We start from the raw sequence: 133,942 nt of genomic DNA, 5'->3' as shown, positions 1-133,942 counted from the left end.
AAAAAGGGTTAACCAAATAATGTTATCTGAAACTTTATGATTTTCGTATTATATTCCTTCATAGACCATCCTTATTCAATTCACTACGGATGACACAATCATGCCATATTCAGATGCATTCTTTATTATATTTAAAATTATTTATTATTGCCATTTTCAATTATCTCTCTCTTTCTACTTCTCTCACTAAACTTAACTTTAAAAAGAAAAATTCATATATCAGATACGTTCATGACTTTTAATTTACTAGCTCAGTATTCCACAATTGGTCAACTACATCAATTAAACTGACATTTATCCAAGTTAATTTTCAAATAAATCATGTCAACCAAATATTTATTACCAAGAGTGGAACTTATTAAGGATATGTTTGTTTTGCGAATGATTTGGAAAATATTTTCCAAAATATGATACCTAAATCACTTATAAAAATGAATGAACGGAACATATTTTCATTGTCCAAGAAAATACTTAGACATAAATTGTTATTGGTAATGGAGCATTCTTCATTGACTAATTATTTTAAACAATATAAGTGATTATTTTTCTGAATATATTTTTCATTATTCGTTTTTTGTAAAACAAACAGAATCTAAATTCAGCAAAATTAGAAAAAAAAATGAAACTTAGTTTATTTAGTATCCACTTGAAATAAGCTTATAAATAATAAATAGATGAGAAGTCCATAGAGTTTAATTCATTAGTTACATGAAAATAGTGGATAAGGAGATACGGTCTCAAGTTTTAAGTTAACCATTATAAAGATTGAATTAAAATATCATCTCAAGAATTTGAAGTTAAATATGAAAATCCACCTACTCTTGAATTTGTAATAGGAAAAATTCCAAAAAAGGGGCCGAAGTGGACCTTATTTTAAGTAAGAGTTTGAAATAGTTTTGGTGGTTTCAAATAAGGGGTTGAGTGGCTATGGTTATTTCAAATAAGGGCCTTACCTCACAGGTCACTGGATGGCTAAATTTTCCGACTAGTCAAGGGCACTTTCGTCCAAATTTTCATTTTTTTTTTATGGCATTGGTCGGTGAGGCTCGGTGAGGGCTCGGCAACCCTCATTGGCCATTGGCAAGGGTCGATGAGGCCACCCTTGCCAGATCTAGTGAGGGTCAACCTTGCTTGCCAGACATGAGGGTTGTTAAGGCTGCTGGCGAGGGTGGTTGAGCTCTCGCCTAGGGCAGGACAGGCCAACCCTTGCTTGCGTCGGCCGCAGGCAAGGGTTGGCCTCTCCTAGGGCTAGCGTGGGCCGACCTCATAGATGATCTCAAGAGGCGACCTCTCTCCTAGGGCAAGGGTCACCTCGCCTTTGGTCGACGTGGGTATAGCCCTCGTCGAATCAAGTGAGGGCGACCTCGCTGAATCGGGTTGAGGGAGGTTGCCCCTCGCTTGTGGTTGGCATGGGTGGCCCTAGCCAAATCGGTCGAGGGCGACCTTGCCCAGCCTTAGGCATAAAAAGACAAAAGGAAAAAAGGAAAAAAAAAGAGAAAATTTTAAATGACGAAAATACCTTTATCTGTCGAAAAGTAAGACCCTTATTTGAAACAAAAATAATCACTTCGACTCTTATTTGAAATGATGTTCACTTCGGGGCATTTTTTTAAAATTTTTTCCTTGTAACATGCTAATAGCATTCAAACTCTTCTTCTTTTCTTTTTCTCTTAAACGACTATTTTAACTAAACAGAGAACTTCGACTCTCAAGGCCACATTTCGGATACCCAATCTGACAAGAGCTCCAAATAAAACGCATATGGAAAATTATTGCCGCTAACATAAATAAAAATAAACATAGGTAGATAAATGCTTTGCAATCGTATATCCACCTAAATCAGGGACCCATATTACTAATTTATAATAATCGATCACGAGATCGATCACGCGGCATATTTATAATATATCTACTCCATGATTAAAGCTCACTACGTCACCCCCTCCATCATCAATAACTTTTTTTTGAATTCTTACATTGATGTGTGAAATTGACTACTTGAGACTTATTGCATTGATCTATGATAAAAAAGAAGAAGAAGAAGAAGAAGAAGCGAGTCTTAACGTATAAAAGAATCGAATATTCCACCCCCCACCTTTGGTCGACGTGGGTATAGCCCTCGTCGAATCAAGTGAGGGCGACCTCGCTGAATTGGGTTGAGGGAGGTCGCCCCTCGCTTGTGGTTGGCATGGGTGAAATTGACTACTTGAGACTTATTGCATTGATCTATGATAAAAAAAAGAAGAAGAAAAGAACCCCCCATGAAGATTTCAAAGATATGATCACTTCAACCTTTTTTTTTTTTTTGGTGACTCAAGGAACCCCCGCACGGCCGACAGCTGGAGAGTAAACCCTGGGGAGGCACGCGGGAAACCACTACCCACGCACCTCGGGCAAGACACCACATATCGCTTCAGCCTCCCTGCTTCGCTGCTCTCTTTTACTTTTTCAAGATGACAATTTTTTTGTTTTTATTTCAAAGGGCTCGCCAGATATTATAATGATCTACTACGATCAAAATCTCAAATCGATGCATTTTTATCATATTTATCCCATATGCATGATAAAGAATTTCAAATCAGTCCATCAATGTCACCTATGTTGAGTTGTGATTGAAAAGTCATTAGCTTAAATTTTTCAAGTGAATATAGATTTAGTTGGATAAGTTGACACCGGGTTGAGATTTTATTATTATTATAATAATCTTATTATAATGGAATAATGAATGTACTGAACGATCTTAAAACTTGTCTGGCGAAACCATTGACCATCCAACGGTCGACGATCCGATCATGACGGTCTGCAGCAGTGTTTCTCTCAGGCAATGCTGTCCAGCTGCTGCCACTTCTCTTCGCTGTCCTTTCTTCACTCACTGTCATGTCAACGTCTCTCCATTCAAAGCGCATGGCCGCCGCCAGAAGTCATAGGTAAAGGGACAACTTTCGACTTCGATCGGCCCGAGAGGAATCTTGCAAGTTTCCCATTTTTAATGTTTGGAGTTTTGTGTTTACTGTAGGACAAATTCCTAGGCGCGACGTCACTCTTGGATCCCGGCCGTGCTTGAAGATATAAAAAAACCTTCGTGTGAGTAAGAAATAGATGAGCACCGAAGCTGTGGTTGCAGAGTCGCCGCGGCACCTCGCGAGATGGAAGGGAGAGAGGCGGCGGCCGCGGCCTCCGGCGGGGCCCTCGTGTTCGCCGTCAACGGGGAGAGGTTCGAGGTCTCGGGCGTCGAGCCCTCCACCACTCTGCTCGAGTTCCTCCGCACCCGGACTCGCTTCAGGAGCGTCAAGCTCGGCTGCGGCGAAGGTGGGTCGTCCCCGATTCGAGGGTCCTCTGCTTTCGCTTGTTCGTTGAGCTCCAGCTCGTTCGCGAGCTGGGTTTTTTGTTAGGTTTGGAGGAGTCGGTTGTTTGGCTGGTTTTTCGAGCCTGCGTTCTACTCTCTACTGTTGTTGCTTGTTGAAATTCTCTGGACGGTATTTGGTTCCAGGGGCAAAATTAAACGTTGGAGCTCACAGCATCGCAGCGTGTTTGCATGTTCTTTTTCTTTATCTTGGTGTGTGGTGTTGTGAAGGAGTGTTGCATCATGAAGTATAATGCACGCGAGCTTTTGCAATTTTGGGTTTTGCAGGTGGGTGTGGTGCTTGTGTTGTCCTCTTGTCCAGATACGATCCCGTGCTTGACCAAGTCGAGGACATTACTGCAAGTTCATGTCTCACCCTGTTATGTAGTGTGAATAGATGCTCTGTTACGACTACCGAAGGGCTTGGGAACAGCAGGGACGGGTTCCACCCAATCCACCAAAGGTTCTCCGGCTTCCACGCCTCCCAGTGTGGCTTCTGCACCCCCGGGATGTGTATATCGCTATATGGTGCGATTGTCAATGCCGAGAAGACCGACAGGCCCGAGCCTCCTCCAGGATTCTCCAAACTCTCCGTCTTTGAGTCCGAGAAGGCTATTGTGGGAAATCTTTGCCGCTGTACCGGGTATCGGCCTATAGCTGATGCCTGCAAAAGTTTTGCAGCTGATGTTGATTTGGAAGATTTGGGGCTCAATTCTTTTTGGAGAAAGGGAGATAGCAAGGAGTTCAAGATGAGTAGGTTACCTCCTTATCGCTGCAAAGATGAGAACTGCACATTTCCTGAGTTTCTAAAGAAAGAAATAAAGTCTTCAATGCTCTTGGATACTAAGAGCTATGACTGGCATACTCCGACCACTGTTGAAGATCTTCAATGCCTGTTGGAAACTGATGGAAACAGCGATGCTTCCCTCATAAAACTAGTCTCTGGAAACACGGGGATGGGTTACTATAAGGAAGTCAAGCGATGGGAGAAGTACATTGATCTCAGGAATATTCCTGAGCTTGCCATTGTCAAAGCGGATGAAACAGGAATTGAATTTGGGACAACTGTAACAATTTCTAAAGCTATTGAAGCATTGAGGGAACACAGCAAATGTATGTCATCCACAGAAGGAGGAATGATATTCAGAAAAACTGCTGATCATTTGGAGAAAATCGCTTCAGGCTTTATCAGGAACACAGCAAGTCTGGGAGGAAATTTAGTGATGGCGCAGAGATTTCATTTCCCTTCAGATATTGCTACTGTACTTCTTGCTGTAGATTCACAGGTGACTGTAATGTTGGGACCCAAGCAAGAAAGGCTTACAATGGAGGAATTTTTAGAAAGATCTCCATTGGATTCCAGAAGTGTACTTTTAAGTATTAAAATTCCAACTTGGCACTTGAGAAGAAGTACAGCTTCTGAAGCCACCAAAAGACTACTTTTTGAAACATATCGAGCTGCACCACGACCTCTTGGAAATGCATTGCCCTATTTAAATGCAGCTTTCTTGGCTGAAGTTACTGTTAGTGAGGCTCTTCATGAAATTGTCATAAACAATTGTCGGTTAACTTTTGGTGCTTATGGGACTCAACATGCTATTCGAGCAAGAAAGGTCGAGGAAGCTTTAACTGGAAAAGTGCTGAGTCTGAGTGTCTTAAGAGAGGCAATTGAAGTAGTTAAAGCTACTATTGTGGCAGACTATGGAACGAGGGATCCTGCTTACAGGTCAAGCTTGGCTGTTGGCTTTGTTTTTAAGTTCCTTAGCCCCCTTATTGAGTCTAGGGCTAAAACAGTCAATAATAGTTTAAATGGTTACAATAGTGCGATTTTGGCTGGGGAACCCAATCTAACTCAGGACTGTAGCCAAATCTCTTCCTTGCTATCATCATCAAGTCAGGTTTTTGAACTGAATAAAGAGCACTATCCTGTTGGAGAGCCAATTAAAAAATCTGAAGCAGCCATTCAGGCTTCTGGTTCGTCTCCTTCCCTCCCTCCCTCCCTCTTTCTCTCTCTCTCTCTCTCTCTCTCTCTCTCTCTCTCTCTCTCTCTCTCTCTCTCTCACTATATCATAAGTTTAACCAGCAAGGATTACTAATGAGACTTTGCACTGTTATTATCAGGTGGAGTTGACTCATTTACCTATTATATTCAGTTACCAATTGGTTAATTTGTTGCAGCTGTGTAGCACCAGATATCTTTTGGTTAATCATACCACTGATTATTTGATCAACTAGCACCGTCTGCAAAGATTTCTAATATTTCTTACAAATTGAAGAATTGTCTAATCTCTTCTTTCTCGGAACTATTGCTGCAATTGTACTGTTAAAAGATAAGCCCAATCTCTTATGTAGGTGAAGCTGTGTATGTTGATGATATTCCTTCACCAGCAAATTGCCTATATGGGGCATTCATATACAGCACCAAGCCTCTTGCGCGGGTAGAGGGTATCAGAATACCATCTAGTGTACCATCTAATTTCATCTCCTCGATCATTTCCTTTCAAGACATTCCAGATGGTGGACAGAATGTCGGATCAAGTACCATATTTGGTCTTGAACCCCTGTTTGCTGATGAGCTTGCTCACTGTGCTGGTCAGCCTATTGCCCTTGTGGTAATCCATTACTTATCTTGTAATCATCTCGTTGCTTGCATCTGATATAATGGAATATGGAGTCAACTTAACTTAAATTTGTTGCAATTGCTCTGTAGGTGGCTGACACACAGAAACATGCTGATATGGCTGCAGACTCTGCAGTGGTTGACTATGATGTGGATAATTTAGAAACACCTATTTTATCTTTAGAAGAGGCTGTCGAGAGATCTAGTTTCTTAGAGGTGCCTTCTTTCCTTTACCCTGATGAAGTTGGGGATTTATCAAAGGGAATGGCTGAAGCAGATAACAAAATTCTTTCTGCCAAGGTACTTCAGTTCAGATATTTATTCATTGTCTTCTTCACCTGCTCCATTGTCGCTAATAGCAAGATTTTGCCTACGGTGGACTCATTTTCTAAACAAGGTCAATGAATTGCTATATATGCAGATTGAACTGGGATCACAGTACTACTTTTACATGGAAAACCAGACTGCACTAGCTGTACCGGATGAAGATAACTGCATGGTTGTCTATAGTTCGATTCAGTGCCCTGAGTATGCACACAACACGATTGCGACATGTCTTGGTATTCTTGGACACAATGTCCGTGTAATTACAAGAAGGGTTGGAGGAGGGTTCGGTGGAAAAGCTATAAAGGCCATGCCAGTGAGTGTATAATATAATCATCTCTAATGGTACTTCTGCACGGTAATATGTAAGGTTTTCCTTTTATAATAAAAAAGGAACAGAATTAGTAATATAATTATTAAAAGGGTTAATATTCTGAAAAATCCCAAACTGATACACCCGTGATAAATTTACCCTAAACTAATTTTTTGATAATCAAAAACCCTAAACTGATACATCTTTGACAACCCTAAACTGGTATACTTGTGATAAATTTACCATCTGTTAGTTTTCGTTAAATTTTACTGTCAAATTATTAAGTTGAATGACATGTGACAGTTGACTGATATACTAATTTGAGATTTTATTATCCGTTTGTCACAGTTATACAATTTTTGTGATTTTTTATGGTATTAATCCAATTTGACGGAGGGTATATTCGTTACAAATGTACCGATTTGGGATTTTTGGCGGTCATATAAATTAGTTTTGAGTAAATTTATCACAAGTGTATCAATTTGGGGTTTTTTATGGTCAATTGGGGTAAATTTGTCCCAGGTATACTAATTTGAGGTTTTTCATATTAAAAAAATAGTTTTGAGTAAATTTGTCATATGTATACCAATTTGGGGTTTCTCAGGGTATTAACCCTTATCAAAAACACTGAAACAAAGATAAACAAAGATAATTTTACATAATTGATGAGGGTCCTAGATTAAAGAGACTTCACATATTTTTCTACCATAAGTTGGAGGATGTTCTGTTTTTTCTTTTCCCAAGTCAAGTTTATCTTCTCTTGACAATGCTTACCAACTTTCACTGATGGGTGTAGCAAATTTCAAACTAAATAATCATTGCAGTCCTAAAACTCACCTTTAGCTATCAAATCTCTTTGGTCGAATTCTATCAATGAATGAGGTTACATTACGAGTCCTTATCTGTACTTTATTTTATCTGAATTAAATAATTTTGTGGATTTTTTTTTATCATAGCAGTGGAAATTTTAGTTTACCATCGAGGTTAGAGGACAAGAAAGATGTACATCTGCGGCATAGTTTGTGCTGCAAATTTTTTTGCTGATATTGGCATTGCTGTTGGATTTTCTGGGGATCAACACACAATAAGGACTAATTTCAGTTCTGCCAAAACATCTTGCTCATTTTGGCATTGTTGTAATCTTTGGGTCTTCTGGTGATCAACGCACAATAGGGACTAATTTCTGTTCTGGATGTTGGACATTTGTGTAGCAAAAGTAACATCATTTGTTAGGTATTTCTTTCACTTTTCAGTACTGAAAAAGGAATCAGTATCCAAATTTATCATCGCAACCTGAAACTATGATTTGAGTTAGAAACATCTCTATGGAGCTGATGATCTGTTGTTTGCTTCTACGGTATCTGCTTACATATCTTTTCTATGTTGGGTTAAAAAAAGTCCTACTTTTAGCTTTCACTGATTGCTTTTGTAGTACCACTTCTTTTGGCAAAAAGAAGTTCGAGCAGAGATATGCATGCATGTGCAAATTTGCTAGTTAATTTCCTCCTCAATCTCTACTGGAGCATATTTTACTACTATACATTATCTACATTGGGTTACATGTCATTAGCTCCAGGTAATGGGTCTTAGCACTGTAAGGCTTATATTGATTTATTGTTGATGGATTTATGATGTTGTTAGGTTGCTACGGCATGTGCACTTGCAGCTTATAAACTGCGGCGTCCGGTAAGGACTTATCTCAATCGCAAGACGGATATGATTATGGCAGGAGGACGGCATCCCATGAAAGTAACTTACAGTGTTGGATTCAAGTCCAATGGCAAGATTACAGCCTTACGACTTGATATATTAATAAACGGAGGAACTACTGCTGATATAAGTCCAGTGATGCCAATGAATATTGTTGGTGCTTTAAAAAAGTATGACTGGGGTGCTCTATCATTTGATATAAAGGTATGCAAAACAAACCATACAAGTAAGTCAGCAATGAGGGCTCCAGGAGATGTTCAAGGGACGTTTATCGCCGAAGCCGTGATTGAGCATGTAGCATCTGCCCTTTCCATGAATGTAGATTCTGTGAGAGACATTAATCTCCACACTCATAGCAGCCTTAGCTTGTTTTATAAGCATGCTGCAGGAGAACCCCAAGAATACACGGTACCTTCAATCTGGACTAAGCTGGCCTTGTCCTCTAATATGGACCAAAGGATTGAGATGGCAAAAGAGTTCAACAGATGTAGCTTATGGAAGAAAAGGGGCATTTCCCGAGTACCTATACTGTTTGAAGTGTCATTGAGAGCAACCCCCGGTAAGGTGAGCATTTTAAATGATGGATCTATTGTTGTTGAAGTTGGTGGAATTGAGATTGGCCAAGGGTTGTGGACAAAGGTAAAACAGATGGTAGCATTTGCTCTCAGTTCAGTCCAATGTGATGGAACTACAGAGCTCTTGGAGAAAATACGGGTCATTCAAGCTGATACGTTGAGCCTTATTCAAGGGGGTTTTACAGCTGGGAGCACCACGTCTGAAGCGAGTTGTCAAGCTGCTAGAGTTTGTTGTGATATTTTGGTTCAAAGACTCTCGCCACTTAAGAATAGTTTACAGGAACAAATGGGATCTGTTACGTGGGAGGTGCTGGTTGGTCAGGTGATTCTATTTGCTAATAGTTACTCTTTTGCCTTTAATCACTTGGCAGCCCAAATCCGTGTATTCCCTTTTACATTCAAGTATGGGTCAATCTACATGTCCATTTTATGATGCTGAGCCAACCTCTCTGTTTTGTGTGGTCACTTGCAGGCGTACCAGCAATCTATTAACTTATCAGCTAGTACATATTATGCTCCTGAGTTGGGCTCCATGCAATATCTGAACTATGGTGCTGCTGTGAGTGAGGCAAGTTTTCCTCTGACATGCAGCATTTGCTGTTCAATTTAATGGATCATCTCTTGATGTAAAACCACCTTACATGGGCAGTGTTCCCTGTAAAGCCGCTAGACATAATATGCATTGGTTTGGAATGAAACATACTTCCCTATTTGCTTGACTGTAGATTTTTCAATGTCATCTAAATGTGACTGAAATTTTGGCGCCTCAGGTTGAGGTAGATCTTCTGACAGGAGAAACCAGAATCCTTCGGGTAGATATCATCTATGACTGTGGAAAGAGCCTCAATCCTGCTATTGATCTTGGACAGGTTATGCCGACAGCTTAAGCCCGACTCTGTATCTGGCTTTATGCCATCTTGGCTACTGGGAAATTCATTCCATCTGCTGAGATTATGAACTGCAAAATAGGAAAACATCATAAATGAGAGGAATTGAAAGGGAAGTCTAAGAGAAAAGGACGGACCTTTCCGTACTAGTCTTCATAACATGAATTGCAATATTGGCACAAAAGCACTTCGTTAATGTTTAAACCTATCGTTAATGATTACTGTCATCATGAAAAGATGCTTGATAACATTTACCTGTGATTGAAGCATCTTTCATCTGCTTCAGGTTTTAAGTCTATTTCAAATAGAATTAACATGAAATGTGTTCCTCTTTATCTTAATTAATGAGGTGCAATTTCTTGATATGTCATTTCAACTCAAATAAAGGACATCAGCTAAAATATATTGTGAAGAAAAGGTCACAGGGATCGTTTTAGTTCGAATTAACTCTTTTTGCTGACATTTTTTGAATTCATTATTGCAGATAGAAGGTGCATTTGTTCAGGGACTTGGGTTTTTTATGCTTGAGGAGTACCTGACAAATTCAGAAGGTCTGGTGGTGGCAGAAGGCACTTGGACATACAAAATCCCAACTTTAGACACTATACCAAAAGAATTTAATGTTGAGATCCTTAACAGTGGACATCACCAGAAACGTGTTCTCTCTTCCAAAGGTATAATTGATTTGCTTCATCTAGCAAGAAGTTATGCAAAATATCGACGAGTGGTAGCCACTGTTTTTGAAAGTTTCTTAAACAGTGGCGATCTGATGCTGAGTACAGTACCATTAACTAGTTGGACTTAGGCATGAAAAGGTGCCATGGGTCCTCAACAGAAACTTAGAAAATGAAGGCAGGGTAATCATCCTTCACCAGCTTAGTATTAGGACATGTACATCGATTTGGCTCTACATTTTCTCCCCCTTTTTTGCATGACACAGGATTGTTGCACTACTACGCTAACCCAGCAAACTCACATTCTCATGCAGCTTCCGGTGAGCCACCCTTACTTCTAGCCGTGTCGATTCACTGTGCGGCAAGAGCGGCTATAAAAGAAGCCAGAAAACAGCTCCATTCTTGGAGTGGTCATGACGAGTGCAACTCGATATTCCAGCTGGGTGTCCCCGCAACAATGCCGGTTGTGAAGGGGCTTTGTGGGCTAAATAGCGTGGAGAGTTACTTGGACTGGAGATTAGGGAAGGAGCAGAAAGCATGAGACCAGCCTGACCATCTCCTTCCCTACCATAGGTGCCAGAAGAAGATAAGTAAACTCATTATACAGTATATATCTGAGATGGTAGATGGGTTTTTTTGGGAAGGATGTAAAGTAACTTTCATTTCCTGAAGGGTGATTCTTGAGGAATCCTTATCAGGGAGGATGCTCAATAATACGTCGCCACGTGATGTAACTCCTTTGAATATGCAACGGAGGAAGAAAGTGTGGTTTCGATGCGCAGCTGCTGGAGTCGAGGAGTCGTTGATACATCGTACTTGTGCATGGAAAAGTTGCTGCTGTGTATGCATCTGCTCGACGACTTTCGTTTCTAACGAGTGTGCTAATGCTGTGCATGCATCTGCTCGACGACTTTCGTTTTTAACGGGTGTGCTTGGGCACTCTTTTTAAGTAAAGTAATCGAGAAGGCGTTTCGGTCTTCAAGGAATTGACCTTTCTTTTTGTATTATTCACTTTACCAGTCTCCAATACGCAAGTGGAGTACGAGGATAAGTTTTCAAATGATATTGCTACTTATCTTTTTGCTCAACAAAAACGCACGTTGCACGAACATTTTGCAGGGTTAATCGAATTGTAAGGCATCCAATACGCAAACAGAATACGAGGATAAGTTTTCAAATGATGTTGCTACTTATCCTTTTGCTCAACGATATCACGTTGCACGAACATTTTGCAGGGTTAATCGAATTGATAAGGCAATTGAGCTTATTTGTTTCGAGAAACATGGAATTTCATGAGAGGACTTTGGGAGACGGTATCTCATTGTTCAGGATTCATTTTCGGCCTTTTTTTATTTTATTTTATTCCGCTTAACGTTTCAATAGGAATCTCTTAGCAAACATAAAATTGATAAAAACTGGGTCGAATCTCTTATTCACTCTGCTGGGGCCGCCGAGTTCACCGCTCACCCGATCTAGACAAGCTCGAGCTTCGTCGAGTTTGGCAAGCTTGAGCCTCGCCCTTCTCGGATCTGGCCTTGGGTGAGGTTAGAGTTGGCTTGTGGCTAGTTGTCGGCTGCCGCCGTGGTTGGCGATTGGCCAAGGAAGAAGAAAGAGAAAAGGGAAGAAAAAGAAAAAGAATTAAAAACTCAATTTTTTAAAAAATAAAAGAGAAAAAATATAAAATATAAAAATAAAAGGAAAATGTATTTAGTGAAAGAATGTGATATAGAAGAAGTTATGGACAATGTTTTTCATTTTTTCAGAAATAAAAAATATTTTCCCTATTTTTGAATATGTTTTTTAATAGCGGAAAATGTTTTCCTTAACTAGTTCATTTTTTGTGAAATGAATGTCGAAAAATTTGTAAAACGTTTTCTCAAAAGTTATTTTCCATAAAATGAGCGGAGCCAAATTTGGCGATGAAAAATGAAAAATCAATCGACTAGCGCACGGTTTCAAAAGCCAAAAATTAATTCTCTAATAGCATAATTACTAGGACTAATATCATGACTAAAGGCTCTTTATGAGCGACATATACTTTCTGCCACCAAATTACTCTTAACGTAACTTTTGTAATAGCCAAAAGAACAATGGATAATTAAAAATTATATATAATAAAGAGATTACATTCACTTCGCTATGTTTTTCTCTCAAAAGCGATCTAATAAAATCAAAGACGGCTTTTTATTGTTAACATTCGGACAAAATTTTATATTGATTAGAGTTTATGAGTACGAACAATCTTCCCTATAGTTCTCCGAGTACTTAAATACAGAGGAATAAAACGAAATTCTAATGCTGTTTAATCCAAAAAAAAAATAGAGATAGAGAAAAGGATCTGATGGGAATTTTATGGGAGTTGCAGAGGTGGATATGATAGAAATCTAAATGTATGAGGAGTACATGAAGAGTGTTGGAAAGTGAAGGATTACGATGCCTTTTGAGAAAGGGGTGTAATAAGATAGAGAAATAATATTTTTCTTCTTGAATAAATGTATTAAGACAAATTAATAAAACAGAGATAAATTAACAAAAAAAAGTCATTTCCCTAAAATATATTCAAACGATATGAAGATAGTATAAAAAGGGGTGCTACCGTGTATAGTATAGTTAAATTTATTAGTATATATTGAGAGTCGTAATGGATTTAGATATCTTAGAATATTTCTCTATTTTATAACTAATTTTTTTTTAAATAAAATAATTATTCAATCAGTCTTAAATCTAGTGATACGAATTTCAGTTCACTTATAATTTTTTTTTAATTTTGTCAAGGGAATTATAGACTTTTGCACGAAATTTCAAGTTATTTCTTTTAGCCAATGGCCGTCGAAAGTCGTCGATGTCTCTTTTCTTAGTTAAGGAGTAGAAAATTAGCACTTTATTGGCACGAGTAGATTATAATGCATTGAATGTGTATATACACAATATTAAATCCTTACAGATCTAATTCAGAAGATAAATAAAAACTTGATTATTAAATGTGTATGTATGTACCAACGAGTCATTACAGATCTGATTCAAAAGATAAGGAATCGAAACTCAATTATGTTAGTGACACGATGCAAATTTTACACAAATATTGAAAAGATTTCCTTTCTTTATTTTGCTGACTTAAATGATTAAATAAATGGAGTCATATGTGTATGTACGTAACAACAATTCCTTGCATATTTGATTCAAAAGATAAGGAATCGAAACTTGATTGTGTTAATGATACGATTCAAGTTTCACACAAATACTGAAAAGATTTCCTTTCTTTAATTTGCCGGCTTAAACGATTAAGTGAATGGAGTCATAAGTAATCACAAGCCCGACTATAAATTGCATGACTTAACATGCTGTAGCCCTTATCTTTTGGGCAAGAGTTGCGTAAAAATATTAGAAGCGTTAACTGTGGTCGAGTATAAAAAATCAGAAGTAGAAGGAGCAGGTGAGGATCCACGTGACTCACGTGGCCAGTCTTTATGACAAGAGATGGGTTCGATCTTGATCTGCGGAACTTCCGCAGCAGAGAATTGATTGGCTATTACCGAAAAAGAATGATGCTGGATCGTCGCCAGATCTGGCAGTAAGCCATGCACAGCTCGGCCCCACGGTAGCGGAGGGAAAAAAAAAAAACCAAAATGGGTTTCAAGTGGGTCCCATAATAAGCTGCAGCAAGCTGTTTCTCGTCTAAGATTATTACAGAAGGAACGACCAGAATGACAGATGCAGGAGATTGGCCCGAATATCGCAGAGTTTGAAGCAATGCTCTTATCGTGAAGTCTTAACAGGGGTAGCGACTCGCACATGGGGCAGATTCGATTAGAAAAATGATGCCCCTTGACAATTAGCAAAAGCTTATTTTCATGTATCTTCCTAGTGATTTGAGACATGTGAGAGAGAGTGAGAGGGAAGCAAAGAAGAAGCTCGGGACTTCTCTATAAAACCCTCGACCTTGTGGCTCCTAATTCACATTGTAGAGAAGTTCAACAAGCTAGTAAGTTCAACGCACATTCACTTGCTTCACATTTCATGCCACTTTATTTTTATCGACATATTTTCGCCACTTCACATACTTGACGCTCTTCTCTCACTTTGAACAAGATTATTTCCACGCAGCATGCGTTGGATCATTTGCATCGGTTGTAACGATGCCCGTTTGCTCTCTAATCTTTGATGGGTCTGATAGCTAATTATCATGCTTTATATAGCTTTCGTGCATTCTCTTCCTGAAGTGTTTACTAGTATTGTCCCGAATTATCAGGCTCAAAGGTGATATGGCGTGCGAGATCTTGAGACGTCGTGTAACCTTTGAAGCATTGCTGCTTTTGCTATGCTTCTGGGCTGCATCTGTCACCGGATCAGAGTACATGAAGTACAAAGACCCAAAACAGCCAATCAATGTGAGGATCGAGGATTTGATGAAGAGAATGACGCTTGCCGAAAAGATCGGCCAGATGACTCAAATTGAGAGGTCTAATGCATCAGCTGATGTTATGAAGAACTACTTCATAGGTAAAAGTATCAGTTTTTTATCGACAGACATTACGAAAAATTGGGGGATGTGGTCAAAACCTCAGTCTCGAGGCCAGTTTTGTGGGCAATGAGGCGAGGCCACATAGTGAAATCTAGTCTTCTGTTTTTGATGCTTATTTCATGTCTATTGGAGGAAGTTATAGCTATACTTATCGGCACTAAATGTTATTAGTTTGACCAGGGAGTGTCTTGAGCGGTGGTGGAAGCGTACCGGCCCCAAACGCCCCGGTCGAGACTTGGGTGAATATGGTCAACGAGTTCCAGAGGGGAGCTCTATCAACCCGTCTCGGCATTCCGATGATCTACGGAATCGATGCTGTTCACGGCCACAACAATGTTTATAAGGCAACTATATTCCCTCACAATGTCGGCCTCGGTGTAACCAGGTATGCACACATATTCCTAGTCGTGTTGTCCTAATTCTTTATGCACTCCACAACATTTTCTATAGTCCTAACAGGATGAAAAGAGGTATAACTTTGTATTTACTCCGAAAAATTCACTAAGGTTGTCTTATACCTCAGGGACCCTCAACTTGTGAAGAAGATAGGAGCTGCGACGGCTCTAGAGGTCAGAGCCACTGGAATTCCCTATGTTTTCGCGCCCTGTATAGCGGTAAGAGAGATGATGGACATTCATTTGTAATCTCTTTTCTTGGAAGTAGCTTGCCGTATGATCAGTTAATATTCCTTAAAGCGTGCGAGTGCCAATTTTTCTTTCTCTGTATCACCGACAATCTCTCAAGTTGATTTCCCTCTATTGTATTTTTTACAGGTATGCCGAGATCCTAGATGGGGTCGGTGCTATGAAAGCTATAGTGAGGATCCAGCGATTGTCAAGACGATGACTGAGATAATACCTGGTCTACAAGGGGATATTCCTCCCGGATCTCGGAAGGGGGTCCCTTTCGTGGCTGGAAAGTAAGTGACTTGACCGTATGCATATTGAAATAATATCCCCAATGCTCAGGATATGGTCGTACGACTGCATAGAACTCCTCTTTCTTTGCTGTTTCAAATCGACATGATGTACGGTTCAAGCATAAGCTCTTCGCAATAGTTTTGTGGCATAAGTGACGCTTTTTCTGTGAGAATACGAGGTATCTTAACATCGAAGTCATAAATAACAAGAAGAACCTCGTGCAGCAAACCACATTCGAAGTAGCTAATTAGTAATTTTTCTTTGAAAGGAATAATGTCGCATCATGTGCTAAGCACTATGTTGGAGACGGCGGCACGACCAATGGAATTAATGAGAACAACACGGTGATTGACTTCCACGGGCTCCTTAGCATCCATATGCAGGGCTATTTTAGCGCCGTGATCAAGGGCGTCTCCACAATAATGATCTCCTACAGCAGCTGGAATGGGGTAAAGATGCACGCCAACCATGATCTAATCACGGGTCTCCTCAAGAACAAGCTCAGATTCAGGGTAAGCATCATGCACGAGTATACAGCCCGACGAGATCTCTTTTTTGCTGTGAAATTTTGGTCATTCTCATAGCCGAGGAACTTCTTATGTCCTAGGAAAATGCTTAAGAAGCCAGTAACATATTTTTTTTTGTGTGGCTTCAGGGGTTCGTCATCTCCGATTGGCAGGGTATCGATAGGATGACGCCCATAGCGGGCAGCAACTATACATACTCAGTGCAAACCGGAGTTCTAGCTGGAATTGACATGGTAATGATCCATTTGCTTCAGGATGACAGTAAATTCTTTCACAAGTTATCGAGTATATGTTCTTCCAAAGAAACCATTAGTATTACTCCTGAATAGTTTCTCCAACGGTGACATAGATCATGGTTCCCTACAACTACACCGATTTTATTGGCAACCTCACAATGCTTGTGAACAAAAACTTCATCCCCATGAGCCGTATCGACGATGCTGTGAAGAGGATCTTGCGGGTGAAATTCACCATGGGCCTGTTCGAGAACCCAATTGCCGATCTAAGCCTGTCCCATCAACTCGGTAGCCAGGTTTGTGACCTTGATTGCACAATTCGAAATTCCACCGATAAACTAACAACAGATTAACCCAGCTAACCATTTAATTTGTTTACAGGAGCATCGAGAGTTGGCGCGCGAGGCCGTGAGGAAGTCACTCGTGCTATTAAAGAACGGCAAGCCTGGTCAAGAACCGGTGCTTCCACTTCCAAAGAAGGCGCCAAAGATACTAGTGGCCGGGACTCATGCTGATAACTTGGGCTATCAATGTGGAGGTTGGACCATCACATGGCAAGGCACTAGTGGCAATAACAATTCAGTAGGTAATGTGTTGAACAACTTTGACTCAACTATTTTTCACTTGGTTGAAGTTATTATTGGGACTGATTAAAGAGGTAAAAAGGGTAGCTGGTGTTAGAAAGGAATTTAATGCTTAGCATAATTTTGCACGTAATAATTACTCGCAGGAACTACAATCCTGGATGCTGTGAGAAAGACGGTCAATCCAAGCACCGAAGTTGTGTACAACGAGGAACCGGATGCGGGATTTGTTGCGTCGAGCAAATTCTCCTATGCTATTGTCGTTGTCGGTGAGCATTCTTATGCTGAATCGTATGGCGACAGCATGAACATGTCGATACCCGACCCAGGCCCAAGCATTATCAAAAACGTGTGCGGATCTGTTAAGTGCGTCGTCGTAATCATATCAGGCCGGCCAGTTGTGATCGAGCCGTATGTGGCCCAAATGGATGCGCTTGTCGCAGCTTGGCTTCCGGGGACCGAAGGCCTGGGCATAACCGACGTGCTTTTCGGTGATTACGGATTCACCGGCAAGCTTGCGCGCACCTGGTTCAGGACGGTTGACCAGCTGCCAATGAACGTGGGCGATCCGCATTATGACCCATTATATCCATTCGGGTTCGGTCTGACGACAAACCCAGTGAAAGATAACTGAATTCCGGTTTCCCTCTCAGGGTGACAACCCATGTTCCTGTACTCTTCGAATAAAAATTAAGGAAACAGATGCAAATGTTGCAGCAAAAGTTACTATCATCGTAGCAGCAATTTTGCTTCTTCAACACGATTTTTTGCCAGCTAAACTTCACTAATTACCTGTGGGAGAATTGATGAAATGCGCCTACACTATAAGACTTTAGTCATGAATTTTTGGTCTAACTGTTTCTGTGCAAAGTCTTGTTATTAATGTTCAAGGTGGCTTGATCAGCGACGGAATCAAAGAAAAGGTCAGAAGCGGACATGTTTGCACAAAACGAATATGACAGGAGATAAAATAAAAATTACAAAAAGAAAATCTGAATATGATATGACACAATATGCCTCTCATAATATGTTAACATGAACTAACATGTTTTCATGATAATTAATTATGTTCTCACTCCTTGAGCAATGTCACGATGAACTAATAAGATGATTAATAACTTCAATTAAATGGAGAAATGAAATATTTAACGTGGTTTAACACTATATAGAGTATTTTCTAGGAAGCAAACATGGAACGAACATTTTATAATACTTTTCAATAATTGAAAAAAAACGTTTGTCCAAAATATGGAGATATGAAGTAAGAAAAGAATGAAGCTGATTGCTGCATATGAACTTTTCCTTTTGCAACGATGGTTTTCTTTTTTCTGAGGTCCGGACAAGGGTTTTTGTTATTCATAAGAAGGATTTTGTAATATTTGGCTGGTGGGGCCCAAAAGAAGAAAAAGAAAGATAAGTTGAAACGTCAAAAAAGTAAAAAGGAGGGGAGGGGAGGGCTCGGCTAAAAAGGGCAGATGAGAGCTCCCTCGACCAAAAAGGAGAGAAAAAGAAAAAGAAGAAGAGGAAGAAGAAGGGGGAAAAGAAGAAAGTGGTGTTGTGGAGCCGTGGAATTTTACGGATCGTGATTTAAATTTACGGTTTGCTCGAAACAAAATTTTGAAGTTTTCGCGCACAATGAACAGTGTGCGTCCAGCAGCTTTGGGCCATTATTTTGTTAGTTTTCGGTTTGATTTTGGGATGATTAAGTTGGGATTATTATAGTATGTTAGAAGAGCTCTCTATTGACTAAGTAGGTTTGTAATGGGGTTTGATAGAAAAAGTTATAGTGTAACTAAGTTTTACGCTCAAGTGTCGTATTACAAACGGCTTGAATAATTATTTTGGGTATGTGATTTATTAGTACATATGAATCGTTTTGTTAACATTTAGGCATAATATAGCCGTTTCGTGGTTGATGTGGCGTTCTACCTAAACTTAATGTTGATTCTCGCTTAATTGACAGGATCATGAGATCGAAGGATCATATAATACACGTTATTTGATTTTGGGGCATCCCCAGGTGAGTAGTACTAATGTCTTCTTTGGTTTTGTGAAACTCATGTACTAAGGTAAGATTAATCAACATATACTTGTGAGGAAGTGAGAACCTATTTGTTATATATTGATGGATATAGTGCTCGGTAATTTTGAGTTATTGTGGGATGATTCGACAAACCTCTCTTGAAAGGTTATGTATGCTATTTTGGTATAATCGATTTATGTGATTATGTGATGACTATTGAAACATGATATGTGTTGTGTTGAGGAAATCAAATGTGTTGTGAATAGGTCAAGGACTAAGTGCTACACGACAGCGAAATTTCGTGTGAGTCACCTCTAGAGCCTTGTAGTCAAGGGCTAAGTATTACATGACGACTTGAGTCACATGGGAGTCACCTCTAGGGCCTTGTACTACTGACATGCATAGTAAAAGATTAAGTGCTATATGATAACGTAATTTCGTGAGAGCCATCTCTAGGGCCTTATACTATTACTATATGTGGTTAAAGGCTAAGTGCTACACGATAACGCAATTTCGTGGGAGTCACATCTAGGGCCTTGAGTTTGAATATTGATCGTGGAATGAACCATTGATATGAGATAGGATGAGTCCATGCTGGTTTTGTTGTTATGGATGAATGGAAAGATATAGCTAGGTTGAAGTAACATTTAACACATTTTATTCATGCAAGTTATCATATTTTGTTGGGCAATAATAAGTCATGTCTTGAGTTTTAAATTGTAATGCGGAAGTTCAATATGCTTTTATGGTATGTATTACTTATTGAGCTATGGTTGCTTATTCCATTCATCTTCCATGTTTTCAGGTCCCAAGATTAGCAACTAGTAGGACGAGAGCACTTTTAGAATACTTTTGGGAGTTATATTTTGAATATGATTTAAGAAAGTAGTGTACATAATCTTTACTAGTGGTTGGACTGGTTGAGTTCTAAATGTATATTTCTTTTTGGTGGATTATAGAAACTCTAATGTTGCAACAAATTTGTTAGTTATCTGATATGTATATATATAGCTTGAGATATATATAATTCATGGAAGGTTGGCCATGTCATCCCCAGTCCTTGTAGTTTTGGGGTGTGACATATTTGGTTCTTCTCCTGGAGTAAACATGTTTTAATGTTTCTCAAGCACATTTTTGCGCAATGAACGTTTCTGTTATTGTAATTTCTGAAGTCCTTTATGGAGATATTCTGTTTCTGCGTGCCCTAACGTTATACCTTTTATTTACTGCATAGATTGCTTTAAAGTTTATCGTTCTGATTGTGTGAGAGCGCTTGTGCTCCATTCCTTCAAACAGTGTCCTTTGCTTCCGGCGATTGTTCCTTGAATCCTTACCAGCTGAATGTGTTATCTTCCTCGGGAGTGCGGATATCCCAGGATCACCGCTCATCTGAGTTCGCACGCTGATCCCAACCAAAAACCCAAAATTAAAAAACGAAGAGTAGAATGAAATTCATATTGAACTTCAAGATCCCGTCCTAAGCAGTAGAGGCAGTTAAGGACCGGAAAATTTGTGCTTTCTTCATGGTCGAAAATTTATTATTGCATGTCGGAGGGGAATGCATTGAATATGGACTACGTGTTCAATAATCTCGTGACATGGGCCTTGGTGGTAAATGTGCACATGCGTATCATCTACCAAGATGGAAGATATGCGCATGTTAACCAGTACGTACAAATCTAACTCATAAGATAAAGAATTGACACTTGATTAATTTCACATAAAAAATGATATAATTTCCCTTTTTTTTTTTTAAATTTTGTTAACTTAAATGATTAAGTGGACGGAGTTTTATCTACTCATGAGCCCAATTAGAAATTGCATAATTAATAAACAAAGAGGCATAATTAAGCAATTTTAGCCCTCATTTTTGGGCCAAGAATTGTGTAAAATAGAAGCATTATTTGTAGTTAAGGAAAATAAATCGGAAGTTAAATGAACAAATGAGGATAAAATGACTCACGTGACATATATATATAGAATAATGCTAGATCATCACTAGATTTAGCATTTGTAGACTTAGAATCCATCAACTCAATTGAATCTGATCTATGTACGACTTAGTTCATTGGTGGGTGAGAAAAAGAATGACCAAAATCGGTTTCAAGTTGGTCTTAGAATAAGTCGCAGTAAGCTTTTTGTTGGTATTTGTGGAAGCATGTGCTTGATGTGTGTGCAAGAGAATGTTTTGTGTGTGAACCATCAAAAGAGCAAACTAAGAACAATGTGGGCAAGAAATGGTTGGGCAAAGTAATAATAAGAATGTGTAAAAGAGAGTGCTAACAAAGAAGTACAAGGTCGACCAAAAAAAAAAAAAAAAAAACAAAGAAGTCCAAGGGAATAAAAAGAAGTATTTTATTATTTAGTTTAAGTATAAAGGGAAGGGGAAGGAGCTTGCTTACCTTCTTGGTTTGTTGGTCTGCTGGGCTCCCCCACTTCCTATTTATAAGGGTGCTCCACTGACTTATGGCCCACCATTTTTGACTTCTAGTAGATTCTCTTACAATTTTTTTCTTGAACAATAGACTTTTTAAGGCAAATATCTCTGCCATTTGCAGAGATAATTTTATAGACTCTTCTAGGATTTTTCTTGAGTTCTCTAACTCAAGTATATCTTGAAGTTTCTAGAAATTGGATCAATAATTTAACGCTCCTCCTTGATCCAATTTCGTGTTACTCCAAGCATTTCCCGCAATGTCTCAAACTTGGCTGGCGATAGTGCTTTAGTGAATATGTCTGCTACTTGATCATTGGTCTTGCAATATTTGAGTTTGATCTCTTTGTTGTTTTGCACCTCTCATACGAAAGTGATATTTTGATGTGGACATCGAGTCATATCGAGGAGGAGGTGCTAGGGACCCATTGTCTATTCCTACTTTGGTTCGATTACTCGAGCGCGGGCCAAACAATTCAAGCAAGCTGTTGGCGTCATGGTTCGTGATCTTTGGCGTGAAGATGACCTTGGATCAAATCTTGAAGAATCTTGGAAATCTTGGTGCAATTTAATTATCTTGTCACCAAATAATTGACCAAGTCAATTTATATATATATATATTCTTGTTTAAGAATATTCTAAAATAGGAATATTTTAGAATATATCGCATTAGATTTTTAGGGTTGGTTTTTAGGGTTTATGTGGCAGCCTATATAAAGGATTTGCCAAATTTCTTTGAGGACAGAGATATTTTTATGTTTGAGGAAAAGAATTGAGAGGTTCTCTTTTTACTGTTCTTTTGAGGACTTGACCTAATCAAGATTCTCTTGTGGCGGTCAATTTGACTTATCGAGCGAGATAGCGAATTCTTTCGCTCGTGGCGTCTATAACGTTGGTTGGTTGACACGTGTTCGTCAACAGGTCACGTTCATACCGAGGTTGCCAATCACGGGTTTGATTGGAGGTCGAGGTTTGCAATTCGAACCATCCGGGCCTTCGTAGAACGATCCTTCCGCAACGATTCACATCAGTTTGGTATCAGAGCTTGCTTTTACAAGGTCTATTTATCTTTAATTTTTCTGTTGATATTCAGCAATTTGAGATTTATTGAGTTAGGGTTTCGATTTTAGCTAATTTAGGGATCATATTGCTTTTGTGCTTCCATACGTAGTTGTTTGCTGTTAGTTTTAAATTTTCTTTTCTAGCATCTTAAATTGTATCGAGTTCGTCAAAAAAAAAAAAAAAAAAAAAAAAAAAAAAAAAAGAAGAGAAAGGAAACGCACAAAAAAAAAAAAAGTGTGCAAAAAAAAAAAAAAAAACAGATTCGGCAAAAAAAAAATTAGCCGAACAAAAAAAAAAAAAAATCAAGAAGGCGACTCGTTTGTTAGTAGACCAAATTGAAACAAAATCAGTAGTGATTTGCGTTTCAATTGGAATTTTGAAAGTTGTACTTGTTGGTTTGAAATTGTTACTTGCTGAAACAAAATCAATAGTGATCTAATCTTGTTTGATTAGTTTGATTGATTGTCGTGAGGGGGTTGAGAGACAGGTTTTGAGTCCAATAAAGAGCTTGTGAAAAGAGAATACGAGAGGAAAAAGGCAAGAGTGTGTAAGCTTAATTGAGGGTGGAAAAAGCCTAGACTTGAGTTAAACACGAGAGGAGTGACAAACATCTCAAGAGAAAACACGTGAGGGAGCGATTGGTGAGGATTTTTTTTAGACTAACGTTTACTTGCAGGTCTAAAATATGTCGCGCGAAGAAAGCGTGAATCAACGGGAGGTTGACTCCATACGAAGGGATGAAGCGCTCGTGGAAAGCATCCAGCAATTGAGGGTCGTAGTGGAGGAGCTTAGTGGCCGAATGATGGGGAATGGCATGAGGGTTGATGGTGACCGAGAGATACCCGAGGAAGGCCACAACATCAGCGAGATGCCTCTAGAACACAACATAGAAGGCAACGACAATATGATGATGATGAGGCCGACATGGAGGATGATCGAGATGCTCGATTTGAAAGGTGGAATGGAGGCCGAAGGTTTAGACACCGAGGAGATGATGAACTTGGCAACATCAAGATGAAGATTCCTTCCTTCCAAGGGAAGAATGATCCCGATGCGTATCTAGAGTGGGAGAAACGCATGGAGATGGTATTTGATTGCCAACGATACTCTGAGCTCAAAAAGGTAAAAATTGCAGCTGTTGAATTTACTGATTATGCTATAATTTGGTGGGATCAACTTGTGACTAGTAGGAGGCGCAATGGTGAAAGACCGATAGAGACGTGGGATGAGATGAAAGCGGTGATGAGAAGGCGTTTTGTACCTAGTCATTACCACCGAGATTTGTTTCAAAAGCTACAAAATCTCACACAAGGCAATAAGAGCGTGGAAGAGTATCACAAGGAGATGGAGATTGCCATGATCCGTGCTAATGTGATGGAGGACCGTGAGGCCACAATGTCAAGATTTTGAGTGGTTTGAGCCGAGACATAGCAAGGGTGGTAGAGCTGCAACACTATGTTGAATTGGAAGAATTGGTGGACAAAGCCATCAAAGTTGAGCGACAATTGAAGTTGGACCGAAATCACAAGAGTGGAGGAGGTTCAAATCAGAATTGGAGATCCAATTGGAAGAGAGATGATAAGCCAAATTGGAGAGGAAACAACACCAAAACCGAAACCTCAAAGGAGAAGGAGAGGGACGGTAAAGTTGGAACGAATCCGGTTTCAGGTAAAACCGAAAATCCTAACACTAGAACTCGTGAAATTAAATGTTTTAAGTGTTTGGGCAGAGGTCATATGGCGAATCAATGCCCTAATAGGAGGGTGATGATCATGACTGGACATGGTGTTATTGAGTCCGAAAGTGAAAGGGAAGAAGATGATGATGAGATGCCACCATTGGAGGATTGTAGTGATGGAGAAGTGGCTATAAAAGGAGACTTATTGGTGGTTAGGCGTTCTCGAGTGTGCAAGTAAAGGAGGAGGAGCATCACCAACAAAGAGATAATTTGTTTCATACAAGGTGTGTGGTGAATGGTAAGATCTGTAGTATGATAATTGATGGAGGTAGTTGTGCGAATGTGGCAAGTTGTATTATGGTGGATAAGTTGGGCTTGAAGACAACAAAGCACCTAGGCCTTATAGACTTCAATGGTTAAATGATAGTGGTGAGGTAAAAGTGTCGAAGCAAGTTCGAATTCCATTTGAGATAGGGAGATATAAGGACGAGGTAGAGTGTGATGTTGTACCTATGCAAGCGGGTCATATCTTGCTTGGAAGACCATGGCAATATGATCGAAAGGTACATCATGATGGATATACTAATCGTTATTCATTGGTGATGAATCAAAAGACTTATACCTTGGTACCAATGACACCTAGTGAGGTGTATCAAGATCAATTAAAGTTACAACGAGAAGCCGAGAGAGAGATAGAAAATGTGAGAAATCTGAGGGCTTGCGTGGTGTGTCTGAGACGCAAGGAAAAGGAGAGGCCGAGAGAAAGATTGTGGTAAAAACTGAGGGAAAAGAAGAGAGGAAAGAAAAGAGGCAAAATAATTTTTATGCAAAATCAAGTGAAGTGAGGAGAGCCTTAGTTCTAGATCGACCAATACTTGTACTTGTGTACAAGGAGGTTTTGTTTTCTACTAACGATCTTGACCCAAGTTTGCCTAGTCCTATTGTGTCTTTATTGCAGGAATTTGAAGATGTCTTTCTTGATGAACTTCCTGGAGGGATACCACCAATTCGAGGCATTGAACATCAAATCGACTTGATTCCTGGTGCGCCATTATCTAACCGACCCGCATATCGAAGCAATCCCGAGGAGACAAAGGAACTTCAGCGACAAGTTAGTGAATTATTGGAACGAGGGCATGTGAGAGAGAGTCTTAGCCCATGCGCCGTCCCTGTTTTGTTAGTGCCAAAGAAGGATGGAACTTGGCGAATGTGTGTCGATTGCCGAGCAATCAATAATATTACAGTAAATATCGACATCCTATTCCTAGATTAGATGACATGTTGGATGAGTTGCATGGTTCTTGTATTTTCACTAAGATCGATTTGAAAAGTGGTTATCATCAAATTAGGATGAAAGAAGGTGATGAATGGAAAACTGCATTTAAGACCAAGTATGGATTATATGAGTGGTTAGTAATGCCATTTGGATTAACTAATGCACCAAGCACATTTATGCGACTTATGAATCATGTTTTGCGTGCTTTTATTGGTCGATTTGTGGTTGTCTATTTCGATGACATCTTGATTTATAGCCGAAGTCCTGATGACCATATTGAGCATGTGCGAGCTGTCTTGCAGGTTTTAAGAGCCGAGCAATTATACGCTAATCTAAAGAAGTGCTCTTTTGTTACCAACAAATTAGTATTTCTAGGATTTGTTGTTAGTGCTAATGGTATACAGGTTGATGAAGAAAAGGTTAAAGCAATCCGTGAATGGCCAACGCCTAAGACCATAGGAGAGGTGCGTAGCTTTCATGGATTGGCGAGTTTTTATCGACGATTTGTGAGAAATTTCAGCACCATTGCCGCACCTTTAACTGAGGTTATCAAGAAGCACGTGGGTTTCACGTGGGGAGAAGAGCAAGAGAAAGCCTTTAATCTGCTAAAAGATAAGTTAACTAATGCTCCTTTGTTATCTTTGCCGAATTTCAGTGCTACTTTTGAGATAGAGTGCGATGCTTTTGGTACAGGAATTGGAGCCGTGTTGATGCAAGGAGGGCGTCCCATAGCTTATTTCAGCGAAAAATTGAGTGGAGCAACATTGAATTATCCTACCTATGATAAGGAGATGTATGCTTTAGTGCGAGCTTTGGAGACTTGGCAACATTATTTATGGCCAAAGGAGTTTGTGATCCACACCGACCATGAGACCTTGAAGTACTTGAAAGGACAGCAAAAGTTGAATAAAAGACATGCCAAATGGATGGAGTTCATTGAGACTTTTCCATATGTGATCAAGTACAAGAAAGGTAAGGAAAATGTGGTAGCCGATGCACTTTCTCGAAGGTATGCGATTCTAACTATTTTAGAAGCAAAGTGTCTAGGTTTTGAGCATATCAAGGGCTTATATATTGATGATGATGACTTTGGGAGAGTCTATGAAGCATGTGAACACGCTGCATTTGATAAATTTTATAGGCATGAAGGTTATCTTTTCGTGAAAACAAACTATGTTTGCCTAAGTGTTCTTTGCGTGAATTGTTGGTGCGAGAAGCTCATAGTGGTGGTTTAATGGGGCATTTTGGCATTAATAAGACTTATGAAGTGCTGTATGAACATTTTTATTGGCCACATATGAAGAGAGATGTCACACGTGTTTGTGAGAGATGCATTGCTTGTAAGCAATCGAAGTCTACAACTAAACCGCATGGCTTGTATACACCATTACCTATTCCAACGCATCCTTGGATTGATATTTCTATGGATTTTGTGTTAGGATTGCCTAGGTCTAAGTATGGTAGAGATTCTATTTATGTGGTTGTTGATCGGTTTTCAAAGATGGCTCATTTTATACCTTGTCATAAAACTGATGATGCATCTCATATTGCTAATTTGTTCTTTAAGGAGGTTGTACGTTTGCATGGCATGCCTAGATCGATTGTTTCAGATCGAGATTCTAAATTTCTTAGCTACTTTTGGAAAACATTGTGGAAAAAACTAGGAACACGATTGTTATTTTCTACTACTTGTCATCCACAGACCGATGGTCAAACCGAGGTAGTTAATAGAACTTTAGGGGTATTGTTGCGTGCTATTATTAAAAAGAACATAAAATCTTGGGAAGATTGTCTGCCACATGTTGAATTTGCATATAATAGGAGCATGCATTCTGCTACTAAATTTACACCATTTGAGGTTGTCTATGGTTTTAATCCATTAACTCCGTTAGATTTAACCCCTTTACCTGTTGATAAGCGTGTGGATTTAGATGGAGCAAAGAAAGCTGAATTTGTCAAGTCGTTGCATGAGAAGACGCGCACAAATATTGAGCGCAAGACTAAGCAATATGCAAGGCAAGCCAACAAAGGGCGCAAGAAAGTGGTGTTTGAAACTGGCGATTGGGTTTGGGTTCATATGCGCAAGGAGCAATTTCCTGAGCAGCAACATTCTAAGTTATTATTGCGAGGGGATGGACCATTCATGGTGTTGGAAAGAGTTAACAATAATGCTTACAAGCTTGATCTTCCAGGTAAGTATGACGTTAGTGCCACATTTAATGTTTCTGACTTGACTCTTTTTGATGCTAGTGATGATTTGAGGACAAATCCTTTGCACGGGGAGGGAATGATGTGGACATCGAGTCATATCGAGGAGGTGCTAGGGACCCATTGTCTATTCCTACTGGTTCGATTACTCGGCGCGGGCCAAACAATTCAAGCAAGCTGTTGGCGTCATGGTTCGTGATCTTTGGCGTGAAGATGACCTTGGATCAAATCTTGAAGAATCTTGGAAATCTTGGTGCAATTTAATTATCTTGTCACCAAATAATTGACCAAGTCAATTTATATATATATATATATTCTTGTTTAAGAATATTCTAAAATAGGAATATTTTAGAATATAACGCATTAGATTTTTAGGGTTGGTTTTAGGGTTTATGTGGCAGCCTATATAAAGGATTTGCCAAATTTCTTTGAGGACAGAGATATTTTTATGTTTGAGGAAAAGAATTGAGAGGTTCTCTTTACTTGTTCTTTTGAGGACTTGACCTAATCAAGATTCTCTTGTGGCGGTCAATTTGACTTATCGAGCGAGATAGCGAATTCTTTCGCTCGTGGCGTCTATAACGTTGGTTGGTTGACACGTGTTCGTCAACAGGTCACGTTCATACCGAGGTTGCCAATCACAGGTTTGATTGGAGGTCGAGGTTTGCAATTCGCACCATCCGGGCCTTCGTAGAACGATCCTTCCGCAACGATTCACATCATATTTGATGTCGATATGTTTGGTTCTTCCATGGAATACTAGATTCTTTGATATAGCAATCGTCGACTTATTGTCGCAAAGTAACGGGGTCGGTTCTGTCTTATTTCTCCAATGTCTTCTAGAATTCTTCGAAGCCATATTGCTTGATTGGTGATCGTAGCAACTGCAATGTATTCAACTTCTGCAATAGACTGTGCCACTGAGTCTTATTTTTTGGATGCCCATGAGACTATTCCAAAGCCCAGTGTGAAGGCATAGCCAATAGTACTTCTCCTATCATTAGCTAAACCTACCTAGTTGCTATCAGTGTAGCCAATGAGCTTAGCATTTGCACTTGGCCACTACCAAATGCCATAATCTATAGTTCCTCGTAAATATCTGAGAATTCTCTTGGTAGCTCCAAAGTAAATTTGACTTACACTTTGCATGAATTGTGATAGTAGACTTGTTGCATACATAATATCTGGTTGTGTAGTAGTGAGATATAACAGACTGCTAATCAAACTTCTGTAAAGGGAGGCATCGGCTTTTTTTTGCTCCATCTTCCTTCAATAGTTTCTCACTTGTCATGAGCAGAGTTGAAACTGCCTTGCAATAGTTTATCTTGAATTTTTTCGAGAGGTTCATGGTATATTTCTTTTGTGAGATAAAAACTCCTTCATTTTGGTTGATCTCGATGCCAAAGAAGTAATGCATCAAGCCCAAGTCCGTCATCTCGAATGTCTTCATCATTTCTTCTTTGAATTCTTGGATCATTGTTTCATTGTTTCATGTATATATGAGATCATCTATATATAGAGACAATAAGAGTGCTGGACTTACATTGGGTCTTGATGTAGAGTGTTGGCTCACTCATACTCCTCCTGAATCCTTGCTTGATGAAATACTCATCCATTCTAGTATACCACTTTCTTAAGTTTGAGAACTTTTTCTTCTTGGCCTTTGAGGATAAAGCCTTGTGGTTGTTCTATGTATATTTCTTCTTGAAGATATCCATTTAAGAATGCCAACTTCACATTTAGTTGATGGATCGTCCATTCTTTTTGTGCCGCTAGGGCCATGAGTGTTCGAATAGTATCGAGGTGAGCGACAGGGGCAAAATTTTCAGTATAGTTGATACCTGGTAAGTATCCTTTCGTCACAAGCCTTGTTTTATGCTTCTGGATTGATCCACCCGCGTTGAGCTTTGTCTTGTAAACCCACTTGACACCAATGATCTCTTTGTCTTCGGGTCGATCGACAAGCACCCAAGTTTCATTTTTCTCGATCATCTCGATCTCTTCCTCCATGGGGAATGTGCTCAAAACATTGAAAAATTGGGGAATGTGCTCAAAACCTCAATGTAATCTTTTATATTTTGTGCTCTTCTCAAGTCTATTAGCGGAAGTTATAGCTATACCTTATCAGCATTGAATGTTATTGGTTTGTGCAGGGAGTGTCTTGAGCAGCAGCGGAAGCGTACCGGCCACAAACGCCTTGGTCGAGGCTTGGGTGAATATGGTGAACGAGTTCCAGAGGGGAGCTCTGTCAACTGGTCTTGGCATTCCGATGATTTACGGGATAGATGCTGTTCACGGCCACAACAATGTCTATAAGGCGACTGTATTCCCTCACAATGTTGGCCTCAGCGTGACTCGGTATGCATACATATTCAGTATTCCTAGCCATGTGGTCCTATTTCTTTACGTATTCTATAACATTTCCATAGTCTGTAACAGGAGCAAAAAAGGTACGACTTTGTATTTACTCCGAAGAATTCACCAAGGTAATTTCATACCTCAGGGACCCTCAACTTGTGAAGAAGATAGGAGCGGCGATGGCTCTCGAGGTCAGAGGCACTAGAATGTTTTCGCTCCCTGTATCGTGGTAAGAGAAATGATGAATACTCATTTGTAATCTCTCTTCCTGGAAGTACTTTGCCGTATGATCACTTAATATTCCTAAAACCGTGCTAGTGCCAACTTTTCTTTCTCTGTATCAATGACAATCTCTCGAGTTGATTTCCAATTATTGTACTTTTACAGTTGTGCCAAGATCCTAGATAAGGTCGTTGCTATGAAAGCTACGGCGAGGATCCTCCAATTGTCAAGGCGATGACCGAGAAAATACCCGGTCTAGAGGGAGATATTCCTCCCTGCTCTCGAAAGGGTGTCCCCTTCGTAGCTGGAAAGTACGTGTGACTTAACCGAGTATACGCATATAGAAAACCGAGTCTCACTTCTGATGAATTTGATTATAACGCCAATGTTCAGGATACGGTCATATGATTGCATAGAGCAACTCTTTCTTTGCTGTTTTAAATTGACATGTTTTATGGTTCAAGCATAAGCTCTTCCCAAATAGTTTGGTTGCATAATGGACGCTTTTCTGTAAGTATACGAGGTATATTCACATTGAAATCATAAACAGAAAGAATTAAAAAGAACCTTGTGCAGCAAACCACATTCCGAGTTAGCTGATTAGTAAATTTTCGAGCGAGGTGAATTTTTTTCCTTAATTTTTATTTTGGCAACAATCAGCTGACTGTGAGCTTATAATCAAGGAGGACAATGCAAGACATGAGTTGTTTGCACAAAACAAATATAATATGGGGTAAAACACAAAATATAAAGAGAGAACCAAATATAATATGACACGACATGTCCAATATCAGCAACTTTGTTAATGTATGCCACACGGCAAGAATCATGCTCCATTCTGGAGGTGGAACGTGAGGTCCCCAAAGTAATAATAAGCAACAAATTTATATGACAAATAGGAAGATTATTAATAAGTTCAATTACGCAAGATGGAAAACAACCAGAATTAACTACTTGAAGTTAACCCTAGTAACGATTATTCAAATCGAATCATGTCCTAAATCCCGAACCAACTTCCACCCAAATGACTAAGGATTGGAAAAAGAAATACCCACCAAAAAGAATCTCCTACTCAATGTTCATAAAAATAAGATAAAAACCTAGAATTTAGAATGACTAAGTTGCGCTCTCATTGTCTCCCTCACTGTCCCCCAGTGGGCTCGGTGGCAAGGCCGAAGCCCAGTGGGAAGAGCGGATCGTAGTGAGGGTCGCCCACGTTCATTGGAAGCTGATCCACGGTCTTGAACCATGTCATCGGCGACTTCCCGGTGAATCCGTAGTCCCCGAACAAGACGTCGGCCACCCCTTCCCCCTCGCTCCCCGGCAGCCACGCGGCCACCAGTGCGTCCATGTTCGCCACAAGCGGCTCGATCGTGACTGGCCTCCCCGAAACCACGACCACCACGCACTTCACCGATGAGCACACCTTGGAGATGATGTCCTCGCCCCGGTCAGCCAGCGTCAGGTTCTTGCTATCCCCAGCTGTCTCCGCGTAGGGCAGCTCCCCGACCACAACGATAGCGTATGAGAAGTTGTGTGACTTGACGAAGTCAGCGTCGGGGTTCTCGCTGAAGACAACCTCTGTTTCAAGGTCCACAGCCTTACTTATCGCGCCTAGGATGGTGGTCCCTATTATCAAATGCACAAAATCATGAATCAACTTCATCAGAAACTCCATACTTTGATCAAACATGTAAATGTGAAAACGTCGTGTCTTTACGGTGACATTGTACGTTCGATATAACTCACAGTGGCAATATTATCGTTAATGTAGACATTGCCTTGGCTACATCTCAGTCCTCAACATGACATCAGTTTTTGAGTACTAAAGAAGAAAGGAAAGAGAATGTACCACTGGTTAAATTGTTGCCACTTCCACCTTGCCAAGTGATGGTCCAACCACCACATTGATAGCCCAGATTGTTGGCATGACTCCCGGCGACGAGTATCTTAGAGGCGTTCTTGGCGAGCGGCAACACCGGGGGATCAGCATTTTGCCCGTTCTTCAGCAGAACTAGTGACTTCCTGACTGCTTCCCTTGCTAAATCCCTATGATCCTACAATGACACAAAATTGGAATAAAACAATGCTTGGGTACACTTCATATACAATCCATTCTGATAAGTAATGTGCTCTTGCATCGTCTAACCTGGCTTCCAAGTTGGGAAAGATAGGTTTGATCACCCAGAGGATTCTCAAATAGGCCCATCATGAACTTCACCCTCAAGATCCTCTCGACGGCGTCGTCAATACGGCTCATGGGGATCACATTGTCATTGACCAGTTGGGTCAGGGCATCAATGAACACCGTATGATTGAAGGGAACCATGACCTGAGAGCAGAAAGGGCGAAAAAAAAGAAGCGCTTGCCCATTAAGATTAACTTGGTGATCCAATACTTTTGCATGAGACAAAAAGAAAACAGCCATAGCCACTGACCATGTCAATCCCTGCACTTATCCCCATCTGAACAGAGTATGTGTAATTTGCTCCAGGCGGGGTGGTGATCTTATCGATTCCTTTCCAATCGGATATTACAAAGCCCTGCAAGAATTTAGAGTAAGTTGATTCAATTCAATCCATAGTCGGTGTCAATCACAAATGGCAAGGCTGAGGAGAGACTAATAATTATACCCTAAACTTCAAGGTGTTCTTGAGGAAGTCCGTGACGAGAAAGCGGTTAGCGTGCATCTTCATTCCGTTCCAGCTCGAATATGAGACCATGATCGTTGAGACGCCCTCGATTATGGCTTTGTAATAACCGGGCATGTGAATGCTCAGCAGTCCATGCCAATCAGTCACTGTGTTGTTCTCATTGATGCCCCTCGTGGTGCCGCCGTCTCCCACATAGTGCTTTGCACAGGCCAAAACCTTGTCTCTGTCCAAAGTATAAGATAACAACATCATTTAACCTAGTTAAATAGTTTGAGAGAGACTCTACCCAGCATTTCAAAAGGGACTCTCGAGCCTTTTACATCGTCAGAAGACTTTAAGGTATTCGCTAATACGGCACCTTCGACAAAATAATATGATACCAAGAGGGCGATTGACAAACCTTTTCCTGGTGGGACAAACCTAAATAGGAACTAATTACCAGCTCAAACTAGTCTAATCAAAACAAAAGCTTACTTTCCGCCGAGATAAGGCACTCCCTTTCGCCCGCCGGCAGGAATTTCTCCTTGCAATCCGGGGATGATTGACGTCATGGCTTTAACAATGGATGGATCCTCGCTATAGCTCTCATAGCACCTGCCCCATCTTGGGTCTCTGCATGCCTAATTCAATGTTTCGAGATTGAAAAAGAGAATGGTGAATAAATGCCTTGAGAACACTTGAAACTGGATACTTGTCAAAATTATCATAAGTAGATTAATACTTACGGCAATGCATGGCGCAAACGCATAATTAATCCCTGTCGCCCTGACTTCAAGTGCGGTTGCAGCCCCGATTCTTTTCACGAGATCCGGATCCCTAAAAAGATAAACAGTGACTTTTCCTTAGATTATAAACTTAAACACTGGAAATTGTTGTGATATCATACAGAATCTACTCAAGATCAGTAATTAAACAAAGATAATTGCGTTGATGACATTGCAATCAGCACCCTAATCACGTGCTAGCATAATGTGATATTTCGTAATATTGATAGTAATACTTGATCCTGCTATGCCAGCTTCTCAAGGAACTGTCTCTTCCCATTATAGTGGGCTGTCACGTAGAGCAGAAAACACATATGTCAACAAATAGAATTCTAGATTATGCTTACCTCGTAGCCCCGAGACCAACGTTATGCGGGAATATGGTGGCTTGGTACACGTTGTTGTGCCCGTGGACCGCATCGATGCCATAGATAATCGGGATCCCAAGGCGACTAGAGAGAGAACTGTTTTGGAACCTATTCACCATGTCCATCCAGTCTCGAGCCTTGGCTCTGGGGAACGGAGAGACCCCTCCGCCGCTGAGCACGCTGCCGATGGAGTAGTTTTTCAGGATTTCGGGGGTGACCACCGAGGAGTCGACCTGCGTCATCTGGCCAATCTTTTCTTGAAGGGTCATTCTTCGCATGAGGTCTCTGATCCGCGCATGGACGGGTTGACTGGGGTCCTTGTACTTCGAGTAGCCTGGATCGGCTGGCGCCATTCCGGCGATCACCGAGCAACAGCACAGGAAGAGGATCACTCCCATTGAAAGGAACGAAAGCTTTGCCATCTTTGTTTCGCTAATGTCAATGATCCTGCAGGATGAAGATGATCATCGACATGAAGAAGTGAATGCCCACAAGTTTGCTTGGTCTAAGAAAGAAATTATCTGTTTTGATTCGTGAAGTAACCAAGTTTACTAATGCAATCGAAAATTTCCCAATTCCGCCGATCTAAGTATTTCAAAAAAGTCGAGGTTGAATCCAGCACAAAGAATAACTCATTAATCTACTTTACCACTAAAACTTCGAACAACTGATAAATCTGCCTCGCAGAAACAAATCATCAAACATAAGCAAACGCAGTACGATGAACAAAAGCACATCTTTTTGTAATCACCTTCAATTCTTCTTCAACTTCAAGCTCTCACCCCTAAAAGAAGAGAGAACAGGCGACAGACTTTTTAAAGACGGTCAGTGAAATTCGTCACCAAAAGTCTGAATTGCTTTGACTGTGGTTTAATCTCCCTCTCTCTCTATATATATATAAGATGACTCCTACCCGAATTAGATTTTCTGCCGGAAGACTTTATCGCGTAATCAACCATCAGACAACTCTTACGCGGATTAGGATTATATATATATATATATATATATATATCAGACAACTCCTACTCGGACTAGGATTGTTGCCGGAAGACATTATCACGTAATCAACCATCATATATATATATATATAATCAGACAATTTCTACCTGGATTAGGATTGTTGCCGGAAGACATTATCGTGTAATGACCTTTAGACAACTGCTATCCGGATTAGGATTACTGCCAACTTCTCTACTTTGGATGAATCATTGACATTGCATGTTAGTTATTTCATATAACTTAGGTCACGCATCATTCCCATAAAATAGAAAGCCCACGTGTTATTGCATGTCATCGCTTCCCAAGTTTAAGCTTGCAGATCCTATTGCAATTAAGTGATGAATAGAAACCGATGTCTGCTCGTGCGCTCCAGGTTCTTTATTGTTTTTGATAATTTATTTACGTTTTGATTATTGAGTGTTATATTATCTTCACCTGCATGGTCATCATTTCACATATTAGTGACATAGGATAAAAGCTGACCAAGACAGCATGCAAAACACTTTTGGAATAAAGTGAAAAAGTGCCGAGACAATCTTAGTTAATTTTAGCATAATCAAGTTCCCGAATCTAGTAAATCTCTAATTCGTGAACTAAAATATAATCATACATAATCACAACACCCCATGAAATGACAATACTCCAAAATACTATTAATAATCGACAACACCTCATGCCCCATTTGGTTGGACTTTCCCAAGGGGCTTTGGGCCCTCAAAGCCCCTTAGGGAAAAAAAATTGCATTTGGCAAGTGGTTTTGAAAGCTCATTTGCCAAATGTGGGCATTCCAAATGCTGAAAGCTGAATGCTGGAAAGGAGGTACTTTGGGCATTTTAGAAATGCAACTGCATCACTGTTCATTGTCTCTCCCCCTTCGTCTTCTTCTCTTCCCTGCCCATCTTCTTCCACGTTCATCTTCTTCCTCCCCGCCCATCGGGCTTCTCTGGCAGTCGCCACCACCGCTTGAGGGTCGTGCGTCCTCGATTACCACCGCCTGGAGGTGGCGCAACCCACGACCCAAGCAGTGTCGCCTGGGTCGCGCAGACCTCAGGCGGCGTCGCCTAGCGTTTGTGGACCTCAGGCGGCGTCGCCTAGCACGCACGGACCCCAAGCAACGTCGCCTGGTAAGCGCAAACCCCAGGCGATGCCGCTTGGGTCTATGCAACCTCAAGCCACTAGATCTGGCGGTCTGGAGGCCAGATCTAGCCGCTGTTGCGACCTTAGGAGTCTGAGGTTGCGCCTCCAAGCGGCGTCTCCTGAGGTCGCGACCTCAAGCGGCCAGATCTAGCCATCCGACAATTGGCCAATGGTTATCTGGTCGGCCACTGGATTTAATTTTCAGATTTTCAAAAAAAAAAAGCAAAAGCTCATTACAAATATTACTTTTGCCAAACGGTATTTATACTAAAGTTGCATTTCAATGCTATTTGAGACTACAATTTACCAAACAGTGCAACATTTCGGAAAACTCCTTTACCTCAAAGGTATTTACATTCTCCTGAGGGCATTCCCCCAAAGTCGAACCAAACGGGACCGTGGTCTGTCATCGATCGATCTGGAGAGTGGGTCTCGGCATATTGCGCAAAATCCGGCTCAAAATACCACTAACTGTTGTATCAAAAAGAAAAGTATCACATATCTACCTAAAATAACATGACATTATAGAGTAAAATTACAGAGACTTTGGACCATTTATACGATAAGTTTAAGATAGATTGGACAATTACTCTGATTTCAAAATGACCCTTATGTAACTTCTCACTGCATTACCTACTCAAATCATCATATTTTACATTTTTTTTTCAAATCATTAAGTTTGCATGGTGTTCGAGACGCTTTTCAATGTTACCGATTGAAGAATTTAACGAGCGGTTATTCCTCAACGAGGTTACTAGCATGTGGCTTAGGTGCATAATTCATGTTCTATTTTCCTCATGTAAGGCGATGTACCTTAATCAAGGAAATTACTAATGTAGTTCATTCGATCAATATTTGTAAGAAATCGATTACACAAACACTGACTATTCTATATAATATAGCCGGTATTGACATGGATAATTTATGTAATTTTTTTTGAATTTTTTTGTATTTTTCTTTTTTTTACCCTTCTTCCTCTACCAGTCATCAAGTTTCCTTTACAGGAACTGACAATACTCACTCTTACTGATGAGCTTGCCCTCCTCAGAATCTCGCAAAAGCCAACCTCACTCACTGAGGTCACTCGTATCTAGCAAGGGTCAACCTCATTAGGCAATGCTGCAAGGTCAACCCTCACAAGGATGAGGTTGCCCAAGGCTAGCACCTCTTGCCTATGGCCAATTGTCAACCATCATGGAAGATGGTAACTGGTGGAGGAGAAGAAGAAAGGGGAAAAAAGAGAAGAGAAGAACAAAAAATTTAAAATTTTGCAAAAATTATCCACCTCAACGTCAATTGTGCCACGTAAAAACGATTGGTATCAACGTTTTTAATTCCGGCTAAAATTATCAAATGAACTATATTAGAAAATTGTCCAAAGGTTCGAGATTAATGGTCAAATTGAAAGCTTATGATTGAATTTGCATAGAAGGGCCTCATTTAGAGCATCTTCTTCGTAAAAATCATCATTTACGCCTTCTTCTTATATGACCTAAGGAGAATTGGGAACCTGTATTATGTATATTAGGATTTTGCTATCTTAAAAATTTTATAATATGAGCAAAAAAATATTTATGACTCTTGTTGATAATCATAACTTCCTTAATCCTTATCATTACAAAATAAATTCTGACTCTCAAATGGTTTGATTCAATCTTCTACGGAATAAGTCTCGGGCAATATTTTATATTTTATTTCTTCAATGAAGTCAAAGGTCCTCGGCTCTCGGACAATATAATTCGTAAGAAATATGATTGACAGGAGAAGGCACGTCTCCAGCTTCTCAATTCGGTGGAATTTTTCCATTCCACATATGATTTCTTCGATCCGAGAAATCCGAAGCCTGCAGTTCGTTATTTCAAATTCTACGATCATAGTTGTCGGTGATTCATACATTCAACGGTCCCAGCAATTTTTAAATTTCAATGTCCGATCTAGAAAATCGGAAAGGAATAACAGGAAAAGAAAATGTCGGAATTCTTTTCATTTGGTACTCTGGACTTGTGTGACACTGACTCGCAAGTCATCGAAGCACGTGAATCTCATGTATGGCTTACTTAATCAATGGCTCATGTGAATTGGATTGCGGGCATGATGTACTTAACAAGTTTCAGATAACGAAAACATTTCGTTAGGAATTATGTATGCTTGAAACATATTTGAGTATCGCATAAATGGGAAAAGTTCTCATTCCACCCCGAAGAGACTTAAAAAAGGGACTCGATAATTCATGCTTTTGGTCCATTCACAAAGTTCTCGTTTTTCATTCTACGGTGTAAAGTTCAAATTATAAAATCCTAACTCTAACATCATATAGCAATAAATCGATTATGGATATAAACTTTAATAAACCTAGTACTAATTCGGCATAACTTTTATTAATGAGTGCTTTTCAAAATGCATGTTAAACAGCCGAACTAAAAAAATCTAGGATCCTAGTTGCGTACGTATTTTCGATAAAAACCATTGAGAGAGAGAGATCACTTTGTGGTCTTTCCCACTAGTTTTAAATTTGATCACATTTAATGTATAACCAGTTAAAAAATTCAAAAATAAAAATCTCCACCCACCTTTTAAATTTATCTACGTGTCGAATTTGGGTGTGTTTGCTAACGTTGTTAAAAAATTGTTCCCGGAAACAGAAATAGTCTATTTCTATTTCGTGGAACAATTTTTTAACAGAATGACGTATTTGGTAAACTTGTATAATTTCATTTCTTGGAATAGAAAAAGAACATAAACACATTTGGTAAACTTATATAATTTATTTGTTTCTTTTAATTTTTTTTTTTTTTTTTTCTTTTTCTTTTTTATTTTTTATTTTTTATTTTTTATTTTTCTTCCTTTTGGCTGATCGCCGGCCTCGGCCATGGCCGGCGACCGGCTGATGAGGGCCGGCAGCCTCGCCGAGGGCCGGCGATGCTCTGGCAAGGTTGCCGGCATCACCGGCCATGGCCAAGGTCGGCAACCGGCCAAAGAAAAAAGAAGAAGAAAAGAAAGAGAAAGAAAAAAAGGGGAGAGAGAAAAATTGTTTCTCGGAAGTTTTTCGGGAATAGAAACATGTTTTTATTCTCTGAAATAAAATCAGAACAAACGCATTTCTGTTCTTTTTTATTTTCTAGAACAAAAGAAGAAAAATTGTGTTCCGAAAAACAAAAAAAGAACACAAACAAATTGTCTCATGGCTTGAAAAAGGACAATGTTAAGTCTTACCAAACACGCTTTCTTTTCCCATATTTGCAGTAGTGAGCTTTTATGAAACCATACCGAATTCAGCTGCACCAAACGGCTCCACTGCTTTCGAGGGTTTGAACAGAGCGAATCCGATTGGGCCGGAGATCGCCGACGGTGTCGCCGTCTTCTCTGCTCAACCCCGGCCAATCCGCGTCGTTGAAAATCTCAACCTCGACGCACGCACAGTGCCAGAGACAGCGACAGCGATGGAGAGGATACGGCGACGTTTTGTCGGCAACGGTAACATTCGAGGGCTGGCTCACGTGGGCGGCGGGGAGACGCACGCGCTCGGCCTTCCTTTCGCCGTGCATCGCTTTGCATGCCACTGTCTCGGCCAGTAGGGATAACGTCTCTCGCTGCTTCCTCCAATCCCCTTTTTCTTTTTCTTTTTTATGTTTTGCTTTTTATAGTCTCATTCTTTTCTCACCATGCGTTTGATTCTGAAGAAATTATTGGATGAAGAGTTGCGATATTTAAGGGGAAAATGGGGAATTGCAAGAAATTCATTGCCTCGAGAATGTTAATATTTAAAGATGAAAGGCGTCTCGGGATGCGCAGTTCAAATGCTAATTGGTTTTTTCTGGAGAATAATTGTGATATAAGACTATTCAGGATTTTTTATCCATGAGAAAATTTATTTAATAGAGAGGAGCTTGTTTTTTGGTAAAACGATTTGACACATTGTACGAAAGCAATTTACAACACTGAGACACAATAATGAATGTAAATAAATCCAAATGGTACCTGACAAATTCAAAAGGCCTTGTGGTGGCAGAAGGCACTTGGACATACAAAATCCCAACTTTAGACACTATACCAAAAGAATTTAATGTTGAGATCCTTAACAGTGGACATCACCAGAAACGTGTTCTCTCTTCCAAAGGTATAATTGTTTTTCTTCATCTAGCAAGAAGTTATGCAAAATATCGACGCGTGGTAGCCACTGTTTTTGAAAGTTTCTTAAACGGTGGCGATCTGACACTGAGTACGGTACCATTAACTAGTTGGAGTTAGGCATGAAAAGGTACTGTGGGTCCTCAACAGAAACTTAGAAAATGAAGGCAGGGTAATCATCCTTCACCAGCTTAGTATTAGGACATGTACATCAATTTGGCTCTGCAATTTTCCCCCCTTTTTTGCATGACATGGGATTGTTGCAATACTACGCTACCCAGCAAACTCACATTCTCATGCAGCTTCTGGTGAGCCACCCTTACTTCTAGCCGTGTTGATCCACTGTGCGGCAATAGCGGCTATAAAAGAAGCCAGAAAACAGCTCCATTCTTGGAGTGGTCATGACGAGTGCAACTCGATATTCCAGCTGGGTGTCCCCGCAACAATGCCGGTTGTGAAGAAGCTTTGTGGGCTAGATAGTGTGGAGAGTTACTTGGACTGGAGACTGGGGAAGGAGCAGAAGGCATGAGACCAGCCTGACCATCTCCTTCCCTACCACTGGTGCCAGAAGAAGATAAGTATACTCATTATACAGTATATATCTGAGATAGTAGATGGGGTTTTTTTTTTGTGAAGGATGTAAAGTAACTTTCATCTCCTGAAGTGATTCTTGAGGAATCCTTATCGGGGAGGATGCTCAATAATACGTCGCCACGTGATGTAACTCCTTTGAATATGCAACGGAGGAAGAAAGTGTGGTTTCGATGCGCAGCTGCCGGAGTCGAGGAGTTGTTGATACATTGCACTTGTGCATGGAAAAGTCGCTGCTGTGCATGCATCTGCTCGACGACTGTCGTTTCTAACGAGTGTGCTAGTGCTGCGCATGCATCTGCTCGACGACTTTCGTTTTTAACGAGTGCGCTTGGGCACTCTTTTAAGTACAATAATCGAGAACGCGTTTCGGTCTTCAAGGAATTGACCTTTCTTTTGTATTATCCACCTCACCAATCTCCAATACGCAAGTGGAGTTCGAGGATAAGTTTTCAAATGATATTGCTAATTATCTTTTTGCTCAACAAAAGCACACGTTGCACGAAGATTTTGCAGGGTTAATCGAATTGTAAGGCATCCAATACGCAAACAGAATACGAGGATAAGTTTTCAAATGATGTTGCTACTTATCCTTTTGCTCGACAATATCACGTTGCACGAACATTTTGCAGGGTTAATCGAATTGATAAGGCAATCGAGCTTATTTGTTTCGAGAAACATGGAATTTCATGAGAGGACTTCGGGAGACGGTATCTCATTGTTCAGGAATCATTTTCGGGCAATTTTTCTTTATTTTATTCTGCATAACGTTTCAATAGGAATCGCTTAGCAAACATAAAATTGATAAAAACGGAGTGGAATCTCTTAGTCACTCCGCCGAGGCTGGCAAGCTCGCCGCTCATCCGATCTAGATGAGCTCGAGCTTCGCCAAGTTCGGCAAGCTTGAGCCTCACCCTCGTCGGATTTGGCCTTGGGCGGGGCTAGAGTTGGCTTGTGGCTGGTCGTCGGCCACCGCCGTGGTTGGCGATTGGCCAAGGAAGAAGAAGGAGAAAAGGGAAGAAAAAGAAAAAGAATTAAAAACTCATTTTTTAAAAAAAATAAAAGAGAAAAAATATAAAATATAAAAATAAAAGGAAAATGTATTTAGTGAAAGAATGTGATAGGGAAGAAGTTATGGAAAATATTTTTCATTTTTCAGAAATAAATTATCCCTATTTATGAATGTGTTTTTTTAATAGTGGAAAACGTTTTCCCTGACTAGTTTATTTTCCATGAAACGAATACCGAAAAATTTGTAAAACGTTTTTACAAAAGTTATTTTTATAAAACGAGTGGAGTCAAATTTGGCGATGAAAAATGAAAATAAATCGACTAGCGCATGGTTTTAGAAGCCAAAAATTATTTATCTAATAGCATAATTATTAGGACTAATATCATGACTAAAGGCTCTCTTTACGAGCGACATATACTTTCTGCCACTAAATTACCATTAACGTAACTTTTGTAATAGCCAAAAGAACAATGGATAATTAAAAATTATATATAAGAAAGAGAAAACATTCACTTCGCTATGTTTTTCTCTTAAAAGCGATCTAATAAAATCAAAGACGGCTTTTTATTGTTAACGTTCGGACAAAATTTTATATTGATTAGAGTTTATGAGTACGAACAATCTTCCCTATAGTTCTCCGACTACATAAATACAGAGGAATAAAACGAAATTCTCATGCTGTTTAATCCAAAAAAGAGAGAGAGAGAGAGAGAGAGAGTAAAGGATCTGATGGGAATTTTATGGGAGTTGCAGAGGTAGATAATAGATATGATAGAAATCTAAATGTATGAGGAGTACATGAAGAGTGTTGGAATGTGAAGGATTACGATGGCTTTTGAGAAAGGGGTGTAATAAGATAGAGAAATAATATTTTTTTCTTGAATAAATTTATTAAGACAAATTAATATAACAGAGATGAATTAACAAAAAAAAAAAAAGCCATTTCCCTAAAATATATTCAAACGATATGAAGATAGTATAAAAGGTGCTACCGTGCATGGTAGAGTTAAATTTATTAGTATATATTAAAAGTCGTTATGGATTTAGATATCTTAGAATATTTCTCTACTTTATAACTAAATATTTGTTTAAAATAAAATGATTATTCAATCAGTCTTAAATCTAGTGATACAAATGTTAATTCACACATAATTATTTTTTAAAATTTTGTCAATGGAATTATACACCTTTGCACGAAATTTCAAGATAATTCTTCTAGCCAATGGCCGTCGACCGATGTCTCTTTTCTTAGTTAAGGAGTAGAAAATTAGCACTTTATTGGCACGTCACAAAATAATTATTGCATAGCGGATTATAATGCATTGAATGTGTATATACATAATATTAAATCCTTACAAATCTAGTTCAGAAAGATAAATAAAAACTTGATCATTAAATGTGTACGTACATAACAACAAGTCCTTACAGATTTGATTAAAAAGATAAGGAATCGAAACTCGATTATGCTAGTGACACGATGTGAATTTCACACAAAAACCGAAACTATTTCCTTTCTTTATTTTGCCAACTTAAACGAGTAAGTGAATGGAGTCATATGTATACGTATATAACGACAAGTCCTTACGGATATGATTCAAAAGATAAGGAATCGAAACTCGATTATGCTAGTGACATGATGCAAATTTCACACAAAAATCGAAATGATTTCCTTTCTTTATTTTGCCGGCTTAAATGATTAAGTGAATGGAGTCATAAGTAATCACACGCTCGACTATAAAGTGCATGACTTAACATGCCGTAGCCCTCATCTTTTGGGCAAGAGTTGTGTAAAAATATTAGAAGCGTTAACTGTGGTCGAATAAAAAAAATCAGAAGTAGAAAGAGCAGGTGAGGATCGACGTGACTCACGTGACAGTCTTTATGACAAGAGATGGGTTCAACCTTGATCCGCGGAACTTCGCAGCAGAGAATTGATTTGCTATTACCAAAATAGAATAATGCTGGATCGTCGCCAGGTCTGGCGTTTGCAGAATTTGGCTCTGCCGCCAAAGCTGACTGAGAATCCATGCACACCTCGGCCCAACAGCAGTGGAGGGAAAAAAAATAACCAAAATGGGTTTCAAGTGGGTCTCATAATAAGCTGCAGCAAGCTTTTTCGCGTCTCAGATTATTACAGAAGGAACGACCAGAATGAAATCTGCAGGAGATTGGCGGGAATATCGCAGTTTGAAGCAATGTCTTGTCGTGAAGTCTTAACGCGTGTAGTGACTCGCACACGGGGCAGATTCGATTAGAAAAATGATGTCCCTTGACAATTAGCAAAAGTTTATTTTCATGTCTCTTCCCAACGCTAAGAGTAGTAAGGGGTGGTGTTACTATATTCCTAGTGATGTGGGACATGTGAGAGAGAGTGAGAGAGAAGCAAAGAAGAAGCTCAGGACTTCTCTATAAAACCCTCAACCTTGTGGCTTCTACTTCACAGTGTAGAGAAGTTCAACAAGCTAGTAAGTTCAACACACATTCACTTGCTTCATTTCATGCCTCTTTATTTTTATCGATATATTTTCGCCACTTCACATACTTGACACTCTTCTCTCACTTTGAACAAGATTATTTCCACGCAGCATGCGTCGGATCATTTGCATCGGTTGTAATGATGCCCCTTTGCTCTCTCATCTTTGATGGGTCCGATAGCGAATTATCAAGCTTTATATAGCTTTCGTGCATTCTCTTTCTGAAGTGTTTACTATTAATGTCCCGAATTATCAGGCTCAAAGGTGATATGGCATGCGAGATTTTAAGACGTCGCGTACTCTTTGAAGCATTGCTGTTTTTGCTGTGCTTCTGGGCTGCATTTGTCACCGGATTGGAGTACATGAAGTACAAAGACCCAAAACAACCAATCAATGTGAGGATCAAGGATTTGATGAAGAGAATGACGCTTGCCGAAAAGATCGGCCAGATGACTCAAATTGAGAGGACTAATGCATCGGCTGATGTTGTCAAGAACTACTTCATAGGTTAAAGTATCAATTTTTTTTTTTTTTTTGGTAAAGGATAAGAATATATAGCTTAAACGAACAATTACAAAATATCTGGAATTACAAAACTTGCACTCAACAAGACAACAAGTCAGTCAGAGTGAGTGGAAGAGAGCCAAATGCAAAAGAGAACCACAAGAGCAAGCCTGATGAAGCAAAAATAGCCAAAACAATGACGAAAGGAAAATGAAAGCAGTGGGAGGCCACAGAAGGCCAGATGAACCACAATCTACGTTCGCATCCGCCACGACAAAAGTGAAGAGCCATCAAGGAAGCACCCACGCAGAGGAAGAGTATCTAGACAGCATACACCAATCTAGGGCCCTGCCGAAGTAGAAGACTCCCCAGCTGAAAAAATGATCGGATCAATACCCCAGCCACGCTACAATCTCCGATTTCTATATGTATCATTCACACTCCTGAATGTGGTGGCCTTGTCTCTGATGATCTTGATGAGTTGATTCTTCACTGCTGGAATGGATAAGCGCTACTCTCTAAAGAGGATGCCGTTCTTGTGCTTCCAAATGAAATAACAAATAGCACCAAAAGAGAAGCGAGCAATGCACTTGTAAAAGTCTTTGCCCGCAAGGAAGGACACGGCCCAGTTGAGGTTCTCGACCCACGAGATGTTTTGCCACAACAGATTGCATTTGGAGGCCCAAAAGAAGGCGATGCTAGTGGAGATGCGGCATCAAAAAAATAGGTGGCCTATAGAATTCGGCACCTCATTGCAGAAGGGACACAAGGCATTATCTATCCTACCATAAGATAATAATAGAGCTTGGGTAGAAAGCTTGTGTTTGGCAATAAACCAAAGATTTAGTTAGTACCTTAGAGTGATCGAGTCGTTCCATATGAACGTGTGCCAGGAGACCCGAGTAAAAGTATCAGTTTTTTATGGACAGACATTACGAAAAATTAGGGGATGTGGTCAAAACCTCAATGTTGAGGCCAGTTTTGTGGCCAATGAGGCGAGGCCACATAGTGAAATCTAGTCTTCTGTTTTTGGTGCTTATTTCAAGTCTATTGCACAAAGTTACAGCTATACTTATCGGCACTGAATGTTATTAGTTTGACCAGGGAGTGTCTTGAACGGTGGTGGAAGCGTACCGGCCACAAACGCCTCGGTCGAGACTTGGGTGAATATGGTCAACGACGAGCTCTCTCAACCCGTCTCGGCATTCCGATGACCTACGGGATCGATGCTGTGCACGGCCACAACAATGTTTATAAGGCAACTGCATTCCCTCACAATGTCGGCCTCGGTGTAACCAGGTATGCACATATTCTAGTCGTGTTGTCCTAATTCTTTATGCACTCCACAACATTTTCCATAGTCCTAACAGGATCAAAAGAGGTATAACTTTGTATTTACTCCGAATAATTCATTAATGTAGTTTTATACCTCAGGGACCCTCAACTTGTGAAGAAGATAGGAGCCGCGACGGCTCTGGAGGTCAGAGCCACTGGAATTCCCTATGTTTTCGCACCCTCTTTAGCGGTACGAGAAATGATGTACACTCATTTGTAATATCTTTTCTTGGAAGTACCTTCCCGTATGATCAGTTAATATTCCTTAATGCGTGCGAGTGCCAATTTTTCTCTCTCCGTATCACCAACAATCTCTCAAGTTGATTTCCCTTTATTGTATTTTTACAGGTATACCGAATCGGAGTACGTGAAGTACAAAGACCGAAAACAGCCCGTCAATGTGACAATCCAGGATTTGATGAAAAGGATGATGCCAGCCGAAAAGATCGGCCAGATGACTCAGATTGAGCTGACTGTTGCATCAGTTATGAAAAACTACTTGATAGGTCAAAGTATTAGTTTTTCTTGACCAACATTGAAGAATTGGGGAATGTGATCAAAACCTCAATCTAATCTTTTATATTTTGTGCTCATCTCAAATCTATTAGCGGAAGTTATAGCTATACCTTATCCGCATTGAATGTTATTGGTTTGTGCAGGGAGTGTCTTGAGCAGCAGCGGAAGCGTACCGGCCACAAACGCCTCGGTTGAGGCTTGGGTGAATATGGTGAACGAGTTCCAGAGGGGAGCTCTGTCAACTGGTCTTGGCATTCCGATGATTTACGGGATAGATGCTGTTCACGGCCACAACAATGTCTATAAGGCGACTGTATTCCCTCACAATGTTGGCCTCAGCGTGACTCGGTATGCATACATATTCGGTATTCCTGGCCATGTGGTCCTATTTCTTTACGTACTCTGTAACATTTCCATAGTCTGTAACAGGAGCAAAAAAGGTACGACTATGTATTTACTCCGAAGAATTCACTAAGGTAATTTCATACCTCAGGGATCCTCAACTTGTGAAGAAGATAGGAGCGGCAATGGCTCTAGAAGTCAGAGGCACTGGAATTGTTTTCACTCCCTGTATCGCAGTAAGAGAAATGATGAATACTCATTTGTAATCTCTCTTCCTGGAAGTACTTCGCCGTATGATCACTTAATATTCCTAAAACCGTGCTAGTGCCAACTTTTCTTTCTCTGTATCAATGACAATCTCTCGAGTTGATTTCCAACTATTGTACTTTTACAGGTGTGCCGAGATCCTAGATAAGGTCGTTGCTACGAAAGCTACAGCGAGGATCCTGCAATTGTCAAGGCGACGACCGAGAAATACCCGGTCTACAGGGAGATATTTTTCCCGGCTCTCGAAAAGGTGTCCCCTTCGTAGCTGGAAAGTACGTGACTTAACCGAGTATACGCATATAGAAAACCGACTCTCACTTCTGATGCATTTGATTATAACGCCCATGTTCAGGAAACGGTCATATGACTGCATAGAGCAACTCCTTTGCTGTTTTAAATTGACATGTTTTATGGTTCAAGCATAAGCTCTTCCCAATAGTTTGGTTGCATAATGGACGCTTTTCTGTAAGTATACGAGGTATCTTCACATTGAAATCATAAACAGAAAGAATTAAAAAGAACCTTGTGCAGCAAACCACATTCCGAGTTAGCTGATTAGTAAATTTTCAAGCGAGGTGAATTTTTTTCCTTAATTTTTATTTTGGCAAGAATCAGATGACTGTGAGCTTATAATCAAGGAGGACAATGCGAGACATGAGTCGTTTGCACGAAACAAATATAACATGAGGTAAAACACAAAATATAAAAAGAGAATCGAATAGGATATTGACACGATACGACATACCCAACATCAGCAACTTTGTTTATGTATGCCACCTAGCAAGAATCATGTTCTATTTTGGAGGTGGAGCATAAGGTCCCCAAAGTAATAATAAGTAACAAATCCATATGACAAATAGGAAAATTACGCAAGATGGAAAACAACCAGAATTAACTACTTGAAGTTAACCCCAGCGACGATTATTCAAATCAAATCATGTCCTAAATCCCGAACCAACTTCTACCCAAAAGACCAAGGGTTGGAAAAAGAAATCTCCACCCAAAAAGAATCTCCTACTCCATGTTCATAAAAATAAGATAAAAACCTAGAATTTAGAATGACTAAGTTACGCTCTCATTGTCTCCCTCACTGTCCCCCAGTGGGCTCGGTGGTAAGACCGAAACCAAGTGGAAAGAGAGGATCGTAGTGAGGGTCACCCACGTTCATGGGAAGCTGATCCACAGTCTTGAACCACGTTATCGGCGACTTCCCGGTGAATCCGTAGTCCCCGAATAAGACGTCGGCCACCCCTTCCCCCTCGCTCCCTGGCAGCCACGCGGCCACCAGCGCGTCCATGTTCGCCACGAGCGGCTCGATCGTGGCTGGCCTTCCCGAAACCACGACCACCACGCACTTCACCGACGAGCACACTTTGGAGATGATGTCCTCACCCCGCTCAGCCAGCGTCAGGTTCGTGCTATCCCCAGCTGTCTCCGCGTAGGGCAGCTCCCCGACCACAACGATAGCGTATGAGAAGTTGTGTGACTTGACGAAGTCAGCATCGGGGTTCTCGCTGAAGACAACCTCTGTTTCAAGGTCCACAGCCTTACTTATCGCGCCTAGGATGGTGGTCCCTAATATCAAATGCACAAAATCATGAATCAACTTCATCAGAAACTCCATACTTTGATCAAACATGTAAATGTGAAAACGTCGTGTCTTTACGGTGACATTGTACATTCGATATAACTCACAGTGGCAATATTATCGTTAATGCAGACATTGCCTTGGCTACATCTCAGTCCTCAACATGACATCAATTTTTGCGTACTAAAGAAGAAAGGAAAGAGAATGTACCACTGGTTAAATTGTTGCCACTTCCACCTTGCCAAGTGATGGTCCAACCACCACATTGATAGCCCAGATTGTTGGCATGACTCCCGGCGACGAGTATCTTAGAGGCGTTCTTGGGGAGGGGCAACACCGGAGGATCCGCATTTTGTCCGTTCTTCAGCAGAACTAGTGACTTCCTGACTGCTTCCCTTGCTAAATCCCTATGATCCTACAATGACACAAAATTGGAATAAAACAATGCTTGGGTACACTTCATATACAATCCATTCTGATAAGTAATGTGCTCTTGCATCGTCTAACCTGGCTTCCAAGTTGGGAAAGATAGGTTTGATCACCAAGAGGATTCTCAAATAGGCCCATCATGAACTTCACCCTCAAGATCCTCTCGACGGCGTCGTCAATACGGCTCATGGGGATCACATTGTCATTGACCAGTTGGGTCAGGGCATCAATGAACACCGTATGATTGAAGGGAACCATGACCTGAGAGCAGAAAGGGTGAAAAAAAAAAAAGCGCTTGCCCATTAAGATTAACTTGGTGATCCAATACTTTTGCATGAGACAAAAAGAAAAACAGCCATAGCCACTGACCATGTCAATCCCTGCACTTATCCCCATCTGAACAGAGTATGTGTAATTTGCTCCAGGCGGGGTGGTGATCTTATCGATTCCTTTCCAATCGGATATTACAAAGCCCTGCAAGAATTTAGAGTAAGTTGATTCAATTCAATCCATAGTCGGTGTCAATCACAAATGGCAAGGCTGAGGAGAGACTAATAATTATACCCTAAACTTCAAGGTGTTCTTGAGGAAGTCCGTGACGAGAAAGTGGTTAGCGTGCATCTTCATTCCGTTCCAGCTCGAATATGAGACCATGATCGTTGAGACGCCCTCGATTATGGCTTTGTAATAACCGGGCATGTGAATGCTCAGCAGTCCATGCCAATCAGTCACTGTGTTGTTCTCATTGATGCCCCTCGTGGTGCCGCCGTCTCCCACATAGTGCTTTGCACAGGCCAAAACCTTGTCTCTGTCCAAAGTATAAGATAACAACATCATTTAACCTAGTTAAATAGTTTGAGAGAGACTCTACCCAGCATTTCAAAAGGGACTCTCGAGCCTTTTACATCGTCAGAAGACTTTAAGGTATTCGCTAATACGGCACCTTCGACAAAATATGATACCAAGAGGGCGATTGACAAACCTTTTCCTGGTGGGACAAACCTAAATAGGAACTAATTACCAGCTCAAACTAGTCTAATCAAAACAAAAGCTTACTTTCCGCCGAGATAAGGCACTCCCTTTCGCCCGCCGGCAGGAATTTCTCCTTGCAATCCGGGGATGATTGACGTCATGGCTTTAACAATGGATGGATCCTCGCTATAGCTCTCATAGCACCTGCCCCATCTTGGGTCTCTGCATACCTAATTCAATGTTTCAAGATTGAAAAAGAGAATGGTAAATAAATGCGTTCAGAACACTCGAAACTGGATACTTGTCAAAATTATCATAATTAAATTAATACTTACGGCAATGCATGGCGCAAAAGCATAATTAATCCCTGTCGCCCTGACTTCAAGTGCGGTCGCAGCCCCGATTCTTTTCACGAGATCCGGATCCCTGAAAAGATAAACAGCAACTTTTACTTAGATTATCAACTTAAACACTGGAAATTGTTGTGATATCATACAGAATCTACTCGAGATAAGTAATTAAACAAAGATAATTGCGTTGATGACATTGCAATCAACACCCTAATCACGTGCTAGCATAATGTGATATTTTGTAATTTTGATAGTAATACTTGATCCTGCTATACCAGCTTCTCAAGGAACTGTCTCTTCTCATTAAGTGGGCTGTCACGTAGAGCAGAAAACACATATGTCAACAAATAGAATTCTAAAATATGCTTACCTCGTAGCCCCGAGACCAACATTATGCGGGAATATGGTGGCTTGATACACGTTGTTGTGCCCGTGGACCGCGTCGATGCCATAGATAATCGGGATCCCAAGGCGACTAGAGAGAGAACTGTTTTGGAACCTATTCACCATGTCCATCCAGTCTCGTGCCTTGGCTCTGGGGAACGGAGAGACCCCTCCGCCGCTGAGCACGCTGCCGATGGAGTAGTTTTCCAGGATTTCGGGGGTGACCACGGAGGAGTCGACCTGCGTCATCTGGCCAATCTTTTCTTGAAGGGTCATTCTTCGCATGAGGTCTCTGATCCGCGCATGGACGGGTTGACTGGGGTCCTTGTACTTCGAGTAGCCTGGATCGGCTGGCGCCGTTCCGGCGATCACCGAGCAACAGCACAGGAAGAGGATCACTCCCATTGAAAGGAACGAAAGCTTTGCCATCTTTGTTTCGCTAATGTCAATGATCCTGCAGGATGAAGATGATCATCGACATGAAGAAGTGAATGCCCACAAGTTTGCTTGGTCTAAGAAAGAAATTATCTGTTTTGATTCGTGAAGTAACCAAGTTTACACTAATGCAATCGAAAATTTCCCAATTCCGCCGATCCAAGTATTTCAAAAAGTCGAGGTTGAATCCAGCACAAAGAATAACTCATTAATCTACTTTACCACTAAAACTTCGAACAACTGATAAATCTGCCTCGCAGAAACAAATCATCAAACATAAGCAAACGCAGTACGATGAACAAAGCACATCTTTTTGTAATCACCTTCAATTCTTCTTCAACTTCAAGTTCTCACCCCTAAAAGAAGAGAGAACAGGCGACAGACTTTTTAAAGACGGTCAGTGAAATTCGTCACCAAAAGTCTGAATTGCTTTGACTGTGATTTAATCTCCCTCTCTCTCTATATATATATAAGACGACTCCTGCCCGAATTAGATTTTCTGCCGGAAGACTTTATCGCGTAATCAACCATCAGACAACTCTTACGCGGATTAGGATTATATATATATCAGACAACTCCTACTCGGACTAGGATTGTTGCCGGAAGACATTATCACGTAATCAACCTTTAGACAACTGCTATCCGGATTAGGATGACTGCCAACTTCTCTACTTTGGAGGATAAAGATGAGCACGTAGTTTGAAGACAATATCTGCAATTAAGATTTAAATTTTCTATTCCTAGTGTTAGGCAACAAATTAAGGATCTGTTGAATTTGGGTTTATCAAGTAGCTTGGAGAGTGGTCTACTGACCTCAGCAAAAAGTGGAGATTAAGATTGCATAACTCGATTATCCGTTTCCAAAAAAACAGATTTTTTTTTTTTTCGTGTTGATAGATTTATGAAAGAATCAGTAAATGTCATAAAACTGTTGATAAAGAAAATGACCAGGCACCTGATCGGACGACTCGACCATCCAAGTGATCGGCAATTGAATGAAATCATAAAGGTTGCATTCAATTTAATTAACAGAGCATATAGGATTTCATGCGAGAGCATCAATGCATGCTCTATAGAATTCATTTAGTCATAGCAGTTGAATGAAATCATGTTAAAGAAAGAAAATAGAAGAAGAATCATTGACATTGCATCTTAGTTATTTCATGTAACTTTGGTTATGCATCATTCCCATAAAATAGAAAGCCCACGTGTTATTGCATGTCATCGCTTCCCTAGTTTAAGCTTGCAGATCCTATTGCATTTAAATGATGAATAGAAACCGATGTCTACTCGTGCGCTCCAGGTTCTTTATTGTTTTTGGTAATTTATTTACGTTTTGATTATTGAGTTTGATTATTGAGTGTTATATTATCTTCACCCGCATGGTCATCATTTCACGTATTTGTGACATAGGATAAAAGCTTACCGAGACAGCACGCAAAACACTTTTGGAATAAAGTGAAAAAGTGCTAAGACAACGTTAGTTAATTTTAGCATAATCAAGTCCCCGAATATAGTGAATCTCTAATTTGTGGAAGTAAAATATAATCATACAATTTACTTAGGATAAAAGCTGGCCATCATTTCACATATTTGTGACATAGGATAAAAGCTGACCAAGACAGCATGCAAAACACTTTTGGAATAAAGTGAAAAAGTGTTAAGACAACGTTAGTTAATTTTAGCATAATCAAGTCCCCGAATATAGTGAATCTCTAATTTGTGGAAGTAAAATATAATCATACAATTTACTTAGGATAAAAGCTGGCCATCATTTCACATATTTGTGACATAGGATAAAAGCTTACCAAGACAAAGAGGCAAAACACTTTTGGAATAAAGTGAAAAAGTGCTAAGACAACGTTAGTTAATTTTAGCATAATCAAGTCCCCGAATATAGTGAATCTCTAATTTGTGGAAGTAAAATATAATCATACAATTTACTTAGGATAAAAGCTGGCCATCATTTCACATATTTGTGACATAGGATAAAAGCTGACCAAGACAGCATGCAAAACACTTTTGGAATAAAGTGAAAAAGTGTTAAGACAACGTTAGTTAATTTTAGCATAATCAAGTCCCCGAATATAGTGAATCTCTAATTTGTGGAAGTAAAATATAATCATACAATTTACTTAGGATAAAAGCTGGCCATCATTTCACATATTTGTGACATAGGATAAAAGCTGACCAAGACAGCATGCAAAACACTTTTGGAATAAAGTGAAAAAGTGCTAAGACAACATTAGTTAATTTTAGCATAATCAAGTCCCCGAATATAGTGAATCTCTAATTTGTGGAAGTAAAATATAATCATACAATTTACTTAGGATAAAAGCTAGCCATCATTTCACATATTTGTGACATAGGATAAAAGCTTACCAAGACAGCATGCAAAACACTTTTGGAATAAAGTGAAAAAGTGCTAAGACAACGTTAGTTAATTTTAGCATAATCCCCGAATATAGTGAATCTCTAATTTGTGGAAGTAAAATATAATCATACAATTTACTTAGGATAAAAGCTGGCCATCATTTCACATATTTGTGACATAGGATAAAAGACCAAGACAGCATGCAAAACACTTTTGGAATAAAGTGAAAAAGTGCTAAGACAACGTTAGTTAATTTTAGCATAATCAAGTCCCCGAATATAGTGAATCTCTAATTTGTGGAAGTAAAATATAATCATACAATTTACTTAGGTGCCTGATCGATCCTAACTAATTAATTGCGACTCCAAAAGATTACCTGATTGAATCTAGTAATGAGTTGTGGTTGGTAGGGCTTGTGCTAAACGTCGTGGTTAGTAATCCATTGGCCATCCTTCTGTGGTTTATCTTAGGGAAGGTCACAACAATCAATTGGAAAGTAATCAAAACAAGAAGTTTTAGGCCAATACAAATCAACAAAATTTAAGAACAGCTATGATATGTCGATACAAATTATCAGTCTTGAGGGTGCATAATAAAGCAAAGAAGTAGGCAAAAGAAATCGTATAGAATTTTTAGGGGGAAAAAATAGGCCTTTGAAGATGGGAATTTTTTCGACCAAAAAAGAAAATATGATAATTTTAAAAAGAAAAAATTAATTACGAAAAGTAAAAGTGAGGGTGAACTCGTGAATTCGGCCCAAAGAATTAAATTATTTTCATATTGACAATTGAAATGTGCTGGGGCATTAATAATCGGAACACCCCCATGAAACGACAATACTCCAAAATACTATTAATAATCGACAACACCTCGTGGTCTATTCTATCGTCGATCGATCTGGAGAGTGGGGTCTCGGCATATTGCGCAAAATCCGGCTCAAAATACCACTAGCCGCTGTACCAAAAAGAAAAGTATCACATATCTACCTAAAATAACTTGACATTATAGAGTAAAATTACAGAGATTTTGGACCATTTATACAATAAATTTAAGATAGATTGGACAATTACTCCGATTTCAAAATGACCCTTATGTAACTTCTCACTGCATTACCTACTCAAATCATCATATTTTACATTTTTTTTTTCAAATCATCAAGTTTGCATGGTGTTCAAGACAGCTTTTCAATGTCATTGATTGAAGAGTTTAACCGGCAGTTATTCCGCAACGAGGTTAATAGTATGTGGCTTAGGTGCATAATTCATGTTCTATTTTCCTCATGTAAGACAATGTACCTTAATCAAGGAAATTACTAACATAGTTCATTCGATCAATATTTGTAAGAAATCGATTACACAAACACTGACTGTTCTACATAATATAGCTGGTATTGACATGGATAATTTTTGTATTTTTTTTTTTGTATTTTTCATTTTTTTACCCTTCTTCCTCTACCAGTCATCAAGTTTCCTTTACGGGAACCGACAATACTCACTCATACTAGCCTTTGATGAGCTTTCCCTCCTCAGAATCTGGCAAAAGCCAACCTCACTTGTATCTAGCAAGGGTCAACCCTCACTAGGCAATGCTGCAAGGTCAACCTCACAAGGATGAGGTTGCCCAAGGCTAGCACCTCTTGCCTACGGCCAATCGTCAACCATCATGGAAGATGGTAACTGGTGGAGGAGAAGGAAAAAAGGGGGAAAAAGAGAAGAGAACAAAAAATTTAAAATTTTGCAAAAATTATCCATCTCGACATTGATTGTGCCACGTAAAACGATTGGTATCAATGTCTTTAATTCTGGCTAAATTTGATCAAATGAACTATATTAGAAAATGGTCGTAAGGTTTGAGATTAATGGTCAAATTGAAAGCTTATGATTGAATTTGCATAGAAGGACCTCATTTAGAGCGTCTTCTTCATAAAAATCGTCATTTACGCATTCTTCTTATATGACCTAAGGAATATTAGGAACTTGTATTCTGTATATCAGGATTTTGCTATCTTAAAATTTTTTATAATGTGCCAAAAAATATTTATGACTCTTTTTGATAATCATAACTTCCTTAATCCTTATCATTACAAAATAAAATTCTGACTCTCAAATGGTTTTATTCAATCTTCTACGGGATAAGTCTCGGGCAATATTTTATATCTTATTTCTTCAATGAAGTCAAAGGTCCTCGGCTCTCGGACAATATAATTCGTAAGAAATATGATTGACAGAGAAGGCGCGTCTCCAGCTTTTCAATTCGGTGGACTTTTTCCATTCCAGATATGATTTCTTCGATCCGAGAAATCCGAAGCCTGCAGTTCATTATTTCAAATTCTACGACCATAGTTGTCGGCGATTCATACATTCAACGGTCCCAGCAATTTTTAAATTTCAATGTCCGATCTAGAAAATGTGGAAGGAATAACAGGAAAAGAAAATGTCGGAATTTTTTTCATTTGGTGCTCTGGACTTGTTTTACACTGACTCGCAAGTCGTCGAAGCACATGAATCTCATGTATAGCTCACTTAATCAATGGCTCATTTGAGTTGGATTCCGAGCTTGATGTACTTAACAAGTTTAAGATAACGAAAGCATTTCGTTAGGAATTATGTATGCTTGAAACATGCTCAAGTATCGCATAAATGGGAAAAGTTCTCATTCCACCGCAAAGAGACTTTAAAAAGAGACTCGATAATTCATGCTTTTTGTCCATTCACAAAGCCGTCATTTTTCGTTCTACAGTGTAAAGTTCAAATTATAAAATCCTAACTCTAACATCATATAGCAATAAATCGATTATGGATATAAACTTTAATAAACCTAGTACTAATTCAGCATAACTTTTATTAATGAGTGCTTTTCAAAATACATGTTAAACAGCTGAACTAAAAAAATCTACGATCCTAGTTGCGTACGTATTTTCGATAAAACCATTGAGAGAGAGAGATCACTCTGTGGTCTTTCCCACTAGTTTTAAATTTTGATCATATTTAATGTATAACCAGTTAAAAAATTCAAAAATAAAAATATCCACCCACCTTTTTAAATTTATCTACGTGTCGAATTATTTTTCTTAAAAACCGTGTCAGATTGTCCCATGGCTTGAAAAAGGACAATGTTAAGTCTTACCAAACAGATGATCAAAAAAAAAAAAAGTCTAATCAAACACGCTTTCTTTTCCCCTATTTGCAGTAGTGAGCTTTATGAAGATAAGTTATCTTTCAAATTTTTAATTTGTCTTGTCGGAACGGAACCATACCAAATTCAGCTGCACCAAACGGCTCCTCTGCTTTTGAGGGTTTGAGCAGAGCGAATCCGATTGGGCCGGAGATCGCCGACGGCGTCGCCGTCTGCTCTGCTCGACCCCGGCCAATCCGGTCGAAAATCTCGACCTCGATGCACGCACAGTGCCAGAGACAGCGACAGCGACGGAGAGGATACGGCGACGTTTTGTCGGCAACGGTAACATTCGAGGGCTGCCTCACGTGGGCGGCGGGGAGACGCACGTGCTCGGCCTTCCTTTTGCCAGGCATCGCTTTTCGTGCCACTGCCTCGGCTAATAACGTCTCTCGCTGCTTCCTCCAATCCCCTTCTTCTTTTTCTTTTTTATGTTTTGCTTTTTATAGTCACATTCTTTTCTCACCACGCGTTTGATTCTGAAGAAATTATTGGATGAAGGGTTGCGATATTTAACGGGAAAATGGGGAATTGCAAGAAATTCATTGCCTCGAGAATGATAATATCTAAAGATGAAATGCGTCTTGGGATGCGCAGTGCAAACGCTAGTTGTTTACTTGTGGAGAATAATTGTGATATAGACTACTCACGATTCTTTGTCCATGAGGAAATCTGTTTAATAGGGAGGAGATTGTGTTTTGGTAAGACGATTCGATACATTATATGAAAGTAATTCACAACACTGAGACATGACAATGAATATAATAAATCGAGTTGAGCTAATAAGACGCGCTCAAGATCTCATGTAAGATTGGTTAAGAATTTGATTTGTGGGTTTCCTAAAATTCTAACTAGACTAATCTTTTACTAAAATGATCTATTATACTCAATCAGTCATATTTTCTTCATTTTGATGTGTATGCTTGTTTAACCTTTTATTAAGTAAATATTTAATGAGTTCGGTCTTAAGTTCTCAACACAAATTTGAGACTCCAATTTGAAAATCTATCTTAGAGGCCAAGTGGGTAACCGGGTGAATTCAGATTGTATTTGAAATCCGGAATTATACTATCCATTTCATATCAAGGTCACATATCCGAAATTCAAAACGCCAGGTGATTTAACTCTCCTCGTAGGCATTCCTTTCGCGATAAGATTACTTAATTCCGTCCACTCCGTTTCTCTTAAAAAAGCAGAGGTCTTGAAATTATCGAATCCAAATCATGGTTGATCCTTCCGACACAAGCGGCAATTAAAGCAAATCGCACTTAACGTTAGCCGCGTACTTTTGACTCTCTCTCTCTCTCTCCTCTCTGTCTCCAACGGATAGGATAGCGATTCAGACATGCCCCCCAACTCGAGCATGTTGGAGGCTTGAGGATGAAGTCTCTCACACGTCCAAAAAAAGGTAAAAAAAGGTAAAAAAAAGAGAAAAAAAGCACGGTCGATATCGAAACCAGCACGCCAGAATGGATTGAATAGTGCAGAGACACCTCCCCTATAAAGAAGTGGCGCTTTTCATTTCCCTTTCTCCACATCCCCGAGCCATCGCCCTCTATCTTCCTCCCTACCCATCATCGCCAAACGACGTCTCTGTCGCTCCACCACGCGCAGCTCGCGACAGAGAGAAACAGAGAGAAGAAGGGGGAGAAGAATTCCCGAACCCAAGTGGGGAAAAAAACGATCTTTTTTCAGGCTCTCTCTCGCTCTGCCTTAGAGTACGTGCGTCTTCTTCTAGCTCTGCTTCGTTTTCCCCGCGTCTGCATTCCGTCTTGTTGTTGTGTTACTGATGCGGTGCGTTCTTTTTTCGGTTTCCAGCTACGGACCCAGAAGGACGGTTTGGGGTGATGAGCGTGATGGGGAGATACTCCGTACCCATTAAGGCGTTCCTGCTGATATGCTGCTTGGCGGCTGTCACGACGGAGGCCGAGTACGTGAAGTACAGAGACGCGAAGCAGCCGATGGGTGCTCGGGTCAGGGACTTGATGCGCAGGATGACGCTGGCCGAGAAGATTGGCCAGATGACCCAGATCGAGCGCAGCGTTGCCACGCCCGACGTCATGAAGAACTACTTCATTGGTAATGTTAATCGATCAGCTTGCTTCGAATTTTATTAACTCTATGTGCTCTTTGGGATAAAGTTTGCAACTTTTTAGCTCATTGAACTTGAATGGTTGATGTTCGTTGATGTTGGTCGAGCAATCACCGTTTGAGAAAAGAATCAGGGACTGGTTATGTAGGGAAAATGTGGGCTAGGATTTAATGTTTTTGTACCGTGATTGATTGAATCTGTCTTGCCGTGATGTGAGAGGATCATGGGTATGTAATATTTCGCGATTTTGATGTATTTTGCAGGGAGCGTGTTGAGTGGTGGAGGGAGTGTGCCGGCGCCGAAGGCCTCGCCGGAGACCTGGGTGAATGCGGTGAACGAGATCCAAAAGGCTGCTCTTTCCACCCGACTCGGGATCCCGATGATTTACGGGATCGACGCGGTTCACGGTCACAACAATGTCTACAATGCCACCATTTTCCCGCACAATGTCGGCCTCGGTGTCACCAGGCACGATTCTCTTGACTAATCTTAATTCGGATGAAAAGAGTTGTCGGTGTAATTTTCATTCGGATTCGTACTTACTCGTGTACTGTTTTACAGAGATCCTGTGCTACTCAAGAAGATTGGCGATGCCACGGCACTTGAAGTTAGAGCAACCGGTATTCCTTACGCTTTCGCGCCGTGCATTGCGGTAAATTCGACGACCTTTTGAATACGAGGGAGAGATTTTTCTAAAGAAAAGTCTTAATTGAGCTCGAGCCGAAAGTTTTGTTGGATGCGTGACCACTCAATCTTGTTCACAGGTGTGCCGAGATCCGAGATGGGGTCGGTGCTACGAAAGCTACAGCGAGGATCACCGGATCGTCCGGATGTTGACCGAGATCATACCCGGTCTACAAGGAGACCTTCCTGCCAATTCCCCAAAGGGTGTTCCGTTTGTCGCCGGAAAGTAAGAGCCTTTTTCGCGGTTAACTAATGACACCTACTTTTCCCATTCTGCTTTTCATCTGCTTCTTGCTAGGTTGTCATGAGCTTTATCCATGATATGAATTCATATTATTTTGGTCAGTGCTGTTCACGTTTGTCTTATGTATACATGATTGGCCCGCTGATTGATGTTGACTGGATGCGTGTAATATTTCAAGCCTGAGTGGGATGTCCATTAACTCATCCGAAGACCAAAATGATGATGAATATAAAGCCCCGTTGGCATGATGACGCTTGTTTGTCTCATGCGCGGACTTACGCAATTGTGGTCGATAATTCGGCGCTCGAGAAAAAGGCTTAATTGAGATTAAGTCATGTAGTTTATGAAGTTTAGTGTTAAAAAACCGTGTAAACACGCGCTGTCTTTTAGTACTGATGCTGAGGTCTTGGATAACTTCTTTATTGGTCATACATGGGAAGCACTTCGGGGTGGACCATGTTTTTCTCTAGATACAGAGCATAGCACGTTGAAGTTGAACAGTCATGAATTCCACCCTTGTCCTGGTCAAGAGTGCTGTGATTTCACGGGTTGACTTGTCGATCTCCAATCTTGAATGTCCTGAAAGTTTCTCGTTCGTCATTCTCGGGGTCCTATGCTTACTGTTATGTTTGTTTTCGCTTTAGGAACAAGGTCGCGGCCTGTGCCAAGCACTTTGTGGGAGACGGGGGCACGACAAAGGGCATAAACGAGAACAACACCGTCATTGATTACAATGGGCTGCTCAGCATTCACATGCCGGCGTATTTGGATGCCATTAGGAAGGGCGTCGCCACGGTCATGGTGTCGTATTCGAGCTGGAACGGCAAGAAGATGCACGCGAACGGTGATCTTGTTACTGGGTTCCTGAAAAACAAGCTAAAATTCAAGGTAAGGAAACAAAAAGGAGCCAGAGAATCGGATGAAATAAATTCACGATGTTTTGTTATTATTAATGACTAAACAGAGCTGAGAATATGAATTTTGCAGGGTTTCGTCATATCGGATTGGGAGGGCATTGACAGGATAACGTCTCCTCCTCATGCGAACTACTCTTACTCTGTTCAAGCCGGAGTCGGTGCAGGAATCGACATGGTGAGTTCAACAAGGATTGTCTCCCAGACTACGGATTTTGCTTATTTTCTTGATTGGCTCGAGAAGATGAATATGTATCTGATCTTCATTGCCTTTTTTCTCGCAGGTCATGGTGCCTTACAAGGTCACTGAGTTCCTTGATGACCTGACTAAACAGGTGCAGAACAACGTAATCCCGATGAGTCGGATCGACGATGCCGTGAAGAGGATCTTGAGAGTTAAATTTGTCATGGGACTTTTCGATAACCCACTGGCCGATAACAGCCTGGCCAACCAAGTAGGAAGCCCGGTATGTTGTGCATCAATTGGCTTAAATGAGCAACCTGATCGATCTTTCCAAAGTCTCTGGCTAAAATTAAAATACCAATGTTGAACAGGAACATAGAGAATTGGCAAGGGAAGCTGTGAGAAAATCACTGGTGCTTCTGAAGAACGGTAAATCTTCGGGAAAGCCATTGATTCCGCTTCCTAAGAAAGCGCAGAAGATACTTGTCGCGGGAAGTCATGCCGACAACTTGGGCAATCAATGTGGAGGTTGGACAATTGCATGGCAAGGCCTTAACGGCAATGATCTCACCACCGGTATGGTCTGAGCATTTCTTGTTGGATCAAGTTGAATGAAAAATATTTCGATATAACTGATGGTTTAATTTTCACATGTTGCCAGGTACCACGATCCTCAATGCGGTCAAGAGCACGGTCCATCCTGACACTCAGGTGGTCTACAACGAGAACCCTGATGCGAACTTCGTGAAGTCCAACAACTTTGCATATGCCATTGTCGTTGTAGGAGAGCCGCCTTATGCAGAGACATTTGGCGACAGCTTGAACTTGACCATCCCCGAGCCCGGGCCAAGCACCATCCGCAATGTGTGTGGGTCAGTCAAGTGTGTGGTGGTTGTCATCTCAGGCCGCCCCGTTGTCATTGAGCCCTATGTCTCGAACATAGATGCACTGGTGGCCGCTTGGCTTCCCGGGACCGAAGGCCAGGGAGTTGCAGATCTCCTGTTTGGTGACTATGGTTTCACTGGCAAGCTTGCACGGACATGGTTCAGGAGCGTCGACCAGCTGCCGATGAATGTCGGGGACCCGCATTACGACCCGCTCTACCCATTTGGGTTTGGCCTGACGACCAAGGGCACCAAGGAGAGCGATCCTACATATTCTTGAAAAGAGTGACGTATTTGTATAATTTATGTTCCCTTCATCAGTGAGAAGAGTGAAATAGTATCTTAATTTTTTTCCGATTGTTATAAGATCACACTCATTTCTGCAATCATGGGTGTTCAACTGTTTGCTGCAATCGTGAGAGTATTCTTGTATCCTTGCAATACATTTACAGTTTATTTCAGTCAATTACACAAAAAGACAGAACAACTACTCTCAGCAGCTTCGTCAGACTTCCTAATTATGTTGGGTCATGTGACGAGATTCACCAAAGTGCACATTTGAAAGGGCGAGCGTATTCAATTTGCCGTATAATCAAGTCAAGTCTGATAGGAAACGGCAACGTATTCAATGCGTATAATCTCAGCTTGAACCTTCGATGTGGAATTTCGATTTGCCCGCATATCATTGTAGGAAACCAGTTTTGCTTCGCATCGGGTCAGTCTATCAGACAGAACAAGTTAGGTCTGTTTTTTGGGAAAAATTGTCCTAAGGGGCTGGAATCGAACCTTGCAACAGAATTACAAGTGTCTATTATTGAGAAAACAGGAAAATATTTAGGCATACCCTAAGATTAGGACAAACGAAAAAACAAATGTTTTCTTGGGTATTAGCAAGGGTTGATAGGAAATTAGAGGGATGGAAAGAGCAATTAATTTCAAAGGCGGGCAAGGAGGTGCTGGTCAAAACAGTTGTTCAAGCAATACCACAATATGTCATGTTAATGTTTAAAATCCCTATCTCCATTTGTAGAGCAATTGATAAGAGAATTTCAGCCTTCTGGTGGAAACAAAATGCAACACGAAGAGGTGTACATTGGAAAAGTTGGAACTTATTGAAGTCTAGGAAAGATCAAGGAGGTTTGGGATTTAGAGACCTAGTTGACTTTAATAGAGCCTTGTCAGGGAAACAAGCCTCAAGATTGAGTCAAGCCCAAATGCAGAATATTTTTAGAGGACTCTACTTTCCTAGAGGAGATTTTTGGAACCCTAAAAAAGGCCCTAGACCCTCTTGGGGTTGGCAAAGTATACTAATGAGAGGAGATGTTATTGAACCGGAGATCAAATGGGAGGTAGGAGATGGGAAAAACATCAAGATTAGAGAGGATAGGTGGTTGCTATCTAGGAAAATTGGAGGTCCTGCAAATCGAAGTGATCCCCACTTTGTAGCTAACTTGAATAATCAGAGATCCAGGCAATGGAACTTACAAGAAATATTAGCTACTCCCCTAAGCTTAAACCCTGGGCCAGACAAACTACTTTGTACAGCAAACAATTCAAGCTTGTACAAAGTAAAAAGTGACTATAACAAACTTCGCATTCAGGGGACAACTCAAACAGAGCTTTCGGCATCAACTTCTTACCATAATCCCAAAAGATTGTGGACTGAGATTTGGAAACTACAAACTTATCCCAAAATCATATTCCTATTGTGGAGTGTTTGCAATAATGCTCTTCCTACCAAAGAGAACCTTTACAAGAGGAATATGATACCCGATTCGTTATGTCCTCTATGCGGCCATGCTCCAGAATCAACTGAACATCTTTTCCTTTTATGTGCCTGGACAAAGGAGATATGGTTAGATCCCAAGCTTGAAATTGATACCTCCCCAACAAATATTACTCGAATCGACAAAAAAGTATGTAAAGTTCTTACCTTGAAAGCCACCCCTCCATCCAAGGCTCTATTTGTTTGTAGGAGTCTTCTGGCTAATTTGGAAGTCAAGAAATGCCTTCATCTTTCAAGGACGCAAACCTCATCCAAAAAAACTCGTGGAAGAAACTAATCATATAACCCACCTGTTTGCAAGATGGAATACGAACATGGCTCGATCAAACTCAAATATCCATCCTCCAACAAAAAGCTGGAACCCACCACCTTCGAGATTTCTGAAATTGAACGTCGATGGCTCATGGTGTAGCTCCATGATGGGAGGATTGGTTGCGGGGATACGTAGAAATGAAGATGGAACTCTCATAGATGGGTTCGCAAAGCAAATCCGAGCCCCCTCTACATTTGTAGCTGAAACCCTAGCAATCATAGAAGCTCTCTCGTGGATAAAACTGAGGCATGAGTTGAGTTCTGCACAAGTACACCGAAGTCAAAGTCTTCTGCACGTGTGGAGATAGCTTCAGACAACTTAGATGCTATGAATTGTGTCATGGGCCAAATGGAAATCCCTTGGACCTAGAGGTCCATCATCCAAGATTGTGGTCTTCTATTGGCCCAACTAGGAACAAGAATTAAACTAAAATATGAGCCCAGAGAAGCAAATAGTGTTGCAGATTGGGTAGCCAAGGCCCACCGAGTTGGAACCCTACCATCCAATTTGATTGCTTATCCCCCTCGTTCCCTTTGGTTAATTTTAAATCTTGAATTTGGTACTAGTTTTAATTCATCTTTGAGTTAGTAATCCAAAGTTATTTTCGATCAAAAAAAAAGAAAAAGATAACTTTATTTATCAATAGTTTTCCAACATTTACCGATTCTCTGGTAAATCTATTAACATGAACAAAAAAAAAAAAAAAAAAATCTGTTCTTTCGGAACCGGACGATCAAATCTTAATCTCCTCACTTTTCGCTCGGTTTGTCGACTCTTTAAGCTATATTTAAGCTATCTGATAAACCAATTTGTTGCCTTATCCTAGAAGGTAGGAAAGCAGGACAGCTAGGGAAAACAAGATTTAGATCTTAGTTGCAGATGTTCGAGTCATAACTACGTGCTTGTCCTTATCCATCCAAGGTAGAGAAGGTGACATTGTAATCCAGCCCAAGAGCTTAGATGGAAATCAAATCAGCAGTTTCCTTCTTGAGATAATGATCTCAAATCACGGCCCTCGAAATCATCAGACAACTCCACCCGGATTAGGATTCCTGCCCGAAGACATTGCAGCGTAATTAACTATATATATCTATGTGTGTTTAGGATAGGAAGCGTCAAAGCAATTCAGACCGGTGACGAGTTTCACTGACCTTCCCGAAAAAATCGAATCACGGCCCTCGAAATCATCAGACAACTCCATCCAGATTAGGATTCCTGCCTGAAGACATTACAGCGTAATTAACTATATATATATGTGTGTGTTTAGGAGAGGGAGCGTCAAAGCAATTCAGACCGGTGACGAGTTTCGCTGACCTTCCCGAAAAAAGTCCGTCGCCTGTTCTCACTCCTCTTGGAGGTGAGAGCTTGAAGTTGAAGAAGCATTGAAGGTAATTCGCAAAAAGATCTGCCATTGTTCGTTGTGCTGCGTTTGCTTATGTTTGATGATTTGTTTTCGCGAGGCAGATTTATTACGAGGGTTTAGCAAAACAAAGATGGCAAAGCTTTCATTCCTTTCAATGGGGATGATCCTCTTCCTCTGTTGTTGCTCCGCCATTGCCGGAACGGCGACAGCCCATCAAGGCCACGCGAGGTACAAGGACCCCAGTCAACCCATCCCCACGCGGATAAGAGATCTAATGGGAAGAATGACCCTTCAAGAAAAGATTGGCCAGATGACGCAGGTCGATTACTCCGTGGTCACCCCTGAAGTCCTGAGGGACTACTCCATCGGCAGCGTGCTCAGCGGCGGAGGGAGCGTACCGTTCCCCAAAGCCATGGCTGCAGACTGGTTGGACATGGTGAACAAGTTCCAAAACGGTTCTCTCTCCAGTCGCCTCGGGATCCCGATTATCTACGGCATTGACGCAGTCCATGGGCACAACAACGTATATCAAGCCACTATATTCCCGCATAATGTCGGTCTCGGGGCTACAAGGTAAGCAAATTTTAGCATTCTATGTATATATCAATCAACATTTGTTGACATATGTACTTTCCGCTCTACGTAACAGCCCAATATAATGAAGAAGTTAGTATAGCTGGATCTAGTATAGCTGTCAAAATTACAACAAATCACATTATGTTAATGGATAATTAGGGTGTCCGATTGCAATGTTATGAACGAAATTATTTTTGTTTGATCATCTATCTCAAGTAGATTCTATAGGGTATCATAATAATTTTCAGTGTCTAAGTTATGTAACTTGAGGAAAAGTCATTGTTTATCTTTTCAGGGATCCGGATCTATTGAAGAGAATTGGGGCAGCAACAGCACTCGAAGCTAGGGCGACGGGGATTAATTATGTGTTTGCGCCAACCATTGCCGTAAGTATTAATTTAAATCTGATAATTTCAACAAACAACCAGTTTTGAGTGTTCTCAGTATGATTATTTACGCTTTTCTTTTTCAATCTCGAAACCTTGAATTAGGTATGCAGAGATCCGAGATGGGGCAGGTGCTATGAAAGCTACAGCGAGGACACGTCCGTTGTTCAAGCCCTGACGTCAATCATCCCTGGATTGCAAGGCGAAATTCCGGCGGGGGGACGTAAGGGAGTGCCTTATCTCGGGGGAAAGTAAGCTTCTATTTTGATAAGACTAGTTCGAGCTGGTACTTAATCCTATTTGGCTTTGTCCTACCAAGAAAAAGTTTGTCAATCGCCCTCACAGTATAACATCTTGTCGAAAATGTCATATTAGCGAATATTCGAAGGTCTTCCGACGTGTCAAGACCAATGTAAAATGCTCCAGTGTCTATTTTGAGATGCTGGGTAGTGTCATACGCAACTCTCATACTTGTCTCCATTTCTATGATGTTATGTCTCTCAACTCTGGACAGCGACAAGGTTTTGGCCTGTGCAAAGCACTATGTGGGAGATGGGGGCACCACAAGGGGCATCAATGAGAACAACACAGTGATCGATTGGCATGGACTGTTGAGCATTCACATGCCCGGTTATTACAAAGCCATAATCGAGGGCGTCTCTACGATCATGGTCTCCTATTCAAGCTGGAATGGAGTGAAAATGCACGCCGATCGCTTTCTCGTCACGGACTTTCTCAAGAATACCTTGAAGTTCAAGGTACACTTACTAGTCTCTCCTCAGTCTTGCCATTTTTTATTGATATGGACAAGATCGAATTTAATCAACTGGTTCTGAATTCTTGCAGGGCTTCGTAATATCCGATTGGCAAGGTATTGATAAGATCACCTCCCCACCCACTGTAAATTACACATACTCCGTTGAGAAGAGCATCGAAGCTGGGGTCGACATGGTCAGTGGCTATGGCTATCTCTTTTCACTTTATGCAAAAGGATCATATCGCCAAATTAATCTTAATGGGCAAGCACTTTGCTTCTTTTTTTTTCCCTTTCTGCTCTTAGGTCATGGTTCCTTACAATTATACGGTGTTCATCGATGCCCTGACCCGATTGGTCAATGCCAATGTGATCCCCGTGAGCCGGATTGATGACGCTGTCCAGAGGATTTTAAGGGTAAAATTCATGATGGGCCTATTTGAGAACCCTCTAGGCGATCGGACCTATCTTTCCCAGCTTGGAAGCCAGGTTAGATAATGCAAGACCACATTACTTATCATAATGGACTGTATATGAAGTGCACACAAGCAATGTTTTATCCCAATTCTGTGTCATTGTAGGAGCATAGGAATTTAGCAAGAGAAGCAGTCAGGAAATCACTGGTTCTGTTGAAGAACGGGCAAAATGCGGAGCCCCCAGTATTGCCGCTTGCCAAGAACGCCTCTAAGATACTCGTCGCTGGGACTCATGCCAACAATTTGGGCTACCAATGCGGTGGTTGGACCATCACTTGGCAGGGTCAAAGTGGCAACAACATAACCAGTGGTACGGTCTCTTTCCTTTCTTCTTTAGTACACTACGTACGCAACAATTGATGTCGCGTGGAGGATGAGGACGGAGCCGAGGCAGTGTCCACATTAATGATAATATGCCACCATGAGTTCTATACATGTTTATCAAAGTGGAGAGTTTCTAATGAAGTTGATTTGTTGATTTTGTGCACTTGAAAACAGGGACCACTATCCTAGGTGCGATAAGTAAGGCCGTGGACGTCGACACAGAAGTTGTCTTCAGCAAGAACCCCGATGCCGACTTCGTCAAGTCGCAAAACTTCTCTTACGCCATCGTCGTGGTCGGGGAGCTGCCCTACGCAGAGACAGCGGGAGACAGCACGAACCTGACGCTGGCAGTGCCTGGTGAGAACATCATCTCCAACGTGTGCTCGTCAGTGAAGTGCGTGGTGATTGTGGTTTCGGGGAGGCCACTCTCGATCCGGCCGCTCGTGGCGCATATTGACGCTCTGGTGGCGGCGTGGCTGCCGGGGAGCGAGGGAGACGGGGTGGCCGACGTCTTGTTCGGGGACTACGGATTCACCGGGAAGTTGCCGAGGACGTGGTTCATGACCGTGGATCAGCTTCCCATGAACGTAGGCGACCCTCACTACGATCCGCTGTTCCCATTTGGTTTCGGACTTACCACCCAACCCAGTGGGGAGCAATGAGGGAGATACTGGGAGAGTGTAACTGTTCTTTTGGATTTTAGGTTTTGTCTCAATTTATAAAGATTCAATAGGGAACCTTCGTAGTCATTTGGATTGTAGATGGCTTAAAGATTTAGGAATTGAAACAATTTGAATAATCGAACTTATTTGTTTTTTCCAAACAGAATTCTGGTCGTTTTCCATTTTGCTTAATTGAACTTACTAGGGTATTTCAAATAAAATTTTGGTAGAAGAACGACAGGAACTAAGGTAGTGTATAAACGTATCACAAACATGACTCACCCAAACTGTAGTGGCATGTAAACGTGTTTTGGATATCGAAAAGTTGGATGCATTTGGAGTCAATTGCAGAAAACCCTAAGGATTTGGGACGGGTTCGGGATATTATACTTGTAAACCTCATATACTAAACCCGATATGTATAATTACTCCAATGCTTTTATTTCATATATTGGTCTTGGGCGATTTAAGTCACATTGAGATAGGTTTGTAGTTTTCACTTTTTACTTAATCTAAATTTTACGATGGATGCATACTAAATTTTTTTAATTTGAAACTTTCACTATATATATATATGTCCATACATAAATTCAGATAGAACTTTCCTTTCATTTTTTAGAATTCGGATAATGTTTTTATATTGGGGGCTTCTTGCTTTTCACATAATCCTAAACAGACCCTTATTGAACCCTACTAGGTTTGGAACAATTATTGGAACTTCCGCGACAGTTTACTTTTATAAGAATTTACGAATCCCAAAACGTTGTTATGATCTTTCTTTTTCTTTTTTTTCTTCCAGCATCAATCACCATTTCAAACCTAGCTTCTCGTTATTGGTAGGTTTTAGATTTTTATGACCATTGGTCGAAAATATTGTCGACCTTATATTTTGCCACTCTGCAGGTTGTATCTACAAATTTAACTAAATGATAGTGTTTGCAAATTCCAGACGGCTTATTGTATAGTTCATGCGAGGTAATTTATCTATGAAAGAAAAAAAAATACTATCGTTGTTCATAAAATACCCGACTACTTCACTGGGCGGTGTATACCTGTATGGGATATCACATCAAGTCTCACTACCGCGTTTTAACTGGACAAGTTTGGAACAAGGCAAGTCATTCCAAACCCGTCCCACTTCCATCCCTATCTTCTTAGTAAATTTCAAAGGCACAAACCATATTGGCCTCAAGTTCATATAAGATAGACCAATGGGAAAGAATTTAAAAAATATATAAATATGCATAAGCTTTCGAACCTCAGCCAGGAAACTTTGTATAATAGTTATGCTATGGCGAGTTTATAGTCCTCAGTACTATAGCTAAATAACTGATAAATTAAAGAAATATAAGCAGAAGCAATTTTTATTAGTCAAAGCACCACCTTGCTAACTTTTGTCTAGCATCTTGAAATTCTTTAGCTGTTGATATTTTCTTAATTCCTCTTTCTTCGAATGTGCAATCGAGTTCTAATTGTCACAAATGTACAATCAAGTTTTAAAATTTTCAAAAAGTGCAATTAAAGAAAGGACTTGATTAGACCGATTCAACAAGTTTTAGGATTTAATTGTATTTTTTAAAAGCTTAAAGACTTAATTATACTCGATTAATTCTCCCCATTGGCCATTCTAGAAACCTGCAAAGAGCCACTTCTTGTTTGAGCCCTCTAACAACGGCAATCACTCCCCGCCCTCGTCGAATCGAGTTGTTACAATTCTCGACAGTTTCCTCACAATTCTAATTCTATTAGGTCATGTGACAAGATTTACCTAAGTGTATATCGAAACAGAAATGTATTCGGTGCATATAATCTCAAGCTGGAACCTCCCAGTATTGCCCTGCTTAAATTTACCCACATATATTATGGTAGGAAATCAGTTGTCGAGTAATTTTCTTTATCAACAATTTTCTGACTTTCACTAATTCTTTCATCAATCTATTTACATGGACAAAAAAATTCGTTTATACTTTAAACAGAATTGTCAAATTATCAAATCTTAATCTCTTCACTTCTCGCTAAGTCTCTGAACCACTCTTCACTACTCGGTAAACCCAATCCCACCGATCTCTAATTTGTGTTGCCCTTATACAAGAAAGGTATTGAGTCAGAACAACTAGACTTGGAAAAGGGGGAAAGAAAAGTTATCTTAAATGCTTGGCTGATGAGGATGTGTTAATTGAAGATAATCAAGTTTTAACTGCGTGCTTATCTAAGTAGGCATCTCTATCCAGTCCAGATGGAAAATCGGCCGTTCCCTTTCCCAAGATAATAATCGCATTCAATGTGTGTCAATCACAGCCCTCGAAATCATCAGACAACTCCATATCAGATTAGGATTGCTGCCGGAACACATATCACGTAATCAACCATGCATATCTGTGTGTCACTGTGAATGTGCGTGTGGCTATATATAGGTATAATAGAGGGAGAGAGCAACCATAGTCAAATCAATTCAGACTTCAGTGACGAGTTTCGCTGACCGTCCCTAAAAGGTCAGTCGCCTGTTCTCACTTCTCTTTGGTGCTGAGAGCTTGAAGTTGAAGAAGCATTGAAGGTAATTACAAAACACCTGCTCTTATTCATTGCATTGCCTTTGCTTATGTTGTTAATTTTGTTTCTGTGAGGCATATTTATTAGTTGTTTAAGGGTTTGCGCTGGTTTCGACCCTCGACCTTTTTGAATTACTTAGATTGGCATAACTCGGAAATTTTCGATCATATTGGTAAACTTGGTTGACTCAATAATCCATGCAAATTGTCTTGAGTTTTTTTGGCCAATCCATCAAATTTGTCGTCAAATGCAGATGATTTTACATCTTTGCGTAGGATTAGACGCACAAATTTTTCTGAAGTACACAGATCACTCGAATTGGCAAACTTGCCTTTCGACACGGACCATTCGATGCAAACTTAAAGAGTTTACGGGTCAATAATGGGATTCCTTTGTTTAAACTCAGAGATTATCGTGATAGGGAAAAGAGATTCGAAGTTATCTTCAAAGCGAAAAATCATAAACAGATCAACAAACTGATCAACAAACTAACCCACCCGTAAATCTAGGAAACAAAAAACGGATAATTATCTCTTACAACGATATACTCTCTCTCTCTCTCTTTCTCTCGTCTTTCTTTCTTAGACCAAGCAAAAGTTGTGAGTATTCACTCCTGCATGTTGATGATCATCTTCATCCTGCAGGATCATTGACATTAGCTAAACAAAGATGGCAAACCTTTCATTCCTTTCAATGGGGATGATCTTCTTCCTGTGTTGTTTTGCGGCTGTGGCGACTGCGGCACCGCCCAATCAAGGCATCTCGAAGTACAAGGACCCCAGTCAACCCGTCCATGCGCGGGTAAGAGACCTCATGCGAAGAATGACCCTTCAGGAAAAGGTTGGCCAGATGACCCAGATCGACCGCTCTGCGGTCACCCCCGAAATCCTGAGGGACTACTCCATTGGCAGCGTGCTCAGCGGCGGAGGGAGCGTGCCGTTCCCCCAAGCCAAGGGGCAGGACTGGATGGACATGGTGAATAGCTACCAAAACGGTTCTCTCTCTAGTCGCCTCGGTATCCCGATGATATACGGCATCGACGCGCTCCACGGGCAAAACAACGTGTATCAAGCCACAATATTCCCGCATAATGTCGGTCTCGGAGCTACGAGGTAAGCATGTTTTAGCATTCTATGCATATATCAATCGACATATGCTGACATATGTGCTTTCTGCTCTAATAACAGCCAATTATAATGAGGAGAGATGGTTAGTTACTTGAGAAGTTAGTATAGCTGGATCATGTTACGAAGTGATTAGGGCGTTGGTTGCAATGTTATCAAAACAACCTTCTTTGTATGGTCATCTAAAGGGAATTTAGTTTAAGGAAAAGCTCTTGTTTATCTTTTTAGGGATCCGGATCTCGTGAAGAGGATAGGAGCTGCGACCGCCCTTGAAGTTAGGGCGACTGGGATTAATTATGCGTTTGCTCCATGCATTGCCGTATGTATCAACTAAATTCTGATGATTTCAACAAGCTTCCCGTTTCGAGTGTTATTAACACATTTACGACTCTCTTTTTCAATCTCCAAACGGTGAATTAGGTTTGCAGAGATCCGAGATGGGGCAGGTGCTATGAGAGCTACAGCGAGGATCCGTCCGTTGTTCAGGCCATGACATCGATCATCCTGGGGTTGCAAGGCGAAATTCCTGCAGGCGGGCGAAAGGGAGAGCCTTATCTCGGTGGAAAGTAAGCTTTTGTTTTTATTAGACTAGTTTGAGCTGGTACTTAGTTCCTATTTGGCTTTGTCCTACCAAGAAAAAGTTTGTCAATCGCCCTCTCAATGTCACATCTTGTCGAAGGTATCATATTAGCAAATACCCGAAAGTGTTCCGACATGTCAAGACCAATGTAAAATGGTCCAGTGTCTATTTTGAGATGCTGGGTAGTGTCATAAGCAACTCTCATATTTATCTAAGTTCTAGATGTTATTATCTCTCAACTTTGGATAGGGACAAGATTTTGGCTTGTGCAAAGCATTATGTGGGAGATGGTGGCACCACAAGGGGCATCAATGAGAACAACACAGTGATCGATTGGCATGGACTGTTGAGCATTCACATGCCCGGTTATTACAAAGCCATAATTGAGGGCATATCAACGATCATGGTCTCGTATTCGAGCTGGAACGGAGTGAAAATGCACGCTAACCGCTTTCTCATCACGGACTTCCTCAAGAACACCTTGAAGTTTAAGGTACATTTATTAGTCTCTCCTCAATCTCGCATTTGTGATTGATACCTATTGTGGATTGAATTGAATCAACTAGCTCTAAATTCTTGCAGGGTTTTGTAATATCCGATTGGGCAGGAATCGATAAGATCACCACCCCACCCGGTGCAAATTATACATACTCTGTTCAGATGGGGATTGGAGCAGGGATTGACATGGTCAGTAGCTATGGCTAACCTTTTCATTTCATGAAAAAAATATCCAACCTCCATATTACTCTTAATTGGCAAGTGCTTTTATTTTGTTTTGTTTCTACTCCTAGGTCATGGTTGCCCTCAATCACACGTTGTTCATTGATACCCTAATCAAATTGGTCAATGACAATGTGATCCCTATGAGCCGCATTGACGATGCTGTTGAGAGGATCATGAGAGTGAAGTTCATGATGGGCCTATTTGAGAATCCTATGGGTGATCAGACTTATCTTTCCCAGCTTGGAAGCCAGGTTAGATGATGCAAGAGCACGTTACTTATCAGAATCAATTATATGTAAGAGCGTACACAAGCATTGTTTATTCCAATTCTATACCATTGTAGGAGCATAGGGATTTAGCAAGGGAAGCAGTTAGAAAATCCCTGGTTCTGTTGAAGAACGGGCAGAATGCGGATCCCCCAGTGTTGCCGCTCGCCAAGAACGCCTCCAAGATACTCGTTGCTGGGACTCATGCCAACAATCTGGGCTATCAATGTGGTGGTTGGACCATCACTTGGCAGGGTGGAAGTGGCAACAACCTAACCAGTGGTACATTCTCTTTCCTTTCTTCTTTAGTACACTTCGTACGCAATAATTGATGTCACGTGGAGGGACTAGGATGTTGCCTCGGTAGTGTCCGCGTTAACAATTGTCGTGGTAAAAACATTATGTTTTCTCGTTTACATATTTAATCAAAGTATGGGGTTTTCATGAAGTTGATTCATAATCTTGTGCACCATGACTATAGGGACCACCATCCTAGGCGGGATAGGTAAGGCCGTCGACCTCGACACAGAGGTTGTCTTCAGCGAGAACCCCGATGCCGACTTCATCCAATCTCACAACTTCTCGTATGCCATCGTTGTGGTCGGGGAGCTGCCCTATGCGGAGACAGCAGGAGACAGCACGAACCTGACGCTGGCAGAGCCAGGCGAGGACATCATCTACAACGTGTGCTCGTCGGTGAAGTGCGTGGTGGTCGTGGTTTCGGGAAGGCCGGTCATGATTGAGCCGCTCGTGGCACAGATGGACGCGCTGGTGGCCGCATGGCTGCCGGGTAGCCAGGGGGAAGGCGTGGCCGACGTCTTGTTCGGGGACTACGGATTCACGGGGAAGCTGCCGAGGACGTGGTTCAAGACGGTGGATCAGCTTCCCATGAACGTGGGCGACCCTCACTACGATCCACTCTTCCCATTTGGTTTCGGCCTTACCACTGAGCCCACTGGGGAACAGTGAGAGAGGATAACTTGTTCTTCTGGATTTTAGGTTTTATCTTAGTTTATGAACATTTCGTAGGAGATTCTTTTCTGCGTATTCCTTTTCCTAGCCCCTTCCGAGTCATTTGGATCGAAGATGGTTCGAAAAAATTAGGATTTGGAACAACTTGAATAATCGTCACTAGGGCACTTTCTAGTAGTATTCTGGTTGTTTTCTCATTTTTGCATAATTGAACTTGCTAAGTTAATTTCCTGTGTCATACGAATTTGTTGATTAGAATTTCTATCGGGGCCTCACCTTTCTTCAACTACAGAATCACAAAATGCGAGAGTAGAGCATAATTTTTGCCGTGTGGCATTCATTAACAGAGTTTGCCTACCAGTAATGCCACATGTTACAGATACCAAAGGATCTGATGAAACTATCGGCGAGAACCGGTGATCGGGTTGTATATAAACGCATGTCACAACCATGATGAGCCTCATTAATGACAGAAATTTGATTAGTCAAATGATGACATATTCTATGAGAAAATGACTTATTAATCAACTACCGATGAACAATAGACTACGAAGCCATAAGGTGTGAAAGCTTGAAGTTCATATTATAGCAAATCGAGCAAATAAGTTTTCTTTTTGAAGCAGTTCCAGTAAATGTAGTCATACATTAGGCTATCTGTCGGTCATATGTACAAAAACGCTAGCTCTCCACCTCAGCATCGATCCAAGTGTAGCATAAGATATGAGCATCCTACGTATCTAAAATAGCAAGTTACGGATACTTTACAATGTCGACTTTGGCATCAAATTTTTTATACAGCATCTACCATCTCTGCATTTCCTGCACATGTCGAGGTCCAATCGTCACTCTTTAAAAGCTAAGAAAAATGCGGGGCTATGGCGAGATTTGTGCTCCAGTCCCCTTAAACTATGCAGATGCTGAAAAATTAAATGTTAATGGATGCCTTCTCACAGATCCACCGAACATGTATATAACACCGATGACAGGTTCAAGACTGAGCGGAGCACTAACCTTAGCCTCACTCTGCATTGTGCGACTGATCATGCTCGATAAAATCCAATGCGTCATCCTTAGAAACAAGATTGACACGGCTTACTCGATTTTTGTGGGTCACACCATATATCTGGTCTGCAACCTTCACAAGTTCAGGCCGGAAAGTGGTGGTTATGAACTGGGTGCTTGATGTGTCTGCCAGACGACGAATCATATCTAAATGTTGATTTAAGGATATCCTGAAAGCAGCATGTCTCGACACATATTACTAGTTCAAAAAGCTGAGCATCAATAAATGGGCACACGAACATTTCTAATTTGCCCTAGAGGTATGACAATCTGGGGCGGCATTCACCTGGAAAAGAATTGCATCATAGAAAGGCCCGAATGACAACAATCAGGCATTAGATTAAGATTTGCCTATGAACGAGTGGACAAAGGTATTCAGGAATGCAAATGACCAAGTCAAGATAAAGGGGGGGAAAAAGGATACTCCCGACCGCTGTTCTGTACTGAGGATCCAGTGCTGCGTCTATCTCATCGAAGAGATAAAAGGGAGCAGGATCGCATCTTTGTATAGCAAAGATTAAGGCAAGGGCAACAACAGTTTTTTGACCTCCAGACAATTGCTTCATCGATTGTGTCTCCCCTTGCCCAGTAAAAGAAACCTGCAATGCCACGAATCAGTCTCAGAAAGAAGATACTTCTGTTCTCGCAATCTGGAAGATATCATTAATTGGTCCCGAGGCTGGAGGCAGTGACCATATCCAAAAGCCCATATTCCAAGGGAATAACACACCCTTTTACCTCCCAGTGGACGACTCTCTCCTCATAAAACCCCTTATCTCCAAAAAAGAAGAGGAAGCAGACAACAGAAAACAAACTTGCATCCCATGTCCTGAAAGATTTTCAGAATAGAAACAGAATATAGCACAACACTCCATGTGGCCAACAACACTTACATAAAGGACTAGGGCTTTTTTTTTTCTTTTTTTCTTTTTTCACTCAAAAGGACTTGGGATGTGTTTTGCCGTTAGAAAACAGCAGAAGGATCATTGGCTGCATATGTTAAAAGTGCATGCTTCACATAATAAACCAACTGATCAGAATGGAAAATCAAATGCACAGCAAGAGATTACATGCCTTGACTTTAACACCGATGTATTTCTCTACCCTTCCCTCTAAATCTGCTTCACGAGGTCCATCATCATCTTGATCATCATCAGCATGATCACCATCCTGCAAGTTAAAGTGTAGCAGGATACATGTATTAGCTTGCAGTGAAAATTGAGTATTCCAGAGATGGACATCCAACCTTCTTCTCTCTAGAGAGGTTAAGCATAAACAAAAATGACGGGCAAAGCCATAATTCCGGCTAGAGCATCTGTTCCCAGCTCCCACCAAAAGGGAAAAAGTACCCTCTCGAATTTATAATCAACAAAGAGACAGGTGGAAAATAACTTTTTTGCCAATAAACAAACTATGGAGGCATGATCACCAGAAATATGAGTTGCAATATAAAATGTCATGACAACTTTTAGAATTTTCAGAAAACAAAAACAGAGACCTTTTTCTTCATCATAACCAGATGTCCATGACCGCCTTGTACCAGTTCAGAGAATACTTCTCGAAAATGCCTTGCAACACCTTTGAATGTACGTTCAATTGACTCATCCTTCCTCTGATCTAAAACTGATATTAGTTCACCAATTTTCTGCAATTAGAGAAACAATGTAATCAGGAAATAATCCGACTTTAGTTCACATAAAAGCTCGTTACAAATGAATATTTGTCAAAATGATACCTCGTCACCGGCATCTAGTTCTCTTTGCCTTTTCTCAAGTTCCTCCCTTTGCTCTGTGAAGTTCACGTACTGATCAAGTGCTTTCTTGTTTACATGACTGAACTGTTGGAGCTGCTCATTACATCTGTGAAGCATCTTCTGCAATTCTTTGATGCTCCTCCGTTTATACCTATAATCTCAAACATAATATAATTGAGGTCTGATGAGCTTCAATGGCGGAAACCAAATTATAATTCAGTACAATTACCTCTTTTTAAGTCCTAAAATTAGAAAGAGGCATTAAGTAACAAGAAATCGCACTTGCAGCTCCCTCCCTCCCTCTTGAAAAGAGATAGGAAATATGCTCGATATAATTTGATTAAATAGTTGACATAGCTCCTTGTTGTTTGAAGAAACCCTCCACTTCAATTGGTATTTTTTCACAAAAGCCTCCCTTCCTCCCTTCCTCCCTTCCTCCCTCCCTCCCTCTGGCTTCACACTTTTCTAATGGTCCCTTCTTTCCTACTTGTGCCCTTTTTAAAGCAAAGTTTTGATGGATGGCTGAAGTAAAAAACAATTGCTATTGAATACCAAAATAATAGTCAAAATTTACACTTTGGAAAGATGAAATCCTTTCGAAACTTTATCTGATCTCAAAGGGACCACTGAAGTGTGACAGAGAGAACAAAAGTCTAGCCAAAACCACATATACTTTTCAAATGACAATGAAATTCATCCCTCCTTATAAAACAAGAGTAAAGTAATCATCCTTGAAAATGACATAGGATATCTTCTAATAGAAATCAAAGCCTTATTCTGTTGACACGTATCAATTAAGAAAATTTCACCTACAGAACCGTAATTCGAACAATCACAGAAATTATGAATAAGATGCCCACAGTATGAAAGTCATAACATTTTTAATGTTAGACAAGGAACTTACATCTCAAAAGCATCAGAAGATAATGGGCCCAAGTTCCTTATTTTTTTTGAATACTCATCCTGTTTAGCTATAAGGGTATTCCTCCGGCTAAAAAGTTGTTCAAGTTCTTTAGTTTCATCCTGAAGTGTTTTCTCATAGTTGTCCTCCAAAGCCTGCATTTGAGCAATCATTTGAGAAGAAACAAAAGAGTAGAATACCAACATTTTGTCCACACTGAAAAAAATTAAACAGTACCTTCAACTTCGCCATCTCGTCTTTAATCTTCTTGATTTGTTTATTTGTTTCGTCTATACTTCTATTAGTTCCTGACAATTTTAGTTTCTGTCAAAAGCATGAACAATTCTAAAGCTCCAAACAACAATAATCCCATCAATCCAAAATTTTCACCTTCTAATCGCTGGGTTGCATCAATGACCAATGATTCTGCATCTTTGAGCTCCTGCCACTTTGATTCAGCTTCATTTTCATGCAAATCAGTCTCTGATGAGGATATAATAGCCTCAAACTCTTGCTTCCGCCTCTTGAGATTAGTTGAAAGGTTAGTCTCAAGCTCCGCTTTTCTAGTTTCGGTCTGCAAACAAACATAAGTGATGAACAATATGCACAAAAACAGCATAACTGTACTCAGCCAAGGTTCTCATTGCCGACCTCAATGCGATCTGTCTTGCAGTCAAGAAGCTCCTCTTTTAGAACTTTTATTTCTTGATTCAGCGTTGACAGATCTTTTTTTTCATCAGGTGTTAGATGATCAATTAACTCCGTGCCCATTTCAGCTTGCTTCATTGCCATGCTGGTTTTGAGCTGATCAATCTGAGTTCTGACATCCACAAGTGATTTCATCTGCAAAATAAATTGTATCGCTCAAGCAAGAAGGCAGGAGAATGAGGGAGGGGTAATGTAGAACCTCCCATTAAAAAAAGCATTTGAATAGGCCAATAAAGCACGATAAGTGATGTGACATAGTCAAGAACATTTATACCTTGTTTTCAGTAGCTTTTGTATTTAACAGTTTCTGCTTTTTCGCATTGGAGATATCTAGTTTAAGCTGTTCCAACTCTGATTTAACGTGCGCCAGCTCAGCATCAACTTTTTGCTGCTCAGAGACAAGTTCTGTTATTTCCTGGTCTTTCTGTGAGAAAAGTTAAGTGAAAAAAAGCCACAAAATTTGGCCAAGATTAAATGAGACAAAAGTAAAAAGCAGCTCGGTGTCCTCAGATATTTTCTCATAGAGAAGTATAGGCCCACCCACAAACAGCCAAGAAACTTAAAAAAGATAAAAAATGAATGACCAAAAAATTCGTGACCATTGGTTAAGAAAGTTGGAACAAAATTTGCATTGTAGTAAGTTAGTGGATCCCTCTGTCACTTCTAGGCCCAATGATCCCTTAAAAAAACTAAATAATGAGTCTACTTGGCATTAAAAAATTGTACATGTGCCTACCCAGCTTGGTCAAAGGCATGTTAAACCCATTCTCAGGAACCATGTATCCCTCGCGTGAGCTCTACCTGAAACCTGGGTTTTATATTATTGCTGCATCTCCACATAACAACTATATCTATGGACTTTTAATACTAGAAACAATGGATCCCTTAGTGGTAGCTTTAAAGCATGTGATTTTCTAGAAACCAGATTGAAACTATTTCTGACCCGGCTGACCAGGTCCAATTTCACTGATTCAAGCAGGGCATCACCATTGGAATCCAATTTTTGACCAGTCACACTTCAATAATTATAAAAGAGACCAGTTCTTGGTGCATCCAGGTGAACCGGCAAGTCCAGTGCACTTTGAAAAACACTGTCAAAATATATTTGGCAAGATAATAATTGAGTAGCCGAACCACCTCTGGAATAAAGAACCAAAGGGACAACTGTTAATAAGCAAAAAGGATATTTTGCAATTCCTCCTTGATATTCTTCAGTTCCTCTTCCTTCATGTTGATTGATTTTGTATTTTGCCTGATTATATTCATAAACTTCAACCTTGAGCGCCTATAGTCATAGAATCCCCCTGTCATACCGCCTTTCTTGCTAACTTGATCACCTGCCACAAAATTAAAAGTGAGTTCCATGTACAGGTGTCAAAAGAAAAGGATGCCATAAACCAGTCAATTACATATTAACTGACCTTCCAAAGTTATACAATCCAGACCATCATTGCGAGCTACCCTTGTAGCCACATCCAAATCTCGGCAAATCACTGTTCTAGCAAAAACCTAAGCAAAGAGAAGATGGCCTTAACATAAATTTGATTTCCATCCAATTTCATGCAGTAAGCCAAACAATAGGATACAAGGTGTGAAGTGTAACTACCAACCGATATCTATGAAGTGTACCTAAGACATGTACCCACTATCCACCACTTCCCTCATGAAAGTCTGCTCTTTCTTAGCCAATACTTATTATTATAATCAATTTTAATAAGAAATTGCGATGTGATCACGCAATGGTGTTTTAACTACAAGGACTTGATATATCACATCCCTTAATATCTAAGATGAATAAAACAAGACTTATGCCCATTTTTTAATCAAGTGCCTCTCACCTCACATCCTACAAAACTAGTATTCTTTGGACCCTGCCACTACAATCTCTCAAAAGTTTCACCATCATACATATCTAACTTCATTTGAGAAGGGCAGAACAGCAATGCTTTAGATTCTAGCACATAAATACAGTGAGAAAGGCTAACCTGGGCAAAGGCAGGATTGTAATTTGGTAAGAATTTCAGTTTCTTTAATAGAGGTATCACATCTGAACTCTGTGGATAATGTACATTTGGGGGCTTAACCCTGTTCAGAGGTATGAAAGTGACTCGTCCGCCTTTCAGTGAGTTAAGGTGTCTAATAATCCGGGTTGAAATCTCATCGTTCTCAACCACCACCTGAAATAAACTGTTTCGAATGAACTGAATCAGTCATCTCAGGAAAATCAAGAAATACAACAACCAAAATCTAGTGAAAACACAAAAGTTACAAAACAATTTCCACTTACCTGTTTCCTGCAGTAACTTCTACTGCAGTATAGAACTTCTCATCACAATCAAGCAACTCAATGATGGGACCATAAACTCCAGACATCTGGTACTCTCGGCAGATTTTTCTTACAGAATTAAGCCCTCTCCTCACATCCTGAAAATATGAAGACAATATATCATATGATACATTTTATGAACTGCTTTTACAGCCAAATCCACGCTTTTCACCCTTTATATGGTTTGGACATCCCCGATTTTGTGATAAAATGTTAAGTACACTCATGTCTATGGCCTCTAAAATAAATTTAAATGTGACGCAATCAACTTAGATATTGCTAAGGTGAATTTTCCTTTAGCGCAATTTGCTAGGATTTTTCCCTAAAGCATTTAGTTCAAATCCCTAGGTTAGCAAATCAAAAGAGTCCTATACCTACACAACTACCACCTTCCAAGCAACAATGAATTACGACCTACTCAACTCTCTTCTTATTAAGGCCTCATGAAAGGATTGCTCTGGCATTGATTAAAGACTAGCTACTTAAAGATATATTGTGCCCACCCTCACCCCCTTGCCCACCAAATGGTTGTAAAGGGCCAAAGAGAAGAAAAGATAGAAAGGACATACCACAAACTGTTTCATTCTGAGTGGACAAACCTATTTCTGTTTTCAAGGGGTATGCAGCAACTTCAAGACACTTGGTTCTTTACCTCAAAATTTTATTTTATTTGAGGCATTGCACTTAACAAACTCAAGTGAAAAGGCAGTACTTTAAAGCATTTACAAATCATCTAATAATTTGTCTACCGAGCTCTTTGTTTTTGAGCTCTTTTTGCATAGGGATGATTACACAAATGTTCCTTCATCTTTGCTTGAATAAACAATGTCGTCCTTGAACTTTTAAGTTGTTCAATTCGGTCCCTAAACTTAAGCCCAATATGCAATGTTCCTGAACTTTTAATTTGTTCAATGCGGTTCTTGAACTTTTAGTAAATGTTCAATCCAGTCCTTCAACTATATAAACATATCCAAGGTTATCCTTCCATTAATTCAAGTTAACAAAATAGGTTGATTTGGCTTACAATCCGATAAGTTTGAACAATTTACATGTGGATTATCCACGTAAGATATTTAACTCAAATCAGGATATAATAATCTACGTCATCAAATAACATGGATAATCATTTTATCAAACGATACAAATTAAACAAATTTAAAATATGATTATATTCTAATTTGAGTTGAATATCTTATGTGGATAACCCACGTGTAATGTGTTTTTTTGTCCACAATTCAAATGTACAAAATTGAAAGCCAAATCAACAAATTCCATTTACTTGAATATATGGAAAGATAATATTGACCATTTTCATATAATTGAGGGGCTAAATTGAACATATACTAAAAGTTCAAGGACTGCATTGAATAAATTAAAAATTTAGAGACGTGATAGCACATAAGGCTAAAATTCAAGGACCACATTGAACAAATCCAGAGATGACATTGCACGTTAGGCCAAATTTCATGAACCATTTGTGTCAGTTTAACTTATATATATGGGTTTGCACCCCTCGGTGCCCTATGGTAATATTTTCTTTCACCTATCCAAAAAAGGGAAAAAAAAAAGAGGGCAGTACTTTATTAATAAAGATGCAAGTACTTGATAAGTAATTCAAACATAGCCCATGGGAGTTTGCAGTTGATATTTTTGTGGAAAAATTATGCAATCAACCATAATGGCACAATTACTAGACTTTTAAGCCTTCAAGTCAATAGGTCAATTTAATCAGTTTAAATCCATTTTTGGTCAATCAAGCTAAGAAAACCAGTCAATTCATGTGGTTTATAACCTGGAATTATATGGACAAAAAGCCGAGCCTAAGAAATGGCCCATTAAAAATATGCACGTTTCACATAATAGTTCTGCACCAAATCAACCCCAAAAAGAATAGTTTAAAAAAGTAAGTTCCATCATACTAATCCAGGCTAAATTTGACATGTATAATATATATATGTATGTATGTATGTATGTATAATATATGTATGTATGTATGTATGTATAAATATATATGTATGTATGTATGTATGTATAAATATATATGTATGTATGTACAAGCATTTTTTATAGAATATTTACACATTCGATTAGAATTGAGACAAAAAGGATTACTCACACCAGGTGTTGCATGATCAAGGTTCTTCTCTGCCTTATCAACCTCTACTTTCCACTTATCGATCTGAGTTGAAAGTTCGCTTTCCTTGTCCCACAATGATCTGTCAACAAAGATTAATTGAAAGAAACCCAAGACATGTCCAGCAATTTCAAAATAAGTTATAAAAACCTACTTCCGCTCATCCTGTAGCTTATTCCTCTGTGTCTTATAATCCCTTAGCCTTCCGCTTGTCTGAGAAATGAGGGATTCCAACCTCGCAATCTCAGTTTTACGGTTCTCAATGTACACATCTTGCTCGCTTGACTCGGCCTTAAGCTGATCAATTTCCTTTTGAAGCTTTTGCTCCTATAACCATACGCAAAGAAAACCAACAACGATTTTAAAAAAATAAAAAATAAAGAAGAAGCAGCAGCAGCAATATAGTCTTTTTGGACAGACAAGCCACATGAAAGTGAATCACCACTGAAATCATAAGGCAATGTATGGTAACAGATGAAAGAAGCCAACATGTAGCATAATGGATCTGCCTCTGATTTTATTTTTATGTAGAATAGTTACTATCATCTAAAACGAAGCTACTCCTCAAGATTGTAAAAGTACCAAAAACCAGGTAAGAGGAACAATTTCAATGTTCCACCAGGAACAAACATTAAGAACTTTAAACAGCATTTAGATCATCTCAATTGATCTAAAGTACAACAAAGAACTTTTTTGGCCAGCACCAAAGCCAATGAGTGCATCAAATCCTCTCATGCTACTCCTCTTTTTTAGTCTAAGAAAAATGAAAAAATAGTGTACTGACTTATAAACTAATTAGTTATACAAATAAAGAGAACATCCAATAAGGAAAGGCATGGAAAGGCTTCTTGGACAGCTATTGAATTTCAGTCCCCACTCATAGCGTATTTCTAAAGCATTCTTCAGTTTGTTTTTGAGTTGAAACTGCTACTGGTTAAACGGGACATTTGGGCATCAAAAGGACTGTATTTCAGTGAAAACAGGAAACAAAGAAAGTTGTCAGCTTCCATCAGTCCTGCAATGTCCCTAATAATTTTGAGGAAGATAAAACTAACAGCACCGAAAATTAGGGGTCTGGTATTGTCAATTGAAATATACAAATTAGATGGGTGAACTTGTATTATTTTACTTGCAGAGAAACCACTTTCTCATTCTTTTTTCTTTGATGGATCAGTCAGACCTCTTTTTTATTTTTTTTCTGGTAAATGATTGCTAGGGTTTACCACATACTACACACATACTCTAAGCTTAAAAGTCACATATAAAGAAAAGTCATTGGATTGGGAGTTACTTCGAACAGGTAGTTAATTTGGAAGTGGATGAAGTGGTAAACTTCCCTCTTTGAAAGGGATAAAACATACGGCAATTTATATTGATAGACTCGTTTGTTAAGCTTTCTTATATTATGCATAGGGAAACTTCTAAGGAATGAGAAGTGAGACAACACAGTATTTTCCAGTTAAAATATCAAGCACATTGGGAACTGGCACTCCTTTATACACTTATCCAAAATACTTTCGGTCAGGCATGGCACAAGAGATGCATCTATCAAAGAGAAAATTGTAAGCATAAAATAACACAAGTGTTCTGACCTGAGTTAAATTAATAGAAAGAACTCGTTCAAGATCATCAATTTCCTTTTGGAGCCATCTATCCCGAGCAGCTTTACTTGAAAATTGGGTGGCCCGACCTTGCTTCTGATATATAATGCTAAGCCGTTTCTCCAGCTCCATAATTCTACATCATGAGGAACTTCATAAGTACAAGAGAGTTCTTACAAGAAGACAGCCGAAAGGCAAATCTAACAAAATCACGATTACAAATTTAGCAGAATTTTAAGTACAGAAAACTATATGAATACATGCACAGTTGATCCCATAAGCTTTATTAAAAAGGAGAAGGCAAAACTTAGCAGGAGGAAACAAAAGGCTGAATGCAAGGGAGACAGATGGAATCACAAGCACCAGTACAGTAACTTGAAATTAGCCAAGAGAAATGACAAACTACTAGATGGTTCTACATAGTTTAGAAAGTCAACAAACTTGCATCGTGTAAAGGGTTCTCATGACAGAAATCCATCCTGATGACAACAAGAAAACTCAATAAAGGAATTCAGTCTAGTAGAGGTCAAGTCACAATTGTAAGGACCATAAAAACAATTTAGCAAGAGAAAAGACTAGAATGACAATAATGGAAGCAAGTTACCACAGAATGCAACAAAAGCATAAGGGTTACGAATCTGATGATTTATACACAAAACATGCACTTCTTGAAGATGCGCTGTATTACCTTTTAGTTTTCTCCTGTTCAAGACCAACTTGTTTGTCATACAGAGGAGTAATTTTACTGAGCTCCTCAGTTGAGTCCTGAATTTCTTTCTGTAAAATCTCAAGCTGTTTCGCAGCTCCCTCCTGAAAGAAATAGAATTCAGAGCATGTCCTTTGCATAATATCCAAAATTGTATAGGAGATCTTGGAAATAATCACAGATATACCTTGGCTCTCATTATCCCCGAAATTTTTTCTTGCAAGTCCTTGACATCAAGCTCAAGCTCTGTCTGCTTTTTCACAGCTTCTGTTTTTCGCTGTTCTGCTGCTTCCCTTTCCTTACTTAAGCCATGAACTGCTTTAGTTAATTCTTTCAATTTTTCATCCAACTCTTTGGACTTCTCACGAGCATCAAGAGAACTGTTGTAGCTCTTAATTGATGTGTCAGAGACCTTCGACCGAGCCTCCTCTATCTAAGTGAGGCCAAAAAACCACTTGGACATCAATTGCCTCCCGATCAATTGTTTGAGTCCTACTATAACTATATTTGTATTTACACAATCATTCTGTATGAACAATAAATCAGCTGAATTTGAGGAAATGTAGTCACCCCGATCACACTTATAATCTTGACATAGGGTTGCACAATTAAGATCCTTGGCACAATAGTTACGAGCATCATGCAATTATTAGAGCACTTGATCACATAGAAACAAGGGAGAAAATAGACAAACTAACTAGATTTATGCCTGACAAATAACATGGAAAAATAACAACACGTGTATGATTGATGACCACTTTCTAGATAAACTAAAGCATTGAATAACACAAAATCAAACCATCCAAATCAAGACAAATACATTTTTGCATAGATGTACAATTGCAGGCACATTCTAAAGGGGGTGATTCACATTGTTTTAAGTAAAATATTCAATCTCTAGATGGTTTATGGCTTTGATATGGCAATTGACAAGCACTAATGTCAAAAAAAGACTTGACTGAGACATTCATCACTAGCTTTGCCACAAATCCATATCCTATCCAAGTTAGTCCTGAAGTAGCAGCACCAACCAAGCAATGTCGCATCCTATACTGCATCTCCTTAAAGCAATATTATCACCCACGTATTTACTGCCAACAGCCCCTTCAATCACTCGTATTATTGGTTTCAGTCGTCAATCCTCACAATCCTAAATAATTGTATTTGAGTACACTAAACAATCAACGTTGAAATTGCTCTTATCCCAAGAATTTCTATTTCACCATATCAAAACCAGGAAGAAAAATTCACACCTGCTACTATTGTAAATCTAGTTTCTCCATGTCCATATCATGTGTGTCTATTTTTGAGAAAAGGGAAAAGCTTTGATACTAAAATAAGCCCCCGTCTAATTTCTCCTTGTGACTTCATAAATGGATTTTAAGTTTTTTAAGCATACATCATATGAAACAGTGTTGATGACCTTCCCAAGGTCCTAATATCCACAGAAGCATGGCAGGAGTTAGAATCTGTTGATTTTTTATATCATCAACCCCAATTGTTACCTCACCCTCAATTTTACATGCCAGTATCAATGAAGATGATGCCCTTCTCCATATGAAAGGGATATTCTCATGCCAAAAATGTAATCTTAAGAGATGGAGGCAGGGTATCTGACCCACCCAAACCATAATGGCATGTGAACGGGTTTGGCATGTTGAAAGGTTGGATGGGTTTGGGATCAATTGCAGAAAACCCTAAGGATTTGGGACAGGTTTGGGATATAATAGTTGGCAACTTCAATACCGAACCCAATATGTATAATTACTGTGATGCCTTTATTTCCTATATAATCCTTGGTTATTTAAGTGATGTCTGGAAAGACTTATAGTTTTTAATTTTGGGAAAAGCCACCAAAAAAACCCATACTATGCCCACTGTGACACATTTAACTAGAAATTTTTTTTTGCAACACAACAAACTCCAAACTTATACCCGTCTGACACATTTACCCTTAACTTTTTTTTGTGACACAAAAAACCCCCAAACTTATATCCGTGCGACACATTTACCCTAAATTATTTTTTTATGACACTAAAAACTCCAAACTTGTACTAACGGGACACATATACCATAAAATGTGTGATAAATGTGTCACACGAATACAAGTTTATGATTTTTTGTGTCACAAAAAAAAAAAAAAAAAAAAAAAAAAAAAAGAGGTACACAAACCAGTACAAGTTTGAGGTACATGTATCACATGGGTACAAGTTTGGGTTTTTGTGTCAAAAAAAAAAAAAGTTCGCGGTAAATGTGTTACGGTGAGGTATAGTTTAGGATTTTTGGTGGCTTTTTCCCTTCACTTTTTGCTTAATCTAAATTTTGCAATGGACGAATGATGAATTTTTTTAACCTAATCTTTAACAACATATAAATGTTGACACATAAATTCACATATAAATTTTCATTGATTTTTTAAAATTCGGAAAATGTTTTAATATTGGCAGCTTTTTGCTTTTCACTTAACCCTAAACAATCAGGCCCTTAACAAATATGCATAGATATTTAACCCTGCTAGGGCTTGGAACAGTTTTCGGGACTTTCATAACAACTTACTCTTGTAAAAATTTACGAATCACAGAAAGTTTTATTATGATCTGATTTGTTGCAGCATCAATCACTGTTTCAAACCTAGCTTCTCCTTATTGTTAGATCTTAGATTTTTATGATCGCTGGTAGTAAATACTGTCAAATTTATATTTTGCCACTCCGTAGGTTGTATTTAAAAGTTTGACTAAATGGTAGCGTCTGCAAATTTGAGGTGGCCTTTTGTATAGTTCATGTGAGATAATTTATCAGTTATAAAAATACCATCATTGGTTGTAAATAGCTGACTACTTCAATGAGCAGGGTATGGGATGTTACATCAAATCTCACTACCGTGTCTGGAAAGTAATAGAAAGTCAACAAGTTTGGGACAAGGCCAGTCATTCCAAAACCATCCCACTTCCATCCCTATCATCTTAGTAAATTTTGAAAGCACAAACCATATTGGCCTCAAGCTCACATAAGATGGACCAATAAGAAAGAATTTAAAAATATATATAATGGAATAAGCTACTGATCCTCAGCCAGAAAACTCTATCTAATATTTAATCATGTTATCGTGAGTTTATTGTCCTAAGTATTATAGCTGCTTAACTGATAAAATAATGGAATATAAGCAGATGCAATTCTTTTTGGTAAAAGCACTACCTCGGCTAACTTCTGTCTAGCATCTTGAAGCTCCTTATCATAAATTGTGTATTCCAAGGATTTACGCTGCCTGTCGAGCTGTTGATATTTTCTCAATTCCTCTTTCTCCTCATCCAGTTCCTTTAGTCTCTCATCCAAATACTGAACAACTTGGATAATCTGCTTCCTCTTATTACCTACTCAGAAGAAAGCAATAAGATTGACAAATAATAAATACTCATGCATGAAGGATACACTTGGATGACTTACCAGTGTCCTGCATGATTTTCTTACTCTCACGACGTCTCTCCTCATAAACTCTAGTCCCACCGATCTCTTTCAATAAGTCCAGCCGCTCAGAGTCTTTCATCAAAGTCAATGACGCGATCTATAACCGCACAGAAGGAAGAAAGAAGATAGCAAACAATATAGAAAAAGAAATAGAGAAAATTTGGGACAAGCAAAGAGAATAATGAGGGCATACCTTTCCTTGTTGCACCACATAATAAGGATTAGAGCGAGAAAACCCAGCACTTTCCAGTAAATTCATAACTTCGGTTTTCCTGCCATCAACATAGCTTGAAAATTCAGTCACACAAATCTGAATATAAAGCTTAAGACATGAATTCACTTGGGATACACATTCCCCGACAATGGGCAACACTCACGTGATGTGCTTTCCATCCAAATAATACTCATCCTTCTTCAAACCAACGGTTCTACGCAAGCGCACTTCCTCCTTATCAACCTGTCATAGAGGGTGCACCAAAACTAAGACTGATTGATAGAGAGAATAAACACATTTTTTTTTTAAATAGCATATCAAAATGTAAGGCCCAGAAGAAGATTGCAACAGATGTTTTAAAGAGATTGTGATGACGAATAGTCTGTCTCTACAATAGTAATACCAACAATTGGCACAAATATCTTCTCTTCAGCTAGTAAAACACTAAATTTAAGCACTTCAGAACCCATCAAGGCAGAAACCACAGGGTATTCTGAATAAAGTTCGCTGTCGCAACATCATAAAAAGGAAACAAAGACCATTCCATTTTTGTCCCATGGGAATTTGTGGGACCACTGCCAACTGTTTTAAAAGCTTAAGCTATTAGATGAAGGCGTGATTTATCATTTAAATGTTCTAACACACCCAAATCAAGAAAGCTTAATGCAAATAGGAGTATTACCGGAATGCGGTTGTCAGAGTTATCAAAGACAATCTCCACAAAAGCCGATAAAACTTGGTGTCCTGCACCTTCCTGTTAATTCCAGCCAACATCATCTCAACACGTATATAGTAACACCCGAGAGGATAAAAAGCATGCTGACTATATGGTGAAACATACATGGAGAAGGGCATGTCTATCTTCACTGCGCAGGTTCTGAAAAATATCGCTTAACACAAATCTTATTGCTGCATCACATCCAAAGAGTGCAGGTTTCTTATAATTTTCACAGCTAACCAGTAAATATAAAAGAAAACATAACAACAGTCAACCCCTTTTTCACTTACCATGAAAAAAGTTTGATTTGCCAGATCCATTAGCACCAACTGCAGATCAATTCAGCCGGAAAATTTATTATAAAAAAAAAAAGGCAACTCTATTCTTTAAGTAAGTAAGATAACTGCTATATTAACAACATTTAACAGGGGATGACAGGAACTAGATATGCCAATAGAAGATAGTAAGCTGTGATTATGGTGCATATGGATGATCATAGTAGTACAGCTCGTCCTGAATATAGACACTGTCAAGGTACAATATGAGAAGAAAATCAAGGCTCCTTTTCCAATATTCTGAAACACGAATCCAAATTTAGTCAATTAAGATGTGCTTCTCTAGTTCCAGAAAACCATAAAGGGAATGGATTGATTTTATAAATGCGGAAAACAGTCGAGAGATATTATATAAACTTAAGGGAAAACCCTAAACTTAAAATTTAGTTACCATGTGGCATATAGACCGCCAGACATGATCTCACATAGGGGCATGCCTAGCACTCGAAAGCATTGCGGGAATTCAGCATAAGAGAAAATGACAAGAAAGGAAGATCACCCATACCAACACAGTTAACTTTTGGACTGAAAGTCGATGTAGCAACTTGTTCTCTGTAGCTCTTGAACCCTTCGATTATAACCTGAACCAGTATTCAAACGACAAATGCATAACGCAACTAGAAGGTGGCAAATCATTGCAGTAAGCACCAAACAAGTCAAGTTCCGAAAGTAATAGCTCATCCCAACCAAAAAGTACCTGCTTGATGTACATCTTGCAATCCCCGAATCAGCAGGCCTCTGCGAAATAAATGCAGAAGCATCTCTCAGCTGCGAACCTCATTAGAAACCAAACCTCGAAATACACTCGCAACACTAAGCAACCTCATAACAACCTGAAGGAAGAGCTATGACAATCCTATAACGGTCTAGGTCCTAACACAGATTGAGCCGATAACAAGACGAACTATCTCGGAGCTCAAACCGCTGCATAGATACAGCAGCCGGAAGCAATTCGCATTCCGCCGGAGCGCAGAAAAGCGCGCGCGCGCGCCTAGAGACGACGGAACGAAACACCGCGTAGCAGAGTCAGCGGAACACACTCGACCGAGCTCGAAACCCTAGAAACCTAAGCGCGCGAGGAAAGAGGGCTCCAAACCCGGTCACGACGGAGCTCCGACGAAACCGAGCGAACGGAAGGCGAGCGAGAAGCCGGCGCCGGAGAATTCTAGGGTTCCGGCGGCGGCGCGGGAGGCGAGGTCGGCCTCCGCGGGCCCAGGGATTCCCGAGCAAGTCGGCATGACCAGAGAGGGAGAGCAGGGGCAGCAGCAGCAGCGACTAGGAGGGAGGAGATGGAGGACTTACGGTCGAAACAGCGGGGCGAGGGGGGGGGCGTGAAGCTGACGTCACCGATCGGCCATGGGAGGAGGGAGCTGGAGGTTGGGGAGAGGGAAATGGGCGCGAAGGGGAGAAAGGGGGGAATCTCTTTTCACTTTTTCGAAGGAGAGAAGAAGGGGATCTCTTTTGCTTCTGGATTTTGCTGCCATTAACTGCTGTCGAGCTTCGAGCATGTGCTTGTGCTTGTGCTTGCGTGGTTGTGGCCGGGCGGGTCGGGTTTTACTTCGAGTACCAACTTCTCCCGAGTCGCGCGGCCTATGTCGTGTAAGAACTCAAGCAGGCCTGTGAATATATATTCATTTATTTAAGAAATAAGTGCAGTGAGAGCGCGATCAGTATTGTTTCTATTTAAAAATTATTTCAAGAAACAGAAATAGAAAAAATTTTGAACAGAATAACGCATATAATAACTGTACAAAATTTCTATTCCCGAAATAGACTGAAAAAAAAAGAATGGAAACACGTTTGGTAAATTTATATAATTTTTTGTTTATTTTAATTTTTTTATATTTTTATTTTATTTTTCCTTTATTTTTCTTTTTTTCTTTTTTCTTCCTTTTGGCCGATCGCTGGCCTCAGCCATAGTCGGCAACCAGCCGTCAAGGGCCAGCAGCCTCGCCCAACCACGGCAATGCTCAGGCGAGGTCGTCGGCCCTCGACGGGCCGATCGCCGGCCATGGCCGAGACTGACAACCGACCAAAGAAAAAAAGAGGAAGAAAAAAAGAAGAAAAGAAAGAGAATGAAAAAATAGGAAATAGAAAAATTATTTTTCGAAAGTATTTTCGAGAACAAGAAACCAGTTTTTTCTTTTTTTTTTTGTTCCAAATTTGTTCCCCGGAGCAAAAGTGTAAACAAACGCGTTTCTGTTCTTTTTTTATTCCCCGAAACAAAAAAACGGAAATTTTTGTTTTGGGTAACGGAAACAAAAGTAAACAAACAGCCCCTAAGAGTCTTAAAACTTATTAATAAAGTGTAATTTAGTCTTAAAATTTAAAAAAAATATAATAAAGTTCTAAAACTTATCATGAAAGTATAATCGAATTCTAAAACTTTCAAAATGCACTATCAACAAAATGATTTAATATGACAAAATTTTACAAATTTTAGGACATAACTGCACTTTTTGAAAGTTTTAGAATTCGATTGTACTTTCGTGATAAATTTTATGATTTAATTATACTTTTTGAAAGTTTTAAGACTAAATTACATTTTATTGACAAGTTTTAGAATTTTCAACATACTTATCCATTATTATTAATAAAGCAGTACTATTTCTATTTATGTTTTGGCTAAGAGACTCTTTTTTCTAGTTAACTTACCGAAGTACTCTCGTCTCTCTCTTAGTGCCGCCATTTATCTCAAATCTAAAATTTATTTATGTTGACTTGTTGAACATTGGCGTCATTCCCATTTCTTATTGCATCGAGGAAAAATAGGAAATACGGTGAATATGTCATTGAGAGTAACCTGGGAAAGAGGATATACCGATTCTAGGTTTAATAAAGATTGTGGATAGATTCGACTAGTGTGTGAATCGTACAAGGTGAACACAGACGACCAGATTGAGATCGACGTTGAAGAAAAGAGAGGATAGATGCGGTGTGAGCTTATCCTAACTGGAGGACTCGATTCCTATGCCACTTCACCTTTTGTCATTATTATTTTTTCGAACTGTTAGATACATTCCCCATGGCGATCCCGTTCCCGATGGCGCGAATGGCAATTTGGCCACGCTCTCGTGACGATGTCGTGGCGGCCGACGAACTTCTGCATACGATGAGAAATGCAGATGGATTTTAGATGAAGCCGCGAGTTTGGGGAAGCCATTAGGCACGCGGATGATCTGGCAAATCTGGGTTGACACCCCCGGACTTTCGACGAAGTTTTCCTGCTGAAATTATGGGACTTCTAGTTTTAGGTAACCGATTCCAACGTACATATCGATAGTTGCCGAGGCATTTAGTGCGATTGTTTCCTTCGTTCCACCTAATGAAGAGGAATTCACTAGATCACAATGCTCAAATATATACTCTCTTTTGTGCTAGTTCAAGTCATGGACACTCGCGTCTACACCGGAAAGGGGAAAAAATGTGAAGAAATAGAAAACCGTATTTTCGACCGATGGTAAAAATAAAATATCTAATTTTATCATATTTATAAACTTAAGATTTAATATAGAAAAAAAAGTGAAATTGGGCATGTGTGAATATGAAACAGAACATGGAAATTTCCCCTGGTCAAGCACAAGTATGTATATATTTCAAGTTGTGACACACGTGAAACGTTGTAAATTGCAATTAAATCTTTGCTTGACTAGATGGGTTCCTTGATTATGGTCTGATGTAACGTGAATCCTCTGGCAAGTTACCCAAATGACGATTGATTATTTCTTTTGAGCAAGTAACATTGAATTCTCCTGAGCATCGACTCGAGAAACCTGGGATCAGGGCTAGGTTTGCTTGAAGATCAGTACACCAATCGAACCTTTTTTCCAACAGAGGCTCCCCATAAATAGCATCGAACTATACCAAAATCCCCCGAATATGCATAAACTTTGGGCTGCACCGCGCATCAATACATCCTGATTCGAATCAATCGTTAAGCTTCAACGGCTCAAAGTACTTGCCGTCGATGAGGTAAGTCCCGATCGCGAGACGGACCGCCCATACGTCCTTCGGCTTCCTCGACACGATTCTGCATTCGCCAAGCAAATTCGGGAGAAAACCAAATCAATCACACGGCGGGCGTGGTAATACAGCCTATTTGGTCTCAGAAGATAGAATCCATGTATAAAAATGAAATTTTTTTTTTTTTTCCTTTGGCAATTTCATCATAATCGTAAAGCATATGATATTCGAGTTTCCAATGTTCTTCATTGGAAATGACAGAAAAATTTGGAAAACATACTGAGTTGTTTGAATTAGTGGCTTTAATTTTCGGTTTCGTTCGGTTTCGTTTGCAAGCAGTTTATGAATTTAGGACGGTCTGAACAAACCGAACGTACCTGCCTACATCTCCGGGCTTGACCAAGCCAGAATTAATCCGTAGGCATGGAACGGACGCCGCGGTCTTGATCATCGTAGGAGCCTCGGTCATGATAACTGGAGAGCCTACCTCTAGCTTCGATCTCGCCGCCGCCGCCGATGAACCGTCGGCCTCACATCTTACGACGAGGCTCGAGCAAATTAGCCGCCCGGGATTGGCACAGGGCGTTGAGCACGGAAACGAAGGAGCCGAGGACAGAGAGAACGCCATGGACGAATTGAGACAGGGCATATCGAAGTTGGGAATTGAAAGTTTCGTGATAAAAGAGAAGAGGATAGAGCTTTTGTGGAGCGGAAGAAGTCACATGGGACTCGGGTTTTTGGCATGTTTTGTTACCTTTGTCCTAGCCTGGTGAACAGCTAACGCAAATGAAATCGAAATTTCTCGTACATACTCAGGACGGAATAGAGTAATTTCATGAAAAATCTAGAGAAAATTCTAAACGAGAGCTTGAAATGCCCTCATTTTTTTTAAATAATGACCTAAAGTGAATCTTATTTCGAATAAGAATCTAAAATACATATATCGGTTGCAAAGAAAACTCACCAAATATGAAGAGCAATATTGTCTTTTTAAATTTCTTTTTTTCTTTTTTCTTTTAAAAACCAAAAAAAAAAAAAACACATCCACCACCCCATCACCGGTGGGGAGGTGGTGAAGGTTGGCGAGGTCATCGGCACTTGTGGGAGAGCCAGCAACCTGGCCAACCAGAGGCTAGAGCCATCAAGCCCTCGCCAGAGGCGGGAGAGAGCGGCGACCCTCTCCCAAATCTGGGCAAGGCGCTTACCCTCCCCTAATCTAGGCGAGGGTCACTAGCCCTCAAGCAAGCCAGTCGCCCTCGCCCAGCATCCACTAGAAGCATAGAGAGAGAAGATGGAATGTGGTAAGGAAGAGAGGAGATAGAGATGACGGTGGCAACGGGAAACAAGTACACACTAGTAGCGCTGTGCCATCCCTCTCCTTCTTCGTCTCCGTCATCTCCACAAAGCCCTTCTTGATCCTCACCCTCCTCTCTAAGTCCCTTGCTCTATTTCCTTGTGATCGCATTCAGAAGCTGCAAAGCTTCGCTCGCGATTCTTTCTCTAAGCTGGGGACTAGGCGAGGGCCACTAGGCTTGCGCAATGACTGACGATCCTCGCCCATATCGATCGAGGGTAGGCGACCCTTGCTTAGATCTAGGAAAGGGTCAGCACCCCCTCTCGCCTCTAGCAATGGCTCAAACTGGCAAGCCTTCACCTCTAGTTGGCTAAGGTCGCTAGCCCTCCCCCAAGCGCTAGTGACCCCGTCGACCTTCATTGTCGACCCACCGACGATGAGGCGGCGGCCATAGATGGGAAGTACCCTTTTGCCTGTGTTTTCTTTTCTTCTTCTTCTTTTTTTGGTAGTTTTTTTAGGTTTTTTTAAAGAAAAATAAGAAAAATGTTAAAAATTTAAAAAGGCAAAATTGCCCTTCACGTTTAGTAAGTTAACACCCTTTTTGAGATTGATATGGACATTTTAAACTCTTATTTAAAATAAAATTCACTTCAAACTCTTATTTAAAAAAATAAAAAATATTTTTGGCCTTATTTGAAATTTTCCTAAAATTTATGAAATTTGGCACAAAACCTTACTCATATCTTTAACAATAGACTAGCTCTTAGTAATTGTAAGGAAAACGTTGTCAATGAAATGCGCAAGTGTTAATCAATATGACACTCACCGTCAGCTCACACGGTCACTTTCTTACGGCTCTTTGGCTGCGTTTGGCAACCACTTCACAAAGCCCTTTAGACCTCTAAAGGTCCTTGGACAAATGTAAGTGTGTTTGGCAATTATTTTTGGACTTACATTCCCCAAATGCCAGCCTTCTGCCTCACGCCCGCCGCGCCACGACCTCCGCCGCAGGCTTTCAGGGCCTTCATGACCACCGCTAGAGGTGCCTTGTTTATAACAAAGAGAGTTAAGTGGGTTTTACAATTAAAGGTTTAAGATAGATGGGTCTTAAGTGGGTTTTAAATGGGTTGAGTTGAAAACTCATCTTTAACAAAAACATTATAATCCCTCCCTTCTCTCTTTAACTTTATAAAAATCGAAATTATAATTTTTTTATTTTTATTTTCTCTTTTCTTTTTCTTCCTTTTTTATCTTTCTTCTTTTTTTCATTTCGAAAAATCTTTGTGACAAATTTACCCCAAACTATTTTTTTTACCATGAAAAACCCCAAAGGTAAACTTGTGACAAATTTACCTCGACCGACTATAAAAAACCCTAAATTGGTACATTTATGACAAATTTACTCCAAACTAATTTATTCGACAGAAAAAAACTCTAAACTGGTAAATTTGTGACAAATATACCCTATGCTAAATTGGATTAATACCACCAAAAAATCATAAAAATTGTAAATTGTGACCGTAAAATCCTAAATTGGTATATCGGCCGTCACGTGTCATTTAACTTAATAATTTGATAATAAAATTTAACGAAAACTAACATAGGGTAAATTTGTCACAAGTGGGTTTTGGGTAAATTTGTCAAAGATATACCAATTTGGGGTTTTTGTAATCAAAAATATAGTTTGGAGTAAATTTGTCACAAGTGTCAGATTGGAGGTTTTTTAGGGTATAAACCCTTTTTTTTCTTTCCTCGTTCCTCCTTCAGGCCGCGAAGGGCGTGACGGCCGGTGACCGGCCACCGCCGGGCGAGGCTCGAGCCTCCGCGGCGAGGTCGCGAGCTCGCTCTCGGCGACTCACGACGGCGTCGGCGAGATGTGATCCGGCGAGACTTGAGCTCGCCCAGTGTCGGGCGAGACTCAAGCTCGTCGGCGTCGGGCGAGGCTCAAGCCTTGCCGATCTGGGGGAGAGCCTCGAGCTCGCCGACCGGTGAGCTCGAGGCTCGCCCGTGGCCGGTCGCCGGCCGTCATCGTGGCCGCGCCGGCCAAAGAAGAAGAAGAAGGAGAAGAAAAAGAGAAAAAGAAAAAGAAAATTATATTTAAAAAAGAATGATCAATAATATCAAAATATATTAATAAAAATAATTAAATTTTTAATTAAATTTTAAAAAATAATTAAATTTCGATTTTTTTAAATAATCATTTTAAAATTTATAAAAAAATGTCCATTAAATTTATATTGTATAAAAATATTTTAGCAATACAATTTAAAAAAAATAATATATATAAAAGATTGGAAGTATTTTAATAATATACTCTTTAAAAATATAGGAATAAGTTTTTCTAAATTTGTTAAATATGAAAATATTTTATTAATATGAGTTGGGTCGGGTCGGGTATGGGTTGGGTATGGGTTGGGTCGGGTTTGGGTCGAAAAATTACATTAAGCATAAATGGGTCATAAATGAGTTAATGGGTCGGACCATTAATGACCCGACCCAACCCACCCATTTAATGGCTCTACCTACCGCTAAGGTCGCAACCTTCGCGCGACTCACGACCAAATGGGTCGCCAGCCGCGACCTTCAGGCGACCTCTACGGAGGTCGCAACCTTCGCGCAACCCATCTGGTCGCAGATCTGGTCACCGCGACCCTCCAACGAGGGTCGTGCGCCCCTCGCCGAACCGCCTACCTTTGCCGGACGGCTGCATTACCGGACCCACCCCGCCCGCCCGCCCTTCGCCGGCGAGTACTTGTTCTTGGCCGGCCAACTCTTATTTTTTCCAAACACTATTTTCCTTAAAGTTACCTCACAATGAACTTTTACAATATAATTTACCAAACACAATTTGCATTTTGGAAAACACCTTTCATTCCCCAAGGACCTTCCCCAAAAGAGTTTCCAAGCGCACCATTTGTGTCGACTTCTAATTCACGAAATACAGAAATAGGAAGCTTGAACGACCCAAGATATGTTTCATTTTGAAAATGCTTGTAACTGGTAATACGCATTCGCTTTCCTTAACTTTAATGCACATTCACTTGTTCTTCACTTACAATTATTTCTCAAGCTTTAGTTGGGCATTTGCAATCTCGAGCACGCAGAATTCACTTGAAAGTGACAATCCCAGGAATTACATGGGCAAAATTTCCAATGACAAACTAAGAACCTTCAATGTACTGCACAGGATGGATGAAGATGAATTATAAGGTACCCTTTATGGCAATGTTAGCGTTACACGATGAATGCGCTAATCCTGCAACAAGTTATGTTGGGTAGGGGTGTAAATGGGTTGGGTCGGGTCGGGTTTTGATTTTACCCGACCCGACCCAAAACATAAGAGTCACATACTATGACCCGACCCAGCCTAACCCGAAACACATTAGACTCGCATCAAAAATTCGGGTCGGGTCGGGTCATGTTTCCAGGTTTTCCTCTTCTTCTTCTTTTTTTTTTTTTCTGATGATGATGAAACCGTGTCTACAACTGAGAAAATTCCAGAAACGCAGGACTTTGTATCAGCATGTTTGTGGCTACAGTTGATTAAGGCAATTGTCGGTCATTTAACTCAAGCTCTCTTTGCTTCTAGGCTGCAACAAATTTGAAATTAACAAAGATGACCTTGTTGGCCTCTTTCTACAATCTTATAAGGAAGAAAGGACACAAATGAAGCTCCAAAGATGCTCTTTAAGTTAGATTCACATCAGTAACAGAAACAACCACTCTATGAACACAAAAGGAGAGCTCTGTCTGATTAACATATCGACCAAGGTTTTATATAGATATAGTTGGACTCTTGCAATAGAAACTATAATATACTTAGTATTCATGGAGGACTCAAGCTTCCAGTAAGTAGACATAACGCCTTTAGATCGTAATAAAAGAGACCATGGAGTTTCACACACGAACCATTCCAACACCTTGAAGATGTGTAACAAGGATATTCACACTTCCCATATTCTGAATTTGCAGTGCATATTTCAAAAACCTTCCTTGAGTGCATTCGTTGATTTCAGACTGCTTTTGTCCAAACCAAAGTCCGTCCAACCATCTAACGCACTAAAAAGCACTTGTCATCTCACCAAGCTGAACCCTTGCTTTCGATAATGTGCTGGACTCTAATTCATGATTCACAACATTGTCCATTTTGAAGCTTCAGAGTAATGGCAATTATTCAAACAAGCAGGATCACAAATATTGAGGGCTGCAGCTACTTGTTCATTGTAACATCCAGGCCATATCAAACTAGATGTCAGCTTATACAGATTTTACCTTGTGCTCATAATTTCTTCGTGAAATCCTCAATCCTCTCAGCAGCATCATAGATGTTCTTCTGTCTCATTTCATCCAGCATCAAACGACATGTCTGATACCTTAGAGTTATTTCTTGACCAACCATCTCGTCAAACAGAAGGTAAGCCCAATCAGCTTTGTCCGCTCTGCATAACCCACGAATTAGAAGTGTGTATGCTGAGACATCCAAACTGAGGTGATGCTTGTTGAATTTCAAACCGTGTCTACAACTGAGAAACGAGCAGAAGACAGCGGCCGAGCTGACCCAGAAAGATTTTTCACCACTCCACACTCCAAAATTCCCAAATTCCATCACTGACGCCCATCGCAATCCCGAACGAAATCAAAAGGATCCTCTTTTGCCATCCTTTTCCCCTCGCAAAAGAACCAAAAGAAAAAAAGGAATAAACCATACCCGCTGAGTTCAGAGAGTGCTTGGCGGGCAAAGCGCCCTCCAAGTTCTCCACCCGGAAGGTGCTGAAGAAGAAGGACGCCAAAGCTCTTCGCGGATCGAGAAATCGATGGAAGCACGAACCTAAGGGGTTTTCGGCGACGGATGGCGACAATCGACTGATTCGGCAGCAACTAGGTTTCCGGCGTTGAGACGAGGGGTGGCGACGGCGACAGCAAGGCAGAGGTGCGTCGATCGGAGGAGAGGTCGAACTGGCAGTCATGAACGAAGGCACAGTCATCGAAGAAGAAGGCAGAGCCGAGAAGCAAATGTTTGTGTTTGACGGTAAAGAAAGATGAGAACGTGTTTCCTGTTTGTGTTTGTTGCTTGTTTGGGAGTATAATGTGTTTCGGGTCGAACAATGTTCCAACCTTGACCCGACCTGAAACATATTTCTTTACTTTACTTGTTTTATTTGTGTTACTCAAATAGTATCAAGACCCAAACACGTGTTATACTTGTTTCGTGTTCGGGTCAGGTCGGGTTTTTTTGACACCCCAATGTTGGGTAGATTGCACTTGCAATGGAGGAACTATTCTTTAGTGGTGCTGAGGAAATACAGAGCTGGAATGAAAAGACTTAAGCTAGAAAAGTCATGGTGAAATTAACTTACCATGCTGTCCAACCAATTACATGAGGATGGCAAGTCCAAAATTGGTCTTGGGGGAGAGAATTATAAAATATGAACATGTTGTGACAAAATAGAAGGGGAGAAATTGCAAAAAAGGAAGTAACTCGGGTTTTTGGGTAAATAAGCAACAACAAAAAGGGAATTAACAGACCTTTACAACCTGTACAAAATTCCATTGGGGTATAGAAACTCATTTCTCACTGTTTTCAGCCAAAAAAAATTGCTTTTTGCCCTCTACACTACAGGCGTCTTTACCTGTCTGTATTAACACTATTTCTTTGTGTATGTGAGATACGGATCATGAGCAATCGTCAGGACGTCCGGTCTATCTGCCTGATCATACGTTAGACAGCGACGAATCAATTCCTGCAAAGAATCAAAGTCACGTAGAGAATCAGCATCGAGCTTCTGCACATCCTTCCTAATTTTTAAGTAAGAAGTCCATCCTATATGTTTGTTTTCAGCAGTGTATTACTACAAGGACTATACACCGAAAGTCGTAGCAGCTGAATAGTTACAGGAAGTTGCCTACATGAGATTCGTAATAATTGACAATAAATCTAAATGAAACAAGTGATATACAAAGATAAAACTTTAAGTAGCTTTGACCCAACAGCACTGTCTATGTCGCTCTTAGCTAAAACATAAATCTCCAATATAAGTTCCATTCTTCTCTGTACACTGAGCGAACCAAAATATACTGGCAGCAGATGGTAAGTAACTTGACCCGCGTATGTTAATCAAAAAGAGCTAGTCAATAGTCTCGCAAGCCACAGGAAGTAACGGAATGATCGCTAATTGATATATTTATGGAAATGAAATTTGTCGCTACTATGCAAATGTTGAAAAAGAGGAGAAAAAATTAGAGCCAGCAGGTCTTGAAGGGAATACCAACACACAAGAGACAGAATAATATACCTTTGCCTCATTTGAGACAGTAGGTCTTGAAGGGAATTCAACCTTTCGAGCTTTAATGATTGTATCTTCGCGCAGTATTCTTTCCTGGGTCTGGTCATGCCCAAAAGGACGCCTCCCAAAGAGCATCTGGTAAAAGAGAACACCAGCTGACCATACATCAACCTGTTTAGAAAATAAACCAATTCTCAGGAGGAGGTAAACCAGTGAAACATAGCATGAATTTGTTTTTGATTGATAATAAGTCGATTCACATATTGCACTGTATCAGATCTTGGATAGATATCGTGTGCTAGCAAAGAGGATCAGCTTAATTACAAAGCCAAAGTTATCAGCTGACAATGTATACATCCCAGACAAAGCAACCCTGGTTAAGAACGGATCAATAAGGAACATGATACAGAAAACCACTAACCTTCGATGATATCAGGGGTATCTTGCTCAGCTCGAAGCATTCCGGAGGCAAGTACCTGAAATCTCGGAAGAAATTAATTATTATGCCAGCCTCAACACCTACGGAATAAGTTATAGAATGGAACTGTTACATAAATAGCAAAATACATCAGCCAAAGAGCAAAGTACGTGAACATCAGAGTTCTGCGACAACCAAAATATAAGAGAAGAGGACATTGGAAGCACAAGAAATTGCACTAGTATAAAAATTCTTCAATGAGAAAAAAAAACTCTGTGGCATAGTGTCATTGAACATCAGTACATATCAGTAAGAAAGTATGACACATTCTTAGAAGATAAGAACTGTTTGCACAAGATAACAAAATCAGATATTTCAGTTTCCATGCCTCAAAAGTGACTTACTTTCTTCCCCTACCACATATGGTCAGTTTTATCAGAGTTTCTTTTATTTCAAGCCCAGGTTAAAGTAACAGATATATAAGAACCTCATTTTCATCTCTTAAGTCCTCAATGATGATTAACACATGCTAGGGACACAGAAAAAGAGAATGCAACTTAAATTGAATAACTCACCAGTAAGTCCCAGCTCCCTGGGATGTTAGTTCCATCCCCTGAGATCCCACATCATCTTCAACTATCTTACTGAGACCAAAATCAGTCACTTTTGCAACACCAAATTCATCAAAGAGAACATTTCCAGGCTTCAGATCATAATGGATGATCTTCTGCACTCTCCTATTCAAATACACAAGACCTTGAAATATTTGCACTATAATGATTCTAGCTTCTTTCTCAGGCAATAGCGGCGTTGCTTTCAGGACAGCATCAAGATCTTTACCTGGACAAAAAAAAAAAAAAAAAAAAAAAGTTTTAGGGAATTGCAGATAGACAATTCAGATGCCTTTTGTATGTCAAATACAGAACATCTCAGTTGCCAAACTGCACAACAAACGACCAATCGATAGATGTACATACCGCTACAATATTCCAACACAGTGCAAAATGTATTGTGGTCAATCTCGAAAATATCCCAGAGCCGAACAATATGGTGATGCACCAGGGTTTTGTGAATATTATATTCGCGGATTGCATGACGTATATAACTTTGTTTCTTTTCTTCACTCCACTGAGCATTCAGCCCGTGCAGCTTGCATGCAACATACTTATGGTCTACCAAATCATATGCCTGCTGGAAATTTCTTCAGAGTTCAGATCACTGAAAAGGGTATTTTCTTACACAAGCCAAAATAGACAAAAACCAAATTGTCATCAGCTCTCTTTCTGAGAAAAAGGAAGCCCATGACCAGAACAAGTACAACAGAGAGTTTAACATTAAATTTGTTCAACACAAAGCTCTGACCTTGTAAACCTCACTGAATCCACCTTTGCCAAGAAGGTTCAAAAGGGCATATCGATGATTGAGGATCTGAAAACTGTTAAAACGAGAACCATCCTCATCTCTAATGCGTTTCATTTCTCTTATGAGCCTTCCCTTCTCAAATTCATACCGATCTCTCTCACGTAGGATAGTTTCTTCCTCCTGGAACCAACTCACCAATCAGTCGAGAAAAACGCTTGTGATTGTCAAGTTTAATAAGCTTGCAGAACCAAAAAAACTGGTAAAAATGTATTGAAAACAGAATAATTAGAATAACTCACTCGTTTAATGCTGGCTAGACGAGATTTATATATCTCATCCTGGAGAAGAAAATCCTCTTCCGGAACTCCATTTTCACCATCGGGTCCATCACCTTTGTCTTGGAGGTTACAAATCATCAGTGCCTTATTTATCTCTTGATGCATGGTTAATAATCAAAATGCCAGATACAGGCACACTCCCAAGCATGGCATAAGCATAACAACAGTAAAGGGTACTTCAAACAATTTGTGTATAACAAATGGCCCCAAAGCAACAAAAGTCAGAAGGTTTCAGAGCTGCAGATAGGCCACTAATTATAAGAATTTATCTTCACAAAGAAATCTGAGAGGTAAACTTACTTTTGCAGACATGCAACAGCTTTTAGAGCAACAGAAGTTAGAACTTGTTGGAACTTTATACAGTCCAGAAGCTTAAAGCATTAGCCTGGCTAAGCAGCTTAAGAATTAACCCTATTTTTGCCAACCATTATAAAACATAAAAATAAAGTATTAATAGCTATGAGTAAGGTCATGAGGAATACCTTGTATTAAGACTCACCCCATATACAAAGACCAAATACACGCAACATTTCCGTATCACACTGCACAAATATGCCAAAGCCACACAGATGCAGCAAAGGATAATTATCATGTTTAGCAACAGAAGCTCACCAGCTTGTTTTTTCTTTAAGGATTTCCGCTGCCGCTCAATAGCTTCCCTAGTTTCCAATAGTTGTTTCTAAAGAACCAAATGCACACAAAAAAAGATCAGAAAGAAGAACAAGGGAAAATCAACGAATTCCAGGGGAAATTTTCTGTCATAATTGATGAAAATCATTGAAAGATTAGGACACAACTTCCACTTGCAAGGTGACAAAAGCTTCTTTATAGAAATGCAATCGTGTCTAAGATGATCATATAGGAAATGAGCTCCACAGATTTTAAACTCCGAACTTCTTCTAGCTTAATTTTCTAAATTTGTAGGCTCTGACACAAGTGCTAACTGGCTTCCCAACATTCTCTTTGCCATTCAAATGGGTTACATGAGTGTAATAAGTTATATAAAGCCAAAAAGGGTGTTAAATGTTTCACCAGAAGCATGAAGAAAATGCTCTTTTATGGGCACATAGTATTTCAACTCATACAAGTATTTCAGAGCTTTATAGTTTTTTAGCTAAGTTGGTGAATCAAGATAGAGATGAAAGGACGAAGATGGCTAAATTTCGCACAAGCTTCTATCCTAACTTCTTTCTACTCTTGAAAAACATGTGTATTATGGTGCACCATCGTGCAGCTTTCACTACTGGATCATTTATGTGAACTCATGGTGACGATTACGAAAGTTTCGATCTAAAAATGCTTGTTCACCAAGCACTCAAGAATTACAAGAAACCCATTTTTCCCCCTTTTTTAGTTCATGTGGAATGGAGACAACTAATTGAGATAGAGTGAGAAATAAGGAAAAGACAAGGAAACAGTCACCAAAATGAGTGCAAATATGCAAGAGGCTTCCACAAGACAGGATAAGAAGATCCACAAGAAAGAAATTCTACGTACAAGATGAGCATTCAAATCTTTTAATGCTTGTCCATCCTCCCACGTTTCAGATATAAGAGTTCCAGCTCTGCAACAAATAAATGGAAATGGAATTCCAAAACAAACAATAACCAAATTATATGGCAAAAAGCTGAATATTCTCAAATTTTGAATCTGGAAAACCATGGCAAATAACAATTAAGGCAATTAACCAGCAGCGTAGTTCTTATTATGTTATCAAAAGAGATTAGAGGTTACTCGACCCATCAAATAGCAATTTAGACTTGCTTTCTCATATTGAACTTCGTTATCGGAAGAACAGTGATATGAATATTTTTATTGTTCACTTAGAATTTTTTTTAAAGCTACAATTAATGAATTTCACATGTTTCATTAACTGGTGCTGTGTTAATACTGCACTTGACTCATTTTCAATGTCTTGAAATCACATAGTTGGGTAAATCAATGCCCTCAGAATACTTTATAGTAAGACCTCGCCTCGAATCTGCTTTCCTCAGCGACCAGGCAAGTGGAATTAAAGAGAATGCGAATTCGGCTTAAGATCCAAAGTCAGGTGCAAAACAAGTCCCTCTTTCTGAACTTAAACAGTCTGGCGTGTCACTAGCCCTCGTGCTATACAATTGGATTCCAAGCAAAAGGAGAGAAAGGAACGAAAAGAAAAGGAAGATTGTGTTCCACCATCACTTTTTTTTCATCTTAAATGGTCAGGCATTTGATGATTTATGTGTGAATTCAAACATCTTGACTTTTCCATAAACTTTTTCATCCTCTGCTAACATCTTTCAGGCTCTAAAATCAAGTTCAATAGGAAATATCATTTACATGCACCTAAAGAAAAAGATATACCTTGTTACACCAACATTGCCAAGTCTCAAAGAATCCTGCCGGACTTTGAGCCTTGCTTCTTGTCGTTCAGCTTTTGAAACAGATATCAACAGGTCAGCTATTATTTTAGTTCTCTGCATAGAAGGATGGTAAAAACCAGTCAAATAGTAGCCCAACATGTTATGATTTGTACGAGAAGAATCCAGTAACAAAGCAGTCGTTCCAAGGAAAACGAACAATGGAAAATGCATCCCTGGAACCCTTTAGGTAATAATTTAAGTACTATGGACAATTAGCAAAGTACCTCAAAGTTGAAATACTCTGTACAACCATTTCTTATCAATTTAGGGATTCCACACACAACTCAAGCCTATTGCCTAAATCTTGTTTTTGCATAGAACTCCAAACCTGATTCCTAAAACACAGACACAGCAAGTCCTTGATCAAATTCAGACCAAACACATACCTTTGGCTTCATTTGTTGCTCATGGTCTTTGAGGTCCTTAAGTTCCTGTCCAAATTGAAATCAACAACAGTTAGAAAGGAGTAAAAATTATTCAAAAAATGATGGTGGGTTCAGAGGTGGTGAGAAATTGGATGAGGTCTTTCAATTGCTTTTATGCTTCCACCTAGTGTTTATCCTCTTTCCTGCAGTCCCTTAAAGATCTAAATGCCACACCTTTTCTAATTGCCGGCAGAGGTTCTGATAATCAGATGTCTCTTTCCGTGATTTACGTAAATCCTCCTCCAATGCTGCCACTTTTGCTCGTAAAGATAAAACCTCCTCCTGCTAAAAAGTTGCATATAGAGATTCAAACAACATGATCTATCAAATTGAAATATTACATAATGTTCCATATCCTCTGAGTTTATGCAAGGAACAGTGACACTTGCAGAGCAGTCAATATCTCAATATAACTCACACATCACATTAAAAGAAAAGAGCATACCTCTGAAGAGTAGTGACTGTCATTTTGTAATTGCTCTTTAGGCTTAGTATCCTGCAAATGAGGATAAATGACTAGTTACTATTTCCATTTCTGAATGTAACAAAACAATCAACCAGTTAAACAGGACAAAGCACAAGTTTGCTTGCAGATAAGTTCAGTCAAAAGCCTACAAAAGATAGCATATTTAGCACTGCAAGCAGCATCAGCTCGTTTATATCCTCATATACAATACTATCAGCCTACTGACAACGGAATATCATAAGTCCACCATGAAATAAAGATAAATCTCTGTTTATAAATCTCCAGAAAGCGCAACACTTAGTGGGAGCTGAGCCATGATATTCATAATGTTGATCTCTTCAAGAATTCTTCTAACAAAAGTAATTAAATATTAACAACCATCAGATTCTTCCCTTAATTTCAAATGTAAAGATTGAGTGAAGAGGAGATTGCAGCAGGTTCTTCAGACAATCTACTCACCTTCATGTTATGATGCATATTTACTCATACAGATAGTAATTTCTAATGCTCACTGTCTACTTATCTCAACGTTCTCCCTTAAAACTCGCACAAGATTTCTCTTACGCCTCGATAGACTCAACTTGACCATAACAGAAAAGGCCACAACTCATATTCAAGGGATATGCAATTAAAGCAGATGAGTGAATATGCAATTAATACCATTTAGAAAATGGGCAATTTTTTGCATTACTGACCTGTCATGCTACTTTAACGAGCTCTTACCAGAAAAAGTTATTTATTTGCTATGACATCATTTAAAATGTGTGAAAGGAAAAATTGCCAGTCTCTAAAAAATCATCACGGTCCTTTTAAAGCTTACAACAACCAGAAAAATGAAGAAAGAGGGCAGTATGGACCAAAGTCTTTTTTGTGAAAAGAATCATTAGTTGAAACATATCCAAATGAAGCCTTCTCAAAATTAATACATGCAACACCATGCCCTATTCACCATCCAAATGATATTGACATTGACTTTTCTTTACTAATAGGTGTAATCAACACCCTGTCTGATATTCAATGACATCAATGAAGTTTTGTTTTTGTTCATCTGGGTTCCTGAATTTTTTGTTCTAAATTATTCAACCCAACCTTCATGCCTTTAACATCAACAGAAGAAGCTAACATGGATAAACCATGCTCTATTGTAGAATTTGCATAACAAAAACACATTTAAGCACATCTCCATTTAAAGCTAAGTGCGATCAACATCATGACATTGGTCTAATAACGGTGGAGTTGACACTCTACATTTGTCTCCTTTCTCTTAGCAGGTTGAACTGGAATGTAAATAATCATAAGTTGTTTAATTGTTTATTCTTACAGAGGCAGTTTGCATACACCTAAATTTAGCAAGTGTGCAACAATCATGTGATATGTGCCCATGAGAAAGTACCCACTTCAATGAACACCAGTTCATGCTTCATGCATTCCATAGAAATGCTAGAGACTGCTAATTCCAAAATACGTGATAATGAGAGGTTGAAATAGTACCTTATGATACGAGTTCTCAAGCTGTCCATTAAGTGATGAAATTGTCGATGCAGAAATTTGTGATCTCGTTTGATCATTAGATCTGGACCCACGACCCCTTCCAGACTGTGACCTACCACGACTATGTTTTTTCCTACCAACATCAAAATTAACCTTGGTTTCCAGGGTTTCTGCCATCTTTGCCAAACTATCAACTGCCTGAGTCATAATTACCAGACCATTAGCTTTCTTTGTCCACAAATATGTCCCATAAAAGCGATTTGCTTTTTGGTGAGTGGAACCAACGTAAAAACATAAAAGAAGATAAGGTAAGAAAGCCGAACTTTTACATGAAGGAAAGGGAGTAAAAGCAGAACAATGTGACTAATTTTCGATAGAAATTAATATTCAAGATTCAATAGTCATTCAATGGACAAGGTCATACCTCCACAGATTCTGAAAAAGTTAAACTATCATCCACTTGAACCTTTCGCCGCTTCTGAGTGTTAGCTTGTATAAGAAACTCCCCTGCAATCTGGCATAAGAAGGAATTTGAAAGATGTTATTACGTAAAACCAAATGGCAATTCTATATTCAGGCTGACAAATCAGTTAAAATTGGATTGCAGGCTCAACCCACTAAAAAAGATGAGATAGCAGTAGCACTCCCGTGGATGTCATTTCATAGAACACAATCAACATGCTTTGAAAGTCCATGTAGAATTTCTCAAAATGCAAAACAAGCACGCGAGACACCCTAACAGAATGAATTTGGCAGAAAAGCATGCACTAGTTATACAAGCAGAGACATCAACATTAGCCCGTGCCAAGATAAATACCGAACAATTAGCAAAATCATCAGGTTGGTATTAACCTACTCTATCCATTGTTTCGTGTCAAAGGAATATCATCTTCAACAGAATGAATAGTTAATTATAACTCAAAAAACCAAACTAACATTTCCTCAGGGCATACCCTGGTACCATTATAGAGGAGCACAGTATTGCGCGCTTCTCCTCAGACCTCCATAGTAACCCAACTTATAGTTAATTACTATGAACCACATGAATGTTACTATTTACAGAGCAATGATGTACAAAATCCAGAGTCTTAAATTAGTTCATCTATTAGATCAAGTTTCATATTCACTCAAACAATAGAACATGAGAATAAATTACCAAAAAAAATTCCTACAGAATACCACTGGAAAATCGCAAAACCGCCTTATCGAAGAGCCTCGTGAATAGTTGCAAGTGATCATACGTTTCGCAGTGTTTCCATAAATTAGGCCTTTGCTAAGGCCAAGAATAAAGCCAATAACCAAGCAAGAGACCATCCCCATTTAATTTCACCATATTCTTATAAACACGTGTACGAATCAACAATAGGAGAGATTCAGGAAATTGTATCAAACTTTAACCTTATTACGTGTTCATTGTACAAGCGTAACGCATCGATCAATCATGATTGACGAGAAACTCATCTAAAACGAGTATGATATCCAACTGATTGTCCATAAAATGAGAACTGAGTAACTACCACCTAAAAGCTCAGCGATAATCACAGCTAGCAACCTTCGCAAGGAAAGGAGTATCTCATTTCAACCAAATAATCAGCAATGCTGAGCAAAGAACCTAATCTATCCAGCACAAAAGGCAAGATCATCAAAGCCATTGCTGGCGCCGGTCTCCTAAACAACAGGGGAAATGAAGTAAAGGAGGAGCTCTCACATCATCGTCGGAGTCGCTGGAACTCGACTGCGCGACCAAATCGTCCGCGAACTTCGAAGCCGAGGACACCGAGGGCCGAGCCTGCGGCTGCTGCGGCTGCTGCTGTTGCTGCTGCTGCTGCTGCGGCGGCGGGGGCAAGCTCGAAGTGACGGCCGAGGAGGCCTTTCCGACCAAGCGGGCCTCGAGCTTCGCGAACTTGGTGGACTGGTCCGATTGGTTGGACGAGTTGGAGGAGAGATGCAACAGCATGTCGTCCGACATTGCCGCCGGAGAAAGTAAGGAAAAATTTCTTCTTTCTTCACGGGAGGGAGCTCGTCCGATCGCGGGGCATTCCGCGTCGGAAGAGAAAGGGCCGAGCTCGGGGCTCACGATCGGATCCGAAACCCTAGAATGGCGGTGCTACCGGCGGCCGGGGACTCTCTCGTCTGGCCTCCTTGCGGGCGGTGCCTAAGGTTAACACATGATTGCATGGCCCATAAAAAATATGGGGGTTTGGTAAGATGGTCAAGAAATTCACGGGGGTGGGGGTGGGGAGAGAGTGGGGATTAGGGTTTTGGATTGAATCTGGAGATTTTGGTTTGTTGAAGGAGGAGACTTTGTGAAGGAGGAGATTACAAATCAAATCAAATCAATTGAGAGAGAGAGAGAGAAGGGGTTGCTTGCAGTAGTTCTAGATGGTGCAAAGTTTGTACTTTCCGGCAAAAGGAGACATAGATTCAAAATCTGTCCTGGGAGTTTTGGTCATATATGAAATAGGGAGAGGGAGAGGGATTTGAGGGTTATTGTGTCCTTTTTCAGCATAAAAAATGATGCCGTGGTAGTGCTTATATGTACGCATATAGCAATGGGAGCTTGGTACATGTGACCAGGTGAATTCAATAGGTCTCGCGAGCTTAGGTCGGCCCTTTATTCGAAAATCGGCACCTGCCATGTCGGGCTCGTGTCCGGCGGGTGCATATAATGAATGACATTCCTATTTTTTGGTGCTGTATCTGAAATCTGGTTTGACCCAGAAACAGTAGCTGAAGCTCTTTACTGCCTTGCCAGCTTGCGTTTGTAGATTTGTGCTGTTGGATTGCTGAAATGCCCATAGAACACACCCATTAACCATTTTGCATTGGAGTCCTTGTCTAAACTGAAAATTGGAGAACCCTAGAATGAATGCTCTTACAACTTGAAAATGGTCATTCAAGATAACAAACAACCGGAGAATCAGTTTTCCTTAACAAATAAAAATTGGCGTCGAGGTTCGGAGTTACTGATGAGACTAAACTCATCGTCGACTGAATTAACATCTATTATTGCAAAGTGAAGAGGAATTGCCTATATTTCCAGAGAATTTAAGGATAGGGCAAATTCTGGGGAACAAGCCATCAGAACCACCGCCCCGTAAGAGTACACGCTCCCCTCGGGAGACCGTGCTTCAGAAAAGACGGAGCCCTAGAAGAAAATACCAGAAGTTTTTCACAAAACGAGAGAGACTACATTCTCGATTCTAATCTTTCCAGACACCATCCTGACACTGAGAAATTTTTTGAACACGTCCTCCCGGTCCTGCGATGCTCAAATGGGAGATCCACCTTCCCGATTTATATCTTTCGAAACCATATCATTTGTCCAACATCAATGACCATGCAGAGATAGGGAAAAACTTCCGTGAGCGCAGATCAATTGTTCCTCGCTAGGATGAAATTGCCACATTGCCAATTTTCCTGCGCATGTACTAGACCATTGTTTCATATCCTTTTCGCCTTTTCCATTCAAAACAAAACCATTTGGAAGATTTATCTACACATATGCCGATCATTCAGAAGCCCGGGGATTGCTATAGATAAAAATTACTGGAGAAAGAGATCGGATACAAAGGGTGTGTTTGTTTATATTTCTTTTGTGTTTTTAAACAGTTTTTATGTTTTTTTTTGTTCTTTTGTGAACAAAGTAAAAAAAAAAAAAAGAAACACAAATTTTGTGTTTTGTTCAAACACTTTTGAGAAACACTTTATTTTTTTCTTTTTCCTCTTATTTTCTTGTTCTTTTTTTCTTTTGGCCGGTCGTCGCTCGCCATGGCATGGGCGGCCGGCCGACGAGGGCGGCGCGGCTCGCCCACCCACGGCGAGGCTCGCCGGCCCGGCGAGGCCGAGGCTCGCAGTCCCCCGAGGCCGACTCCGCCCGACCTCGCCCGGCGAGCCTCGGCCTCGCCCGGGCGGGGTGGCCCGCGAGGCCGCGCCGCCCGCCGCTAGGCAAGCTTGGCCTCGCCGGATCAAGGCGAGGCCGACCGCGCCGGCCTGGCCGGCCTAGGCGAGCTCGATCTCGCCCGGATCCGGCGAGGCCGAGGCCGCCTCGCCCGGCGGCGGCGAGCCTCGGCCTCGCCGGATCGGGGCGAGTCGGCGTGCCGCGCTGGGGTGGCCGGCGAGGTCGCGCCCGCCCGCCGCCGGGGCGAGCTGGCCTCGCCGGATCAAGGCGAGGCCGACCCTCGGCGAGCCAAGGCCTTGGCGGCGGCGACTGGCCAAAAGAAGAAAAAAATGAAAAAGAAAAAAAGGAAAAATAGAAAAATAAAAGAAATAAAAAAATTATCCAAATTTACCAAACATGTTTTTGTTTATTTTTATTCCTAGGAACAAGTTTTTACCAAACGCGTTGTTTTGTTCAGAAATTGTTAAAGGAGCAAAACACTTTTTTCTATTTCTGTTCCCCTGAACAATTTTTAAACAATAAACACAACCAAACGCACCCAAAACTGGTAGCCTGAACAAATGGCGTTTCTTAATTCCAGCAAAGATTGGAGATAATTGAATTATAATTATTTGGAGTGAACTTGAGGAAAATAGCTCTAAACTTAAAAGAGTCCAAAAAAATTCTTTGCTTGTGATGTACAACATTGAGGACAACTAGAGGAAAGGTTGCTTCCACGACATTCTCCTGCACAAAAAGGTCAAAATGAAAGATATCTTCAATTTAATCCCGTAGACAGTTCACACGAATTGCACAACATATCTTAAAAAATGAGCATGACCTCGTAATTTATACTTGCGAGATACAAGAATGTAGAAGATGGCCCCAATAAAAAACTAGTTTTCTGTAAGTTTCTCCTATCATCTGCTTCAAATGCTTACTCATATGCGTACAAGAAGGTTCCTACCACCAATCATAGTTTCTCCTATTCCCATCATATCTGGAGTTCCCAAACCTCGAAGCAGAAAATCTCTGCCCTGATCCTTGCGATCTGGAGTTGCCATATGAACCATTGTACACAGAAGATCTCTGGCCTGATCCTTGAAATCTGGAGCTGCCATAGGAGCCATACTGCACCACATGTGACTTATTTGAAGATTTGGAACCAGATATGTGACCCTTACGCGATGGTGTTGCAGGAGACCTCGGGCTTTTTGTGAACTTGCTGGGTGGAACGTCTTCTGGATCCTCTGTGATCCAGCCACCCCTACGTTTCGATTGGGGAGGTGTTCTAAGGCCTCTATCTTCATGCTTGAATTTTTTCTTTTTACCAGAATTTTGATTAATGTTAGGTGCAGAGTCAAAGCCCATGTAGTCATCATCTTCTCTCTGAAATCTCATATTTGGCGTTGACAGATCGCGGTTCCTCTTGCGTTCCTGCAGGTCAACTTAATTAGAATTGACATTCACAAGTAATAAAGCACTCCCCAAAGGGCTTCACTTAAATGGTGAAATAGATATTCACCCATTGAACATAACCCCATACCTTGGTTGAATTGTTACACTCCCGTGCAAAGTGCCCGTCTCTGCCACATTTGTAGCATGTACTGGGTGCTGCTTCATATGTGGTTGAATTCCTACATTCCCGGGCAAAGTGACCACCTTCGCCACATTTGTAGCAAAGACTAGGTGTAACTTCACCCCTGGTTGAATTTCTACACTCCCGGGCAAAATGGCCTTCCTGACCACATTTATAGCATGAGCTAGGCGTAGAATCACCCATGCTATCAAAGCGAACTTTTGAGCAGGCCTGTTCCAATGAAATAAGAAAAACCTGCTCATCAAGGAGACTGCAACCCCGTAATACTATCAAAGGGACATTTCTAAATGAACGATTTCTGTTTCATGTGAAATTTTTGAAGTGTACTTCCTATAAGTAAGGACATTTGCATAATGCCGTACCCCAATTAGTACAAGGACTTGCATATACTTGATAAGGAAATGCTCCATTTTAAAATATTGATTGCCCTTAAGCCAGCACATTGAAAATTATATATAGTTACTATTTTTTTTTTTTTACTGAAAGAGAATAACTGTGGAAGGGGCAAGTAGCAACAGCAACGCTCTGGCTGTTCCTAAAGAGTTCCACAAACGCAATCGCAATACACGATTTGAGCTATAACTACTACTCATTTTCCGCTAGCCCGTCACTGCCACGCCACCGATGCAAGTAGAAGCAAAGCCAGAGAGAACCCTACACCTAGCACCCAAGCCAAACCTTTGCTTCAGACAATTTAAGATTTCTTGAAATAGAGGGGCGACCAATGCATTTAAACTTCTGAGGAGGGGGAATTTTAAGCCACGTGTGAGAAAGCCTGACCCACAACGTGAGGAAGCCTCACCAACTTGGTCAACCACCTCAGTGGTTATTGGTTATTTATGGGGCGATCTTTAATAACATCATTATAAAAACTATAACATAAATGATGTCAGGAGATGCATTAGTTAATCTTCGACACTCCAATAGTATTTCTACCAGATCCAAACTCATTATCAAGGTAACATTGCGTTCATTATTTCTTCAATAAACATGATGCTCCATTGATTGATGGAGCTATATCAGACACCATACTAATTCTTGACCTTGCATCATAAAGTCTCAGTTGCATCACAACAAAAATTATCCAAATGACAGCCTTTTTGACAGCAATTCTTGCAAAGATGCTATGCAATTTCACTGGCATTCCTAGCTCAACAAAATATCAAGTTCTGCTAAATCTGCACTTGAAATTTTTGGGCCAAATGGCATTATACAGAGCTATCAAATCAAGATAATTTCAGTAAGAACATGGAAGTCGTCATTAGATTTTGGCTAACCAAAAAAATGCTTTCAACATCTCAAAAGTTCACAAATCACACACCACAACGAAAGTTTGATCATGATGGTTTAAAGTAGGATCATAAGAGAACATCACAAACATGTCAGCCTGGACAGCGAAAACACAAGCAAAGAATCACAAGGATGGTAAGACTTACTAAACCAGTATGACCGAGACAACCACATTTGTAGCAGGAAACTTCACAAGGATCAGTATCAACAGAATCCACACAGCATAAATGGCCAAACTCCTTGCAGATGTAACATTGAATCTCCTGCATAAGTAAATTGAACATGAAAAAAAAAATTACAGAACCAATTAAAACTCTCAAAACCCATGATAGGTGCAAAAGATCCTCTGCAAGATAAAACAAAGACTCTGGCATCATTTAGAGAGAGACCTTAAGATCAGCAGCAGAATAGCTACTCCTACAAGAGAACATATCATGCCCAGAATGTCCACATCTTAAGCATATTTTAGTAGTTTGAGAGCCAGCCTTCTGCTTCTCTGGACAATCCTTTGCGCGATGACCACTTTTTTTGCAAATAAAGCAATCTTGTGCCTACACAAAAAGAAAATTGCCAAATGATTCATACACAAGACAAAAATAAATGCGGGGTATTAAGGTTGAGACAGGGTGGCGACGCATGATATATTACAAGTCATGTGTAAATAGAACAACTTAATTGAAAATATCTATCACAGCAAATCTAGTTTAGAATACTAACATACTTCCAAATACATAAAACGGCGCAATGTTGTGAAAAAGAATTAATATAAAAGACTAAAGTTTGTCATGACATTTATTTGATATTATAATCTGAAAAAACCAGTCAGAAAACAAAACATATAAACCTACGAAGAAATTAATATCATTACAAACCTTTGTGCATTGTTTTGCATTGTGCTCTAAACTCCCACACACGAAGCATGGTCTCCTCCGCTTTTGGGATGTACAATTAACTGCCGTGTGGCCTTCAACGCCGCAGTTGTAGCAAGTTCCCCAGCTACTATCCGGAGGATCAAAGTACCTTGGCCCGCGCTGATAGAAAATATATAAGACAGATACTAAAAACCACCATATCGGAAGCTTATGCAGCATTATATAACATCGGCCCAAGAGCAAATATTATGCAACTCACAAGAAGCTTTCGTAGGATGATATTATCCGCTATCTCAACCTTCTTCGGATCCACTGATTCCAGCACCTCTGTCACATTAACAACCTCCTCCTTCTCTTCCTCATCTACATCAATGATCTGGAAAAGAAAATAAAAAGTCCATCACTACTCTTGTGCAAAATATCTCCTTACTGCATTCATGGCATATAATCCCAAAAACCCAGCACAGTATCAGACATTCCATACAAAAGTACATAATCCAGCTCAAAGAGAAGGCGCGCACAAAATCCTTTCTTTTCACTTGATTGACGAGACATTCTCAATGCCCCCAACAACTTCGGAAGTACCAAACAGGAAATCAATTGAATAGCTAACCATACGAAAAGAACAGAAGAACTCACAGTTAGCTCCCGATTCTCCCGCCCCTTGCTCTTCTTCTTCCTCCGCTCCTTCTTCTGCGCCTTTTCCGCCTTTTCCTCCTCCTTAATCACGTCGTTCTCCCGCAAGACGACGACCGCGCCGCCGGCAGCTCTATCGCCGTCCTCCTCCGACACGCCGACGCCCGGCGACGTGGAGGCGAGCTTCGCGGCGCGCGCCGAGAGCGCCTTCTCGACGATTTTCAGGCTCAGATCTTCGTTCGCTTCCTCGTCGTCGTCGTCGCCACTGCCGACGAGCGGCGCCGCGGACTTCGGCTCGTGCTCCGCTTCGTCTCCTTCGTCGAGCCTCGCCGCCGTCAGCTTTCTCCTCCCCATGCTTCTCGCGCAGGATCAGGAAAGCCCCAATGTCCAGTGAAGAGAGAGAGAGAGAGAGAGCTGATGATGGCGACCGTAAAAGAGCAAGAACAGTATTTTTGCTGAATTAGGGTTTCGGTCGGTGGCGGTCGGTGGCAGAAGGGGGATGGTTTTCGTTTGATTTCAGCACGACGCGGCATGAATTGTAAATTCTAGTTTTCTCCCCCCCAAACTTTTGAGTCATTCGACTTGACCCCTATTATATGGTTCGTATTTATAAACCAGAGAGTATGTTTGGTAGTTAAGAAAGAATAAAATTTACCTCTCGAATATAGGATAAAGTCGAATGCATGAGGAATACTGCTCGGATTAAATAATTATGAGGTAAAGGCGGATAGGATTATTGATATGAATTTGTCTCAAATAAAAAACCTTTTTTAAATTAATAAAATTTAAATTATAATATAAAAATAACAATATTTTCATTTTTATTTATTCATATTTTATTCCCTTTCTATCTTATAATATAAATTCAATATGTATAGATATATATTTATTGCATATTTTAGGTATTTGAGTATTTTGAATATATTAATATAGTTTACTATTTAATAAAATTTTATTAGAGAGTAATGGAGGGGGAAAGATATATTATAAAAAAAAAAGATAGAGGGAAATAATTATAAAAATAAACAAATAAAATAAAATATACAAGAGTATCATGAGAGATCCTTACTCTATTCATTTATGCAATTTTTAGGTTTATTTGCACTAATACGTCATTTATACAAAACAATAGATAGGATAATAATACGAAAATATCAAGTTTTATTACTAAGATTCACAAAATAGTGGATAGGATATATCCAATTACGTAAATTTTATTTCTTATTATATCAAGTTCAGTTTTGACTAGAAATCCAAATCATTAACCGCACTCTATGATTTTAACAAAGGGGTTTTTGTGCCTTGCGTCAATTGACATGTTCAAGTTACTAGAAAAATCAAATTGCATGTTCTTATTTATTGTCATTTTCACTTAAACAAAAAGAGATGAGTTGTGTATGAATAATGATAGAAAGTTCTCTTTAAAATTGTTTAAGGATGTGGAATAGTTGAAGTGCATGAAAGCCAACCCGAACATCACTTGAAAAGAAATAATAATCTTCCCCTTCTTGACCCCATTTGGTTAAAATATATACGTGGCTAAATCGTAATTATATTATGATGTGAAGCATTGTAATTCATATATTAGATAGTACAGCTCGTGAAATCGCAGCACCCTAAAGTTGGAAATGGCTACTTTCTAAAACTGATAGAAGCTGACGTAAAAGTGTTATAACAATCACATTGTTTACCAAACACTTTTAGATTGCGTTTGATAACGAACAAGTATTTCTAATCTTTTGTTTCCAGGATTAGAAATAGAACAAAAACGCGTTCGGTAAGTTTTTTGTTCCCACGAACAAATTTAAAACAGAAAATAAAAAAAAAAAAAAAAGTCAATTCTTATTCCTGAAAATAATTTCAGAACAAGCATAAATAAGTAAATCAAGCTTTTTTCCTTCTTTTTTTTTTTCTTTCTCTTCCGCTCTTCTTCCCCGCCGCCGGCCAGACAAGGTCACCTCGAGGTCGCCAACCATCTACAAGGCCCCCCGAGCCTCGCCACGCTAGATATGGGCAAGGCTAGTGAGGCCAAGACTCGCCCAGCCACCACGAGCCTCGCCGGCCACCCGCGAGCCCCCCCAAGCCTCGCCGTGGCTTGACCTCGCCCAGTCATGGCAAGTTTGACTGGGCCATAGTGTCAGAGAGAGAGAGACCATAGTGTGCGTCTTTCCTGAGTTACTTTGTCCATAAGCAAATATTGACACGTTAAATCCATCCAAAGCTGATTGAACCAACGGTTGAACATCATTAAATATTAAATATATCAGCTGCACATGCAGCAGTCCTACCATAAGATAACAAACCTCCACGCAAACCAGCCATGTAGCTAGTATATACCAAAAAAAATTTCAAATGCTGCCTGTTATGTAACAAATTAATTTCTAGCTCACCCTGTCCAACATGAGGTCCATACACCCTATCGAATTCATAATCTTTCTTAGGATTGGTACTAGTCTCATCACCAGTGTCGACACAGATAGTAAGATCATGAGGGAATTCTACAGCAGAGGGACCTTCATCTTGAAATAATATTCTCGAACGACAGAATACCTTTATGTTCCCTAAAATTAAAAGCATCTTCAAATCATTATAGGAAAGGAAAATACCCATAAATTTCTGACCAAAAAACTTCGTACAGCCTCAAAAAGGGAGGACTGGAAATTGAAGAGAAGAGCTGTTGAAACAAATTATTATAGTAAGAGAAGAAAGCACACAAAGAACTGAGGAATTCACTATCTTGATCGATTTCTGTGCTTCCATTAGAGAGTAACCAATTGAACTATAGTCCCTCAGCAACTAACTAACAAATAGCCCAACTTCTAAACCAAACAGTTAATTAACGTGTGCGCACCTCCTGCACTCATAGCCAACCAAATGGCTTGAAGATGATCTGTCCTTCTCACTTAAACACTTCTAATAACTTAGGTTGACCAATCTAGTGATTGCACAATCAATGGTGAATTGATGATGTGAAAGGAGTCCAAACGGAAATTATATCACAGGTGACTGGACTCTTGTCTGAAAATCATATTTCTGGAGAGTTCTTCCATTAGTTTAATCCAAGAGATTCAATTTCTATGTAACCATCAATCAATCAAAGTATCAGACTGATCCTAATGGAGGAGGAAGAAGATACACAGTAAAAAATCATTTCCGTTCTTGATATCTAGTCTCCATTTACAGATTAATGAATCTCTAAGGCATAATCAGTCCTGAACTAACAAACAGCTCAATTTTTCAGACTAACAATGATCAGTAAAATGCATCACAAACTGGCAGCTAACAGTGCGATCTCAAGTTAATCTGCACTTCATCGCTAAAACTCTATCAGTCATATTCCAACTCGATCTTACTTGTTAAACTCAAGTTTTGTCCTCCTACTACACACTGCAAAATTGCTATACAAGCAAGCTATCTCTACCCATCCATCCGACAGGAACATCATCCCGAAAATGAATTGCAATCCAAACTAGAAATTTTCTGAATTATCGGCTCATGTATCCAAGTACTTCCGCTCCACGTGCTTCGTGTGGAAAGTGGGAGAACTCAATTAAGAAACCAAAGACTGACCTTTGGATGTCAACAACTCATTGAACAACTTCCTCTTCTCACTGACGAGCGGTGCTATCCTAGCCCGCCTTCAAGGGCAACTTGATCTGACACAAAGCACAGAACCTGTCAAAAACCAAAATGAGAAAGCAAACGCGTGTCGAGGCACAACAGACGCCTCACTGCCTCACCTAGTTTCTGCATCTTGTCGGCGAGAACGCCGAGGTAGCGCGTGACTCAATCGAGCTTCGCAATGGAAGCCTCTTGTCTCAGCTCCAAGTAATCCTACCTCGCAAGCTGCATCCAGAAATTGCTCTTCTCAGAGCTCGGCAACAGAGAAGGAATCAACCGAAGCAAGAAGCAAAAATTCGAAACAGGCAAATCCCCCAACTCAATCAGGAGCCAAAACAGAGCGTGAGACGATCAGAGTGTTTCGGAAAAACCTGGACATTGTCCAGGAGCTGCTGGACCTTGGAGGCTAGTGGGAGCTGCGAGGGCAGCGAGGAGGCGGCGGCAGCAGCGGCGGTGCCGGAGATCGAGTACCGCCGGACGAGGAGGCGCTCGGTCAATGCTGGTCATTGGTGTCGAAGGAGGCGGAGGTCAACGACAACGACTTCCGCAGCTGCTCACCTCCCACTTTCACCGGTTGCTACTGAAATTTTTTCAAAATGGCGCCTCTTTTTCTCTCCAGATTGTGGGTCCCACGAGGATACGTGTCGCCTTCCTACCACTTTCTTGTTTGCCACGCTGGAGCACAAGCTCTACCCAGTATTTTCTCGACTGAGTACAAGTAATGATAAATGCTGACGTTGCATGCTTTGTCCCTCTCCTCTTTGCAACGACACTCGATGAGGTCCCCTTCTCTTTCACATTTGGCCGCTCTCTTTTGCAACAAGCTTCCATCTCTTTTCCTCTCCCAAGGCTATACCTCACTCTTCTCAAGCTTTCCCCTCCTCCTCCTTCTTCGCCTTTGTGCTACATGACTTGTTTTCAGTACCATTTCTGGGCTGGAATTTCAAGAAGGTATTTGAATCTGTGCAGTTTTCTCTTTGTAAAGGTATAAACAGGCCCATGTGATTTAGCTATGGGAGTTTGAAGAGCTTCTATTTCTTCAGAACCAGAAGAGATGACATTGGCCATCTTTTATAGGGAGCTCCAAAATCGAGGTGAATGCCCCAAACAACTTGGTGTGTCATGGTGAATGCCCCAAACAACTTGGTGTGTCATGATACTGGATATGGGTTATGCATCTGAACCGCAAACATGGGCCAGTTTATACCTTTACTAATTTCAAAGCCCCTTAAATCTAGTCATGCTTCTAGTTGAAACACCTTCCCTTCGTCTAAAAACATAAGTGGCCCTCAATTGACGACCACTTTTATGGTTTACTTTCTTCACAATTTTTTTTGTAGACCAGATGTCCTCTTTGTGTTTGCACAACACATCCTCCTTTGATTTCTTTTCATTGATTTGAGCTTCATTAGTTTGGCTTTCGGCAGCCGTACTGGGACTACTTTTTCTGCATGAACGAAGAAATTCTCCATCATGCTCAGCACCACTTCCCGACATGCCCACAACGTCATCATATATTTTCTTCATCAAGAAAGAATCATCAAGATCGCCCAGACTAAATAAATCACGTAACTTTGGCACAGTAACATCATCAAGGGAAGTTGCCTCAAAGTAATTTGTAGTGCTCCTTGACCGGAAGTCAGTTTTCTCAGAAGCTGCAGCCTTAACTGAACCAGCTTGGACACTAGAGTATTCACCATAGCTGGAAGTTGAATACTCTGCCCAGTCATATGGAAATCCAAGCAAGAATTTGTTGCACACCTATTCAGATCGATCAGTAAGATGCCATGCACTTGATAGTAGAAGAAACTATTAACTGAATTACAAGCAAACAAGAGTTATTGTTCACAAGAAAGTATTTTATATACCTTCGTGGAAAATCCATTTTCGAGGGTTCGTAGCCGGTTGATTAGACCACCAACCATAATTGCCGTGCCATCTGCTGTCTCAAAGGTGGTAATATCATGCCTCTTCACAATTGGTGCAGAGCAAAAAAGGCTTACTCTTTCACTGCTGTGATAAGTTAAAACAAAACTTGCTTAGGCTTCAACCATGACATGATATAACTGTTAACACAATTATGAGATGCAAAACCTTTATTAGATTCAAATACCTTCTTGAAATTCCAGCCCAGAAATGGTACTGACAATAAGTCATGTAGCACAGACATGTATAATTATCCCTTCTTTAAAGCACACAATTTTAGAGCAAAATGCGTGGATACTTGGATGATGGAAAAGAAGAGCTTGTACCTATTTTTATTAGGTGCTGATATTTCTTTTCCATAAATATGGAGTACTTGAAAAATGGTGAGCACCACTGTGTTATACTATTCTCTCTCAGTATCACACATTTCCAAATCGAAAGCCTGCTTTATCACTGCCAATATTTCTTGTGCTGGATAAATGAAGTCCCCAATGACAGCTACAAAATATTAGGATACTCGCCTGCTAATTCTTTTTTAAAAAATTATTTCTTTTTGTTAGATAATACATATGAGAAATCTCAATATTATTAATAAATTTTAAAAGCATTTTTACTGCATTTATGAAACATTTTGTATGATAAATGCAAAATAAATAAAAATAGCCTTTTTGGATTCTAATTTGTTTGAAGACCTAATAATTGATTGATTAGCCAATAAATCCCACACTTTTAACTCGGTCCTTCCAGTCAATCAAGCTAATGAATAATGCGTTAGGCATCAGGGAGTCCTAATAGCATAAGAGCACCTAGCACTTTAATGACATTGGAATGGATTCTATTGGAGGATGACTTGAGATAACTGGTTATTAACCTACTTCGCTCAAGTACAATGTTTAAAATTTTGAAAGAGAGGTAACCCCAAGAAGTTCAACCAGAAAATATAGATTTATCGCAGCAAGAGCTACATCTCGTGAAAATCTCTCAAAACCAAAGTTGACACTACACATAAACTAAGGGATTAGATGCCTGCTCTTCTACAGATTGTGCTTGCGCAGGATGGGTTCAGCCATATCTATAGTTGGCAATAATATGAGGGATGTATATGCAGTGTGAACAAATTTGGAATTACACATGAGAAGATCGATGGATGACAGCATTTTTGCAAATGCATATATTAGACAATGCATATGTAGGACTGCGGCAGAATTTTTTCAAAAAAGAATGAAAACATATATATATCAAAAAGAGAGAGAAAAGTGGAATACTCTCTATGAGCAAACCCTCCAATAGCTAAACCCTTTCCATTAGCATTGACTAGCCACCACCCGTTCAAAAACACCTGGGCATTAACAGTGACAGATGAATAAGGTTATCCAAAGAGAGCTACGACTTAAACAAGATGTTTCAAATATCCAGATATACTTGATCGTATGACAAGGAGGATATAGCATTTAATACCCTATCCAGTCAAAATCATGTTTGACAAGTAAACTCCATGCAATCTTACAAGTATGAAATCAACCTCACTCAAATAAAATCATTATGGGATCAAAAGTTGACCATACTAAATTTCAGTCTACAAAACTAACCAGGAAATTTAATTCTCTACGCTATCTAATGTTCTTAAACTAACAGAGAGTCCGAATCAGATATATCCTAACAGCCTGGAAGGCAGAAAAACTAAAAAGGAAGCAACTTCACCAACAGAAAAACTGAAAATGAAGTCAGTTTCACTTAGGTGCTTGTTCAGGTGTAAAACTAAGGGGCTCTGTGGTCCTTATGTTTCTTATCCTATAAGCCAATAGGAGGCTCGTATCTGGGAAACTAGCCCTGAACAACTAAACAAAGATTTGCCTTCCAACCAGAGCCTTATAAAAAGCAACAAAGATGTAACGCCCAATATCCCCACCCCCATTTGTTGGAAAATGGTTTCTGAACCACCTTCCAACTGACCAAATGGCAAATCTAGTTGAATTTCAAACTTTTCTTTAAATATGTGCTATATCTATGCACATCAGTAGTCAAACTGTGCATTAGTCTCAGAAACTTATTGTCCATTATTCTGCAAGCCAGTTAACTACATTTGCCTCTTTTTGCAGCTTATAGTATTATGAAGTGGATCTTCTGAACTAAAAAGAAAAACTTTTTGCAAATCACTCACACATCGTTTTTTATACTATGAGCCTGTCATTTCTGTTCCAAATCCAATTAATCAAAAACAACGCCATAACTTTCTTGTTCCCAGGACAAGTTGACTGTCATCCAAAATTATTCTCAAATATTCCACGAACCCATCTATATGAATGTTAAAACATGTATTTTAACCTGATTGTTCGGAGGTAAAGATGGGGGCACCTGCGTCTGTGAAGGCAGCGACTTCATTATTCTTCCCACCTTGTGCACCTGCCCTTCTTCCTGCCTTCTTCCGCTCCTGTCCATTTTCTTCATTTTCCACCTCTTCCGGGCGGCGAATTCTTCTGCAATCGAAACCCATTGCTCGTTAACGGAGAAGGGTCGTTCCAGTAACAGAAAGAAACGTAAGAAAAGCGCACACATTCCAGTCGCGCAATCCAATATACTAAGGTACTTCCTACACCCAGATCTCTCCATGTCAAAACCCAAGAACAGCCGGAACCCAAGGGCTTTGCAAGACCAGCTGATGAACTAGAAGACGGTTCGAACTTGCATAAATCTCCAAGAAAACCCAACGAAAGGAAACGGAGCAAGACACCATCTCAACGGCTGAGGCAAAGAACAAGAAGAACGTCAACATCATTCTACGAATCCGAGCAAACCCAGAAAACCATACCGATCGACTCAGTGATTGGAGGTCGAGCGGCGTGCGCAGAGACAGGGAGATGGAGAGGGAGAGGGAGAGGGAGAGAAGGGGAAACGGCCTTCTTTTTCTCTCTCTCTCTCTTTTGGGGTGCGTGGGACAAGAGCCCGCCGAATCCAATTCATAAATCTACGCTTTCGCGAAAACTTGAATGGGCCGAAACTTGTTTTTTAAAAAATATTTGTAATAATTAGAGCGCGTTTGATGACGATTATATTTCCGGAAGTTAATTCTAATTAAAAATGATTATTTTTTATTTTAAATGCATCTGTTAACTGTTCAAAATTTTTTATTATGAAATCAATTGCATTTGGATACCGCGCACTGATTATGTTCCAAATTAATTTCTTTTTAGTTTTTAAATAATTTTTTTCTTTTCTTTTTTTCTCTTTTTTCCTATTCTTCTTCTTCTTCACGTGCCCGGTCCCGCGAGCTCGCCGGACCTCGCCCTAGTCTAGCGAGCCCCCGGCGACCAGTGGCGGACGGCGACGACAGGCGACAGCGAGCGGTGGCGGACAATGACGGGTGGTGGTGGACGACAATCGCGGGATGACGAAAGGGAAGAATGAGAGTTTCACTATTTTGATTCTCGGACGAAGAATCATTTTTTTTTTATTCTCAATTATTTTCCCAATCTATTTCGGGGAACAAAAATTTTACCAAACGCGATTCTCATCACAAACTAATTCGAGAACAAAAATCATAATCAAAAAAGACTTTTGGCACGTTGCCAAACAGGCCCTTAATTGATAAATAATATTTTCATTCTCATTAATAATTTATGTCGAATATTTTAATGGACCTTGAAATTTTTTTTATTCGTTTACTTTTTATAAGCGATGTAATGAAGCACTTACCAAAAAAAAAATATCTTGATCGTTCTATTTTTGTGGAACAAGCGACATTTTAGTATTTCTGAAAAATTATTTTTATTAAAAGTGCTTCTATTCTTGCACATTGAACTTTCGTGAACGTGGTGTTTTTTTTTTTTGTTGGGGGGTGTGGAGTTATAGTAGTGGCAATACTAATAAAAATTTAAAAATATATTAATTGAAAATAATATATATCATTTAAAAGATGATGAATATGCCAATTGAGTCCGTACTTATCAAGCATCTTTGACGACAGATTTGCAAAATTTGATTTTATCAGATATTTTTTCTATTTAACTCAACTCAATTGATGGATAATTTTTCAGTGGTAATTGCCAGTTTTAACTCTCATTGTGTCTTTGGCTACATGCTGTATTTGATTGAATGGAAGTAATTTCACACCTGTGATGTATTATAACGCATTACTATTTTCTCTTTACTACTTTATAGATGTAGGAGTAGATTTTATTTGTAAACACGTCACATCATATATCGTTCATGATAGAGCCGTTTTTAATTGAAATTATTAAAAAAAAAAAAAAAAACTTCCCTTTCTTGACCCTGCATGGCTAAAATATATCATTGGCTAAATTGTGATTATATTATGTTGTGAAGTATTGTAATTCATATATTTGATAATCCAGCTCTTGAAATCGCAACACCCTAAAGTCGGATATGGCTGCTTTCAAAAAATCGATATAGGCTGACGTGAAAGTGTTGTAGCAATTGAATTGTTTACCAAACACTTTTATGGTGTGTTTAGTAACACTTCTATTTCAATGAACAATTTTTATAATAAATTATTTTTTTATTTTATTCTTGAAAATAATTTATGAGCAAAAAAAAACGGATTTAGTAACTTCATACAATTTTTATTCCAAAGATATAATGTTTTTTATAGAATTCTTATTATTTTTTTTTAAATTTTTTAATACTTTTATTGTATTTTCTTATTTTTTCTTTTCTCTTTTATGGGCGAGATCCAAGTGGCCTTAAGGGCGCGTTTGGTTGTGTTTGTTTAAAAATTGTTCCGAGGAATGTAAATAGAAAAAGTATTTGAATTCCGGGAACAATTTTTGAACAAAAATACGCGTTTGGTAAACTTGTTCCGGGAATAAAAATAAACGAAACATGTTTAGTAAATTTGGATAATTTTTTTATTTCTTTTATTTTTTCTAATTTTTTTTCTTATTTTTCCTTTTTTTCTTTTTTCTTTTTCATTTTTTTCTTCTTTTGGCGGTCGCCGCCAGCCTTGGCCGGCGACCGGCGAGGGCGAGGGCCGAGCTCGCCCGGCGGCATGGCGAGGCGCGGCCTCGCCGGCCACCGCTGGCGAGGCCGAGGCTCGCCGCCGCCGGGCGAGCTCGACTCGCCGGCCTGGCGAGCTCGAGGCCGGATCCGGGCGAGATCGAGCTCGCCTGGCCGGCGCGAGGTCGGCTCGCCTTGATCCGGCGAGGCCGAGCTCGCCCCGCCGACGGCGAGGCGCGGCCTCGCCGGCCACCGCTGGGCGAGGCCGAGGCTCGCGCCGCCGGGCGAGCTCGGCCTCGCGGGATCCGGGCGAGATCGAGCTCGCCCAGCCGGCGCGAGGTCGGCTCGCCATGGCGGGCGAGCTCGAGCTCGCCAGATCCGGCGAGGCCGACTCTCACCTGGAGGCCTACGGCGAGCCTCGGCCTATGGGGACGGCGAGCGTCGGCCTCGCCGGGGACGGCGAGCGTCGGCCTCGCCGGGGCCGCGAGCTCGCCGTGGCCGGGCGAGGCCGCCAAAGGCCCTCGTCGGCTTGTCATATATGGCCATGGCCAAGGCCGGCGACCGGCCAAAAGAAAGAAGAACAAAAATAAGAAAAAAAGAAAAAAACAAAGTGTTTCGATTTGTGTTTAGTAAAACAAGAAACAAGTTTTTGTGTTTCTTTTTGTTTCTTTTGTTCCCTTGAACAAAAGAACAAAAAAATTTAGTAAACGCACACAAACGCGTTGCTTTCCTTTTTGTTCCCAGAACAAAAAAAAAAAACAGAAATTTTTTCCTTTTGTTCCCGGGAACAAAAACAGAAATTTCTGTTCGGGAATGTAAATAAGTGCCAACCATGCAGCCCTAAGCGAACTCGACCTAGCCAAATTGGGCAAGGTCAACCTTGTCGACCAAGGTGAGGTCAAGCCTCACACAACCATGGCGAGGCTCGGCCCGATGAGCCTTGCTATGGCTTAGTCGTTGAGAACCAAGGACGCTCGGCGAGGTTGCCAGCCATGGCCAAGGCGGCAACCGGCCAAAAGAAAGAAGAAGAAAAGGAAAGAGAAGAAAAAAATAAATTATTCGTTTTTGTTCTTTTGATTATTAAAAATTGTTCGCAGGAACAAGAAACTACACTTTTATATTTTTTGTTTTTGTTTCAAATTTATTCCGGAAATTAAAAAAATGATTTTTTGTTTTTGGGAAAAAAAAAATTTACCAAACAAGTTTTTATTCTTTTTCGTTCCCTAAAACAAAAGAATAGAAATAATTGTTTTGGGAAACAATTTTTTTTTTTTACCAAACAAGGCCTTAGAAGTTGCATCGCCCGTTTTAATGGTAGAAGCTGCGGCGGGATAACTGTAACCAAAAATCTCGTGGTTATTATAAAGAACGAGTTCAAAAAGCCAACAAATTTCACCTGCCCCAAGAACGCGCCAAGAGAAAGCATTGAGATCTTTTAATTTAAAAATAAATTGATGGCACTTAGCCCTCTTTTAAGAGAATGGACTCCCTTTTTCTCCTTACATGAATACTCCGGCATTCAATTCATCTTCCTCGCTGTTATCACGGCCTAATTTCCTAAAAAAATCCTTAATTTTAGGCCTAATCCTAAATCTGCCCTAGGGGGGCTTCTTTCTTTAAGAATTAGGCCCTCTTATCACCACGGAACCTCCGCCCTTACAGTGCCTCCACTGTCTCCATCGAAGCCACACCCTCTCTACGACCTTTGCCCAGACCGCATAAGAGGTTGTCTCCCTCAAGCGGCCTCGTATTGATGCAAGCATCCTCCTAGGCTCTGAGAGAGAGAGAGACAGATCAGAAACTCGTGATTTGGACTTTCGAATGGGACAGAACTAGGGGAGTCTCAACCATTAACGTTCGCACAAACCGACGTCTCATCCTCTTGAAAGAGACGCGTTAAATGTGCTACTCTATTCCTTAAGTCTGACAGATCCTGTCCTTAGGACACGGATTAAGCTATCCTTAATGTGCTTGGAAGATGAAAAGACGACTTTTAGCACGTGTCAATGTCTTTCTACATTAAAATTACCGTGCTACTCTAACTTTAAACGTTTCAAAACATAAACTCATCCTATGCAGTCGACCCAATTAGTGCCTTACTATATGGTTGTGTTTGAAAACAGCATTCTCAAATTCCCTGCCAACACCCTTTATCTCAATGCAAGTCCTACCCCATTTTGAGTTTTGAGCATTTTCACAATGCTTACCAAACTTTCGAAATCTCACATTTACCCTCATCAACAAGCAACGACGGTGAAGTTAGACCTAACTGCCAACGGCCCTTGCCCAAGGCCACCAGTGTCCGGCTTCCTTCCGAGCCCTTCGCAAGCATCCGGCTTCCATCCGAGCTTCAGTTCTTTCCTTTTCTTTTCAAATAACTAAAATCCTTTACAAGCACAGTTTTTTTCCAAATAGCATTTAATCAGCATTGCTTCCTAATGCACTTTCCAATTATATTTTACCAAACATTATTCATGTTTAATTAAATTCTTTTGCATATCTCCAAAGACTTTCCACAAAAACTCTCCCAAATGCAGCCTATGAAACAGTAATTCACAACCACCTCACTCAAAAGAGCAAAGAGCGTCATCTCCATAAATCCGATTGCAGAATTAATGCAAGCATGGATAGACATAAATACTTTGCAGCTTGCGAGTGCTTTCACATCCTCCACAACTCAACCGTGAATAACGTACTACAAAAGTTTCACTCTCGGCAGTTCTTTATGACCTTATAAGAGAAGAAAAAATCCATAAGAAATTATCATAGTTAGATCCAGAATCAGCATCTGGGGGCCATGGCAACTAGACTTCAGACCACAGTAACAAGTCTACAAGGAAATAGACAGCACAAACACGGATGGTATGGTATGCCTGATGATGGAAATGGGCTTGTTTGATAGGTATATAACGATGGAGCAAGAAATTCGACATTACCACCTGCACATTGACCGACCAAGAACCAAATACGTGCACCCATGCTCTTTGAATTTCTCTGGCTTGAACCAACTGATGTTTGTAAAGCAGAGCTGATAGCAGAAGTAAATGTCTGAAAGAGCAGATGCACGGAGCATGAAGGAGTGTACTATCAACACATATCATCAAAAAGATTTTGAGACAAATGCACTGTAACTTCATACAAAGAACGAGTTCCAAAAATTGACTAAAGGTCATCTCATATGAAAAATTGACTAAAGGTCATCTCATATGAAGATATTTTGTTCAGTTCTAATATGGACGAGCTGTCCAGAGAAACCGAGAGGCTTGTTTGGCAGTAAAGTTTCTGCTGCCAGCAAAATCTTCAATCTATAATGCTCGAGCTGGTTGCCTCAGAAACATAAAACAGACTCCAGAATTGAGCAGCACAAATACATCAAGAAAATTTTACAACAATAAGGGAAATATAAATGCCAAGCCTAATGCAATCAAATGCAACATTGAACAATATGGCCCTTAGATGAACAACAAAATGTAAGAACTATGTGGGTGCACTACAATGTTTAATTAGTGCTATATATGCTTCCAAGTTGTCATATTAACAAAATCATATCCAAAAAATAAGAAATCATTGACTGCTCTTGTTTGCAATGCTCGTCATCAATGACCACAGATCTGAAAAGCCAGAGGAAAGACATGTGGAAGATAGATATAGTCCTCTGGGTGCTCTAACGGGGGCACCAGATGCAAGGATTAAAAAATAATAAAAATAGTAATCAGAAGTCCATGTAGCATAGATTAGTGCCCAAAAAAAGAACCGCACGTGCATTTACTTGCTTCAACCATATCATAGAAACATTTCCAGCTGGGGGGAAAAAGCCATATGGGAGATGCATGCTTCTTAGCACATTAAGTGAAACTTGGACTTCCATTTTAGAGCAGGAGAGCAAGAGATTAAGCTCTTCACTAGTTTGATGCATGAAAATAGACAGTTTTGAGGCACTTTATCAGGAATTAACAGTAGAAAACAAATGCGACTTTCCATCTGAACAACCATCGTGTTTAAGCTATGAAGGGGCGGTGTTAAAAAAAAAATGAATTGCATTTAGGAGGCAAAATGACATTAAACTTTACAAACTACATTCATTTACCAGCTCCCCCTCACTGCAGATTCTCATGGGCCAAAAGTAGAGTGACAGAGAAGAATATCCTGGTAAATAATTTTTGACAAATAAGGAAACTGAAACAAGAGAAAGATCAAATGTCTAATTAGACCTCATAGACGTCTAGAGTATCCAGAACCCCCACACTTCTTGCAGAAAATCAATCCTACAAAGCACAACACACAAGACATTAGAAGGAAAATACAGACATAAGAGTAACGGCAATATGGTTAAAAAAAGACCTTTCTCAGACTACAGCCTACCTAAAAGTTCTACTGGTGGGTTTGGCCTATGGTATCTGCAAAAACATAATTTTTTTTTTTTTACTTCGAATTAACACTCATTTGTTGAGATCTTTCAAAGAAGCATGTGTTTCTGCAGAACCAAGAAGGCATAGACACAATTTGACTTAATTTCTTTTCTTCAGTCACATGCATCACATGCGTCGCCCTTTTTTGCCTTTGGTGATAGGAAAGGACTTGGATAATCATCAAAGCCAAACAAGACTGATGAAATCTTTCATCGTATCACCGTTTAGAGATAAACAGGCATATAAGATGTGAATCAGTTTGAACAACATGCTCAGTCACACATATGATCTCGACTAAGAATGCTTTAGTTATAACGATACCTGCCCCCTTGCAAACTTTGCAGTCCACCAAGCCTGTTTCCTGCTTCATCTTTCCATTCTCACAAAAAACGCATTTTGTGCCACCTGCACACATCAGTGAACACAAATCATTTCAACCCTTTTCCGTCCCCTGCCATTGACTATAGGTATAACCAAGCGTCAAATAGCAGAAAGAAGATCATTGCCTCCCCAGCCATTTACTATAGGTATGCCGAGGCGCCATTTCGGTACCTCTCAGCTATATGACAGATACACGTCCATAGGGCAATCGCAAAGCAATGCAATCGAAAATGTCGACCATTTCCTATCTGTAGATACCGCTGCTTTCAACATCAGGCATTACAGGAGGAAAAAGTCATGGAAGGTTTGATCAACTTAGGAAATCAATGAACCGACTATTCCAATCACTCAAAGCAATTCACGTCCAATTCGATCCCGTCAAAACGAATCTCCAGACGAAACGAAGCACAAATAGAGAGAGAGAGAGAGAGAGAGAGAGAGAGGGTACCATTGCCAGCGCATCGGTCACAAGGCACAGGTTCGCCCTGCATCATCATCATCACCATCGTCATCATCATCATCATCAAACCGGTTCGAACGCAATCCATCAAAACCCCAACGCGTTCCCAAAAACTCAACCGCCGCGCCACCTTACCTTGAGACCGAGGACCAGAGAGAGGGCAATGGCGGCGAGGACACTCACGGTGGCGAGCACGGTCTGCGTGTCCAGCGTCCTGTCGAGCCCGCCGAACAGCAAGAGGGGGCGGGCGAGCAGGAGGTCGCCGCCCGCCGGCCGGAGCGGCCCGAGCTCGGGGCGGCAGGAGCAGACGAGCGCGGGGACCGGCGGCGGGTGCTGGAGGCCGCCGCCGCCGCAGCAGCAGGTGCAGAGGAACGGCGGCGCGTGGCCCGGCGGCGAGG

At 40.2% G+C, this 133,942-nt stretch overlaps 14 protein-coding genes across 22 annotated transcripts in view; 5 read left to right on the top strand and 9 right to left on the bottom strand.

Moving 5' to 3' along the window:
* The first annotated feature begins 2,987 nt into the window (after nucleotides 1–2,987).
* Nucleotides 2,988–11,506, top strand: LOC104421388 (abscisic-aldehyde oxidase). The gene is made up of 10 exons (XM_018864155.2): nucleotides 2,988–3,309; nucleotides 3,632–5,317; nucleotides 5,696–5,955; nucleotides 6,054–6,263; nucleotides 6,385–6,603; nucleotides 8,242–9,207; nucleotides 9,358–9,453; nucleotides 9,656–9,754; nucleotides 10,257–10,446; nucleotides 10,761–11,506. The coding sequence occupies exons 1-10, from the start codon at nucleotides 3,147–3,149 to the stop codon at nucleotides 10,985–10,987; spliced, it is 4,116 nt and encodes a 1,371-aa protein (XP_018719700.1). The 5' UTR covers nucleotides 2,988–3,146; the 3' UTR covers nucleotides 10,988–11,506.
* A 2,687-nt stretch (nucleotides 11,507–14,193) lies between these two features.
* On the top strand, nucleotides 14,194–17,967 carry LOC104421387 (beta-glucosidase BoGH3B). Its single transcript, XM_010033309.3, has 10 exons — nucleotides 14,194–14,428; nucleotides 14,696–14,946; nucleotides 15,149–15,353; nucleotides 15,492–15,582; nucleotides 15,742–15,887; nucleotides 16,157–16,400; nucleotides 16,544–16,648; nucleotides 16,765–16,947; nucleotides 17,033–17,237; nucleotides 17,382–17,967. Exons 2-10 carry the CDS (start codon nucleotides 14,709–14,711, stop codon nucleotides 17,867–17,869), a joined length of 1,905 nt encoding a protein of 634 aa, XP_010031611.1. The 5' UTR covers nucleotides 14,194–14,428; nucleotides 14,696–14,708; the 3' UTR covers nucleotides 17,870–17,967.
* A 13,670-nt stretch (nucleotides 17,968–31,637) lies between these two features.
* Nucleotides 31,638–34,704, bottom strand: LOC104423456 (beta-glucosidase BoGH3B). The gene is made up of 8 exons (XM_010035946.2): nucleotides 34,262–34,704; nucleotides 33,876–33,966; nucleotides 33,625–33,770; nucleotides 33,130–33,373; nucleotides 32,935–33,039; nucleotides 32,646–32,828; nucleotides 32,349–32,553; nucleotides 31,638–32,125 (listed from the first exon to the last, which is right to left on the bottom strand). Exons 1-8 carry the CDS (start codon nucleotides 34,702–34,704, stop codon nucleotides 31,638–31,640), a joined length of 1,905 nt encoding a protein of 634 aa, XP_010034248.1.
* Nucleotides 34,705–48,674: 13,970 nt separating this feature from the next.
* Nucleotides 48,675–51,739, bottom strand: LOC104423455 (beta-glucosidase BoGH3B). The gene is made up of 8 exons (XM_010035945.2): nucleotides 51,297–51,739; nucleotides 50,912–51,002; nucleotides 50,661–50,806; nucleotides 50,169–50,412; nucleotides 49,974–50,078; nucleotides 49,683–49,865; nucleotides 49,386–49,590; nucleotides 48,675–49,162 (listed from the first exon to the last, which is right to left on the bottom strand). Exons 1-8 carry the CDS (start codon nucleotides 51,737–51,739, stop codon nucleotides 48,675–48,677), a joined length of 1,905 nt encoding a protein of 634 aa, XP_010034247.2.
* Nucleotides 51,740–58,811: 7,072 nt separating this feature from the next.
* On the top strand, nucleotides 58,812–62,681 carry LOC104421386 (beta-glucosidase BoGH3B). Its single transcript, XM_010033306.3, has 10 exons — nucleotides 58,812–59,011; nucleotides 59,112–59,372; nucleotides 59,649–59,853; nucleotides 59,947–60,037; nucleotides 60,150–60,295; nucleotides 60,958–61,201; nucleotides 61,301–61,405; nucleotides 61,512–61,694; nucleotides 61,783–61,987; nucleotides 62,073–62,681. Exons 2-10 carry the CDS (start codon nucleotides 59,141–59,143, stop codon nucleotides 62,573–62,575), a joined length of 1,914 nt encoding a protein of 637 aa, XP_010031608.1. The 5' UTR covers nucleotides 58,812–59,011; nucleotides 59,112–59,140; the 3' UTR covers nucleotides 62,576–62,681.
* Nucleotides 62,682–63,915: 1,234 nt separating this feature from the next.
* LOC108955793 lies at nucleotides 63,916–64,630 on the bottom strand. 2 transcript variants are annotated; one of them, XR_005546827.1, is made up of 3 exons: nucleotides 64,372–64,630; nucleotides 64,229–64,281; nucleotides 63,916–64,132 (listed from the first exon to the last, which is right to left on the bottom strand). XR_005546827.1 is itself a non-coding variant. In XM_039303170.1 (3 exons), the coding sequence occupies exons 1-3, from the start codon at nucleotides 64,611–64,613 to the stop codon at nucleotides 64,046–64,048; spliced, it is 378 nt and encodes a 125-aa protein (XP_039159104.1). In that variant the 5' UTR covers nucleotides 64,614–64,630; the 3' UTR covers nucleotides 63,916–64,045. The 2 variants fall into 2 exon arrangements, 1 of the variants encoding a protein (XP_039159104.1); XM_039303170.1 differs by having other exon boundaries at nucleotides 64,229–64,277.
* Nucleotides 64,631–65,873: 1,243 nt separating this feature from the next.
* LOC104423454 (beta-glucosidase BoGH3B) lies at nucleotides 65,874–68,995 on the top strand. The gene is given in 8 exon segments (XM_039303956.1): nucleotides 65,874–66,334; nucleotides 66,648–66,719; nucleotides 66,825–66,970; nucleotides 67,234–67,477; nucleotides 67,566–67,670; nucleotides 67,780–67,962; nucleotides 68,055–68,259; nucleotides 68,448–68,995. Coding segments are annotated over 8 exon segments (1,890 nt in total). The 5' UTR covers nucleotides 65,874–65,887; the 3' UTR covers nucleotides 68,936–68,995.
* Nucleotides 68,996–72,154: 3,159 nt separating this feature from the next.
* On the top strand, nucleotides 72,155–75,388 carry LOC104423453 (beta-glucosidase BoGH3B). The gene is made up of 8 exons (XM_010035943.3): nucleotides 72,155–72,597; nucleotides 72,838–72,928; nucleotides 73,030–73,175; nucleotides 73,439–73,682; nucleotides 73,772–73,876; nucleotides 73,981–74,163; nucleotides 74,256–74,460; nucleotides 74,660–75,388. Exons 1-8 carry the CDS (start codon nucleotides 72,155–72,157, stop codon nucleotides 75,145–75,147), a joined length of 1,905 nt encoding a protein of 634 aa, XP_010034245.2. The 3' UTR covers nucleotides 75,148–75,388.
* A 324-nt stretch (nucleotides 75,389–75,712) lies between these two features.
* On the bottom strand, nucleotides 75,713–92,611 carry LOC104421385 (structural maintenance of chromosomes protein 3). 3 transcript variants are annotated; one of them, XM_039303321.1, is made up of 30 exons: nucleotides 92,376–92,611; nucleotides 91,771–91,811; nucleotides 91,579–91,654; nucleotides 91,029–91,067; nucleotides 90,862–90,929; nucleotides 90,703–90,774; nucleotides 90,184–90,263; nucleotides 90,000–90,078; nucleotides 89,786–89,903; nucleotides 89,537–89,712; nucleotides 86,529–86,774; nucleotides 86,324–86,445; nucleotides 85,627–85,771; nucleotides 84,189–84,361; nucleotides 84,017–84,116; nucleotides 81,862–81,998; nucleotides 81,560–81,761; nucleotides 80,996–81,083; nucleotides 80,762–80,911; nucleotides 79,849–80,000; nucleotides 79,518–79,709; nucleotides 79,257–79,440; nucleotides 79,104–79,174; nucleotides 78,870–79,021; nucleotides 77,948–78,116; nucleotides 77,711–77,857; nucleotides 77,287–77,382; nucleotides 76,637–76,811; nucleotides 76,162–76,359; nucleotides 75,713–76,067 (listed from the first exon to the last, which is right to left on the bottom strand). In XM_039303321.1, the coding sequence occupies exons 2-29, from the start codon at nucleotides 91,783–91,785 to the stop codon at nucleotides 76,169–76,171; spliced, it is 3,615 nt and encodes a 1,204-aa protein (XP_039159255.1). In that variant the 5' UTR covers nucleotides 91,786–91,811; nucleotides 92,376–92,611; the 3' UTR covers nucleotides 75,713–76,067; nucleotides 76,162–76,168. The 3 variants fall into 3 exon arrangements, with proteins under 3 accessions (XP_039159255.1, XP_010031607.1, XP_018719702.1); XM_010033305.3 differs by having other exon boundaries at nucleotides 75,713–75,969; nucleotides 92,376–92,610; XM_018864157.2 differs by lacking the exon at nucleotides 92,376–92,611 and adding an exon at nucleotides 92,170–92,304 and having other exon boundaries at nucleotides 75,713–75,969.
* Nucleotides 92,612–94,646: 2,035 nt separating this feature from the next.
* On the bottom strand, nucleotides 94,647–95,799 carry LOC104421384 (hypothetical protein). The gene is made up of 2 exons (XM_010033304.3): nucleotides 95,414–95,799; nucleotides 94,647–95,103 (listed from the first exon to the last, which is right to left on the bottom strand). Exons 1-2 carry the CDS (start codon nucleotides 95,683–95,685, stop codon nucleotides 95,001–95,003), a joined length of 375 nt encoding a protein of 124 aa, XP_010031606.1. The 5' UTR covers nucleotides 95,686–95,799; the 3' UTR covers nucleotides 94,647–95,000.
* A 5,854-nt stretch (nucleotides 95,800–101,653) lies between these two features.
* On the bottom strand, nucleotides 101,654–112,023 carry LOC104421382 (serine/threonine-protein kinase TOUSLED). Of its 5 annotated transcripts, none has more exons than XM_010033301.3 (16): nucleotides 111,225–112,023; nucleotides 109,941–110,030; nucleotides 109,517–109,714; nucleotides 108,005–108,055; nucleotides 107,734–107,841; nucleotides 107,521–107,565; nucleotides 107,076–107,188; nucleotides 106,230–106,296; nucleotides 105,345–105,411; nucleotides 104,694–104,791; nucleotides 104,395–104,574; nucleotides 104,010–104,223; nucleotides 103,608–103,872; nucleotides 103,036–103,090; nucleotides 102,624–102,785; nucleotides 101,654–102,071 (listed from the first exon to the last, which is right to left on the bottom strand). In XM_010033301.3, exons 1-16 carry the CDS (start codon nucleotides 111,483–111,485, stop codon nucleotides 101,976–101,978), a joined length of 2,070 nt encoding a protein of 689 aa, XP_010031603.1. In that variant the 5' UTR covers nucleotides 111,486–112,023; the 3' UTR covers nucleotides 101,654–101,975. The 5 variants fall into 5 exon arrangements, with proteins under 5 accessions (XP_010031603.1, XP_010031601.1, XP_010031602.1 ...); XM_010033299.3 differs by having other exon boundaries at nucleotides 107,734–107,844; nucleotides 111,225–112,022; XM_010033300.3 differs by having other exon boundaries at nucleotides 104,010–104,220; nucleotides 107,734–107,844; nucleotides 111,225–112,021.
* A 1,944-nt stretch (nucleotides 112,024–113,967) lies between these two features.
* LOC104421381 (zinc finger CCHC domain-containing protein 7) lies at nucleotides 113,968–118,353 on the bottom strand. Of its 2 annotated transcripts, XR_001981870.2 has the most exons (8): nucleotides 117,798–118,353; nucleotides 117,418–117,534; nucleotides 117,159–117,317; nucleotides 116,676–116,837; nucleotides 116,433–116,549; nucleotides 114,943–115,206; nucleotides 114,238–114,833; nucleotides 113,968–114,143 (listed from the first exon to the last, which is right to left on the bottom strand). XR_001981870.2 is itself a non-coding variant. In XM_018864103.2 (7 exons), exons 1-7 carry the CDS (start codon nucleotides 118,146–118,148, stop codon nucleotides 114,360–114,362), a joined length of 1,644 nt encoding a protein of 547 aa, XP_018719648.1. In that variant the 5' UTR covers nucleotides 118,149–118,353; the 3' UTR covers nucleotides 114,157–114,359. The 2 variants fall into 2 exon arrangements, 1 of the variants encoding a protein (XP_018719648.1); XM_018864103.2 differs by lacking the exon at nucleotides 113,968–114,143 and having other exon boundaries at nucleotides 114,157–114,833.
* A 1,666-nt stretch (nucleotides 118,354–120,019) lies between these two features.
* LOC104421380 (kinetochore-associated protein KNL-2 homolog) lies at nucleotides 120,020–126,265 on the bottom strand. The gene is made up of 8 exons (XM_010033297.3): nucleotides 126,151–126,265; nucleotides 125,667–125,818; nucleotides 124,607–124,680; nucleotides 123,284–123,428; nucleotides 121,787–123,176; nucleotides 121,535–121,640; nucleotides 121,365–121,450; nucleotides 120,020–120,355 (listed from the first exon to the last, which is right to left on the bottom strand). Exons 2-5 carry the CDS (start codon nucleotides 125,787–125,789, stop codon nucleotides 122,634–122,636), a joined length of 885 nt encoding a protein of 294 aa, XP_010031599.1. The 5' UTR covers nucleotides 125,790–125,818; nucleotides 126,151–126,265; the 3' UTR covers nucleotides 120,020–120,355; nucleotides 121,365–121,450; nucleotides 121,535–121,640; nucleotides 121,787–122,633.
* Nucleotides 126,266–132,244: 5,979 nt separating this feature from the next.
* Nucleotides 132,245–133,942, bottom strand: part of LOC104421379 (protein BUNDLE SHEATH DEFECTIVE 2, chloroplastic) — a 5,024-nt gene continuing 3,326 nt past the window's right edge. Inside the window, exons 2-5 of the mRNA XM_010033296.3 lie at nucleotides 133,680–133,942; nucleotides 133,533–133,569; nucleotides 133,025–133,108; nucleotides 132,245–132,559 (exon numbers count right to left, since the gene is read on the bottom strand). The exon at nucleotides 133,680–133,942 is cut by the window's right edge and continues 138 nt beyond it. Of these exons, the coding sequence (XP_010031598.2) occupies nucleotides 132,507–132,559; nucleotides 133,025–133,108; nucleotides 133,533–133,569; nucleotides 133,680–133,942 (437 nt within the window). The 3' untranslated portion in view covers nucleotides 132,245–132,506. The remainder of the gene's footprint in view (nucleotides 132,560–133,024; nucleotides 133,109–133,532; nucleotides 133,570–133,679) is intronic.

This window comes from Eucalyptus grandis, chromosome 10, assembly GCF_016545825.1.
Source record: "Eucalyptus grandis isolate ANBG69807.140 chromosome 10, ASM1654582v1, whole genome shotgun sequence".
Classification (NCBI taxonomy): Eukaryota; Viridiplantae; Streptophyta; class Magnoliopsida; order Myrtales; family Myrtaceae; genus Eucalyptus; species Eucalyptus grandis.
This window is presented reverse-complemented; position numbering and strand designations above follow the sequence as displayed.

Coding starts and splice junctions, on each gene's coding strand:
- LOC104421388 (XM_018864155.2), top strand. CDS start 3,147: ATGGAAGGGAGAGAGGCGGCGGCCGCGGCCTCCGGCGGGGCCCTCGTG. Junction 5,318..5,695: donor AGCAGCCATTCAGGCTTCTG/GTTCGTCTCCTT, acceptor TCTCTTATGTAG/GTGAAGCTGTGTATGTTGAT. Junction 6,604..8,241: donor AAGCTATAAAGGCCATGCCA/GTGAGTGTATAA, acceptor TGATGTTGTTAG/GTTGCTACGGCATGTGCACT.
- LOC104421387 (XM_010033309.3), top strand. CDS start 14,709: ATGGCGTGCGAGATCTTGAGACGTCGTGTAACCTTTGAAGCATTGCTG. Junction 15,888..16,156: donor GTCCCTTTCGTGGCTGGAAA/GTAAGTGACTTG, acceptor TTTCTTTGAAAG/GAATAATGTCGCATCATGTG. Junction 16,401..16,543: donor AGAACAAGCTCAGATTCAGG/GTAAGCATCATG, acceptor GTGTGGCTTCAG/GGGTTCGTCATCTCCGATTG.
- LOC104423456 (XM_010035946.2), bottom strand. CDS start 34,704: ATGGCAAAGCTTTCGTTCCTTTCAATGGGAGTGATCCTCTTCCTGTGC. Junction 33,771..33,875: donor CGTTTGCGCCATGCATTGCC/GTAAGTATTAAT, acceptor ACATTGAATTAG/GCATGCAGAGACCCAAGATG. Junction 32,126..32,348: donor TGGCAACAATTTAACCAGTG/GTACATTCTCTT, acceptor ATTTGATAATAG/GGACCACCATCCTAGGCGCG.
- LOC104423455 (XM_010035945.2), bottom strand. CDS start 51,739: ATGGCAAAGCTTTCGTTCCTTTCAATGGGAGTGATCCTCTTCCTGTGC. Junction 50,413..50,660: donor GTGCCTTATCTCGGCGGAAA/GTAAGCTTTTGT, acceptor TACTTTGGACAG/AGACAAGGTTTTGGCCTGTG. Junction 49,591..49,682: donor TTTCCCAACTTGGAAGCCAG/GTTAGACGATGC, acceptor GTGTCATTGTAG/GATCATAGGGATTTAGCAAG.
- LOC104421386 (XM_010033306.3), top strand. CDS start 59,141: ATGAGCGTGATGGGGAGATACTCCGTACCCATTAAGGCGTTCCTGCTG. Junction 59,373..59,648: donor CATGAAGAACTACTTCATTG/GTAATGTTAATC, acceptor TGTATTTTGCAG/GGAGCGTGTTGAGTGGTGGA. Junction 61,202..61,300: donor AAAACAAGCTAAAATTCAAG/GTAAGGAAACAA, acceptor TGAATTTTGCAG/GGTTTCGTCATATCGGATTG.
- LOC108955793 (XM_039303170.1), bottom strand. CDS start 64,613: ATGATTGCTAGGGTTTCAGCTACAAATGTAGAGGGGGCTCGGATTTGC. Junction 64,278..64,371: donor GTATTCCATCTTGCAAACAG/GTGGGTTATATG, acceptor CAAATTAGCCAG/AAGACTCCTACAAACAAATA. Junction 64,133..64,228: donor ATGGAGGGGTGGCTTTCAAG/GTAAGAACTTTA, acceptor TCCTTTGTCCAG/GCACATAAAAGGAAAAGATG.
- LOC104423453 (XM_010035943.3), top strand. CDS start 72,155: ATGGCAAACCTTTCATTCCTTTCAATGGGGATGATCTTCTTCCTGTGT. Junction 72,598..72,837: donor GTCGGTCTCGGAGCTACGAG/GTAAGCATGTTT, acceptor TTATCTTTTTAG/GGATCCGGATCTCGTGAAGA. Junction 73,176..73,438: donor GAGCCTTATCTCGGTGGAAA/GTAAGCTTTTGT, acceptor AACTTTGGATAG/GGACAAGATTTTGGCTTGTG.
- LOC104421385 (XM_039303321.1), bottom strand. Junction 90,775..90,861: donor ATAGACATGCCCTTCTCCAT/GTATGTTTCACC, acceptor TGGAATTAACAG/GAAGGTGCAGGACACCAAGT. Junction 80,001..80,761: donor TATCAAGGAGGAATTGCAAA/ATATCCTTTTTG, acceptor AACTTTTCTCAC/AGAAAGACCAGGAAATAACA.
- LOC104421384 (XM_010033304.3), bottom strand. CDS start 95,685: ATGCCCTGTCTCAATTCGTCCATGGCGTTCTCTCTGTCCTCGGCTCCT. Junction 95,104..95,413: donor AAGCCCGGAGATGTAGGCAG/GTACGTTCGGTT, acceptor TGGCGAATGCAG/AATCGTGTCGAGGAAGCCGA.
- LOC104421382 (XM_010033299.3), bottom strand. CDS start 111,485: ATGTCGGACGACATGCTGTTGCATCTCTCCTCCAACTCGTCCAACCAA. Junction 104,224..104,394: donor GATTCAGTGAGGTTTACAAG/GTCAGAGCTTTG, acceptor AGAAATTTCCAG/CAGGCATATGATTTGGTAGA. Junction 102,786..103,035: donor TACCCCTGATATCATCGAAG/GTTAGTGGTTTT, acceptor TTTTCTAAACAG/GTTGATGTATGGTCAGCTGG.
- LOC104421381 (XM_018864103.2), bottom strand. CDS start 118,148: ATGGGGAGGAGAAAGCTGACGGCGGCGAGGCTCGACGAAGGAGACGAA. Junction 115,207..116,432: donor GTCTCGGTCATACTGGTTTA/GTAAGTCTTACC, acceptor TCATTGGAACAG/GCCTGCTCAAAAGTTCGCTT. Junction 114,834..114,942: donor AGTGTAACAATTCAACCAAG/GTATGGGGTTAT, acceptor GTTGACCTGCAG/GAACGCAAGAGGAACCGCGA.
- LOC104421380 (XM_010033297.3), bottom strand. CDS start 125,789: ATGAAGAAAATGGACAGGAGCGGAAGAAGGCAGGAAGAAGGGCAGGTG. Junction 124,681..125,666: donor CTTTACCTCCGAACAATCAG/GTTAAAATACAT, acceptor GTTAATGCCCAG/GTGTTTTTGAACGGGTGGTG. Junction 123,177..123,283: donor AAAATGGATTTTCCACGAAG/GTATATAAAATA, acceptor CGATCTGAATAG/GTGTGCAACAAATTCTTGCT.